General features: G+C 43.7%; 2 protein-coding genes across 14 annotated transcripts in view; both read left to right on the plus strand.

The window, feature by feature from the left end:
• Positions 1-4,302: 4,302 nt before the first annotated feature.
• Positions 4,303-96,877, plus strand: SH3BGR (SH3 domain binding glutamate rich protein). 3 transcript variants are annotated; one of them, XM_044750660.2, is made up of 8 exons: positions 4,303-4,647; positions 10,903-11,088; positions 20,583-20,663; positions 30,220-30,294; positions 30,950-31,042; positions 44,941-44,970; positions 94,973-95,080; positions 96,717-96,877. In XM_044750660.2, the coding sequence occupies exons 1-8, from the start codon at positions 4,603-4,605 to the stop codon at positions 96,759-96,761; spliced, it is 663 nt and encodes a 220-aa protein (XP_044606595.2). In that variant the 5' UTR covers positions 4,303-4,602; the 3' UTR covers positions 96,762-96,877. The 3 variants fall into 3 exon arrangements, with proteins under 3 accessions (XP_044606595.2, XP_014694775.2, XP_070345004.1); XM_014839289.3 differs by lacking the exons at positions 94,973-95,080; positions 96,717-96,877 and adding exons at positions 49,480-49,615; positions 53,235-53,666; XM_070488903.1 differs by lacking the exons at positions 94,973-95,080; positions 96,717-96,877 and adding an exon at positions 53,235-53,666.
• Positions 96,878-100,554: 3,677 nt separating this feature from the next.
• Positions 100,555-144,179, plus strand: part of B3GALT5 (beta-1,3-galactosyltransferase 5) — a 44,219-nt gene continuing 594 nt past the window's right edge. Inside the window, exons 1-7 of one of the 11 annotated variants that reach the window (XM_070488911.1) lie at positions 100,555-101,074; positions 119,819-119,897; positions 128,439-128,541; positions 131,125-131,283; positions 131,984-132,114; positions 133,673-133,834; positions 134,503-144,179. The exon at positions 134,503-144,179 is cut by the window's right edge and continues 594 nt beyond it. In XM_070488911.1, the coding sequence (XP_070345012.1) occupies positions 134,503-135,438 (936 nt within the window). In that variant the 5' untranslated portion in view covers positions 100,555-101,074; positions 119,819-119,897; positions 128,439-128,541; ... (1 more) ...; positions 131,984-132,114; positions 133,673-133,834 and the 3' untranslated portion in view covers positions 135,439-144,179. Of the gene's footprint in view, positions 101,132-119,818; positions 119,898-128,438; positions 128,542-131,124; positions 131,284-131,983; positions 132,115-133,672; positions 133,835-134,502 lie in introns of all 11 variants that reach the window. The other 10 variants (XM_070488913.1, XM_070488916.1, XM_070488912.1 and 7 more) reach the window with 10 other exon arrangements.

Raw genomic sequence — 144,179 nt, forward strand, 5'->3', positions numbered from 1 at the left:
GTGTAGAGAATTTTGAATGTACAAGAAAGTACCAAGAGAAAGCAAAAAATCACCTAGGTGATGAAATTCTAAATTTTTAATGATTGCAGAGGAACTTAAATTGACTGCAAGGCATAACTAACATTTATATTATTTCTTTTCTTCCTCCCCTTCTTCCTCCTCGCCTCCTCCTCACCCCGTTGTATGAATGCCTTGTATCCTTGTAGATGAATCTGAGATCCCCGCTGACTGTTTCCTTAGGGTAAATTTCTACATGTGAAGTTACAGGGTCAAAGGATGTGCCCATTTAGACGCTTTCTGAAGACATAGGAAAGTGTGCCTGCCACGCGCGTCTCCAATCCTTAACCGACATTGGGGATAATCTTATTTCCTTTTAGAATATTTGCTTGTTTTATTGTCAAAAATTGACATCTTTGATTTTGTTCACTTCCTTGATTACTAGGAGGGATAGACATTTTTCATATTTTTAAATATTTTTAGTGACCATGTGTACTTTGTGATTTGTCTTTTCTTGCCTTTTGCCGGTATTTTCACTTGGTGTTCATCTTTGTAAAAACTGATTTGCTAGAACTTTTGATGTCCTGTGAGACTCAGGCCTGTGGTATATGAAAACTCCTCTGTGGTGTATGTTGCATATATTTCCTCCAGTTTGTCAATTACCTTTTAGTTTTGTTTACAGTGTATTTTGATATTTTTGTAGAGTCAAATTTATCACATTTTCCCTTTATGATTTTTGCATTTGGTTTTTACATAATAGGGGCGGTGGGCATGTCCAAGCAGACTCTGTTTAATTCTCATGTTGTAGGGGTAGGTAGGGGGCAAGGCTTTCTCCTCACATCACCACCCCTTCTTCCACGTGCTGTTAGAGTACGCACTCTCAATTCTAGTGGGTTGTGTGTTTCTACAACCTTAGGTGGTGAGTTATTCCTATAAGACGGGTGGTGGTGGTTTTTTCAGTGATGAGCTGGGCAGCATCTCCAGGCAGACATGCATTAGACACGTGTCACCCTAGACTTAACATTCATGGAAAGATGGCTGCCTCCTGGCTGGTGGTACTCCTAGAACAGTAACAAAAGTGGCAGTGTATTATTACGGGAACGTCCCAACCCTGGTCTTCAGGACTGGAGGAACCTGAAAGATGGAGGTTCCTCAGAACTTCCTTTCCCATCTGAATAGTCTCTCTCTGTTTTTTGCTAGCTTTTCCCTGTCTCTAGACTTTGTTTTTGCCTTTCAGTGGGGTGCTTCTTTTCCATCTGTGTGTTCTGGAAGGGGGAGAGGTCCTTGGTGTACAAAGTAGAAGAACTGCCTTTTAGTAGTTATGCTGGTCACCTCCATCATGCTACATATTAATATATGCCTTTATTTCTCTGTGTTAGTGTCCTAGGGCTGCTGTGACAAATTACCGCAGACCTAGGGGTTAAAACAACAGAAATGTGTTCTCACGTAGTTCTGGAGGCTAGAAGTCTGAAATCAAGGTGTTGGCAGGGCCATGCTCCCTCTGAAGGCCTCTGGGAGAATCCCTCCTTCCCTCTTCCAGCTCCTGGTGGCTCCAGGCTTCCTTGGCTTGTGGCAGCATCTCTCCAGTCTCTGCCTCTGTCTTCACATGGTGTTTTTCTCTTGTCTCTCTGTGTGTCTTCTCCTCTTCTTAGAAGGACATCAGTTATTGGATTTAGGGGAATCCAGGATGGGTTCATCTCAAGATCCTCTACTGATTTCATCTGCAAAAACCCTGCTTCCAAATAAGGTCATGTTCTGAGGTTTAGGGTGAACATGAATTTTTGGGGGATGCTATTCAGCTCATTACAGTTACTATGATGGTCACCACTGTCATTCTACATAGTAAAAATATGCTTTTATTTCTCATTTTAGATTACCCATAAAGTTATGTGAACCAAAACATAGCATCTAGTATCATTTATCGTAAGATCATCTGAGGATCTCTGTGAAGTCTGGAGCCAATATTTCAGCCTCTTATCTGAAATAAAATTAGGTCAAATCATCCTTTCACAATGTATGCTCACGTCAAGTCATCACGATGTACACTTTAAACATCTTACAGTTTCCTTTGTTAATTATGCCTCAATAAAGCTGAGAAAAGGAAAACTTAATTCTGTTAAAAAAATTAGGTCAAATCTAAAACTATTGTTACTTGACTGAAACATCAAGGACCAGAGATATGAAATGATCAGCCTTCTGAATCTTCACTAGATTATACAGTTCATTTCTGAAGTGAATATTCTTCTTTTTTAAAATTTAATTAATTTTTATGGAGGTTACATTGGTTTATAACATTATGTAAGTCTCAGGTGTACATCGTTATATTTCGATTTCTGTGTAGACGATATCATGTTTGAAGTGAATTTTCTAAGTCAGAGATTTATTGAGCATTATTTTAAGACTCATTTGGAATGCTTGGTATCCCCATTAATTATCTTGAAGGTCCTTGGTGTCACTGTAGTAAATTAAAAGATCTTTCAGCGAGAGTTAGCTTATTACTTTCTTAAATAATATTTGGAGGAAAATAGCATGCTCAGGTGGTAGACATTAAGGTGTTGAAAAGCAGTATTTTGTATGACAAAAAGTATATACTCACTGTAGCAATTTTGAAAATATAGAAAAGAGTAAAAAATGACATAATATTTGGTGGGTTTTAAAATTTATGATACTAGTGATTTAAAATTGGGGAACCAATAATCCTTCTCTCCAAGGCCCCAAGTTTGGGAGTAAACTGCACGTTGAGGCTAGAGTTGAACTGTGGCGGCGTCTTCTCAGTCATTCCTCCCGATGTGGGTTGGTTCCCCCTTATCCCGGTGTCGCTTTCTGTGGTTTCAGTTACCCGCGATCAACCACAGTCTGAAAATATTAAATGGAAAATTCCAGAAATAAACAATTCATAAGTTTTAAATATTGCACTGTTCTGAGTAGCGTGATGAGATCTCGCACCATCCTGCTCCGTCTGCCTGGGACGTGAATCCTCCCTTTGTCCAGCGGATCCACGTTGTACAAGCTACTCACCCGTTAGTTACTTAGTAAGCTTCTGTTATCAGATCGACTGTGGTGGTATCTCAGTGCTTGTGTCCAAGTAACCCTTATTTTCTTTAATAATGGCCCCAAAGCACAAGAGTCGTGATGCTGGCAATTCAGATGTGCCAAAGAGAAGCCCTAAAGTGCTTCCTTTAAGTGAAAAGGTGTAAGTTCTCGACTTGAAAGAAAAAAAATCGTATGCTAAGGTTGCTAAGATCTACTGTAACTTTTGTTACAGTATATTGTTACAATTGTTCTATTTTATGATTATTGTTATTAATCCCTTCTTGTGCCTAATTTATAAATTAAACTTTATCACAGGTATACGAAAAAACAGTATATATAGGGTTCAGTACTGTCCACACTTTTTCAGGCATCCACTGGGGGTCTTGAATATATCCCCCCCCAGATAAAGGAGGGACTACTGTAAGTGACTTTGAGCTATAGTCCAGGGACAAGGTGTCCTTTCTCATTGCAGACATCTGCCTGACCGGGAGGGGAGCAGACCTCCAGGCCTCTGGGACTCTGGTGAAGGGGCGGATGCAGTGCCACCTCCTCCAAGAGTAGCTGGGGATTAAAAAATATTAGAGAGACTCAGTTATCTAAGAGGACTAAATATCCCTGGGGTTCCTTTGCCCCTCACTGCCCTTGATCTTGATTCCGAAAGCCATCAGATGAGTCGGGCGGCCAGCATTTGGGCTTCTTACTGGATTTTGAATTCCTCTAACTTTTAATACAATTCAGATTATCTATATAAATAAGACAGAGTGAGCCTGTTACAAACAGACCGTTAATTTTTTCCCCAACGTCTCTAAAAGAGTGAGGACAATTTGCTTGTTCAAGTCCTCGGTACCCACGAGCCAGCCCCCTCTCCCTGCCTCCTCTGGGATGTCAGAGAAACCTTCCACGGTCCAAGGCCCGTCACCTCCTGTTCTTTAGGAGAAACAGGTGGTAAAGGGAGAAAACGGGAACCAGGCCACTCAGAAAGGAATCTATTGGGTGACAGTTCACTGAAGTGCTTTTTTAATCTGCCACAAAATTTTAAAGAAGCTGTTTATTTTTTTAAAGGCCGCTGTGGCTCTTCCGATACTAAAAGCCCCCTAAACACAGGCTCCTCCGGACCAGACCGAGCTGGTGTTTCTTGGCTGTCCCAGCTCCTCCCTCCTGCCCTCCTCCACTGCTCTTCGGCTCCCAGGGCCCCACCTCCCTTGCCCCCGGGCCTCGCCCCCAGGCCTCCGATTGGTGCGCGGCGCAGCCTTGCCTTTTAGGGACTGCTGTGGGGCATTGAAAGTGATAAGGGAAAGGGGCCAGTGACTGCTTTTATCAACCAATCAAATATTTTCCCGACACATCCCCAAATATTCTCGGGCCAATGGAGGGGGAAGCCCAAGATGCCTGGGCTGCTCCTCCGAGAGGCAGAGGTTAACTTGCAGTGGGAGGTGCGGAGCTCAGCGGAGCCCCGGGGCCCCCGCCAGCCCCCACCTGGCACTCGCTCGGCCGTGTCACTGTCAGGATTTGTCTAGCGCCGCGTTCCCTCACTGGGGTGTGTTGGGGGGAGTCCTCTTTCCGACTATCAAAATGGTTATCAAAGTGTTTGTGGCCACATCTTCTGGGTCCGTAGCGGTAGGTGTCTGATGGCGTCTGTGGGGCTGTCTTCCTACACTATTTTCTGAATAACTGAGCCTTGGAAGTAGAAGGAGCGCGTATGGCCCAGCGCTGGCCTTAAATTTCTTTGTGAGGAGTGTGTGAGTAAACCGTGGCTCTGCAGTAAGCCCGTGTGCCTTTGCTTTCTGAGATTGTTTTAGTAGTGTTGCAGAAGTGTATAAAATGTGTGAGCTGGGGTAGCTGGGTGTGAAAGGGGATCCGAGGAAGGGGGCGTGTTTGATACCAGAATTTTTAACATGCGATTTGTGTTGCATTGATTAGAGATTAAGGGACTTTTTTTTTTCCGTAGAGTGTTTCTGCTAGTCATTCTGTAATACAGACTAATCTAGAGTTGCAAATAAATGACACTTTGTGTAACAATATTTGGCGCCGGGGATGAACTAGATTACTAAAATGACTCCTGGGTTGATCACTCGTGTATGCAATGTAACCGTACCAAAAGTGTAAAGTTCGCATGTGTCATCCTATTATTTGAGGAAAATGATGTCACAGTGACAAGAGCAAACATCTCTGAGGTCACAGTTTTAAACGCTCTAGGAATTCCAATGGACCAAAAATAGGTGCTAAAAGCTGACCCTCACCGCATTGCTTTGTGGAATTTCGTTGGGACCAGGCTCGTGATCATCCATCAGCCTCTCCATTCTAGCCTTCAGGCTGGGCAAGACAGACCTGCCTTGAGAAACAGGGGTAGCGGAGACTGACTTCTTCCTGGAAGTGATTCAGGCTTTGATTTTAGACTTGAACTTGTCGTGCCTATCTGGGACTGACATTTCAACCAGCGTTTTAGCAGAAGTCAGGGAGGCGTGGAGAGAAAAGAGCTTTCTTAATTCTCAACGCTGGAGACCAGCAAAGGGGGCTGTTTCCTTTTATATCGTGGTCCCGGACCAGCTCAGGTTACAGCGTGGATTCCAACAGTCACCCAGCCAGAGATGACGGCCCAGGGAGCTGCTGGCCTGGCCGGGGGATAGCCCCAAACAGCAGCTATTGAATGCTACCAGCTCAGGCGGTTTCCAGAGAGGGCGAGAAGAAAACAAGAAAGAGCCTGATTGTCCCTTCTGAGCACAACTGATCAGCAACTCTTTAATGATCTCTCGAGCATCTTTTAATGGAAAAAGATGAGGAAAAATTCTAAACGTAAAACTGCAAAATCTTTTGTGGCTCTTGATGACCTCAGAAACTTTTACTTGATCTAGAATGAGCGTGTTTTGGGATTATTTACATAAAAATAATTTTTTTGAGGAAAATGATGCTTGTGGGCTTTAAATGTGCTGTTGACACTCATTGCTGGAAACTTATACCCCTTACCTGCCAATCCTCCACATATTCTGTAGACCAGGTCCGAGTGGCCCTCTGCATCCCTCTGGAGACAATGAAAAAATTTAAGGGTTTCTTAGGCTTCTTTGATGTCTGACATTCTTGAAGTTTGCGAGCATGATTTAGTTGGCCTTGGACGATGTGCAGGGATGTCATTCATTCCAGGATCTTGGAAAAGCCAAGTTAGTTCTGGTTCCCTAAGCAAATGTTTTGGTGCCACTTGGAACTGTGTGACCTTGGGAAAGTTCTTTCACCTTGCCTCGCCTCAATTTCCTTAGCTGTAAAATGAGGATAAGAATAGTACTCATCTCATAGCCTTGTCATGAGGACTTAGGAAATAAGTGTGGGGCAGCCGGCATGGCGTCGAGTGCTTATCAGTGCTCAGTAAATGTTATAGTTACTAGTGAAGGTTATAATTATTAGCTATGGCTAGCTAATATTATAATTATTAGTTATTATAATTGTTAATGTTAGTTAATATTATTGGAATTATTATACTTAGTAAATATTAGTAGATGTGAATCTATGATGATTATGTTTCAGAAGAATTGTTCTAAACCATATAAATAGGAGACTTTCTCTCTTATCCTAAAGATTGAGAACTGATTACTCCCCTGGTGTCCATGGTAATGATTTTTCTTGGGTGAGGGAATTTCACCCAGAAGCTTCTTTGCAGGGGAACCACTGAGCAGCTGTCAGGACTTCTGTTACGTGTGTGGTGGTGGGTCTGCAAAACCTTTACTACTTACTTCTTTGGCCTATATATTTAGGATTCTTGCCTGAGACCTATTCAAGGAGGTCCTTATGACTTCTGTTGAATGAATGAAATAAATGAAAAAGGAAAAAAACAAACTGTAATTTTTTGGGGGGGCGATTTTTGGGGGGTTTCACACATGCAGCTCTCAAATGGGTTTTCACAGTTGACACTAAGGTTCTGTTACATATTTTTACAGCAGGTTTAGGTGAAGAGACCCTGTGAGCAAAAGACGGCCTGTGTCCTCTTCTCTGACCCTCCTCTCTTCCTGAAGGTCATTGCCACGGGGTCTGGGGGACAGAAGGAGAGAGGACGGTCCTCATTGTTTCCAAGATGCACAGCCGCTGGGACCACCATCTTTAAGGACAAACCCTAATGGTGGCTTCTGGGTGTCTCAATCCTTTCTCCAGTCTTGACTGAGTGTAAAGATAGTGGGAAAAACATTTCCCTTGAATTAGATGGATCTGAGTGTAAATCTTGGAAATTTTTTTAATTCATTGGTGCCTCAGTTTTCTTACTTTAAAACGGTCATTAGAATACTCGCCTGGCCTGGCTTTCAAGATGAGTCGATGAGATAATGGCGTGCTGGGTGCCTGACTGTGCAGGTTCTCAATCTGTGGTACCAAATGCTTTTCCATGTGGCCTTTTCTTCGGTTCTCACCAAAACCAAAAGAATGAGGAAGGCTGCAGCCCAACCATTTAGCAGATGAGGCAGCTGAAGAGCAGAGCCCCTGCTTGGACAGCAGCCTTTGGCAGGCCGTTTCTGACTCAAAAGCAGCATGCTTTTACTGCAGGAGAGTGTGACCTCACTTGGAAAGGCTCTAATTGTACAAAACAATACACGGGAGGTGCCAAGAGAGTGACCTCAAGATCACTCGGATGCGTCACAGTAACCAACAGTGGCCGGTGACTTCAGGACAGAGAACCACACTTTCCTATGAGTAAATGTAACAAGATAGGAAAACAGAGCTCTCGGAGCCTCCGATGAGGTCCCAAAGACTCCAGATGACACAGACCCCAAGGATCCCCAGATCCTTCAGAGGAGCTGCCCAGACAGATGGTGCATCCTGTGAGGCCAGCATTGGCCATGGCGCCCTGGATGGGGGAGAAGGAGAAGGGGAGTGTGTCTGTGGCAAGAACTGTTGGGGTGCTGTGCACGCCCCTCCCCCTGAGGCCAGAAAGGGGAGGTGCCCCCTGGGAGCTGATGCTGTGTCCCTGGGGGTCAGCTTAAGAGCCACTTGGAGAAGAGCTGCACTTTGCCTGCAAGGGTCCAAGGGGGCTCCTTCAACAGGGACCCACCAAGGGGGAGGATTGCAGGGGAGAGGACCCCCACTCTGGGTGGGCATCAGGGTGCTGGCAAAGCTGACGATGCCAGCCAGGTGAGCTCACCTGCTCCCTACTCCCCAGCCCCTCCACAGGCTCATCCTAAGACCCCCTGCAGTCTCAAGCAGAACTCAAGTGGTCCAAATAGCCGGATGAATGATAGCTTTGGCCCAGTTTAAGTTACAGGGATTTGGGGAGTACAGAGGGGCAGATTTTATTTTTCTTCTCTTTTTTGCGGGGAGGGGGCTGAGAAATAGCATTTAACACAATATCAGTTAACTTCCTGTAGATGCAATTGCTTGTCTTGTGAGGAATAACAGTAAATGGGTCTTCCGCTCTCATTTTCTCCATCTTTGACTTTCTAACAGAAGACACATAAGGCAGGACTCAGGGAAATGTTTTTCATCTATTTAGAAATCATGGAAAAGCGTGAAATCCATTTTTCATTCTGTCTCAAGTCCCGAGGCATGAATAATAGAGATGGAAATAGTGGTGGTGAGGTGGCTGTGGACCTCTGCCAGGCTTTATTCAGGCTCCTGGGAGGGTATTTGAGAAGCAAGGAAGATGGTTTTGGGCAGAATAAAGGATGTTGCCTTCTGAATGTTTAATTAAAGGTAAACCTGCCTAAAATGAAGACATCTCTACTCTTCGAAACAGCAAAGTGATCTCTGAAAATATCTAAAAGAATAAGTAATTTATAAAGTGGTATGAATAATTATGAACAGGTTAGAGAGTATGTATGGAAAACAAGATTAATTAAGATAATAATTTAGTCCAACAACCTGTCATCAGGTCTGATGGGATTTTGCAATAGAAATTAGTCATAAAGCTGTGGAATTTGGAGTACAGTTTCTTCAAGGAGCAGAAGGTCTGGGGGTTCCCCCAGCCTCGCCTTGGGAGAGGGCAGCTTGGTGCACAAGTACGCAGCCCCTCCTTTGCTTCTGCAGATGTGACACTCAGGAATGTGCCAGAGTGCTTATGCCAGAAGCTGAAGGGAAATTCCATCATCCTCCACCTTTCTGTATGACTTTCAGTTTCCTTTTTTGTCCACGCTTGCCCAAAACTGAGATACATATCTTGGCCTGAATCTTACTGATTAAGTGTTATATTGTAGCTAACAGCAGCCTTTAATTTATTGATCTAAAGCTTGTAGTTGCAATATGTTTGTTATTTTGATAGTACAAATGTTAACTAAAAAGTAAATGTAGGGCCAGCCCTGGTGGTCTAGTGGTTATGTTTGGTGCACTCTGCTTCAGTGGCCTGGGTTCAGTTCTCAGGCGCAGACCTACACAGCTCATTGGTGGCCACGCTGTGGCGGTGACCCACATACAAACTAGAGGAAGACTAGCAGCAGATGTTAGCTCTGGGCAAATCTTCCTCAGCAAAAATAAATAAATAAAAAGTAACTATGTGATTACCATTTATATTTATGTGTGTATGTAATTTATATATAGAATTTTATGTGTAATTTATAATTACAGATTCTTTAAAAGATTTCAAAATTATTTAATATTAACTTATATTTATAATTAATTTAATGTATAGAATCAAGTGACTACCAAAACCAAATTATATAGATTTTGGTTTTGGTGATGATTTCATTCCGGTGCTGAAGCATCTATATGTATCTTACTTTTCCTTATGTTAAGAAAGAAACACTGTACACAAGTCACTGATGGAATCATTCATTTAGGCAAAAATGAATACAAATCTCTGTGGAAGCAGACTCTGCTGTAACTTGTTTACCAGTGTTTGCCAAAGAGGGCATCATGCATTTCTGGGAGTGAATTCTTCTTTGTAATTGTTTCCAGGGAAGGAGTTCTAAGCTTTAAAGATGGCCACGTTCGTAAGAAATGGCTGGTAGATATAGTCTGTGCGTGTGACCCACGGGTGGAGAAAAGCGCCCTCCAGCCTCCTCTCTGAGGCGAGGCTGCCGCCCCGCTCTCAGTTGGAGTTGGGTGTGATAAGGGAAAGGAGAATCTGCGGGACAACAGGGTTATTTTACTGCCTTACTCTTTTATGTGCTGGCAGAAATATCTTTTTCGAGCCTTTCCTCTGTCCTTCCCCTTCCAGTAATCTCCATGTGGGCTTTTCAATGTCCTGTATTATTTCTAAAGCTACTTTTCTTCCATGTGACTCATGTTCCTATTTTCATAACTGTGAATGAAGTGTATTTTAGGATGGGTATACTTGGTATTTGAGTTTCATAGTAAATTTTCTTCTTTCTCTTCTTCCAAACACCCTTTTTCTTCATAACCAATTCTTATTTATTTATTTATTTGAAGATTTTATTTTTTTCCTTTTTCTCCCCAAAGCCCCCCGGTACATAGTTGTATATTCTTCATTGTGGGTCCTTCTAGTGGCATGTGGGACGCCGCCTCAGCGTGGTTTGATGAGCAGCGCCATGTCCGCGCCCAGGATCCGAACCAATGAAACACTGGGCCGCCTTCAGCGGAGTGCGCGAACTTAACCACTCGGCCACGGGGCCAGCCCCTCTTATTTATTTTTTGACATTAAAACTTAGAAGAGAATTAAAAGTATCTTGAAGATCTTAAATAGAAGTTCTGCGAGAGCATTTCTGTTCTTATTAAGTTGACTATACCATGATTTAAACATTGATGAGATTACAGTTTCAGAATTTCAATAATCACTCTGCTGATCCTTTAAAATACAGTGTGGTTTTATTATTTTCCTTGTTTAAATACTTAGCAAAATTATTTGTGTTGTATGGTGCAGTTGTAGAAAAGATTTAATTTATGTAAATGTAAGCAAAACATTTTTTAAAAAGACTCTAATAGTTATCTTTCTCTACTCTTGACCAGATTAGGAAGAAGCAGCAAGAAGTCGTGGGCTTTCTGGAAGCTAATAAAATTGACTTTAAGGAATTAGACATAGCTGGAGATGAAGACAATAGGAAGTGGATGAGAGAGAATGTTCCTGGGGAGAAAAAACCTCAAAATGGGATTCCTCTGCCTCCCCAAATCTTCAACGAAGAGCAGTACTGTGGGGTGAGTGTTTGGTTTCTTGGAAAGTTCTGCGTGTGCGTCCATCGGAAATTGTTTAAAGCAGGTCAATTTCGAGGCAGTATTCGGAATTGTTCACAATTTTCAAGTCATGATGTATTTCTACTACCCAATACCTGGATTGTAGATCCATTGTGAATAATCAATATTTAAGATTTACAAAATGATGGAAACAATAAAATAATTTAGACGTTCTGGGGACCATTTTAAGTTCCTTATTTTATTTTGAAGAATTGAGATCACTCATTCAAACAAAATATGTATTTCGTTGGAAAGGAATTCTAATCAGCCTGGCAGTGTACACATCCATGCGCCCACACAGACACAGAGCGAGTCTTCATCGTCAGAAAGGATGACTTGCAGAAGGAAAGTCTTCCTACAGATTCAAGACGAATTTGTGTGAATGTATCTAAACAGTTTAAGAACAGTTCTGGACATTTTGATCACAACAGCAACTTCATTTTATATATTTAATAGTTCATTTCACTATAAAATCGCTTTTTCCTAACAGTTTACAGATTCTACTTAGTAAATCAATATAGCTGAAAAGAAACATTTAAAAACTCAAAGAATGGGGCCGGCCTGGTGGCGCAGCGGTTAAGTGAGCACATTCCACTTCGGCCACCTGGGGTTTGCCGGTTCCAATCCCGGGTGTGGACACGGCACTGCTTGACAAAAGCTGTGCTGTGGTAGGCGTCCCACATATAAAGTAGAGGAAGATGGGCACGGATGTTAGCTCGGGGCCAGACTTCCTCAGCAAAAAGAGGAGGATTGGCGGTGGAGGTTAGCTCAGGACTAATCTTCCTCAAAAACAAAAACAACTCAAAGGACTTTAGAACATGAGAACTGAAAGTATCTTAGGGGTCTTATCAACTTTCTAGGTCGTTTTTCAGATGCAGCAAGCAGGGCTCTGGAAGGTAGCAGGAACTGATCCGTCGTGCTGCAGAAGGCTGGAGCCAGGGGTAGGAATCCTAACTCACCTCTTCTCTTCTTGCTACATGAAACTGCTGGCCCTTTAGGTTAGCTTCTCTTTGCTATACCTTTCTCCTCCAAAGCAGGTGTCATCGAACTATAGCCTGAGGGCCAAGGCCTGCAGCTACCTGTTTTAGTCGATAGAGTTTTATAGGAATGCATCCACATGGATTCACTCACCTATCGCCTGTGGCTGATTTTGCACCATGGCAGAGCTGAGTGCTTGCAACAGAGACCTAAGACCCACAAAGCCAAAAATATTTACTGTCTGCCCGTTTACAGAAAAGCTTTTGGGCCTTTGATCTGAAGCATGAATGGTTTAGTTGTTGGGGGTTTCTGTTAGTTTCCAGGGCTGATGGATGAGAGTGCCACAAACTCAGTGGCTGTTGTGGGCTGAATGCTTGTCCATCCCCCACATTCACGTGTTGAGGCCCTAACCCCGAGTGTGGTGGTATTTGGAGATGGGGTCTTTGGGAGGTGATGAAGGTTAGATGAGGTCATGAGGGTGGGGCCTTCATGATGAGATTAGTGCCCTTATAGGAAGAGGAAGAGAGAGAGATCCCTCTCTCTTTGCCATGTGAGCTTGTATCCAGAAGGTGACTGTCTGCAAGCCAGGAAGAGAACCCAACTATGCTGGCACCCTGGTCTCAGACTTCCAGCCTCCAGAACTGTGACAGAATACATTTCCCAGTCAACGGTATTTCCCAGTCAATACCCAGTCAGTGGTGTTTTTTTATGGCAGCCCAAGCTGACTATGACCATGCCTTAAGATATCAGAAATGTATTCTCTCCCAGTTCTGGAGGCTAAAACTTTGAAATCAAGGAGTCAGTAGGGTTGGTTTCTTCTGGAGGCTCTGAGAGAAAATCTGTTCTGTGCCTTTCTCCTAGCTTCTGGCGGTTGCCGACAATCTTTGACATTCCTTGGCTTCTAGATATATCACTCCCATCTCTGCCTCCATAGTCACATGGTGGTCTCCTCGTATGTCTCTCTGTGTCTTCCCGTGCCTTCTTATAAGGACAACAGTCATTGGAAGAGGGCCCACCCTTATCCAGTATGGTCTCCTCATAACTAATTACATCTGTAAATATCCCATTTCCAAATAAGGTCACTTTTTGAGGTTCTGGGTGGACATGAATCTGTGGGGACTCTATTCAACCCAGTACAGGGCTGCATGAGTTTACACGGCTGTGTTAGCATTCTTCAGAGGCTTAGCTCAAAGTCCCGTGGCTGTGGGAGTGTTTTCAAACAGTCTCAGTGTGGCCAGCACTTATTTAGAGGAATGTGTGGTTCAGTCCAACTCTCCTGTGGATTTAAGCTGCAGCTTCCCAGAGGTTAGAGAGGATTTCCTCTGTGAGGAAGTCCTCCCCTCCACCTCCCCCTCCAGCCCTCCCCATACCTTCCCCACCTCCCAACACCCCTACACCGTGACCCACGTTTCTGAGAATTGTGGAACTGTTGGATAAAGAAAGGGAGAATAAAGTTTTTTGGGTGGTGTAGTGGTGGTGGGCAATTTTTATTTTATTTTTTATAAAATATATTTTTTTAATAATTGAAAAATTAATACACGTGCACACTGGAAAATTAAAATGGTTCAAATTTTACCTCCAGTGAAAATATTCTCCCTCCCATTTCAGACCCCTGTCACTCTGGTTCCTTCCCCTGAGGTGGGCTGGCATCAGGGGCCCCATGCTCCAGGGAGCTCTCTACCTGTTTTAATGCTCTGCTCTCCCTGTCTTGAAACGCATAACAATTTTCAAAAAGGGACCCCGTGTTTCATTTTGCAGGGGGCCCTGCAAGTTTCGTAGGAGGTCCTGCTCTGACCAACCAATCTTGGCAATTTCTTGATTGACCTTCCAAAAATTTTCTGGGTATGTTTACAACTGTGTATCACTTAAAAATGGGAGTGTACTGTACACACTTCGTTTTTTCACTTGGTAACTGTATCTCAGAGATCACTGCGTACCTGCACATAGCCGTTGAATGGCTATAAAATGTTCCATCGTTCCATCGTATGCAACATAATTTATTGGTGCGGTCCTCTGATGGGCAGCATTCAGGTTGTTTTCAGTCTTTTGCCGTTACAAACAATGCTGCAGGAAATCTCTGTATCCATACGGACTTTGTATCCAGTATGAGCATATATATCGAGGATAAATTCCTAGAAGATGTGCTGAGTTAATGCATATATGCATCTCATATTAGAAATATTGGCAAATCGCCCTGTACTACAGTGGTACCAATTTACGTCTCCACTAGGCTAGTTTGACAGTGGCTAGTTCCCTGAGACTTCGCCTGTATGTTGCAAACTTTTGAATCTTTGCCAATCTATTGGATGAAAAATGTACTTTTGTGGCTTTGACTTGGATTTCTGTCTTTGTGAGTGAGGCTGAATACCTTTTCCTATGTTTCTAAGCTATCTGTGTTTTTTCTATGACTTGTATTTTCCTGTTGGGTTACAAGTAACGTTTATGGTTTGCCAGCATCTTTACTTATGAAGGAAAGTGGCCCTTTCACTACCATAGATATTGTAGATATTTCCCCATGTTTCTTATTTGTCTTTTGACTTTTTAAAGTGACATTTTTGGAATGCAGAACTTTAAAAATTTTTCGTGTGGACAAATTTATTAATTTTTCTTCTTTATGGTTCCTGCATCCCACATCTTGTTTAGAAAAGCTTTCTACACTCTAAAATTATCAAAAGAATCATGTCATGGTTTCTTCTAGTACTTCTCCAGTGAAAGTAGGATTTTAAATATCTTCCTTTTGCTTATTTCAGCTGCCCTTTTTAATTAAGGGCAGCTACAGTAGAGACAATGTTGAAGTGTGCAGGTTTCAGTCTGTGCTAATGCCTGGGGTAAAGTTTCTGCAGTTATCTTCTGCTATAAAAATAAAGCCTCAAAGGCATTTCTTATCCAGTTTTGCTGTGATCTAGCAATTTTTAAATTTTAGTTGTGGAGGAGAAAGAAGTTTTTTCAAGTGAAAAAAAAAAGACTTCTATTTTTAAGATGTATTTTCCTATTATTACAAGTATGGATCTAATGAGATGAGCATACAAATTATTTTATGTTTAGCTGTTTTTAATACCTTCAGTTCTGCCTTCAGAGAGGTATTGGTAGTTTATCTTACTAACAGCTTTGCTGCATTTGCTTTTCTGCAGTCTGTGGACACTCTTAACAAAAGTGCATTAGTGAGGCAGAGGGCGTTGTTTCCAGAAAGTGGCTAAAAATGATTATTTGTATTGTAGGTTCAGATTTTAAAAGGAGGCTCAAAGGTTCTGAAGGATCTGTTAAAATGGCATCAATCCAGATTGAAATGTGCTTGAAATGTGAGCTGTAAGAATAACTCTATGATTTACAGTGAATCACTGGTCTCTGAGGATTCTTGAATGGTCACCCGTGTGCCATCCCTGATGATGGCCGCAGGGAGAGAGAACCGCAAGGAGAAGCAGTGGATTTCTCTGCACCAGGGCGGTGAGAGGACTGGACGTCAGCAGTTCTGAATACTGCCGTGTCTCTGCCAGTGTGAACTCCTGCTGCTCTCTGCAGAACAGATGAAGATGTTATCCCAAGGGCAGGGCAGGCAGCTGGTAGCTGGAGAAAGGAGACACCCGACAGGAAGCCAGGCACAGAGGAGGCCAGCTTACCCGCCTGGCAGAGGGTACTAACTGGAGGTGGCAGACGTGTCTGTTGATGCCAAGTTGCAGTCTGTGCCTCTCAGCCCAGGTAAGGGCTGGGGTGCCCACCTGAGCCTGAACACAACCAAAGGGGACCTTGACCATTCAGCAGAGAGGCCAGTATCCTCAGGGCAGCGAGGGAGGGCAGGATGTCCGCCCAATTAGGGTAGGAGGAGGGCTCTCTCAACGCATCGATGTTGCTGAACAAGCTATTTTATGTCATTGAAAATTTAATATGAAATATGCCATATAGGATAAAAATATATAGTTTAAAGAGGGATAATAAAATGAACAACCATGTGCACACCATCCAGTTTGAGAAGCATGATATCACCAGAAATTGAGACTTCCGCTGTGTGCTTCTCCCCGTCATGTCCACGTTCCTCGGCCCCGGAAGGAGCCGCCGTAGTGGATTTTGTGTTCACCATTCCCATTCTTGTCTTTCATCTCCCGTGTGTAAATACCTGAACAGTACGTTTTGTTTTGCCTATTTTTGAGCTTTATATAACTGGATTCGTGCTACCTGCGTTCTTTGACTTGCTTCTTTCACCAACATATTTTAAAGATACGTCCATGTTGATTGGTGGTGTTCATGGCTTGTTCATTTTCACTGCTCCAGAATGGACACTGGTGTGTGTGTCAGTCTGTTTGGGCTGCTATAACCAAATACCATGGACTGGGTGGCTTATAAACAACAGAAATGTATTTCTCACAGTTCTGGAGCCTGGAAGTCCAAGATCAAGGCGTCAGCATGGTTGAGTTCTGGTGAGGGCCCTCTCCCTGCTTCATAGCTGGCACCTTCTCCCTGTGTCCTTATGTGATGGAAGGGTGAGGGAGCTCTCCGAGGCCTCTTTTATAAGGCATGAATCCCATTCATGAGGGCTCTACCCTCATGACCTAAACACCTCCCAAAGGCAACTTCCTAAGACCAACCATCTTTGGGAGATAGGATTTCAACACATGAATTTGGGAGGGGACGCAAACATTCAGACCATAGCAGTGTCTGATTTTTGTCTGGTTTTTTGTCTGGTTTTTGGCTGTTACAAAGAGGCTGCTCAATGAATGCTCTCCGTGGGTCTCCCGGTGACATGCGAGTTTCTCTTGGTTCTGTAAGGAGGAGTGGAATAGCTAGGTCATAGCTGTCAGCATGTTTAGCTTTTTTTTTTTGAGGAAGATTAGCCCTGAGGTAACATCTGTGCCCATCTTCCTCTACTTTATATGTGGGACGCCTGCCACAGCATGGCTTGATAAGTGGTGCATAGGTCCACACCCAGGATCCAAACCGGTGAACCCGGGCTGCTGAAGCCGAATGTGCGAACTTAACCACTGTGCCACCGGGTCAGCCCCTTCTCTCTTTTTGAGGTTATGCAAAACTACTGTATTTACAAAAATAGCACAAAATGAATTCAGCAGTAGATGCACATTGCACACTTCATTCACATCTTCGACAGCATAAGGTATTCAGTGCTGTGGAACTGAGTAAGAATACTAGCTTCAACGGCAGCTTTGAACACCCAGAGTCACATAAATTACACCAAGATGGGCGAATATTGCCCAAATAAAATTCTGCTGTTAGAACTGAAACACGTTCAAGGCCATTCAAGTTCAGGCACAGAGATACAAATATTTTGGAGCCCCATCTATTTGTTTGAAATATGTGACCTTACTTCCAACTTAGGTCTTAAACTTCTGTTTTACAAACTCCAGAAGGAAAATACAGAAGAAATCAATAAAGAGATTAAAAGTTTCTTTAAATGAAGGTCTGTTGGTGATTTATTTTCTAAATTTTTGTTTGTCTAAGAGACCTTTTCTGACAAATGTCTTTATCTGACTCTCATGTTTGAAAAATAGTCTCACTGGGTCTAGAATTCTGAGTTGATGGTTATTTTTTTTTCTAAACACGTTGAAATTATCATTTTATTTTCTTCTGTCTTCTGTGTTGCCGCTGAGAAGCCAGCTGTCACTCTAACTGCCGCTCTTTCGTAGGGAAACTGTCTTTCTTCTTCCCCCTTTCCTCCCCACCTCGTCCAGTTGACTGTCTCCCTCCTTCCCCCCACCCCTGCTGCTTTTAATAATCTTTCTCTGGGATGTGTCTATGTTTAGAGGTTTTTTTTTATTTATCTGGTTTATGATTATTGTTTGGGCTTCCTTAGTCTAAGGATTGGCATCTTTCGACAAGTCTAGAAAATATTTGAGCATGGCTTTCCCCCGTTATCACTGTTAGCTTCTAGAGCACCTGTAAGATGTTTCTGAGACCTTCTCATTCTGTTTTCCTATAATAATATTTCTTCCACATTTTTCATCTCTTTTTTCTCTCTCTAGGTAATTTCTTTGATTGACTCTTCTAGTTAGCTAATTTTCTCTTCTGATGTGTCTGATTAGCTATTAATCCATCTATGTTAACTTTTACAATTCAGTTGTTACATTTTCATTTTGGGGAGTAGTTTTTGTTCTTTTCCAAATTTGCGTCATTGTTCTCTTTAGTTTGTTTATTTCTTGTGTTTTCAACCTTCTCTTTCACTTATTTAGTAAGTTAAATATAGATATTTTATGTTTTCTTCTTGATAATTCAAATATCTGCTCCTAATTTCTGACTCTGCTTTTTGTTATTTCTGTTGGCATTCACTCATGGTATGTTTTTATTTCCTTATTTACTTTGTGATTTTTTGACTTTGAACTGATCATTTTTTAAAACTTTATTTCTGGATACTCTTTGAGGCCTGGAATTTGTTTCTGCTAGTTTCCTGGGAGCTATATAAAAACTAGAACCCTTTTAAATTAAGATTTCCTTTGAAGATGTTTTGGACAACACATGTCATGGGAATTTGGACCACAAAGTCTCATGAATTCTGGCTTGTGGTTATGAATTCTCAGAGGAGAATGTTTTCTCCTCCACTCAACACCAAAGTTGAACCAGGAAAGTTTTCTTCCATTTTGTTCTGCATGGCGATATTATTCCTCATTTATATTTATATTGAGGGCAGAGCCTTCAACGGGGTTCTGGAGTGTGTGTTTGTGTATGCATGTGTGTATATGTATGCATGCATGCAACTGTGTATGCATGTACACGCATATGTGTGTGTGTGTGTGTGTGTGTGTGTGTGTGTTATAAAACTCCCAACCTTGAGGTGGCCCGGGGCTTTATCCACTTCCCCTTTTCCGTTTGCAGTATCAAAGTGGGAGATAAAGGTCTGGGTTTGTCAGAAACTCTCAGCATGGGTGGCACCCTTGGTGTGTGCTCACTCTCAGGATTCCTGATCTCACTTGCTGTCATCTTTCCTTTTGTACCAGCTCAGCAATGCATTTATACTTTTTCTTAATCTGGCTTAAAAAAAGTTCTTTTTTCAAGACAGTGTTTCAGGGCATCTAATCTGCCACGCTAACAGAAATGGAAGCTCAAAAACCATTCTATACTCATTATTTTCTATATCTATTTGTTAGCATTAAGTCAAAAATAATGACAAATTGTTCTTCACTCCTCTGAAATTCTGAAGAAGGTCTATGAACTTAAGTTGAGGCAAAAGACAATTTACTCAACTGTAAGAAAATTCTTGACTTGGAAGATTCCAGTGTTGGACAACTAGAAAAGTTGTTAGATCTTTGTCTATGGAATTTTTGGAAAATAGCATAAATTTACCTCCTTATATTTCACCTATTTACCAACACTGCCACTAATGTATTCTATCGTGTAATCTTTTAACAATGCCTAGTAAGTGTGTGCTCTGGGAATCGGTCAGAATTTCTGATACCAAGAGATCACTTACTCATGATGCCCTATTTCCTTTGGCTGAGCTTTGAGGCAACTTACAAAAATGAATTTAGTATAAAAGAATAAAATTAATCATTGAGAGAATCTGGACAACAGGTAGAAAAGAATAAAGCTGTGAATAAGATTAACACACAGGAATACCTAACGTTTTCTTCTCAACATAGCTGGCCTGTGTTTGGTTTTACGCTTCTCAACACACAGTTAAGAGCAGGGTAAGCAATAACGCAACTAAGTTGGTTTGAGAATTTTCCTGTTCAGGCCAGGCCAGACACACTGCTGTTCGAAGTGAGCGGTTTTTGCTACACTGTTGAAACAGTGTTTCAGCAGTGACAAAGATTGGCAGTAATTAAGTAGTCTGGGGGAATATGTTTATGTTTTAATGATAGAAAATGAAGCTCTTCTCAGCTATTGCCAACCACATGACTGAAGAGTTGGTTTAGGGCTGGACTCACCTGGGGAAGGAGGTCACTCTGGGTGGGGTCTGGGGTGTGGGGTGGAGCCTCATCAAGCTTCAGATTTCAATTTGCTACCAGGTTTCACATCACTCTACAGTTTTCCCCATTTTGCCAAAACAAGCACGGCTCTAAGCCCTCCACAATCTTGTGGCTCCTGGTGTCTGAAGGTTCCTGAGATGAGTCTGGGCCCCTAGAAGCTGCTGTAATGACAGTAGAGAAATCCTGTGTTGTCTTAGTCTCTGCTGATCAGAGTCCAAATCCATAGTACCAAATTACAAGGAAACCAGCTAAAGATGTGAGACATCTGTAGAAGCCTTTTACTGGGCATATCTGAGTTTGTGTGTGTGTGTGTGCATGCACACACATGCATGTTTATTCTCACTGCACTGTAATAGGCACAATGAAAGTGTGTAAAAATGTGAATTTCACGGTTAGATTTTTTATTTTGGAGTTGGTTATCTTTGACAAAGCAAACTGGGATCACCTTTTGAGTTAGCTCCTAACTTAAGTAAATAAATAAAAATTAGTAAATAAAAAAGATCAGCTTGGGTAAATACACTGGCTCACAATTGTGCAGTGGGTTCAAACATTCTTTTTCTTTGCTTCCAGGATTTTGACTCTTTCTTCTCTGCAAAAGAAGAGAATATTATTTATTCGTTCCTTGGTCTGGCTCCCCCTCCGGGCTCTAAGGTAAGCCTGAACACGCCATTGGGCCCAATACAGGTCATAATAAGTGAAGATAGAAGTCAGCATCCAAGACTGTTTAATAAATGGTCATATTTAAGTTAACATGGCTTTAATACACTCTTTACTCTGAGGAAGTCTTATACATAGCAAAAATATAAGGTTTTTACTAAAACATGTTCCTAAACTATGCTTTTCATATTTTTTCCCTGTTTACACCTTGTGATAGGAAATTTTCCAGTATCTAAGTTAAGAAATATCATTGCATTCAGTAATCTAAGTGGATTCATTAAATTTATAAAAATGAGTTCTCAGGTTGTGTTTATGAAATTGTTTTGTTTTGATTTGACTTCTTGTATAGCTTATGTTAGTTAATTTTATAATGATATATACCCCTATATTAATTATTTCTATTTAAAATGAATTGAATTTTGCTTTTTTAGTCTGATAAAGAGGGAAAAAGAAAGATCTAGACATAAGAACAAGATAAATTTCACCAGGGTTTTTCCTTTGGTGTTGTTTCATCTTTGCTTATGTATAATCATGTTAATTAAATAGAGAATTATGCCAATAAAGCTAATATCATGACTTTGAATGTCTCATGGCTTCAGCATAGCCATAGCACTGCTCCGGATTCTATCTTAGGTGCAGTGGGGACATTGTAAGGATTTTAAGCAGAGGAATGACGTGATCTTATTTCCTTCTTTAAAACTCATTTTGGGGGCCAGCCCCATGGCCGAGTGGTTAAGTTCTTGCACTCTGCTGCGGCAGCCCAGAGTTTTGCTGGTTCAGATCCTGGGAGAGGACATGGCACCACTTGTCAGACCATGCTGAGGTGGCATCCCACGTGCCATAACTAGAAGGACTCACAACTAAAATATACAGCTATGTACTGGGGGGAGTTGGGGAAAAAAACCACCTCATTTTGGCTGCTGTGGGCTGAATGATTACAGAGCTGCAAACTCTGAAAGTAACGCAGTTGAGACGGTGACTTGAACTAGGGCAGTGGGGCTAGAACCATGCAGAAGCCGAGGATTTTAGGGTCTATTTTGGAGGAAGAATTGATAAGACTTGCTGATGGACTGAACCTGGGAGTGGGGATGGAATGAATGGTTACTCCTAGCCATTGGGTGTAGACGTCCATTCCATGAAGGATCGTACATACAGGGGGTGTTAAGTTTGAACAAGACATCTAAGTGAAGAAGTGAGGTAGGCAGTTGCAGACTGATCTGCATCTCATTGAGGTCTGGTTGAAAATGCACTTGTGGAAGCCAGGAGCACGTGGATGGAGTCAAAGTCGTGGGGTATGGTGAGGTTACGCAATGAGAGAGGGTCGTGCTGGGGGGTTCTCCAAGCTTAGAGCTGGATAGGGGATGAGGAGAGGCCGGCCGGGGAGGCTAAGATGGAGAGTCTCTGAGGCAGGAGGGGACCAGGAGCGTGTGGTGTGAAAGCTGCCTCAGAGAGGTATTTTTCACAGAAGAGGGTGAGGTTGGTTGTGTCCAACACTGTTGAGAGATTGCGTCAGGTGAGAATAAAAGAGTGACCCGTGGCTTGGACAACGTGGAGGTCATTGGTGGCCATGACAAATAGTTTCTGAGGAGGGGTGGAGCCAGAAGCCAGGCGGGAGAGGTCGAAGGAAAACTGGTGGTGAGAAGCAAGGCTTGTGTAGAGTCAGTTATCTCCGGGGAATTTCCCCAAGAAGAGGAGGTGTCAGGCGTCCTAAAAGTGCTTACTCATTCCCCGCCCCTGGAGATGGGGCAGAGCCCCTGCACTCCCTCCTTGCTGCCAGTTCCCAGCTTTCTTGCTCCTCCCCACCCTCTAGACAATTCTCCCCTCTCTTCTGAATCCAAGTTCTCTCTCAGTAGACATCTCCCACATTCCTACTACTTCTCAATCCCCTCTTCCCAGACCCTAGACCAGCGGATGGTGGGAGGGTGGAGTCTAGTTTTACAACTATAGACTCAGCAGGGGTTTTCAGAACAAATGGGATTTTCCTATCCCTGGTCAACAATAATCTGGCAAAGCTTTGAAATGAGAGTTTTCCTTTAATCTTTCATGGGTCAGCTTCTTAGAGCTACCCTCTCCAGCAAGGGTCACAATAAACAGAATGGAGAGAGGGGGAGTAGAAAAATTCACGGCAAATCCCAGGAATCATCTTTTCTTCATTTCTTCCCTTGGCAATGTTCTTTATTATTTTTTAATTCCTTTTCTTGTAACATTATGATTTTTTTTCGTGTGGCTGTAGTCTCCATAATGATCATTTAAAATTGTGTCTAATACTCTTTAAATTGATGTATCCTAATTGACTTGTCATTCCTTTATTTTTTATTTTTACTTATTGTATCATAAACTTGTTTATGCTGTTACAGTCTCATAAGGGCCACTGAAATAGTTCGTATAATATTCTATCAAATTGGCGTGTCATAAGTTTTACTGTATTTTTGAACATTTGTTGCTGACAGTTTTTTTTATTGTATATAACTCTGCAGTGAGTGTTGCCACGAAATAGCATTTTCTTTTGGAATATTTCCTTAAGATGCATCCCCAGTAGCGTTTTTAGTGAGATAAAAGTGCATGAGTATTTTTATGGGATTGAAATGTGCCACCAAATTGCTCTTCAGTGAGATCATAACATTTATCCTGCCGCACCGTGGCTGACCAGGCTCCCTGAACCAGCAACGAGCATGTTTAATCTCCTTGATTTTAGCACCATCAGATTCTATTTTAAAATTTTGTTTCTGACTTTCTTGTGCTATGAAGAGAGACTGTGGTGTGAGGAATGTCTATCTTAAGTGCATCTTTGTAACCCAATGTGTACTTTCATTTATCTATGAAAAGACAGTTTTTTGAATACTAAGTTAATATGTACATACTATTGTAAAGGTCGAATAGTCCTACAAGGATTATTACAAAAAGCGGTAGGCCCTGCCTTAACCGTGAACGTTGAACCTTTCTTTTCCAGTTTTTTTTGGGTGCAGAATTCCAGGTTGGATGTTATTTCGCCTTGGAACCAGGAAGGCGCTACTCTGAGTTCTTTCTGGCTTCCAGAGTTGCTGTTGAGAGAATTGATGTCAATCTGTCTCCTGATCCTTTGTTTGTGCCTGTTTTTGGTTTTCTCGTTTCTGGGAGATTTTAGGATCCTATCTTTTGTTTTGAAGTTGTATGATGAGGTGCTTGGGGTAGGTCTTTTCTTCATTATTTGTGCTGGGCACTTGCTGGGCTCTTTTAATCTGGAAAGTCATGTCCTTCAGTTCTGCAAAGTGTTGGGGGTACTATTTCTGTGGTCATTCATTTTTCATTAGTTTCTGTTTTCTTTTCTTTGTCCTTTTTGGAATTTCTCTTATTTGAATGTTGGGCCTCCTAGACTAATTCTCCAATTTTCTTATCTCTTCTCTCTCATTTTCCATGTTTTTGTCTTTTTTTTTTACTTTCTGGGATATTTAGTTAAATTCCCATTTTATCTTCCCTCCACAAGCAATACATGTGTTGTTTTGTATTTTTAACGCCTAATTGGTATCCTGTTTTTTAGAATGTTCTGCAACTTGCTTTGTAACAAACAGCGTTATGTTTTGCGATGTAGCCATACTCATATGTGTAAATCTATTTTTTCAGCCTCTGCTGTGTGTCATCTTATCTCATTAAAAAAATGTGTACTCTCAGTTTTTAGCTTGCGTCCTGATTCGTGCTTAGGTGCTGTCATACTGCGTGACGTACTCTTTAACTAAGTGGAAGAACAGGATGGCCGTGGAATTATAAAACATGGCCTAGAGACCTAAGAGGCCTACCAGTCCAGAGTCTTCTCTTCCCAGAGGAGGAACTTGAAGCCCAAGGGGTTTACTCGATTTGCATAAAGATACTGCACTAATGAGCGGCACAGTCTGTGCTAGAACCTTCGTGTTGTCAACATTGCTTGGGTTTATGGGTGTTTACACGTCTGTACATGGAGAAAGTCCTTCAAGTATCCTTTGGGAAGACACTTGATGATTTATGGAAATGATATTATTTGTCACAGTGTCATTTTCTAGTAAACAACATTGTGGCGACGTGTCAGCAAGGAAATTAATCTTGCTCAAGCTAAAAATAGACACTCTTGACAATTACGTAGAAATGTATGCTTATAAAATGGTATTAAGCATCATGAGCAGTATTACTGGTGTTAGACACTTTTTCTTGTCTTAGGCAGGCAATATCGAGCCAGTTTTCCCAAGAGGGCTTTGTGAGTAAGCGGTGGCTCCATAATGTCAACCTTAGTTCTTTAAAAGCGTCTGGTTGTGTCTGAGTAAATGAGCCTCATTCTTAATACCGCACTCCAGGCAAGGCCTTGGTTACATAACCAGTTCCAATTATGCCCTGGTAACAAGAAACATGGATTCTTATTGAACCTAGGCAAATGATGATATTGCCATGGAATGTAAAAAGATTTGAGAAGAATTTTCAAACTCTGGAGGGGTTCGGCAGAGAGATCATTTACAAATGTTTCATTTCAACGTACAAAAGCAGAGTCTACTACATGGTCATGATTTATAAAAAGCTTAAGAGGAAAGACAGAGGGCTTCTTTCTATATCCAGAAAATAGGACATTAAAATAACATCAACAATATTCCAAACAAAAATGACAATTACCCCTCATCGATTCATTCAGTCCTATGTAGTTAATTCCTGTCCCATTGGATCTGGGGTTAGCAGTCTGATGAACCCAGCTACTTCTCAACTAGAGTTCTGGAATCCTGGCTCAGTCCACTGGTATAGTCTGAAAGTTCTTTAAGTGATGCCATCAGAAGCCTAGACCCAAAAGCACCCGGCATATAATCCTTTTCTTTGGGGCTCTGGGTCCTTCTATGTGGAAGATGAAGCATTCTGGCCTGTAGCTGGTTGCAAAAGTTTTCAGGAAAGTGTCAAAGTAAAACAAGCTAAGAAAAATATCTGTGGGTGACAAAAGACCTAAAGTGACTGTGATTAATCTTTTACCAATTATTTTCAAAGGTGAAAGAATTGATGAGAATTATACCCAGAATAATGCACCTGACAGGAAAATTTGGTTGTTTCCGTGGCATGCAAAAGATAATAATAAAGTCAATCCAAGAAAGTTTTAGACAAAATATCTACAAATGTAATCACTAAGCCTATTTTTAAAGAAGACAGCAAACATTATATCTTTTCTATAAAATGGATGAACAGGGGAAAAAATCTTGATATAATAATCACCCATAATATGCCATGAATATACTAAGCATACGTACCATGCAATATACCACAAATGCCAAGCATCTTCTTACCATATATGGTAGGACTATATCAAGAATAATCAAGTAAATGAGATTCAGGATGTCTGAAGTAGATCCTAGATATCTGTATATTAGTAAAATGATATGAGAGGTGATGAGAATCTCTGACTGAAAACTGCTGTCCTAGAACGTGCTAGATTGAAATTAATGAAGCAAAGATTTGACCAAGTTAACATGTAAAGATATAACTGAAGCTATGATTGCTGACCTATAGCATTGTCGTCAAATACCAGGCAAAGAAACGCTAGAGTCAGTGTCTTTTATACATTATTTTAGTCAGGGGAATATTACTAAGATACCAGTGGGAAATATCCTGTTATCCATGTAATTAGATTTTCCCCTAACTGGTAGCCATAGGTACAGTGGTGAGAATGTCAAAGCCTTGCATTTACAGGACGCTCTTGGGGTGTGACTGACTATTCAGGGTCAGAGTTTGAATGTCCCGGTGAGCCCTGTCCCCGTGGCGGCCGCCTCACGACACTCTAACATTCCCAACAGCGAGACCAACGTTGCTCAAAAGAGGCTTCAGATCCCTCTGTTGAGGCCATGGCGGCGTCTTCAGTGGAGGATGGATCTGCCCGTAGAATGCATCCGAGTCTGAGGAATGAGGCACAGATGATACATCCGAGTAACACAACTTTGGGCCCCAAATGACGTGTGATTAAAAGCTTTGATATTCCTTTTCTGATATGATTAGTGAATTCCTGTTGAAAGCAATTTTGAGTGAAGGCAAAAATATTTCAATAAGGGCAGCGTTTCCCTGTAACCTGGAGGAGGAAGAGCACACTGAACACACGATTCTGGTGCCTTCCAATGAGGGAGCACAAAGGGAAGAAGCAGAGGGAGATTTGGAGAAACATTTGACGGGAACCGTAAAGGACGTGAATTTGGGGCGGAAACAGACATTCTGGAATTTCCTACTTTAAAACTGCAAGATGAGCAAGAGAGAGAAAGGACACTGTCATGGCCCGCATTGTGGGTCAGGAAGATCCACAGGGGACAAACATCAAACACAAAATAAAACACAGAGAAATAGAAATCACGAGGGAAAGTCAAGAATCTGGACGTCAGATACAGGAGACCTAATATGTGAGTAATAGGAGTTCTAGAAAGAACAAAGACCAGATCGGAGAGAACTAGTCATTAAGGAGACACCGGAGGGCCTTCAGGTGAAGATGCTGCTGCAGCTTCCCCCTCTGGCCCCTGGTCTTGCGACTGCGCAGGAAAACCAGAGAGGGTGCTGTGCGAGGACCAGACACTATGGAAGAATCTCTGAAAGCTGGAACACCAAAGGCGTTGGTTTGAAGAAGGAAACCAAGGCCCTGCCACCTGCTGAAGGTGGGAGTGGTTTAAGGGCCCTCCACGCCCCCAGGTGGCACATTCCGCTGCAGAAGGGGCCCTGGGCATTGATTTGGAGCCGCCTGGCAAATGGAACCCTCTCACTCCACCTCCGTGCTGCCCTGAGTCCAGGCAGCGGTCAGCGGTCAGCAGAGGCGCCTGTCCCTGGGCAGAGCAGTGAGTGTGAGCTGGGTGGGGAGGCAGGGCTATTGTGAATAATGCTGCTATGAACGTGGGTGTGCAAATCATTCTCATCTTTTAAGTGTTAACTCCCTCTTGAATCTTCTTGCTTTGGTTTATTCTCCTCTTGTTTTTCCTTTTCTTTTTTTTTAATTTTTATTTAAAAAAATTTAGTCCAGAGTTTATAGTCATTTTCTGTTGGAGGGTGATTTCAATAGAAGATTACTTGGCTATGCTGGAATTGGATTTGTCAGTGAAATCAGATTTTAGCAAAGATTGAGCCATATGTTATTTATAAGAGCACAAAAAAATTTGAAAATTATCTTTATTTTTGTATCATGTAATTGTATGCCTAGAAATCTCTAGAAACCCCAATAAAATTCATTAGAATTAATAAGATAGTTTATTAAATTTCTGGATAAAAGAAAAATATACAAAAATTAGTAACTTTCATTTATATCACCAATAACAAGTAGGAAGTTAAAATGTAAAAAAAATCTCACTCACAATAGTGATAAAAATCTAGGAATGTTTACAAGTAAATTTATCAAGACACATATTTGGCTTCATATTATGAAGAACCTAACTTAATTTTATTCTGAAGGATGCCAGTAAATACTAAAGTCATAGACCAATGATGTTCCTGGATAGGATGATTTAACGGTAAGAAGTGAACATTTTCTAAACAGATAGATTTAGTGCTATTTCAATCAAAAGTCTATTTAAAAATTTTTGACACTAGAAAAAAATGATCTTGACATTTATTGGAATAATAAATGTCTGAGAAGAGCCAAGAAAATTTTGAAGAAGACTTTGTGTGGCAAGTTGCCTTTCTGAATATTAAAATTCATGTTAAAAGAGATGATGATACAAGCAGTATATTGGCTTGAGAACTGATAAATACATCCACGAATATGTTTATATATTGATGTGTAAAGTAGTGTATTAACAGACCCAATTATATATAGAACTTAGTAAATGAGAAAAATGACATCTTAATTCAGTTGGAAAATGAGGGTTTATAAATAGTTCAGGCATAATTTGCCATCTATTTGAAAGGGAAGAGAGATGTACTTTACATTATATGCTAAATTAAGTTCCAGAGGCATTAGAGCTCTAGCTGTTAATAACGAATGTAAAATAATAGAACTACATTTCAGAGAATTCAAGTTAGATAAATTTATTTGTATAAAAGGTTAAAAACTGAAAAGAAATACAAAAAAATTTGTAAAAAATGATAGACTGGAAAAAATTTATAATCTGACAAAGGGCTCATATTTCTATATATAGAGAACCTCTAAAAATTTATACTAATAAAAAAATTGATAATAAAAGACAAACAACTTAAGTAAAAATGGGCAAAACACAGGAAGGCAGTTATCTGAACAAGAAATGTAAGTGGCTAAAACTCGTGAAAAACGTGCTCTTCCTTTTCAGTAATTAGGAAAATGTAAATGAAAACAAAAAGAAAATTACATTTTCTCCCCAACAGATTGACAAAGATTAAAAAGCAATCATCATCATTTGCGATGATGATAAAGGAAAAGAGGACATTCGCATATTACTATGGGAATATGAATCGCCATGATTTCTTTTTTTGGAAAGAAATATAGTTAAAAAACCCCACCGGGGCCGGCCCGGTGGCGCAGCGGTTAAGTGCGCATGTTCTGCCTCGGCGGCCCGGGGTTCACTGGTTCGGATCCGGGTGTGGACATGGCACTGCTTGTCAAGCCAGGCTGTGGCAGGCATCCCACATATAAAGTAGAGGAAAATGGGCACGGATGTTAGCTCAGGGCCAGTCTTCCTCAGCAAAAAGAGGAGGATTGGTAGCAGATGTTAGCTCAGGGCTAATCTTCCTCAAAAAAACTCCCCCAAACCAAAAAACCCCCACCATTTTATTAAGTTTAGCAGAGTGTTGTTTGTAAAGGCATAAACGTGTAAACTTTCTGAACAACCATCAACTGGGAAATATTTGAATAAATTATTATATTTTTAATATTAAGCAATTTTAAAAAGAATGTGGTAGAACCATACGAATTAACCTGGACAAATGTCCATGATATAATAAGCTAAAAAAATCAAATTGTTCATAGTATGGTCCCATTTCTGTTTTAAAAAAACACAAAAATAGAACAAAAATTAGAACCAACCCCCCCAAAATAGCCTCTATGAATGTATTAGGATAGAGTTAGGTATGTATCAGATTTTTAATGTTGATTATCATAGGAGCATGGGACTGGAGGGGGCGTATATGGGTTAATTTGTTCCCACGATTCTGAAGTGCCTTTTTAATAAAAACAACCTATTTTTCCAGTTTTGTTGAGATATAATTGACATTTAGCATTGTATTAGTGTAAAGGGTACAACATAATGATTTGATATATGTATATACTGTGAAATGATTGCCACAAGAAGTTTAGTTACATCACCTCACATAGTTACAATTTTTTGTGTGTGTGTTGAGAAAAATAATCTAATATTTTAAAAGACTTGGAACCACTGGGTAAGGGAAAAAAAGCATAAAGTAGGAGGTGTGGACCTAGCCCTGCCCCTAACTTGCTGTGTGACCTTTGCTGCCTTTATGTTCTTGTCACTAGCGTGTGAGTGGTAGCGAGTGTCCTACTTACTTAGATTACAGTGTTGCTGTGAAGCTAAGATGAGGAATGAAGACAAACATAATTTGAATAGTTCAAAGATGTTGACATTCAAGCTGTTATTCTCAAGAAAATTCTCAAACATTCTCAATTTATATGATGCAGGTGAAAAAATCACCCGAGGAAGCATCTTCCCTTCCCAATGGCGACGTAGTGGGAGAGGCGCAGGGCACCACAGAGGTAAGAGTTGGTATGTCGAACCATCTTCCCACAGACCAGGTTTCTCAGAATGTCTACTTGGTTCTCATCTTTCTATATCTATTTGTCTGCCTGTTGGTCTACCGTTTCTATCTATCTATCTATCTATCTATCTATCTTTCATCCATCCATCATCCATCCATCCATCCATCCGTCCATCATCCGCCCATCATTCATCCATCCATCATCCATCCATCCGTCCATCATCCGTCCATCATCCATCCATCATCCGTTCATCATTCATCCATCATTCATCCATCCATCCAACCATCTTTTTTAAACTCTAAAATTATAAAGCCTCTCTCCGAAAGCAATAGAAAACAAACACTACCTAAATATTGAATCTTTTGGAGTTCATAAGCCTTAAATGGGTGAGTTGAAACTCCTGATTAGGGAATTTATTATTCCATCATGCATGTGAGTCAGATCTATTGACTTACACCAACAGATTGAATCAGCAATCTTGAGAGGTGGCGATCCTATCCTCTAGTGGATAATGATCTAATAAATAGGAGGTCCACGTTTGCTCCATTTATATTCTGTGTATCTAAATAAGAAAACCACAGTACGTGTGGTCTGGTGTTATCTTGGAAGCTTATCTAAGGTTAGTGATGCTGTGGGTTTCCTTTATGACCAGGGAACAGAGAAGGCTGAAGAAAGTGGAGAAAATGAGGCACAAAAAGAGGACAATGAAGATGCAGGCAACCTTGCTGAATCCCAGGAGAAAAATGTGAGTGTTTGCTTTTTTCACTGTCATTTCACTGGATTCAGTTCTGCTCACCAAACATTTATTGAACTTCTACCAGGTGCCAGGAATCATTCTGGGTACATAAGAGTGAGCATGAAAGGAATGAGCTGAGGGCTTAGCCAGGGAGGAAGCAGGCAATTTTCATTTAACATGTTAACTGCTGTGGTTGAGGTGCGTAAAGGGCTAAAAGGAAGCCAGAGGAAGGACCCTGAACCCAGGCCGGGAGGGACAGGCTAGACAAGGCTTTAAGAATTTGTAGCTGAGTTGTTAGGGTTAGCTTAGGTTCAAGTTCTTTATAAAACGAGGACCTTCTTCCTTGATCATGGGTGATGATGGACTCCCAGCATACACACACCACGAGCACTACCCAGTGGGGACACAGAACTAAGGGGGTGGGGTGTTTTGTGGGGAGCCAACAGGAGCTGAGGATAGAAAGGGGCCCTTGGAAGGGAAAACCGACACAAAATTAAAATCCAGTTGGGGGAATCACAGGTCCCAGCTGATCCAAGGCCTGCCATCTAATTCTAAAGGGGCTCCGATTAAAGAGCCACAGGATAAAGGATGGGGGAGTATGTCAGGGGAAGGACACTGTGGTTTCTAGAAGCACCAAGCTGAGATAATGGGGGACCAGGTGGGCCACTTAATCAAGGAATTCTAAAAATGTGGCTGGGAATCCAGGTAAGGGGGAGACTCCGGTGCAGAGGGAACCTGAACCGGAGGGGTTGCTGGTGTGGGGCTGAGGCTCCTCTTAGGAGCGTGCCAGTGGGCTGCTGCACTGGACCAGCTGTAGCAAAGACTGTCTACCAAACCCTGATGGTTTGTGTTTTTACCTACTCATTGATTCCAGGAGAGGTGCGGACAGCTTTTCAGACAGGAGCCTCATTCTGAGTAGATGGAATGTGACTAGGAAGGGTGCTGAGCGTGACAACCACGCTAGGGAAAATGAGGCGTGTGGAGTGGGCATCAATTTGTCTTTATCTTAGGGAATTTAAATTTCTGAGATGCCAGGGCAGTAAATTCCCTCCTATTTGAAGACTGCTATTTCAAAATGTTGATAATTTAAGACTCTGAAGTTTTTATTGTTTTGAAGAAAGATGAAATCTTCAATCTTGACCTCGAAGTTAGATGGGGCTTCACAGCAGCCTGTATAATTCAGAAACAATAAATGTTAAATTAAATAGAGTGACAGTTTCATGATCTTGAAATTAAAACAAAAATCTGTGTTTTTGTAATTTAAACTTTGCGTGAATCGCCTAATGCAGTTTTACAGTGTTATTGATTTGTACTTTGAAATTCAATTTGCTTCTTTTAAGATGGAGAGACACAGGTAAGACCCATGAGACTTAGAGGAAGGGAACAGTGTTATAACCAGACCCTGCCTCCCACAGCAAGGGCAAGGTTTGCTCCAGCTTCTCAGCCAGTGGGCCGGGTTAGTTCAATGACGTGATAAGCCAGCCAGCCTGGGCTTCTCCTTGTTACGATATTTTAACATTATGAGCCCTTTCCAAAGTAGATTATAATCCTGTGCATCTTGATAGGAATTTACGAAAACCATTTTTGTGATTTTTGCATGGGCTGTGATGAATAAATGACTAAGTAAAAGACATTTTTATTTTAGATGACTATATTGTTAACATTAATTATCAAACTCACTTTTCAACTCTTTAATAATATTTATTCTACATAAAGGCGAATTCTGACTTTTTCCCATTTGACAAGGGATACGTGCTCTTTGACTTACTTTAATTCACTTAAAAAATTAATAAAGGGGCTGGCCCGGTGGTGTAGTGGTTAAGTTTATGTTCCACTTTGGTGGCCCGGGGTTCGCCAGTTCAGATCCTGAGTGTGGACCTACGCACCGCGTGTCAAGCCATGCTGTGGCAGGCGTCCCACATGTAAAAAGTAGAGGAAGATGGGAACGGATGTTAGCTCAGGACCAGTCTTCCTCAGCAAGAAGAGGAAGATTGGTGACAGATGTTAGCTCAGGGCTAATCTTCCTCAAAAAAAGAAAAAGGAAAAGAAAAAAAGCCACAATTTGTCAGTAAACGAGGTTGAAAATCGCATAATAACATGCTTAGCGTTGAGATTGAATACATAGGAAAATTGACTGAAATTTAAAAAGGAGACAAAGACGATCTGATATTGAGAATCCTTGCTGGAAGGACCACCTGTTTGCTGATACAGTTTTAGGGTTTGTTTTTAAAGGTTGATATAGGACTGCTGGCTCAGCCACTTGTCATCACCTCTCTACCCGCAGGCACCCAGGCTTCGGTGGGCTTAATTGGAGTAAACAGAAAGGCTAATTGGATCCCTGCGTTTCACCTTTTTAACACTGATTTTCAAAGTAGTAGACACATCCTAGTAGGCTCTTCTAGATTTGACAACTCAGCTAAACCCACAGCTTTATGACAAGAACTCCGGCTCTGTTGGAGGCGGTCTTGAGGAGACTTCTGGGTCCTTGCTTTCCGCTCCTCCCAGCCCGCTGTGTGGAAAGAGCGCTGCCCCCTGAGTGTCCCCCCTTAGCCCACATGCCGAGAGGGGTGTGGAGAATGTGGTCTCAGTGGGCCTAGATTTGGCTCCTAAGACTCGTGGGCAAGGCATGCCAGCTTCCTTTGTTTCTGTGGACGTCATTATGTCTGCTTCCTGCCTCCACCTCCTGGCTGGCGGGAAATGCAATGTGAGCAGTGTTTCGCAGACCCTCTCCTCCCTAGGGACTTTGAGTGCCCGCAGAGTCTTCACTGAGGACTGGAAGGGGAGGGAGCTCTGGTTCTTTGCCATGAGCATGTCATGACGTGGCTTTTCTGCTGCCTGATGGAGCCATCAAGCACTGGTCCCTCCGCGTGGGTCAGATCCTCTGCCCTGGGTGGACGTGGCTGTGCCTCTCACAGCGACCAGGGCTCTGACGGCAGACAGCCGCTGCCCGGTGCAGAGGGCCCCTGCTGCCTGAATGCCCCCGTGGTCCCTGGCTTCTTCGGGCCCGTTCTCTCTTCAGTCTGGCTGCTCCCATCTCCTCAACTCCAAGCCCTAAGCTCCAAGCCCTTTTTCCAGGGACCATCCAGCTTCGTCGCCTCTGTTAGCCCTGGGTTTTGAAAAGCAAGGCCTAGAATTTCTTCCCTAGGGGTGGAGAACCGGCACAAATATGTAGCTGTCTTCTTGGAGTGTGGGGAGGGATGGTAGCTCTGCTCCCTCTCCCCAGTTTTGTGTAGTAGGGAGGACAAAAAAATGAATTCGTATCCTGGTATTCAGCCACACTATTTATGACAAGGAATACAAACATATTCTAAACTTTTATTCTGAAATAATTATGGCCTTCCAGGGACATAGTTCAGAGTCCTGTGTGTCCTTCATCTGGCTTCCCCTAGTGGTGACATCTTAGCTGCAGTACAGCATCAAAACCAGGAATATGGCACTGGTGCCTCTCTGTTGAGCAGACTACAGACTTTATTCAGTGTTTACTTTATTACTTTATTCAGTGTTTATACAGTGTTTATTCAGTGTTTTTTAAATCTTTCGATTGTGTGTTAAGAGCCATTCATTTGTGTGTTCAGAACAATTTTCAAGTGTGCACTGGTACCAAGTGCCCCCAGCAGCTGGCAGTGTTAAACCTCATGATAAACCAGCTAAGTGTCTAAGTCATGGGCTTGCTCATCTGATCTCAACTACTGCACGTGTTCACTCTACACACTTGTAAACACTCACACGATGCCATTTTAACGGGGAGAAATATATATCTAAGAATATTATTTTGATTAAAAAAAGTCAGGAATGGAGACAGAGTTCTCTCCTCTAATGACATGGACTTGCCCTGACTGCCTCCCGAAGCCCCCAGGGTTCTTAAGCACAAGATGTCAAGATGTACATCACCTGCTTGCTGACAGCTTGGGGTAGCACTCGGGACGCAGGATGGTGAGTGCTGAAAAGACCCTTAATTCATGCCTAAGATCCTACCTGCTGCTTCAGACCGCCTGTAGAGAAGGGACTTCATGGTCCCCTTCTCTGATGACCCAGGGGGGATGAGATGCTGAGGAGGAGAGAGGAGGCTTGTGAATGGTACCTGAGGAGTAAAGGAGGAAAGCAGGAGGTCACCTCAGCTTCTGGGCACACTCTAAGAAAGGAACTGCAGACTGGGGACATCATGAGAACTTTATGAAATGCTGGAAACACATCTTATTCATCCTTGTGTTGGTTTTCATCGAGGTGAAGTTATTTTAAGGTGTATTTTTTGCCAACTCAGTGGTCCTCTCCAGAATCTTTTCAGATCTCGACTACGTGCTTACCGTCTGTAAACCCCCCCCCCCCCCGCCTCCTTGGCTTCCTCCAAAATCCGTCTTGAGGAGAGTTGCTTTCTCAAGAGGCAGACGTTGGTTTAGGTCATCGAGGAGCTGGCGAGTCCGGGCCTGGGTCCTGGTAGTGCTTGAACGTCTAGACAGCTCTGCTCTGGCCCCTGATCTCCAGCCGTTCTGAGGCCAACTGCCTTCCTCAGGTCACTCTGGGCTTGCCCTCGGCTTCCTTCCATACCAGACACCTGTCCTAACTCCCCACTGCCTCACACTCACCACGGCCGACACCTGTCCTTAGTCCTGGCCGTGAGCCACGTCAGCAGCCTGCTTCCTGGCCAAGTCCCCAACAAAAACAGCTGCTGGTGAAGGTTCTAAGACTTCCCACTTCGGATGCTTCCCTTGACTAACTTTCTTAGAAGAACAGCAAGGTAACATGATTTTCAGTTGTAGCTTCGTCAAGTCAATGGTTCCGACACTGTCTTAAGATCTTGCAAGAGTTTGGCTTACTTGACCATGTAATTATAATTATCTTAAAAAAAAACCTTTTGCCAATATAATGGTTTGCCAACCGTAAAAGTCAATTTAAGCATTGTGTGTAGATGACTTTTTAAAAAAATTATTTTGTTGAGGTCATATTGGTTTATAACATTGTGTAAATTTCAGGTGTACATTATTACATATCAGTTTCTGTATAGACCGCATTGTGCTCACCACCATAGTCTAGTTTTTATCCGTCACCATGCCTTTGTGCCCCTTTACCCCTTTCACCCTCCCCCCAACCCCTTCCCCTCTGGTAACCATTAATCTGTTCTCCTTATCCACGTGTTTGTTTATCTTCCACATATGAGTGAAATCACGCAGTGTTTGCCTTTCTCAGTCTGGCTTACTTTGCTTAGCATAATACCCTCAAGTTCCATCCATGTATGTTGTTGCAAATGGCACAATTTTGTATTTTTCATGGCTGAGTAGTATTCCATTGTGTATATGTACCACATCTTCTTTATGCATTCATCCATTGATGGGCACTTGGGTTGCTTGCATGTCTATTGTGAACAATGCTGCAATGAATATAGGGATGCATAAATCTCTGGATCATTGATTTCAAGTTCTTTGGATAAATATCCAGTAGTGTGATAGCTGGATCATATGGCATTTCTACTTTTAATTTTTTGAGAAATCTCCGTCCTGTTTTCTTTAGTGGCTGCACTGGTTTGCATTCCCACCAGCAGTGTATGAGGGTTCCCTTTTCTCCACATCCTCTCCAACGTTTGTTATTTCTTGTCTTGTTAATTATAGCTATTCTGACGGGTGTGAGGGGCTATCTTGTTGTAGTTTTGGTTTGTATTTCCCTAGTAATCAGTGATGTTGAACATCTTTTCATGTGCCTGTTGGCCATCTGTATATCTTCTTTGGAAAAATATCTGTTCATACCCTCCGCCCATTTTTTGATTGGGTTGTTTGATTTTTTTTTGTTGTTGAATTGTGTGAGTTCTTTATATATTTTGGAAATTAACCCTTTGTCAAGTATATGATTTGCAAATATTTTCTCCGAGTTGGTGGGTTGTCTTTTCATTTTGTTGATGATTTCCTTTCCTTGCAGGAGCTTTTTAGTCTGATGTAGTCCTATTTGTTTATTTTTTCTTTTGTTTCTCTTTCTTGAGTAGACAAGGTATTCAAAAAGATACTGCTAAGACTGATGTCAAAGAGTGTACTACCTACATTTTCCTTTAGGAGTTTGATGGTTTCAGGTCCTACATTCAAGTCTTTAATCCACTTTGAGTTAATTTTTGGGTATTGTGTAAGATAATGGTCTACTTTCATTCTTTTGTTTGTGGCTGTCCAGTTTTCCCAACATTATTTATTGAAGAGACTTTCCTTTCTCCATGGTATGTTCTTGGCTCCTTTGTTGAAGATTAGCTGTCCGTAGGTGTGTGATTTTATTTCTGGGCTTTTGATTCTGTTCCATTGATCTGTGTGTCTGTTTTTCTGCTAGTACCATGCTGTTTTGATTACTACAGCTTTGTAGTATATTTTGAAGTCAGGGATTACCATACCTCCAGCTTTGTTCTTTTTTCTCAGGATTGCTTTGGCTATTCAGGATCTTTTGTTGTTCCATATAAATTTTGGACTCTTTGCTCTGTTTCTGTGAAGAACGTCACTGGGATTCTGACTAGGATTGCATTGAATCTGTAGATTGCTTTAGGTAGTATGGACATTTTAACAATGTTTATCCTGCCAATCCTTATTCATGGAATATCTTTTCACTTCTTTATGTCTTCTTCGATTTCTTTCAATAATGTCTTATAGCTTTCATTGTATGGGTCTTTTACCTCCGTGGTTAAATTTATTCCTTGGTATTTTATTCTTTTTGTTGTGATTGTCAATGGGATTGTATTCTTAACTTATCTTTCCACTAGTTCATTTTTAGTGTATAGAAATGCAACTGATTTTTGTGTTGATTTTGTACTCTGCAGCTTTGCTGTAGTTGCTGGTTATTTCTAATAGTTTTCTGGTGGATTCTTTAGGGTTTTCTGTATATGCAATCATGTCATCTGCAAACAGTGAGTTTTACTTCTTTGTTTCCAATTTGGATGCTTTTATTTCTTTTTCTTGCCTACTTTCTCTGGCTAAAACTTCCAGTACTATGTTGAATAAGAGTGGCAGGAGTGGGCACCCTTGTCTTGTTCCTGTTGTCAGAGGAATAGCTTTCAGCTTTTCACTGTTAAGTATGATACTAGCTGTGGGTTTGTCACATATGGCCTTTATTATGTTGAGGTAATTTCCTTCTATCCCTATTTTATTGTGAGTTTCTTTTTTTTATCATAAATGGATGTTGGATCTTGTCAAATGCTTTCTCTACATCTGTTGAGATGATCACGTGATTTTTATTCCTCATTTTGTGATGTATCACACTGATTGATTTGTGGATGTTGAATTATCCCTGTGTCCCTGGAATAAATTCCACTTGATCATGGTGTAAGATTCTTTTAATGTATTGTTGTGTTCTATTTACTAGTATTTTGTTGGGAATTTTTGCGTCTATGTTCATCAGTGATATCGGCCTATAGTTTTCCTTTTTTGTGTTGTCTTTGTCTGGTTTTGGTATCAGGGTAATGTTGGCTTCATAGAATGAGTTAGGAAGCGTCCTGTCCTCTCAATATCTTGGAACAGTTTGAGAAGGATAGGTATTAAATCTTTAAAAGTGTAATAGAATTCACCAGAGAAACTGTGTGGTCCTGGACTTTTGTTTTTTGGGAAGTTTTTGATTACTGTTTCAGTCTCCTTACTTGTGATTGGTCTCTTCAAATTCTCTATTTCTTCTTGATTCACTTTTGGGAGGTTGTAAGATTCTAAGAATTTATCCAATTCTTCTAGGTTATCCAATTTGTTGGCATATAGCTTTTCATAGTAGTCTCTTATAATCCTTTGCATTTCTGTGGTATCTGTTATAATTTCTCCTCTTTCATTTTTAATTTTATTTATTTGAGTCTTCGCTCTTTTTTTCTTAGTGAGTCTGGCTAAGGGTTTGTCAATTTTATTTATCTTCTCAAAGAACCAGCTCTTAGTTTCATTGATCCTTTCTATTGTTTTTTCAGTCTCTATTTCATTTTTTTTCTCCTCTGATGTTTATTACTTCCCTCCTTCTACTGACTTTGGGCTTTGTTCTTTTTTTTCTAGTTCTGTTAGGTGTAGTTTAAGATTACTTTGAGATTTTTCGTGTTTGTTGAGGTAGACCTGTATTGCTATATTGCTGTATTGCTATAAATTTCCCTCTTAGTACTTCTTTTGCTGCATCCCATGAGTTGGTATGTTGTGTTCCCATTTTCATTTGTCTCCAGGTATCTTTTTTTGATTTCTTCATTGTTCCGATGTTTGTTCAGTAGTGTGTTGTTTAGTCTCCACATATTTGTGACTCTCCCAGCTTTTTTCTTGTAGCTGATTTCTAGTTTCATAGCATTGTGGTTGGAAAAGATGCTTGATATGATTTAAGTCTTCTTAAGTTTATTGAAGCTTGCTTTGTTTCCCAACATTTGGTCTATCTTTGAGAATGTTCCATGTGCACTTGTGAATCATGTATATTCTGCTGTTTTTGGATGGAATGCTCTATATATCTATTAAATCCATCTTCTCTAGTGTTTCATTTAAGGTCACTGTTTCCTAGTTAACTTTCTGTCTGGATGATCTATCCAGTGTTGTAAGGGGGGTGTTTAGGTCCCCTACTATTATTGTATTGGTGTCAGTTTCTCCCTTAGGTCTGTTAATAGTTGCCTCATATACTTTGGTGCTCCTGTGTTAGTTGCATCTGTATTAATAAGTGTTATGTCTTCTTGGTGGAATGTCCCTTTTATCATTATATAGTGCACATCTTTGTCTCTTATTATCTTTTTTATCTTGAAGTCTGCTTTGTCTGATGTAAATATGGCTACACTTGCTTTCTTTTGCTTGGAGTATTATCTTACATCCCTTCACTCTGAGCCTATGTTTGTCTTTAGAGCTGAGATGTATTTCCTGGAGGCAACATATTGTTGGATCTTGTTTTTTAATCCATCCAGCCATTCTGTATCTTTTGATGGGTGAGTTCAATCCATTTACCTTCAGAGTGATTCTTCATATATGAGGGCTTAGTACCCCTGCTTTATCTCTTGTTTTCTGGTTGTTCTATATTTCTGTTGTTTCTTTTTCCATGTATTTCTGTTTGCCATTTCTGTGAGGTTTTCTCAGTTTTCTCTTTATTTATGATTTGTGACTCTGTTCTGATTTTCTGTTTTGTGGTTACTATGAGGTTTGTATAAAAGATCTCATAGATAAGATAGTCCTTTTTCTGGTAGCCTCTTATCATGTTAGCCTATGCAGGCTCCATCCTTTTCCTTTTCCTCCTCTATGTTTTTGTTGTCACAAATTATTCTTATTTGTGTTGTGAGTTTGTGACCAAATCGAAGTGTTTATAGTTATTTTTGATGCTTTCCTTCCCTTTATCCTTTCCATTATAATTAAGTGTTTGCTAACCTATTCTGATATAGAGCTGTGATTTTCTGATTTTGTCTGTCTCTTTGTCTCTTTGTTCAAAGCTCTGTAAATCTTTGCTTTTTTGTTTTGGGTAGGAGGGCACCCTTCAACATTTCTTGTAGGGCAGGTCTAGTGGCAATTTCCTTGGCTTTTGTTTGTTTGGGAAAGCTTTTATTTCTCTGTCATATCTGAAGAGTAATTTTGCTGGATAGAATATTTTCAGCTGGTAGTTTTTGTCTTTCAGTATTTTGAATATACCATTCCACTCTCTCCCAGCCTGTAAGGTTTCTGCTGGGAAAGCTGCTGAAAGCCTGATGGGGGTTCCTTTGTAGCTTATTTTCTTCCATCTTGCTACTCTTAATATTTTTTCTTTGTCATTGAATTTTGATAGTTTTAATATTATATGCCTTGGAGAACTTTTTGCATTGATGTAATTAGGAGTTCTATTAGCTTCATGTATTTGTATGTCTAGTTCCTTTCCCAGGTTTGAGAAGTTCTGAGCTATTATTTCTTGGAATAAGCTCTCTGCTCCTTTCTCCCTCACTTCTCCCACGGGGATACCTATAATCCTTATGTTACTTTTCCTAATTGAGTCATATATTTCTCAAAGAGTTTCTTTATTTAAAAAAAATTTATTTCTCTCTCCTTCACCTGAATCATTTCTTTATTTCTGTCTTTGAGGTCACTAATTCTCTCCTCCATAAGGTCTGCTCTATTTTTTATGCTTTCTACATTATTTTTTTTATCTCATTGATTATATTCTTCATCTCCAGAATTTCTTTCTTTTTTTTTTTTTTAGAGCTTCAATCTCTTTGGTGAAATATTCCTTCTACTCATTAATTTTATTCCTGAGCTCATTGAACTGTTTTCCTGAGTTTTCTTGTAACCTGTTGAGTTTCTTTGTGACAGCTATTTTGCATTCTCTATCATTTAGATTGTAATCTTCTGTGACTTCTGGTTTGGTTTCTGGAGAGTTGTCATTTTCCTTCTGTTCTGCAGTGTTACTGTAGTTCTTCACAGTGTTTGATGAATTGATCCTCTGCTGGCGCATTTCTGGTAGTAATCACCTTCTCTTGTTTGCGTATGGCTTTGGTTACTTTTATTCTGGTCACCTGGCTCTCATGTTCCTCCACTGACTCTCCATGGACTCAGATGCTGTTGTCCCATGCACCACCTGTGTTGCTGTTCCTGTTGTCTGTGGGTGCTGGTTGCACTGTTGCCGGGGGTACTGGGTTCACAAGTGCCGCTGTCACCGGTGGGGGCCTGGGGACCTGGGGACTTGTATGCAGCCCTCACTGCCAGTGGAGTTAGTGTCAGAGGTGCCTGTACTGGGGGCTGGGTGCTCCTGCCCTGTCTGCTCACAGTTGTGTGGGTCTTGCTACTCCCTTTGCTGCTGCCCTACTAACCATCATGGGGTGGGCCTGCCACTGTGCTGCTGCCACTACCCCTCAGGCATCCACCTGCATGTGGGGCCACTGCCCTGGGGTGTTTTTGTGAACACATGCACAGGGCTGCTGCTGACCACTACTGCTGCCCTGGGCATGTTTGTGTGAGCATGGGGCTGTCCCCAGTTGCTACCACCACTTGGGCATTTGTGTGCAAGCTATTGCCACCTCTTGGGTGTATGTACATGTGTGGCTGCTACCACCCTGCTGGTGTTCAGGTGCGTGGGATTGGGCTGCCCTCACCTCCACTCAGTCTCATGGGCTGCTACAGGAGGATCTGCATCCTGGATTGCTGCCACCCGGGGTGAGGGAGGGGGCTGCTTCCCTAGTTCCACTGCTTCCTCGGGGTCCAGTCCACCCATCATCAGATATATAACTGCCTGGATCTCTTAGGCATCCTGTTGTGCCATGTAGGGAATCCTCTCTTGGTCAGTGGATGCCTGTTTGGCTGTGATTTAGAGGGGAGAGACAAAGGGAAGCTCTCACTCCACCATGATGCTGACATTACTTGTAGATGACTTTTAAAGATCTGCCTAATTCTGATACTTTATAATTCTGTGAGCCAAGGATGAAAGTTTAAGTTCTTGCTTACTTAATATATCCCACCTCCTCCTAAGAGGGACTTGAGGCAGGAGTAGGATACATAAATGCATTCACTGAACATTTTATTGACAGATTGAGTGCTGCCACATGCCAGGCAGAAGTCCAGAGACTGAGGGTGGAGCAATGAAAATGGCAAAGTCCCTGCTCCCTCAGGGAGCTAGTAGAGCTGGTGATGGTAATATCCAAGGTTCTTCAAAGCTTACTTGACCATTTGAGGCTTATAAGTTCTCTGAGCAATTACTTTCTCTCTTTAACGTCTCTTTCAAGAAATTCAGGTCAGTTCAGATATTGATAAAGAGTCCTAGGTCCCTTGGTAATTGCTGCTAGCTAACCTGTAAAAGTTGAGACTGGCACTTATTTCTGTAAAACCCACTACTGCCCTCCAGGCTAGCTCTAAGGATAACCCCGTTTTTTATAGTGTATATCTTGTTAATGCATTTGTTTCAGCTGAATACAGTTAATACAAATAATTGGATCAAGAAAATGTGAAACTCTATGTAGTTGATAGTTCTATGTTGCGTATTGTGAATTTTAATTTGATCTCAAGTGGATAAGAAGAAAATTAATGTTTTTTGATATCCAAGAGTTAATATCAGATTTTGTATGTTCATTTATCCAGTCACTTAACACATGTTTTGAGCTTACACCTTGGTTCCAGACAGTGGCTAGGTCCTGGAGATCCAAAAATGAATAAAACACAGGTTGTGCCCCAGGGAGTACACAGACTAGTCAGGGAGACAAGTAAGTAAATGATGATTATGGGAGCAGATAAGGGGGTCCCCTAACTCAGCCTGATGAGTCAGGAAAGTCTTCCTTGAAAACAGTATTTTAAGCAGTGTCCTGGAAGGTGTGGCTAATGTGCAAAAATTGCATGTGATCCATATGGCTGAAATAAAGACTGTTGAGGCTAGAGAGGCAAACAGAGGCCAGATTGTGATGACCTTTCAGCCATTCTAAGGATTATGGATTAATCTTGAAAGGATGGAAGTTTTTAAACACAAGGGTAGCATGGGATGGTTTCTTGTCTTTTAGAACACTATCTCTGGCTACAATGTGGGGAACAAGTTGGAGATGAGGAATACTAGAGGTAACATAACCCTGATGAAAGAAGGTGGTGGTCATGGCAGGGGAGGGACAAGGCATGAGCAGAATTAGGCAATATTAAAGAGGTACAGTCAACACTTCGCTGAGAAACCAACTGCTGAATCTTGCAACAAGTGCAGGACTCTCTTTTCCTGGACATTGTTTTAGCACTAAAACTTGGTGTGTTGCCAGTGGTGTTTAATGTAAGGATTAGTCTGGAGATTCTCGTTGCTGGGAGAACCTCTTGGGCTGACTCAGCCTTGACCAGCTGGATCAGACTTTCATGTTCTGCATTTTCTATGCCAACCTCAGAGATCTGAGAGTATTGTTCTGGAACTGGCCAAGAACAGGAGGCTGGGCCAGGGAATGCGGCAGTGTGGTGGGTCCTCTATCACTGGCCTTCCATGATTTTGCCTTTTCTGTTACTAATCTTGAGAGGCAGCATGGTGGAGTAGGAAGGATACTCAATTAGGAACCAGGAGCCTTGAAGCAAGTCCTGACTGTGTTGCTTACTTCTCCTGTGACTTTTGGCCAATTGCTTAACTTTGTGGTCTTGGTGTCCTCGTCTGTCCAAAGAAGGGACTGGGTGATAGCATATACTCAGCTGCAAGATTGCTCTCCATGCCCGCAGTCCAAGATGCCACGAGCTCACTGCCTGAGTTGCAAGGCCTTCGGAAGTTTTAGGGCCTGCTCTTTAGAACTGCATCTCTCCACTTCATTAAAGCAGTTGTGGTACTCTGCTCCCAGAAAGCTTTATCTTAGGGCCATTTTGGGAAGGGATGGAAAAGCTCCTATTTCCTTGCATTTTTAGGAGATATAGTCTAGTTCTGTTTCTTTGATCTGAGGAAATAGAAATTCCAGTGGGTTGGCCGAGTGGAGACCTGTTTGAGCCTGCGATGGTCTCACCCTCTCTTACCTTGCAAGTTTCTCTCTTTAACCGTAAATCTGTGTTTAAATAATACATGGTTCAGAAATGTCATCATTTTGTTCTGATGGAGGAAAGTTTTTGATCTACTTTTATTAATAGGTTCAAAGCTGAAATAAAGGCATACTTATAAGGACATAAAGGTAGAAAAGATAGAGTTTTGTTCCAGTTTTCTAACTGCTTACATATATGGTCTGAATTTTACTGGATCTCTCTATAGATCTGCAATATGCTTTAGATATAGAGAAAGAATTAAACATAGAATTAAGCAGTAGTATTAAATAATTTTATTGTCTCAGGCATATGAGTGATGGAAAAATGTCTTAATCTCATAATATTCCAAGAGCTTGAGATATAATGCATGAAATAAGTAGGCATTGCTGAGTTATCGTATCTTTGCTATACATATATTTTATCGATAAATAATGTATTTCATTTTGATGAACATGCATTTATTATAGTTCACTTAATTTTTAGATTCAACTTAATATTTATGTGAATTTACATTTTTTCTTTAATTTTTACTTTGGAACTAAGGAAGAAGAGGCAGAGACAGCAACGGAAGAGGTACAGTAACATATTTAACAGTTGCACTTAATAAAAACACCTTTGACGTGAGAGAATTGCAGCTTTAGCCACATTCTCCTTGTTCTTCATGGTATAAAGAAGCTGATGCAACCCACGCTCCCAGAATATCCTCCTTTAGACTGCTGAGAAGACAAATAAAATAAGTTGGAGACAGATAAATTTATCAAAGGGAGGTGGGTAGAGAAATAGGGCTTGGCTATGGATTTTTTTCTGAGCCTCCTATGGTGAAGGTGTCTTCAGTGGGGCCAGGTCACTAGGTAGAGACTTCTTCTCCATTCCTCCTTCCCACCCCATTGAATAGCACACAGTTTATGCAGCTTGCATGGTGCTTGGTGGTGGTGTTATGGTCACCTCCTGTTCACATCATTGGTGCGGGAGTGATTCCCTCTTTATGGTTATGGGGATGGTTGATACACAACACCTGACAGTGGATAGATGAGATTGGCAGTCGTTTATTAGTCACATATTCTCAAAGCCCAGGGGAGGAGGACATCTGCACAGTTCAGGGCCACACGAGGATTGTGCTTGGGAACAGCATGAACAACCAGAGATGACAGGAGGCAGGCTTTGTAGGAACAAGAGGATGAGGTGTCCCCTGGTTCCCAAGGAGGATGTGATAGGCTTGTTTGAATACTTCCGAGGGGTACGCAGGCACTGTGCCTAGTCCCTTGTTGAGAAGGGTTGGTCCTATAGGAGACCTAATCTGCAGGAGCAGAGTGGGAGGGGAACTAGTGATTAAGCCATTTCAGGCCTTCCTGATTTTACCAGATGTCAGGGCAGCACACAATATTGAGTCTTAATTTTAGGTCTTGCATCTTTTAGGTCTTAGACACCATGAAGTTTAAACATGCAGCTCATTATTAAGTCTCTGGAAGATGTATGACATTAAGAAACCCCACGGTTCCAGGGTTTCTGGTGGCGATCTATCCAGAGAGAGCATTATTGATTTGGGAAGAACTTTGAACCTGCCTCCCCAACTTGAGGTTATATTAGAACAGTGGTTCTCATCCCCTGTGTGTGTGTGCATTAGAATCACCCGTGGTGTTTTTGGACCCTCCAGAAGCCTGCCTCCATCAGCTGGTGAATCAGACCCTCCAGGACTGGGCGCTGGCACGCCTTCAGGTTGTCTGATGGAGCTGAGGTTGAGAGCCTTCATTTTAGGAGCCAGGACTGACAGGCATGAGAGATCATATCGAGATGCATCAGCCTTCACTTCCTGTTTGGGGCTTAGCCTTCCTCTTTGCTGTCCCTACTATGGCCATGAGAGGAAACACTAGCAACAAGAAAGAAAAGACTATAAAAAGAATTCAAATTAGGAATGTAAAAGAAACATATATATTCACAAAGATGAAGAATTTAAGAAAGAAATGTCTTAAGTGAATAAGGGCAGAATAAGAAGAACTGAAATAGAAGAGAATCAGGATAAAAGGTTAAGGAGTATACAAAATTAGAAGAACCTATTCAAAAATTGTGAGTGCTGAGTACGTAAGATTTAAAAGTGCAATTACAACATTAAAAGAAAAATTAGAAAACAATACTAAGGATAAAATTTAAAGCAATAAAATTTCTCCTCGCGTGTAATTTAAACTGTCGTTGGACTGGCTCATGTGTTTGTTTATAGAGTCTATGCTTAAATAATAACCAACATCCCCAGTACAGAAGAAGACCTCCTACGCCTTCTTTGGAACTGGAGGTTGTTTGACCAATTGAAGAAGTCAGTTAAAGTGGTAAATCATGATAACGTAGGGGCCTTAAACATTTAGACTTGAAATATGTAAACGTATATATACTGCCAATTTTTTTGATGCTAGACAAAGACCTTTTCACCAGAGTCCGATGATTAGAATTACCTATTGTCTTTCTAACATAAACATAGTCATTTGTCCATCTAGAAATTCCAGTTCTGGTTTCTTTAAAATAGAGCAGAAGTTTAAAGACACCTGCAAAGCAGTCTGGCTACATAATCTCTCCAAATTTTATGAGCCTTCCCTGTCACCCAACTTTTTTGGCACCTCATTTGATGACAAGTTTTTAAGGTGACTTACATGTATTGGGTTTTCCCCAAGTATTGCATTAAAAACGTTCTTTTCATGTTCATATTTATTGATTTCCATGCTGTTTATTTAAGTTATGTAATTCCAATGGGACACAAATGTGGGAACTTACATAACCCACGCTGGTAAATGAAGAATTCGGTGGGTCGTGATGCCAAATCTGCCAGTTGCAAGTGCTCACCATGCTCTGGTTATCCATCAGCCTAATTTAAGAGAGAGAATACAGACTCTAGCAGGGGTTCTCAAAGTGGGGTTCCTAGAGCAGCAGCATCAACTTCACCTGGGAACCCCTAGAAATACACATTTTCAGGCCTGCTCCCAGATGTCAGGAATCAGAAACTCTGAGGTGGAGCCCAGCAGACTGTATTTTCACAAGCCCGTCAGGTGGCTGTGATGCTCTGTCAAGTCTGAGAACCACTGGATTAGAACCTACATTCTAGGTGATCCGATGCGTTGTCAAATGGAGGTCGATTACAAGGACTCCTCCTGTTTTGCTGCTCGTCATAGAAAGTCCATCTAATTTCAAAGACAATAACGTTTACTTTACATTAAGAACCTGTGTTTGGTTAAAAAAGAAAGCCCTTGATTTTCTTTTGGTGATTGAAATGAGTAATGGGAAATAAGCAGGGAGAGAGAGCAAATGCAGAGATGGAGGGAGCTCTTAAACCCCGTTTCAGTTTTCACAAAGGAGTCCTCTCTTTCCCATTCCTTTCCTGCATATTGAAACATTCCAACTTCAAAGAATGATCTTTTTCTTGTTTGAGAAATTTTGTTTTGCTTCCTAATAGGGATTGGGGAGGATTCATTATAAAGAGCTTTATGGTAATTTTCATTAATTCAGCACTGCAAGATCAGCATGCTATTTTCGTATGGCTCACAGGGTGGAAGAGGCGTTACATGTCAAAATGAAGCAGAATTGAGATTCTCACTCGGCTGTTTGCCTGTTGAATCTGCTGTTTATCAGTTGGGATGTGGGGAGTTTTAAATTTAAACCCTAATAGGGACCTAATCATGGGAATGTGTAGATGAATCAGTTCAGAGAATGTTAGTGAATTCTAAGGGCGGGTCCAAAGTGACATTCTTGGATTCCCTCCCCTCAGCTAAATCTGTTCCTTTCATTGTAATCAAGAGTTTTAAGAATGTTGTTTTTGAACATTTTTGAATTAATCATTTTAAAATACTAATCAGAGAGCTAAATTAAAATGGAGAGCTCAAGGGTAGGGAGAATAATTTACCAAAAGTCACATGTATTATCTGGGTGTTTCTGTGGATGGTCATCAACATTAAAGAGGGTCCCAAATGTCAAAAGAAACCCCCCAAAGAAACTTCTGTTGATTTTTGAAATTACAAAATAATTCATGATCTTTATAGAAAATACAGATGAAAGAAGAAAATAAAAATAGCTTCTAACCCTGTTACCCAGAGATAACCACTAACTGCACACGCACACGCTCACATCATGCACGCACTCACACACACATAGGCATCAAACCTTGCTGAATACTCTTCTGTAATCTACTTTTTTTGTGTAGTCTATCTATATTTTTTTGGGAGTGGCAGTAAGTATAGATCTACTTCATTATGTAATGTTACTTATCAAACTAATCCCTATTCTCAGACCTAAAGATTATTTCTAGCTTACTTTATGCTGTGATTTTTCATTATCTATAAGTTATAGCCTTCCAATAATTCTTTCTTTAGTTTCTTTCTTGTCAGGCAAGCTTCTGTTTCTAAAAATCTCATTTTTATGCATAAAAATAAGACAAACATACTATTAATTTGGAAGTAATTTTAGATTAAATGTATATGTTGCCGATAACTTTGGCTTGAAGAAATTAGCTAGTTCTAACAAAATATCGCCAGCTTGTAAATTTAAAAGCTTCCTCCCTTCTGAAAAAATTCTATTTGCTGAGATTCTTTTTGTATTTTATTCTTCTAACTGCCTTCTGAATTGTTTGAAGATGATTTGATGACAGTGATCTGTTAATATGAGCAAAGACTGTATGCTGAAGAGAAATCATGAAACTCGTTAGAATAACGTACTGCTCTGCATCACCAGTCCAGATTGCGGGCTCTGTGTTCAGAAAGATGATGTCTGTGTGTGGCATGTATGTTGTGTGCATTGTTTGTGTTTGTTGTGTGTTGTATGTATGTTTTGTGTTGTATGCGTGTTATGTTGTATATGTGTTGTGTGTGTGTGTGTTGTGTTGTGTATGGTAGATGTGCTCTGTGTGTGTGTATTTGGTGTGTGTTGCATATATGTTATGTGTGGTGTGTTGTGTATGTGTTGGGTGTGTGTTGGGTGTGTGGTAGGTGTGTTGGGTAGGAGGTGTGGGAGGCCCTCAACTCTAGCCTGAGATTTTCTATCCCTTCCCTCACTGTGTCTGTTGACCCTTACACTTCTCGATAAGAATGTAATTTTTGTTAAAATAAGACGAAAGAAGTAACCGAGGAGGGAGCAGAAGGGGACCGGGAGGAAGAGGAAGCTGAACAAGGAGAAGAGGAGGAGCCAGGAGAAGAAGAAGACGACTCTTAGGTCTTTTCATGCTCGATTTCTCCAACTTTTCCAGGTAGCTGCATAAATCTGGGGTTGAAAACCTGTTTATTACAGTGTGCGGTCTATATTACATTTCACTCGGTAATAGGAGAAGTGGATTCAAACGCAGGTCTATCCGTCTGTCTTCCCAAGGCCCTGGGACGCCCCTTTCTGGAATCACAGCGCTGGTGAACTCTGTTGGACCCTTTTCTTGTACACTAGGGCGTGGAAGGCTGTGATTGATATGATTTCCAAGAAAAAGCGTAGCTTTGGGGCCAGGAAGAGTTTGTTTTGTACCTATTTCGTCCTCTTTCTCTCTGTGACTGTCATTTAAGTGAAGGCACAGGAAATGTTCTGTTGTTAGCACCCTATTGCACAGACTCCTCTGCTGACCAGTGTACTTGCATATCTGCAGGGGAATGACAATCCACGCTCATAATGATGGCCATACATTACAGCCTGAAAATCACAAAGCTGGCTGTTGTTCATGAAGGAAAAAATGGCTGCTAGAGATTTAGTGATAAGTGCTTGATGGTACCTTTTCATTTATTCAATATTAACCCGAACACTCGTGTAGAAACGGCATGGAATAGGGGGAAGTTGCTCTAGGAACCTTTGACAAGTACGCTTGCTGCCTTGCAGTTGTAAACTTCTACTGACGATGAGAAATAATTATGTGATTCTTAACAGTGTGGCAAGTGCCGTTTCAATATATTGATAAGATAATGATAGTGTCTAATGATAGTGGATATTGAGGACCTGGGGGACGTACTCAAATGTTGTGGGCCATACAGATAGAGGGGATGTGTGACAACATCTAAAGATCATTATGTGCTATAAAAATAGCTGGTTTTACCAGACATTTAGCAAATAGCTATGTAAATGGTGTACTATTATTAATATTATTCAACTTTGCAACCAAATTTGAGGCAGCAGTTTATTCTCCAGGGCAGTGAAGTTTATAGTTTGCTCTGGTGCTATTGGGGTCCTTTTTAAAATTCAAATTCAAATTAAACATTTTGTTTTAGTCTCCTTACTGTCCATATTATGTCTCCGCTGGAACACACAGGACAGATTTTTGGGCTGTTGACATTGGGGAGGAGAGAAGGAGGAGAGAATGAGGGAATAAGCGTTGAAGCACACAGTAGGTCTCCAGCAAAGCTCTGTGATAAATCGGAGCCTGTCTGGTGAAGGTGGGCACAGGGCTCAGTTGGAGAAGGAAAAAGAACCGCCCCCCCTGCCCCGTGCTTTGTGAAGATTGGCACCGCACTGCTCTGTGTCCCGAAGACCAACTCAAATAGTGTGACTCTCCCCACTTATATACTTAACACTTGTAACTAGAAAGCTAATATAAGAAAAACAATTAATGTATTTTTAGGAAATCGTTTTTTAGGAGCTGGTGAGAGTAGCCATCACAATTTATTACTGGGCCATGAAAGTTTCATTGTTCATTTATTTAAATTACAGAGCAAAGTCCAGCCCGTCGTTTGATGTTTTCGTAGGTGGTCTCTTTCACATTCTGGACACAGAGACCTCTACTTTAAGGCCCAATGAGGGGCTGGTCCCATGGCCGAGGGGTTAAGTTTGCGCTCTGCTTTGACGGTGCCTGGGGTTCGCCGGTTTGAATCCTGGGCACGGACCTGCACAGTGCTCATCAAGCCATTCTGTGGTGGCATCCCACATAGAGGAACTAGAATGACCTACAACTAGGATATGTACTGGGGCTTTGGGGAGAAAAAAAAAGGAGGAAGATTGGTAACAGTAGTTAGCTCAGGACCAATCTTCCTCACCAAAAAAAGCATTAAAAAAAGAAAAGAAACTACATTAAAAAATAATAATTTTTAAAAAAGCCTAATGATGGTTATTTTGGAAGTGATCTCATTTATTTTGTTTTAAATCTTTTTCTGTTGTTACTATTGAGAAGTCTGTCGTCAGTCAAATTAGTGTCCCTAATCCCATATCTAAGGAATGGGTTGGGACCCATTTTTGAAAAAGAAAATCGGCAAGTTTACTTTTAGAAATTCTATCTGAAGAATGGTGGAAAAGGAAAATATGCTGATATTTGCCCTTATACCAAAACACCCCCAAACAGTAAAGGACTCATAGGTACTGTTTAAATCCATTTCTATTCATGTTGCTTGTCAAGTTCTTTAAAAATTATGCAATTTTAAATGTTAGAAACCAATGTGACCCCAATAAAAAAAATTATGCAGTTTTAATGTGGTAATTATAACAAAATGCTGCTTGTGGAATGGCACAGCTTAGAATCCTTCATGTGGCCAGATGGCTTTATAGGCTGCCTTAAAAAAAAAGGGCAAATACGGCTGTGCCTGCACCTTTTGCCTGTTTCTCTGATGCCTTCTAGTTTGGAAGCCAGTCCATAGCGGTTTGTTGTGAGGCCAAAGTGCCTGCCAGTGAAGGAGTGAATCAGACCCCTGACCCCGGAACACAGTCCGTATCCTTGAAAATGCAACATGGCAGTGCAATCAGGCATTCAGCAAACCATCCAGCTTCCACAGACAAATCCATCTCATAGCTCATGAATATGCCAGGCATTTTATTTGAAAAAATAGTGTTAGGGAGAACATGGCAATGAATAGAACTATGAAAGAATTCTCATTTCCCGTGTTTGAAATTGATGCTAAGTTGATGCCCTGGGAGAAATATATATATAGTGTGAGACTGAATTCTACTTCCCAAAGGGCTGCTACTTAATTCACTGTCCTCTAGAGTAGCGATGGCCGATGAAAATTTCCTCCTCCAGGACTAAGCTGTAAGTCCAGCCTCTCCGTTTTCTGTGAAGATGCAGTGGGGAAACAAGAATCGGAGAGGCTGACTCTCTTAAGGAGTTTATATGTGCTGGTTCGGAGAAAGGATATAAACCTGGTCTGGTTTTCCACAAGAAAAGTTTAATTTCCTTTCTTTACACTTAGGAACAAACGATGAGTAGTGGTTTATAGAATAAAAGGCAATACTTCCTGTCGACGAAAATAATCCATAACCAATCTATAAATGAAAATTTGGGTGAGTTTATTCTGAGCTTAAATTTTAGGATTATAACCCGGGAGAGTCTTTCCACAAAGGAACAGAGTACTCCAAAGAAGTCGGGGTATAAGGGTGGTTATATACCCTCAAAGAGGGTGTTTCACATATGATTGAAATGTCCCTCCCACAATAGTCACAAGATTGCCCTGTTGGCACAGCGCTTGATGGGCACAGCAGGTAGTGGGTCTGCTATCTTGGTGGGCGGTAGCAGGAGGCAAGTCTATTGTCTCCAGCTGGGTGGTCACAGGTGAGCGCAGCAATCAGCTTCTAGCCTAAGGAAAGATGCTTAATCATTAAGGAGACGCCAACGTTAGGAGGGGGAGGGAAGTTGCACCTTTATCTCAAGGGCCTTTTGCTCTTGCCATAGGGAATCTCTAAAGCAGATATACAATGCATGCTCAATGGCCTTGGTCAGGCCCTTTTGGAAAGACAAGGTCAGGCCGAATTAGGTTTACACCAAATGGCTTCCTCATATATTCCAATATATCCTATTACTTGCCATTTTTATTTGTCATTCCCTATATCGCATGTTAAATAATGAATATTGTGGTAAACATTATCTATCTCTCTGTAACAGTCTTTTCCCTAATATTTTCTCTTTCTTTTAGAAAACCCAAGGCATGAAGCAACATTTCAACTATCTCCCCACAAACCAAACTCAACCAAATGCTTTGGCCCAAAGCTAGCACCCTTCTCTCAGCACATCCGGGGTTCACCGAGGAATTGTACTATCTGACATGGTTAGATGTACACGGATATATCTACTTAATTATATCAACACGAAATTAAATGTGAAGACGACACATACATACCTTCATGTGCCTGACATTTCTGGTCTTTGCTTATTATTTTTATTTGCTCTGCATGAATAGACCTTCTTACTAATACCCTGAAAAAAGTGATTTCAAAGTAGAGAACTTCTCTTTGTGATATGACAAAAGTATTTCTTTGTATGTGCCTTATGCTCCTTGTCTCAGAATTAGCTTTGCAAACGAAGGGCTTTCCAGAGAATAGTCATACCAATAAAGATTAATAGCAAATATCTTGTCCCAAAGAGCATTATTTCTGTATTTATAGTCCCTTCTTTTTAGATGCCCGGACTCAATCTGTCTGTGGCCACGTCTGAATCCTCAGCGGAACTTCTGGCTGCATTGGACGGATGCTTTTGGTTGCCCTGATTATTTGGTCCACGTTTTCAAATGACGCTGATCATCTTGTTACGTCATGTTTTGTGTCACACACACCACTGTGTGCATGATCTTTGAAGCCTTATCGAAATGTAACTCTGTCACCCACATGTGTAGGGATGATGGTAAAGATGAAGAAATTTGCCACCCAATGCCGTTTGCATATTTCTGAGCTGAAGGGAGTGGCTGCTTCGGTTCCTTCTGCCCTTGATTGATTTGCAGCCTCGCTGCTACATGGAGAGCCCGTTACTGTAATTTTGCCTCCTGATGCAGAGTGTCTGTTCACCAAGAGCCGGTCCAGCCCCCAGGACTTGTTCCCCAGGTAGGTTTGAAGCGTTTCTCTGCTCACCTGTGCCACCTCAGATTATCGACATTCCTCCCCTCTCTGTGTAATTGCTATTGTTTGTATTTTTCTTGCAGCAAACATTGCTTCTGCACTGTCAGAAGAGCTCCTCTCCTTGCTGTTTTCCTATTTAATAACAATCATGGCAGTTCAACTTGGAGCGGCCGTAAACTTTTCCTCTCCTGAGTCTGCCTATTGATCTTGCAGCTAAGCCTGTTGGGTCGTTTGGGAATGTATTCTGCGGTGGCAGAAGTCGTGTGGGTCACATGAACTCTGGGAAACAGCTCTTTTCTCGTTACCCTAGTAACAAAGAGGCATTATGAAGAGAATTAAGATTGTTTTGTTCCAAATCGACTACTTTGAAAACGTTTCTCCCTTTGCTAAAAATAAGGTGAGAGACTACAGTGAAATGGAAACATATAATTAAAAATTAATTTCTGTTTTTTTACCTCATTGCATGAAGTTATGTCCTATCTAAAAAGCATACACAATTTTCCCAGCAGCTCCACGCACAAATAGGCCTTCAGCTTTTGCTGTTCTTCGGCTGACTTTTAGCTCTTCTGTGCTCGAGGAGGAAGGAGATAGATTTATTTAGCTAGGTGCCAATTTTCCTCGTATTTCTCCTGTTTTAAAGTGAAAATAAATATTGGTGCAAATAATGAGCAAAGATAACAATAGACTACTTATTTAAATTAAATTAATTTCTTCTCACAGTGTCATTCTCTAGTCAGAAAATTAGCATTCTAGGAGAGTATTTTTATTTTCACATTTCATTTTCTCTAAACTACTATTAAAATGCAAAAATAACTTAGATCAATAATACCATATACCTGGCCTCAGTTCTCTACCAGATTCGGTGTCACCTGTCACTCTAACCTTCAGTGGCTAGCGGGTCCAGTGGCCCAGTGAGGAAAGTCCCCAAATATAGACTGTGCGATAGCAAAATATAGTTTAAAAAATCCACATGCTTTATCAATATAGGAAGTTTCTAGAAACTAAACAGCATTAGGAATATGTAAAAAAGAATAACTCTAAAGAAAAACTCAAGTGAATAAGCAAAATCATTTTGCAAAAAAGGAGAAAAGACCAGATAAATGGAATAATTATTTGATGATCTGAAGCTAATAGAGGTTCAAAGAGTTTGATTTCTTAGTCTACAGAAAGCCTAAGCGTTTGGAGTAACTGTTTCTTTTTTATTTTTTAATTTGAAAAAAACTACATAAAAATTTGAGTGCATTATTCTAACCACTGAAGAATACATGCTCCCTTCTCCACCCTGCCTTTTTCCTCTCTGGGGGATTTCCTCCCATTCTTCGGGTTGAAATCTTCGTTTGGTACAAGGATCCAAGATGTGTGATAAGGATGGTTTGTGGTTGTCACTCAGTTCTTCGTTTTCTCAATTAAATGCGAGAGGTATAGAAAGAGAATGAAATGTATTGCCTGCCAAGTTCTTGAGGAATAATTAAAAATGTTTTCTTTAAAAAACCAATTAACTTACACAAGTGCAAACATGCTAAGTGTAAAGGAACCTTAGTGAATTGTAATGACACAGAAGGACCATTAGGTGGTGATAAAAGACAAGCTTCTTGATACAATGTCTCTTGCCAGAGTCCCCCTGCACGTGTACAAGTTAGGGGGCTGTGGAAATTGGAAGGTGGGTGTAAGGTATTTGTTAACCAGACAGAGGAAAAACACACAAAACCCCTCCACACCAATCGGCCCATTAATTAGTGTATCATTTATAAAGCTTTTATCCAAGATAATTTATTTTGGGCAAAATGTTGTGCATTCTTAAAAGCCATTAAAACCACTAACTGATTGAGTTTCACACCCTGGCATTACATAGGAAGAGTCTAAACTCAGTCAGCAATGGACTGCCGACTGACAATTTTGATAAAGACACAGGGTCTTGCTTTAGCCTGTAAATGTTTTTAGCTCCTCACAGAAGTCGAAATGGAGCCCTGATTGGCGAAGCGGCCGATTGTCTTCCCTGTTTCAAGCCTTCTTGAGAGTGTTCAGTACTTGTGGAAGGCCGCACAGCCTAGAAATGGCTGAGCCGGGACTGAGATCTATCTGCCTCCACCTCCAAAGCCAGGACCAGCCTTCCCAACAGACCCTTTGCTCTCTGTCCTGGACCACGGCTGCGCCCCCTGGACAGTGCCTGGCTGGGCAGTGGGTAGGACGCACTTTGCCCTCTGAGTGCCTCCTTCCTTGCCCTCCTCTGGTCCACATAATCTGTCTTTAGACTTGATGCCACGGTCAAGACTTTCAGGCCCTGGAGTAAGATGACTCTCGCTTCTTGGCTGTGATCCATTATGTGCTGGTTTCTTAGTTGGACCATCAGAGGGCGATTCCATTCCCTTCCATCTCGAGTTCGTGGGCCGCTCACTGTCGCTGCCAATGGCAGCCCCAGTTACAGAGGGGACTGAACCACTGTCAACCCACAGTCCTCTAGAAATTGGTTAGTGGCTTCAGATCCAAAGTCGTAGTTGCGGAGAGAAAGAACTAAAAATCATCATCTACCTTTTCCAGTCTGGATGTCCTTGGGCGCACCCCACTCACTGATGCTGAAGGATACACCCAGAATCCTCTGGGGCTTAGCTGTCAACTGCTACCCAATGATGCACCAGCAGAGCAACCAGCCCCTCATGGTATTTTTAGCCGTGAGGACGATTCCTTCTGGCTCCCGGTTGGCGATGATTTAATGAGGTGAAATACACCTTAGTCCTAGCGCATGAATTTCAGTTTGCTTGTTTTCTAGCAGGTCAGGTTTCTCTGAGGTCCCTTTATAAAAAATGTCTATTTGTCTACCCCTGGAAAGAAACAAAAGTTATCTAGGGAGGGAAATAAATCTCATATTAAAGACATCAACTCATAGATTAATTTCTCAGATTCTGCGAAAATGAAGCAGAGAAACGCAACCTTGTTTCATTTTTCTCTAAGGAGTAGAGATCCCCCTCTCCAGCCTTAACTAGCTTCAGAGAGAGGTAAACTTTGAGATACGGTTAGGTCAAATCCGCTCAAAATGCACCTTGATGGTGTTTCAGAGTGGTTACAAAAGGATTTCCATGGTAGGTGAAATATTTAGGCAGGAGAATGGGAGGTCTGGGTGGCGTCTGACTGCACCTGTCGATGGTTCTCCACAAGGCTTGAATTCCTTTGAAGTTTTCAGCACAATGATGATGTCCTTGACCCACCAGGAAGATCCTGGGTGGGGCTCAGGCACCAGAGTGTTTTTAGAAGCTCCTCAGATGGTTGAGATGTGCAGCTGGGTTTAAGAAATGCTGGCCAGGAGGAATTCAGACCCTGGGAAACATCCAAGTCCTTCCTCCCTCATCTGTATGGGCCGATCAAATTGGCCACTCCTAATGGACTTTTACAAAGGGACCAATGGTTTTCAAATATGTTTTTTAAGCTATGGAAGGCATTGTTCAAATGGACGTCTGGTATAAAAATCAGATGAAAGGAGAGCTGCTCTGTGTATAGTTAACAGGGACCTTGACCCTCAAGGGAATTCAATTCCGAGTACAGTTTGAAAAGCCTTTGCTTGGTTGTGGGTTTTTCTTTTTAAAACAACTTCACTGAGTTTTAAGTGACACGATAATATGCACCTGTACTGTTTTCCAGCTCCAGCCAATTCTCCAATTTTCTGATACCAACTGGGTGTCTTATAATTCAATTCTGACACTCACTCCTGGGGTTAGTGAAGATCCTATAGGTTGAGGGCTCAGTCCCATAAGACTGCCCCCACTTCAGACACTTTCAGCTGAAAGTGGGATCCTCAGGCTCCCTGAATTTCTGCTCAGTGGACTACAAATCCAGAGGTTCCCACAGATCTCCCCTGCCCTTAGGTTGGACAACTTGCAGAATGACTCACAGAACTCAGGGAAGTACTGTACTTATTATAGGCTATTATGTAAGATACAAACGAACAGCCAGATGAACAGGTACATAGAGCAGAGTCCAGAAGGGTCCCGAACACAGGATCCTCTGTCCTTATAGAGTAGGGATGCACCGCCGTCTCAGTACATCAATGTGTTCCGCCTCAGGAAGCTCTCCCAAACCCCTCTGAGTTTTTTACTGAGGTTCCTTTATGTAGGCATGACGGATGAGATCCTTGGCCACTGGTGATTGAACTCAGTCTCCAGCTCCTCTCCCTCTCCCGGAGATGAGGATGGGGGTGCCGTGGGCTGAGAATGCCAACCTTCTAATCACCTGGTTGGCTTTTCTGGCTGCCAGATTCCATTCTGCAGCTGTGTAGATCCCCTCTACTGCTCAGGAGTCATCTCATAATCCAGAGGGGCTAGTTATGAGTAACAATATGAGTAACAAAGGACACTCCTATTTCCTCTAAGGAAATTCCAAGAGGTTTAGGAGCTCTGTGCCAGGAACTGGAGACTAAGACCAGATATACTTATTATACCATGGCACCCATTTTAAGTGTACAGTTTGATGAGTTCTGACAAATATGTCTATTTATGTAACCAATGTTCCTATCAAGATATAGAACATTTCTATCAGCCTGTAAAGTAGTGGAATTTAGACTGTAGGTTTTTGAGGACAGAATGCACATGTCACTCCTCTTTGCGACCCAGAGCACAACGCCTTGAGCCGAAGTGTTAAATAAATTTCCTGGTCAAAAAAGAGAACTAATACGTATTGAATATTTACGATGTGTCAGATGCTGTTTAACAGATTTTTCGTATGTTGTCTTATTTAATGCTTCCGGTGACCATGAGACTTCTGTGTTAGTTTTACAGAATTTTATTTCTAGCTGGGGAAATAGAGGCTCAGGAAATTTAAGCAGCCTGCTTAGGAGCACAGAGCTAGCAAGCTGTAGAACTAGGATTCAAATCCTCTGTTTGACTCCAACGGCCAGGTTTATTTGGTACTACTATTTTTGGCTGCCTACCCAAACAGCTAAGGCAATTTAATTTGCAGGAGCATCCTTAAATTCTCCAGACAGTTTCTATGGGATCAGCAGAGCCTTTGTGGCCACCAAAGTAGGTCAGATCCTGCCACAAGGAAGTCTAGGAGTCAGCTCGTAACTCCGGGACACTGACCATTTTATCGTTTACTGTTTACTGTTGAAAATAAGAGAATCATCAGCTGGATTTAAAAAACTTACCTGCATTTTCTAGGTGTAGGGTCACGCTTGCCCAGCCCTGGTCTGCATACCCTATAACAACCATGTGTCCCTTTGGCCCCTTCTGGGCAGGACGCCAACCATCTGGGATTTGTAACGATCCAGGGCCTGGCCAACCCCGATGTTAATGTATCTCACTCAAAGGACATCACATCTTGAAGGAACACAGAGCCCTTCCACATAAGTTACTGTCCCTGGGAACGCTGGTCGTACCAAGGACAGTCCTTCTTGGTAAGCACGTAGTCTGTATTTGCCTGCCTATATAAGCAACCTGCAGTAGCGGATGCACAACTCCGTCCAGCCAGCCGCCTCTGGACACTCCCTGTACGTAAGTCCCAATAAAACCATACGCCTTGTACGCCATCTCCAGGTCTTTTTTTAGTTCTCTCTGCAACCTATCCCATACTGCTCATGCAACTAGGCGTGTGGGCAGACCCCATGTTTTAGAATGAAGACTGCTATTGCTTTCATCCTTAAGCTATGTATATTCTTATGTATGGAGACATTGAGCAGGAAATGGAGAGCAGGGCGCTTCCAGATCCAGTGCACAGCTCTCACGCTGGCAGGGCATTGAGCCGCTGGGTCTTCCTTCAGTCACACACAGACCCAAGGAGAAATTATTGTAAATAGTGGGTATGTTTTCTAAAAGATCACGATCATTTTCCTAGAACACTATTTCCTTTGTGGACATCTATTCTTGGTTAAAAGTTCATTTGATTTCTCTTGGGGAAGACAAAGGAAGAGACTAGAAATATACCTAAGAATAGAAAGATTTTTTTTTGATCCATGATGATGGAAGTTTCTTCTCAAAGATGCATTTGAAGATAAGGTTTTATTAAAAATAATAACATAATAGAGGTTTCAGAGTCCTCTTTCCTTTTACCAGTATAAACCTGATGTCAGCTAAGGTTAGCTGTCCTTTAAGATTTACTTAAATTTGGCTCAAACTCCTGTTTCATTCACAGAAGGAAATCTGACCCTCCCTGGGAATTTTCCAAGGGAAAATATTATCTTGGTGAAATGTTATTTAGTGGAGAGAAAATTGCAATGATTGTGTGTTATGTATATATATAACATGTGCCTACGCGTGTCTCTGTCAGGGTTGCTTTGCCTCATAAGACAAGTGGCATAATTTCACTCATTAGATTGAAATAATTTTTTAGTTAACAAAAAAGAATGACCCAACAAGGGCTGGAAGGTAAACAAATCCCTTTCATATGAGTCTTTTTTGAAATAATTACAGCACTTATGTATCAATGTGGTTGAATTTGGACTGGTTTGATCTTGGGTGACATGTTTGGCTCTCTGCAATATATTTGTTGTCTCGATGACTGTTTATGCTCTTTGTATTAAACACAGTGGGTGGCAGAGCTGGGACTCAAATCTGGATATTGTGACACCCCAAGGTGGCACACTCAGGTGATCCTGGACGCTCCCTCCACTGTTGTGGAGAGAACAGTGAATTTTATCTGTGCACTTTTCCTCCCATCTTGCCCTTGCTCAATCCATTACTATCAGCCACACTGAACCTTATCATGTCACTTCACTGCTGGAAACCCTTCATTTCCTGCCTACTGCTTTCAGCATGAAGTCCGGACTGTATAGGTCCAACAAGACTCCAGGTGATGAGGCTGTGCTTTCCAATGCTGCTCTTCTCTCTGCATTTCCTCATCACTCTTGAGCCATAGTTAATTGCTTTTTAAAGTGTCCTAAGTTCTTTCTTGCCTCCGAGGTGTTGTCCTTGCTCTTCTCTCTCCTGGAATGCTTTTGCTCATCCCATGCCCAGAAAAACCTCATCCTTCATATTTTAGCTGAGACATCAGTTCCTCAGTGCAGCCTCCCCCGATCTCCTCTACTCTCTTCTGTGCCCAGTTAGCCTCTTTTGCAGTTCGTACACTCTTTGTTTAGAACTCCCACTGCCCTCTTAAATCATGAACCCAAGGCCATCCTGGGAAAATCAAGAGATGGCCACAGCAAAAGAGACTTCCTGGAGAAGCAAGTAGTCAAGCCCAGTTGCTTACTCTTTAGTTCTCTTGTTTGACCAGCACAGGAAGAGGAGGTGGCCTAGAGACCATGGAGGACCACCAGCTCAGCCTGCTGCTGCCTGTGATCATGTAGCTATTCCAGGATTTTTACTTAGTTTACTTTACCAGGGCTGAGAGATGGTGGGCAATAACAGAACTTGGGGCTGGGCTTTCCAGTTCACCTTCCTTTATCTGGAACGGGCAGCAGTGTACCTATACACACTGCCCCCAAACACAGAGACCGCCCCCTATAATTTAGTTTTTGTTATACAATCATTGTGCACTCATATCCTGCATATCACTTTATGAAACATGTTAGGAGAAGCCGGAATCATAGAAGAAATTGGATGAAATCTGAATCAAACAGTTAAGGAAACTGGGATGGGTTAATTGAGTTAAGAATTTAGTTCAGCAGGCTGGAATATGTAGCCTGATTCGCTCCAAAATGAATTAACAGATTTCCACTTAAATGTGATGTTTCTCAATCAGTGGTGAGCATTGCAGGTCAACCTGTAGCCTCCTCCTTGTTCCCACTATTTCAGCCACACAGCGTACTCTGCTGTTCCTCAGACACACCAGGTACGTCCTTGCCTTTGGTCTTGCCGTTCTCTGCTTGGCTCGCCCTCTCCCCCACCCCCGACGTATGGCTTATTTGGATCACCTCCTTCAGATGTCTGCTCAACGTTATCCTTTCAACAAAGCCTCCCCCGACCACTCGATTTAAAATGGAGCTCTCTCCCTGCAAATTAAACACACAGTTGCCATGGACCCCAGCAATTCCTCTCCCAGGTGTTAGCTCAAGAGAAATGAAAACAGACATACACACAAAAACTCATACATGAATGTTCACAGCAGCATTATTTGCAATAGCCAAAAGGTGGAAACCACCCAAATGTTCAATCAATTGATGAATGGATAAACAAATTGTGGTATATCCATAAAGCCGAATAGTGTTCCTCCGTAACAAGGAATGAAGTCCTGGCACATAACACAACATGGATGAACCTTAAAAACGTTATGCTAATTGAAAGAAGCCAGACACAAAGGGCTTCATATTAAATGATTTCATTCATATGAAATGTCCATTATAGGCAAATCCATTGAGAAAAAATGTAGATTAGTGGTTGCCAGGGACTGGGGAGAAAGGCAATGGGGAGTGATTAGTGATGGGTATTTTTTTTCCAGTGGGGTGGGGGGAGTTGCTGTGGGCAATGAAAAAAATGTCCTGGAAACAGATAGTGGTGATGATTGCATGCGAGAAATTTCTAGAGAATACACTAGAAACCACAAGCTTGGACAGTTGAAAAGGGAGAATTTTATGGTATTTGAATTCTATCTCAATAAACTGTCATAAAAGAAATTGAACTCTCTATCCTCCTGCCACTCCTTGTGTCCCTTTCCTGCTTCATTGTCCTGCTAATACCAGCCTAGTATACTACTTATTTATTTTATACATTGAGGCTGGCACAAGGATGTCATTTCAAAAAAATGATAAAAAGATGGTTGCTCAGATGAGGAAAAGAGAATAAGAACAGAGACACTTTTGTTTTGGATGACTATCAGAAATGACTCAGTGAAACTGGGTTTGGGTTGAAAACCTTAGCACACACTTTGTAAGATGAAGACTCTAGACTCTCAGCGAATAACTGGAGACTCCTTTCTGGGGTCACTTTGCCCACGACTGTGAGGTTCCCTGAAACTAACATTCAGTCCTTTACTTTCTCCTCCCCTCAGGAAAACTTAGTTCCTTGATGTTTTAAAATATATCGTACTCATAGAAAATTGGAGGTTCAGTAAGGCCACCAGATCAGGAGCCAAGTGCCATTGAAATGATGGTTTGTTACTCACAGTTCCCAAAGGAGGGGGCCTGCCATGCCCTGGGCGCCTGCATGGGGAAGCACCAGAGGGTTAGGAGGCAGAGGGAGAGGGGCATTGTGGGAAAGAGCCTTGACTGTGGTTCCTGCGGGAAGGAACAGCCTAGGCAGGGCAAATAGGCTTAGGGTGGGCTTGTTGGAATAATGTCAGTAGACCCTGGGGCATAGGGACTGTTCCTAATTATCTGGGATGACCTGGCCTTGGGGTGATTAGGGCAGGGGCATAGTGGCCCAGAGTATGAGAGGAAGTGGTCAGAGGTGTGGGCTTCAGAATGGTTGGTTTGCATTTGAAAAGCATGCAAGTTGTTTACTATCTGTAGGGATTGGCTGACCCTGAGAGGGGGAGTTCCCCCCGCATCAGACCACAGAAAATAAGATATGGCTAATAGACCTGAAGGGTAAATAACACCAGATCTTAGATCTTGGGGACCAAAATAACCCTGAAATGCCTTGTTTTGGGAACACGAAAGTATTTGAGGGTACTGCTGGAATGGGCATGGAGGCCATCTATGAAGAGGTTTCCAACACGAGGGGTGGCCAAGCATTGAGGAGTTGGGTCTTAAGAGCAATGACAAGAGCCAGAGAGAACAAGCCGAGTCTATAAGAACCTTAAGTCCATGAAGATGCTGAACAGATCTGGGAAGATAGCAAAGTGCCTCGTGTCATATGGTGATTGTGGTGTTCACAGGTTGTTAATGGTACACTCAAGTAAGTGTACTGTAAAATGATCAGACCAAATTATGAGCTCTTCACTAAAACTTTGGCCCACACCAACAGGCATTACTACTCTACATATCTTTTAGACTTTTTCAAGTTGTCCCGTTGGAGGCTGTAAATGTCTATAGTTCTTTATTATTCTGCCCAGTATGTATCTTTATTGAATAAAGTGTTGGATGTGTGTGAAAAATGAGAGTTGATCTTTAACAATCCGTGAGTTGTATTGGCAAATGCTTAGCTCACACACACAAATGCTTGCATGCACACGCACACACAGCTGGAGCCGCCACTCCAAATTCCTAAAATGGCACAGCTACCCCGTTCTTGGAATCAGAGAAATAACTCTGGTTCTTAGCTTAAAACATTCTGGGGAGATGTCTCAACAAAAGGTTAAAATCAGGGCAGTATTTTTTCCCTAAGCCTTGTTTCTTTGGTCATCTTTACTCCCTACCTCCCAGGCCCACTTCTGAAGCCAATAAATGTTGCAAAGGGCAGCAGATGACCTCATATCATATACTTCCTGAGCCTTAAAATCCAGCCAATACCTGATTTTACTGCCTCTTATTGCTTGGTGGCACTTGGAGGGGCCAGTTTTACGAGGATAGTGGTTAAACGGCCCCAAGTAATTCTGAGTAATGACCCAGGCTCTGAGGCCTCCTTCTCGGCTCTGCTCTGGAGAATGGCCTTTGGAACAAAAGGACTGTTCGGTAGAGACAAGAAGAGAAAGCGAGCAAGACCAGACTGAGAGTTTCTAAAGCCCCCTCAAGCTAGAGCATTGTTTTTTCTCCTACCTGATGTTCCTGTTTAAGTGGATGGTGGTTGGGGTGGATTTTTTCCTTTAGTCAAACTATAAGCCAAAAAGTAAACCTGTATGGTCTGAAGTGAGAGCCGAAGGGTAAATTCTGGAACTAATAGAGATCTTTCAGGGGTTATGAATATGTGCATGTTAGAGTCAGGATTTGAACCAAGGTCACTCCATATCTCATGACCACGACGCATCTTCCCTGGCTCTGTCTATACATGACCAGATGCTGGAAATATTGTAAACCCTCCCACCACTCCTCCTTCTGGTTCTCCTTCCCCTTTCTCTCCTTCTCTATTTCCTCCTGCTTAGGGCTCTTCCTCTTCTTTTATCTTCCTCCTCCTCACCTCTTCTTTCTCCTCCTCTCCTTTCCTTCTCTTCTCCCTGTCATTCTTCTTCCTCTTCTTCCCCCATTTCCTCCTTCACTTTTTCTTCTCATTATTTCTCTAACTACCACTTATTGAGTGTCAACTGTGCTCCAAGTGTTGTGTCAAGCAGTCTCCCTATGGAATCTCTTTAGGTCATAAAATTGGTATCATAATCTCCATTTTACCATGAGGAAACTGACACTCAGAAACATGTGACTCACCTAAGTTCTCACGGCTAGCGAGGGGCTGGGATTTGATGCCAGGTTTGCCTGATTTCAAAGCTGTGTGCTCCAACTACTGTGGGCATGATGCCCACTTATCATTGTCTTTTTTAAAAAAAAAAAAAAAAAGATTGACCCTGAGCCAACATCTATTGCCAATCTTCTTTTTTTCTGTCTGTCTGTCTGTATCTGTCCTTCCCTCTTGCTCTTTCTCTCTGTCTCTTCTTCTTCTCCCCAAAGCCCCCCAGTACATAGTTGTATATTCTAGTTGCAGGTCCTTTTAGTTCTGCTATGTGGGACGCCACCTCAACATGGTTTGATGAGTGGTGCCGTGTCTGTGCCCAGGATCTGAACCAGTGAAACCCTGGGCCACTGAAGCTGAGTGTGTGAACTTAACCACTCGGCCATGGGGCCGGCCCCTATCATTGAGTCTTAATTGTGCAGAAAAAAGCACATAATTTTCCCTCTTGGCATGGGTTCAGTTGTCCTCAGGTCTTGCTATAGGTTTTATAAAATTCCAAGGTAAATAATACCTGTCCCTGGCATTGTTTTGTATTTATGCGGATTGGGTTGACCTTACCTTCATAATGACAGTTGAGATGCTGGTGCCCACATGGAGCTGGTCATGTCTTTCCGCACATGCTAATCACTCACTGTGATTGGTGCCCGGGGCCGGCTTCTGGCAGACTCTCTGAGAGACTTCTCCTGGAGCTGCTAAAGTGATGCTGACCATCCCCCGACGGCTTTTGCTTTCCTCTTGGGTCCAATATAGTACAGCTGAGCTTCACCTTGAGTACTTCTAATCTCTGGAAAAGAATTTATCCCCACAAAACATAAATTACGGTTTTTAGTTGGTCACTGTTATTTTTACTTTATTATATCAGTAATACATATCTGAAAAGGAGTGTTTTTTTTTCCTTACTGAGGTAACTCATCATGGAACTCCTTGGAAGGAAGTCCCACCAAGACATGAACTAGACACAATGTAAAGACATTCATGAAAAAAACATAGATTCCATTGGCCAAACCAAGCTGTGTGCATGACGTCACTAAGACCACACTGTGTTTGCAGCGCTCTTGAATCCTGGAACTGAGGTGGATTATTCTCGATGTTGGAGGGTGACGATAGTTTTGAATCCAAGAATACAACCAATAGAAATTGTGTGAATAGGACCAAGAAACCAGTTTGTTTTCAAGCCGTGTCTGTAACCTGAAAAGCACCCTATTTTCCCTGATGAACTGTGTCACTCAGTTTAAAAATCCAAACAGTTTGGTAATTACCGATGGCTTTCCAAAATCCTATTTGCGTATTTCTTTCCTCTTCCAAAACAGTTTTTTATATGTGACATCAAAAACTCATAATACAGGCTAACTTGCCAGCATGTGGCTCAACTTTAAGTTTTATTTTTTTCTGAGGCTTTTGTGGCGAGATGTAGAAATGGACGTGGGAGGGCCTGGTAACCATGGCAACAGCATTGCCACAGCAAAGTGGCTCTCAGAGCCCAGGGTGCTGAGGTCTGGAGGCTAATTCCTATAACAAAGCGTTTTCTGTGTTCAAGTGGGCCCAGGAAAGCCGCCGTTGTGACAGCGGTCACACAAACCTTCACCCTGAGGACCTGTGGGGAAAAAATGTGAGTCTTAATCTTCACACCATTTATTATTTTGTGAAAAGATGAGTGAATGATGTGAGCACACCTGATGAATGTCCCCACATTTTTCGGGCTCCTCGCCTAAACCGTATCTTTGCTTCATTCGACTTGTTCCCACATAAGCACATTTAATGCTCATGGTCCACACCGTCCAGACATGTTCTTTAAATATTTCTTGGGGCTGGCCCCGTGGCCGAGTGGTTAAGTTCGCGCGCTCTGCTGCTGCGGCCCAGGGTTTCTCTGGTTTGGATCCTGGGCACGGACAGGGCACCGCTCATCAGGCCACGCTGAGGCAGCGTCCCACGTACTACAACTAGAAGGACCCACAACTAAAATATACAACTATATACTGGGGGGATTTGGGGAGAAAAAGCAGAAATGAAAAAAAAAAGAAGATTGGCAACAGTTGTTAGCTCAGGTGCCAATATTAAAAAAAAAAAAAGATTGGCAACAGTCGTTAGCTCAGGTGCCAATATTTGAAAAAAAATATTTCTTGTTCTATGTACAAAGTGCATGGTAATGAAAGCTGTCTTGAATATCTAAAAGGGATTATACACTCCAGGGTTTCTACAGAGTTTGTTTTAAATAACTCCCACTATTAGCATATTCTACCTCCTGTAGGTGCTGTCTTGGTTGGTTTTTCCATCAGTTCTCCACTCAGAAACGAAGCAGGATTCAAAACAGGACCCTTTCCATGATGTGTGACTCCCAAGGTTGTCTACTTTCGTTACATCATTTAAGGAATTTATTGTCAACTATCAGATAATCAGTGTGTTATAAATTCAAGAGAAAATAGATCTCAAGTTAATAAAATGTTTGGGATGGGATGTATTGAGACAGAAAGGAGATTTAATTTTGAATTCTAGAGAAAGAGGAGTGCTTAGTTTGGAAATTTTAGTGATGGTAAAAGTGTGCCTGAATTCCAGTTCCTTCCGATCTATGACAATAGCTACGTTAGAAGTTACAATGGTAAAATCCTAGGCTTTGTGGTTCAATCTTGGTTTCCTTATTTTCTAGGTGTGAGATTTTGGGTGAATTACTTAACCTTTTTTGGGTGACTCCTGAGTTCTAAAATGGAGATAAAAATAACACCAAACCTCAGAATGTTGTGAGCATTAAATGAAGTAATCTATGTGATGTGCTTAGCATTGTGAGAGTAAGGGACCTGCTTTATAACGTTGGGACATGCTTAATGGCTCAGTCACAGCTAAGCTAATCAGATCATGCGCATATTTCTTTGGAAACTGCTACTGCAGCATAGAATGTGGTGATGGAAGGGTACAGTAGAAGTTAGCCCAATTCTTGGCTTATGTTTGAAGTTATTCAAGATGTTGGATCAAGTTCTGGAGTTTACAGATCACCATAGGGTTCATAACAGGGTTGGTAGACCATTCTGCTCTGTACACAGCATCTCGTCCTGGTGAGGAGAAGGATGTTCTTTTTTCCAACAAAGAAGAATTAGAAAAAAATGTCTGGAGGTTCCTTTGGCAACTGCCTGCCTGGGGTCTAGACCATGGAAGAGGGAGCACTAAGGAGAATTCAAGGGCAGGGGGTTTAGACCAGGGTCCAGGCCCATCTCCTACCTCAGGAGCCTTGAACCGTGGCCACAAATCTTTGACAGCAGAGTGTGCTGTGCATCTTCAACTCAAAAATGAAAACAGTTGAAGGTCTGACTGTGTCTTCCAGTGGATGGCTTGGGTTTTGGTTCCTAAAGTCACAAGGGTGGGTTCTGCCAGGGGCTGTGTGTGAGGTCAGGAGTCTAGGGGAGAAAGGGCAGGGTCTGCCTCCTGGCTCTTTGCTTTGTGACAGCATGACCTTGAGCAGCCTCAGTGTCAACAGGAGAGCCGTGAAGAATCCTAGTGCCTAACCCACAGGGGTGATGAGCAGATTATACGAAAATCTACCTGAAGTGCCTGGCACGGCTCACGGTGCCTCCAAAGCCCTCAGCTCAAACTGGGCATAAATGGGACCTAATGGGGTTTGGGAGCCTCTAACTGTCTTAAGGCCTGTGCTCCCTGCCAATTCTCCACTGTAGCTCCCAATTATGCAAGTTCCCTGTGGGGCTGGCATTGGGTGTGGGGGGAATTGTGGGACTCTAGGCTGTAGGCACAAGGGCACTGCCTCCCCCACCCACTCTGGCCACAAAAATTGGTGAAGTCTCCTTGGGCCTCCAACTCGGACAAGTAACCACCTGCCCTGGGGGCTGTTAGGCTCTTAATGCCTTCAGGGGTCCCTATGGCAGGACCCCCGACACCTCTACAAGGCTGGCTGGGGCTTGACAGGTGTTTACAGTTCTCTGTCTCTGTCTCTGTCTGTCTCTCTCTGTCTGTCTTTCCCTTTCACTCTTTCTCTCCATCTCTTTCTCTCCGTTATGCCACAACAAAGCTACAGGAGCAAATCCTTCCGGACTCCAAAAACACTGAATTAACTGTTCACACCCATGTAGGGGAGGAAGACATTCCCTCTACCCTCTCTGGGTTTGTCTGGCTGGAGAACGAATTAAATTCACATGAGACAGAATAGCAGGAGAAAATTAAACGCAGCTTTATGACATGTATACATGGGAGAGGTTCAGGCAAGCTGAGCAACTCGCCAAAATGGCTGAAGCCCCCACCTTAAATATCATCATCAGCTAACAACAAAGGAGGATGTCGGGGGTGGAGGGGGTGTTGATCTTGGGAGATTACCATACCAGTACAGTAAACAAATGCAGGTTTAAGTGCTTGCCTTTGGCATTGATTAAGAGTTTCTAGAGATAAAATCATCCCCCTCTTCTTCCTTGTACAGAGAGGGAGACATCTTTACAGATGGAGATTTCCTTTACAATGTAAATGTCTCCTAACAAAGGGCAAGCAAGTTCCACTCCTCAGAGCCTCCTTCCCACCCCAGTTTATTAAAAGTAACCAGCCCCAAATAATCCTCATGCCAAAGAGACATATCTTGGGGTGGCCAATGCCCATCCCCCACACCTGTAATAACAAACTAAAGAAGGTTGAGAACTTTCTCGAAGGGGTAACAGCCCCAGCATGTGGGTATGAACTATGTTGGGATATCAACAAACAGGGACTTAGAGGAACAAAACCTTTAATGTTGCATCTTACCTACGGGTGCCCCTGACCTACGAGGTGGCCCTCCCCACCTCAATCCCCTTCAACATCAGCATCATCTTTAAAAAAAATTATAACTATAGAGGACAGCCTGCTGGTGTAGTGGTTAAGTTCTCATGCTCCGATTCAGCAGCCTGGGGTTCAGTTTGGATCCCAGGCACTGACCTACACACCGCTTATCATGCCATGCTCTGGCGGCATCACACATAGAAGAACTAGAACTTACAACTAGGGTATACAACTATGTACTGGGGCTTTGGGGAGAAAAAAAAAGACAGAGAGGAAGATAGGCAACAGATGTTAGCTCAGGGCCAATCTTCCTCACCAAAAAAAATCATACCTTAAAAAAAAATTAAAACTATAATACATGCTCATGATAAAAAAAAATTGAAACAGCACAGAAAATAAAAATTCCCTGTCTCTTTCTGATCTTCTTCCCAGTCTTTAGAAGTAACCGTTTAATAATGATTATTAGCAATTTGGTAATGATTAATAAAACCTATTAACACAGTTTTTGTACATTCTTCTAGCATTCAAATGTGTATTTCCTATAAGTGAAAAAGCAAATTGTAGAATGGTAAGAAGAGTCTAGTATAGTAAATATAGTAGAGTATGAGATTATGCACTCTGTTCTGACTTTTTTCCTTTCTACTTAAAATACCCAGGCAATCTTTCCATATCAGCACATACGGATTTTTCTTATTCTTTTGAAAAACCATATAGTATTAATTACTATGCTGACTTAAGTAGGCTTATACTGTAGACTTTGGGGGTAGTTTTTACTGATTTGGTATTACAAATAAAGTTACCTGTACATTTATGTATAGTCATTACTGCAGATTTATGCAGATATCCATAAACTAAATTCTTAAGCCGTATTTAAAGAATTTAAGCTGGATTAGTTTGTATGTTTCTAATATGTGTTGTGAAATTCCTCCCCAGAATGCCTGTTTTCCATACTTAAACTTTAAATTTTTGCCAACGTTGAAAGTAACTCATTTTTGTCTTAGTTTCTTTAATTATGAGCCAGGCTAAGCCTCTTTTCCTGTGCTTTCACATGAACTACCTGTTCAGATCCTGTATGTGTTTTTCCCCATTGGGTGCCTTCTTACCGACACGTAAGAGCTCTGTATAGGGGAGAAATAGGTCCTTGTTGCATATGCCATGCTTATTGAGAAGAAGTTAATCATTTGTCACTTGTCTTCTGACTTTGGTTACAATGCTGTGGTTTTTTCCTCATGCAGGAGCTGGGAAGGGTCGTGGAGTTAACTTATCAGCCTCTTTGATGGCCTGTGGGATCAGCAGTCTTTAAACAGTAAGGGAGCAGTGCCCTTTCCCCAGGTTGATTTTAGCGATGGGTGTAGAAGGTCTTGTGTTTGGAGAAGCAGTTGTCTCATTGCAGAACAATGGCTGCTTGCCTCACTTTATGTCCCTGGAGAAATTTCAGGAAGTCTGACTGAAATGTCTCCACCCTACAGCTCCGGGAATGCTTCTGGTTCTGTGGTTATCAGCGCACTGCAGGAGCACGCCTCTGTAGGTGTCTCCTACAGAAACGACACCTACGCCTTGCTCTGCCTGAATTATTGAATGTTCTGTGATGTGGACCTTGGTCTCAATTAATAGGACAAGCTCTGCTTGATCCAGCCCCTGAGTTTCCCACCCAGACAACTGCTCTGGTGAAAATCCCAAAGGATTGGTGTAGAGGGAGCAGCCTCCAAAATGCTTTCCTTTTACCCCGTAAGCTCTGGGGTAAACCCAAGGGATGTCAATTAAGACAAGTCAGGAGACACGGGGCCCATTGGTGATTCAGCCAGACTCCCTCTTGCCAGACATGGAACGGCATGTTAATAAACCACAGTCTCTGAGGTTTTCCTTATTTTGTATTATTTTGTATAGTTCTTCCAGATTGCTTGCTTCAGGTTATGAAGTGTTTCTGTGATGGTTCAAATCAGGTTCATGCCTCCATGTTTAATTCAACTGTATGAGTTTCCTGTCACAAATTTGGTGACACAAAACAGCAAAAATTTATTGTCTCACAGTACCAAGAGGCAGAAGTCCAAAATCAAGATGTTGGCGGGGCCCCATTCCCTCTGAGAGCTCTAAGAAGGATCCTCCCTCGTCTCTTCCAGCTTCCGGGGCTCCAGGCACTTGTGGGCTTGTGGCAGCATCACTCTAATCCCTCTCTCCATTTTCACACCATCTTCCCTTCTACGCCTGTGGGTGTCCTCTCCTCCTCTTATAATGACACCAGCCATTGGATTTACGGCCCACTCTACATCTAGGATGATCTCATCTTGAGCTCTTTAACTTAATTATATCCACAAAGACTCTATTTCCAAATAAGCTAAGATTCTGTGCTTCTGGGTGGACATGAATTTCGGGGAGACACTATTTAGTCCACTACATCCATTAAGACAAAAAAAATCTCAAAACTTTAGGTAACTGTAGACTCATTTTCAATACTCTGATAATCTGAGAGCTGCAAGTAGCTGGTGCAGAGTTGTCAGTGTCAAGACTGAAATCTGAAATAGTCCTACAGGGAGCCTTTTTGAGAAAAACTTACCACCGACAAATTTTTCCCCAAAATGATAATGCAAAATCAATGAGGATCTTGATCAAAGCTTCTTGGTAACTTCCCACAGATAAGCACAGCCTTTAAAGACTGAGTGATCTTGGCAAGAGCCTTCCAGTCATCATCTGTAAAAGGAGGATGGCAACGTGCTGTATTTATTGGGCTTGTGAGAATTAAATAAGAAAATACATCTGGAGTGTTTGGTGCAGACTTGGCAGATAGTAAATGTTCCAGAAAGGACAGCTTTAAAACTCTTAAGAACTGACAAAAGACTCCAGCACAGCATATACAGTGAAAATGTTTGGGGATACAGGTGTTTCTTAAAAACAAGTGACAAAATGAGCCCGTATAAGGGCCCAGCCTTACTTTATAGACAGCTGGATTTTATCATAATGAGAAGGCACCAGAATCAGTCAGGGTCCCAACAGGAAGTAAATATCACACGCAAATTAGGGAAACCCAAGAACAACTTAACAAAAGTACTGGGTAGAAAGGTATATAAGCAGGGTATAGGAAAACCATCAGGGTGAGTGCAGCAATAAGAGCAGGAGGGGGGTGTCACAGCTGTCACCACCCTACAATCAAAGGAATGAGAAAGAGGGAGTGGTTCAAAGACCTGGAAGGAGACAGTCAGTCAGATCTCTAGAGAATGATTTACTCTGACTTAATGGGACCAGTGACCCAAGTTACCTTGCAGGAGGCAGTCAAGGGAATAAATGCCAAGAGTTTACTCTTTTTCCTCCTTCTAATCTCCTGCTGGGCTCCCCTTTGCTGAATCAGTTTTGAAGCCAGAGAGCAAGGGAGCTTGTTGATTGCCAGGGCCATGTGTGGTCAACCCAGCCCCTATGTAAACACACTCCCTTGGGCAGGAAATGGGGTGGAGAAAGTTGGGGTGTGGGTCTTGGGGAGGCACACTGAAAGATATCTCACTCACTCTTTATCATTTGGGTCAGATTGTGCCACTGTCTCTCCTATGGAATAATATTCGAGAATGTTCTCTTGAATGATGGGCAACTGGTGGCACAGCATCATCTGGGATGACTGTCTATGGGCATAGCTTCTAGTTACAACCACCAAACCTCCAGTGATGGGCTTATGGTATCTGCCCACTTTGGCAAGGGATAAAGGAATGCAGTGGAAAATACTGCAGTCTATGGCACTTTCAGTCATGGCTGCAGATACTTCCATATCCCGAGACTGCTCATCCTGAGTCCTCCCAATAAGATACCATTTCTGGGCTTACTGTCATGTGAATAATCAAAACTGCCCTGTTGCCAGGGGATGTGGTCTGGTGTAACTCTTCCTGGAGGCCAGCAATCTAGGGACCAAAAGGTTAATTCCTGGCTCCTCGAGAAGCCTTCAGGATGGCATCTAGTCTCACTAGTTGGCACTGGGCAATACTGGTCCATTTCCCCTTCGTGCGTCCCACCCTCTTCTGCGCTCCTATTTACTTAGAGCACGAGTAGATCTGGGACAGGATTCAATATCCCTTGATTGTTTGCTGCCTAAATTCCCACCAGCCTGTTTATCCCTAGGGTTTCCACAAGACAGTTTCCAGAAGATGTGGTGACTTAGTGGAAACTCTCTCCAAAGCCTAACACACTCCAGGCAGGGTAGCTGATGAGTGATTCAAGTTCAACTTCCTGAGTCCGGGAGGTTGGGGGTGTCACCACCGAGCACACCTCAACCCAAATGCCCCAGGCCACTTGTAGGGCTGGCCTGAGTGCTTCCTGAGTCTTTCCTCTTGAAGGTAGACTGCACCATCAGGGTGTCCAGCTTAGACCGGAAGGGGGCCAGAAGGCTGCTTGGACCTGGGGGCTGGTAAGAGATGGAGCTGCAGGTGGAGAGAAGGGGTGCAGGCTATGAGCGTGGCACCCCACTTGCTCCCTTGATCTAGTCTACAACGTTAGGAGCAGGCTGCCTGGATGGCATCTTGCTCCCTCCAGCCTTCTCCACACCCTTCTGCCAACACAGTACACTTTATTGTTCTGAAACCTTACTGACCTGCAATTCAGAAGTCAAGTTCAAGCTCTCAATCTGGCTCAAACTGTGTCCCTGATTTATCTCCCACTATGGACCAACACAGGCTTTCTACTTGAGCCCAGATTTTCAAGTAACACTCCCCTATCAAGAGCACACCTGCATGTACAAACTCCCGACCTCCAGCCACGCCCACACACTTATTCACAGTGCTCAGCCCTGTGCCATACTTATCGGTCACATGGAAAGTCTTCTCTTTCCTTCTCTATATCTAAACTGGACCTCCCTCCAGTCTCTCTCCAGTCCAGCCTAGGATGCTCATTCACTGATTCAGCAGCTGTTTATGGAGCGTCCAGTGTGTCCACGGGCTCTGGGCACAATTTTAGGAACTCCAGGAGCTCATGGCCTCTTGGGAAGATGGAAGAGACAGCAGGCTGCTTTGGGAAGGTGGGACAGGACTCCAATGGAGTGAAAAAAGGGTCTATGGGGGCACCCAGGAGGGTGTCGCCCTGGCCCAGTGGAGAGTGTGGGGTTGTGTGTGTGAGGTGTCAAGAAAGGCTCTCTCCCAGGAGGTGACAGCTGAGCCAGCCCTAAAGTTTGAGTGGTTGGCTAGGCAGGAAGGTGAAGGCGGCAAGAGAGGGGAGGATGAACAAATCAGACATGCGCAGAGGAGCCGGAGAGAGGGCCACCATCGGTGGTGTGAGGGGCTATGAGCTCTTCAGGATGGCTGATGCAAAGAAGGCGAGGAACGTGGGGGAAGAGGGGTGGATGGAGGAGCAAGTCCAGAGGGGTCCCTTGGGGCCGGGGCGTGAGGAGAGCAGCAGTGTATAAAGCCAGATCAGCAGGTGCTGAATGAAAGAATGAGCAGGTCCTCTTGGAGGAACAGCACAGGGTGGTTAAACATCTCTTTGTCTGAATGCTACCCTCTCCGGAAGGCAAGACACGGCATCCCTCCTTCCGTAGGGAACGTCCTCGTCGTGGGAGATGAGAAGGTCCAGGTGCTATGGACAGGTCCAGGCAGTTAGGAGTAATTGCTGAGATGGGACCAGGACCTGCAACCCAAATGCTCCTGACTTGGCTGGACCCCTAGGGGGAGCAGGTGGATCCGGCCTGGGGCAGAGTGAGTGCTGCACAGGGGTAACTGGTCAGTAGACTGCAGGATTACTGACACAATCCCGCAATTAACCCAGACCTTTCCCTCGCAATATAGGCTTGCTGCAAATCCGTGATGCGCCAGAGCCTACAACGTGAGAAACCAGGAGAAAACAAAACAACGCACTGATTCTGCCTTCGGAGGGAATAGCATCCAAGAGTGGGGGGAATTAAGAGATGTTCAATAGTTTCACCCCCAAAGTGTAATAAAGTCACAGTTCAGGAGCCCCAGTCCCGTTACTTGACACTACAGGTACGGAGAGCTGGTCTCAACCTCCCGCTCCCTCTCCTGCTTCCTCCCTCCGCACCTCTTCTCCTCTCCTCTCCCCTCCCCCTCCCTCTTCCGCATCCTCTCCCCTTTCCCCTCTCCCCTCCCTCTCTCTCCTCCCCTCCCCTTCCCCCCTCTCCTCTCCTCTTCCCTTTCCTCTCCTTCCCTCTTCTCTCCCTCCTTCCCCCTCCCCATCTCTCTTTCTGTCCCACTCGGACATCACATTCAGAAGCTCAAGTTATTCCCAATCCTCAGTTCTTGGCACATTTTCAGAGCTGGTTCATGCAAGGACCTCCTTGTTTTATTCCTTAATTCCTTTTACAACTCCCTTTTATAATAGCAACAATAATCGCTGAACCCGTATCAGCACTATTCACTCATTTAACCCTCGGCCACGTCGTGAGATCCGTTACCATGAGACCTTCAGCCTAAGTTGCTGAGCCAGATTCAGCCCAGGTGGTCCGGCCTGCGTGGGAGCCTCAAGCCCAGCTCTGCGCCGCCTCCCCTCTCCCTCCCTCCTCCTCCCAACTGTGGGTTTAAGAGAGGTCATTTTGTTATTCATTCTTACAAAATGGGCATCATTGTTTTATGGTCGCTTAAAAAAAGGCACAAAATTATTGTCATAAATCTCTATTTCTTATTTTTTTCAATAAACAACATGTGTAAGATTCTGCGCGCTTCTGCGCACATCTGGTCCATGGCTTCTCACCGCAGCGTCTGCCTCCCATTCTCCTGAGCAAGGTTCTCCCTAGCTGCTCTCCCAGTGATGGGGGCGGGTTGCTTCCAGCTTCCTGCTGCCAAAAATAAGGCTGAAATAAATATCATTTCTTTTTTGAAAGGATATATTAGAGTAACTTTACTGTAAAATATCCAACTTTGCTTTTCTAAAACTTTAAAAAAATTTTTCATTTTGGTCAGGTACACATAACATAAAATTTACCATCTTACCATTTTTTAAAAAATTAAGGTTATAATAGTTTATAACGTTGTGAAATTTCAGTTGTGCATTATTAGTCGGTCATCTTATAGGTCTGCCCCTTCACCCTTGGTGCCCACCCCCACCCACCTTCCCCCCGGTAACCACTACATACTTCTCTTTGTCCACATGTTTGTTCATCTTGCACACACGAGTAGAGTCATACAGAGTTTGTCTTTCTCTGTCTTGCTTATTTTGCTTAACATAATAACCTCAAGGTTCATCCATGTTGTTGTGAATGGGATGATTTTGTCTTTTTTTTTGGCTGAGTAGTATCCCACTGTATATATATATCACATCTTCTTTATCCAATCATCAGTTGATGGGCACTTGGGTTGCTTCCACATTTTGGCTATTGTGAATAATGCTGCAGTGAACACGGGAGTGCATAAGTCTCTTTGAACTGTTGATTTCAAGCTCTTTGGATAGATACCCAGTAGTGGGATAGCTGGATCATATGGTATTTCTATTTTTAGGTTTTTGAGAAATCTCCATACTGTTTTCCACAGTGGCTGCACCAGTTTGCATTCCCACCAGCAGTGTATGAGGGTTCCCTTTTCTCCACATCCTCTCCAACATTTGTTACTTTTTGTCTTGGTTATTATAGCCATTCTAATGGGTGTAAGGTGATATCTTAGCATAGTTTTTTTTTTTTTTAAAGATTTTTTTTTTTATTTTTTCCTTTTTCTCCCCAAAGCCCCCCCCCCCCCCCCCCGGTACATAGTTGTATATTCTTCGTTGTGGGTCCTTCTAGTTGTGGCATGTGGGATGCCGCCTCAGCGTGGTCTGATGAGCAGTGCCATGTCCGCGCCCAGGATTCGAACCAACGAAACACTGGGCCGCCTGCAGCGGAGCGCGCGAACTTAACCACTCGGCCACGGGGCCAGCCCCCTTAGCGTAGTTTTGATTTACATTTTCCTGATGATCAGTGATGTTGAGCATCTTTTCATGTGCCTGTTGGCCATCTGTATATTTTCTTTGGAGAAATGTTTGTTCATATCCCCTGCCCATTTTTTGATCAGGTTGTTTGATTTTTTGTTGTTGAGTTGTGCGAGTTCTTTATATGTTATGGAGATTAACCCTTTGTCAGATATATGATTTGCAAATACTTTTTCCCAGTTGGTGGGTTGTCTTTTTGTTTCCACCCTGTTTTCCCTTGCCTTGTAGAAGCTCTTTAGTTTGATAAAGTCCCACTTGTTTATTCTTTCTTTTGTTTCCCTTGTCCAAGAAGACCTGGTGTCTGAAACGATCCTTTTAAGACTGACGTCAAAGAGTGTACTGCCTATATTTTCTTCTGGAAGTTTTATGGTTTCAGGTCTTACCTTCAAGTCTTTGATCCATTTGAGTTTAGTTTTGTTAATGGCATAAGAGAATGGTCTACTTTCATTCTTTTGCATATGGTTGTCCAGTTTTCCCAACACCATTTGTTGAAGAGACTTTCCTTTCTTCTTTGTATGTTCTCAGCTCCTTTGTCAAAGATTAGCTGTCCATAGCATCTTACCTTTTTTTTTGAGGAAGATTAGCTCTGAGCTCACATCTGCCACCAATCCTCCTTTTTTTTTTTTGCTGAAGAAGACTGGCCCTGAGCTAACATCCATGCTCATCGTCCTCTACTTTGCATGTGGGACACTTGTGACAGCATGGCCTGACAAGTGGTGCGCAGGTCCACACCTGGGATCCAAACCAGTGAACCCTGGGCCATGGAAGTGCAACATGTGAACCCAACCACTGTGCCCCTTGGCTGGCCTCCATGTCTTACCATTTTTAAGTGTATAATCCAGTGGCACTAAGTACATTCACATTGTTGTGAAACTACCACCACCATCTATTTCCAGAAATTTCCCATCTTCCTCAAGTGAAATTTTGTCCCCATTAAGCAATAACTCCCTATTCCCCCTCTCCCAAGCCCCCTGCCACCACTGTTCTACTTTCTGTCTCTGTGAATTTGACTACTCTGGGTACCTTATATAAGTGGGGTCATATAGTATTTGTCTTTCTGTGACTGGCTTATTGCAATAAATATTCTAAGACATGTCTTTACGATGGGCTCTGTAAGAATTTCTATACCTGGGATCATAATTGCCAGGTCATAGGGGTGATTTGGCGTGATTTGGCTTAATTTGGCTAATGGGCCAGATTGTGGGCCATAATTGCTCCAGAGTGGCCCCCTAGCCTTCACTCCCACCAGCAGAGACAGTATGAGGGTTCCAGTATCCCCATTTCCCTACTGATACTTGACATTAGCCAACTTTTGAATTTGTGCCAGGCTAACAGGTGTAAAGTGATTTTTTGTGATATTAATTTCCATTGCTCTGACTACTAATGATTTTGAGCATTTCTTCCAATGCAGGCCACCTTTCATGGCCTCCTCCTGTATAAGGTGTTTACAAACCATTTTTCTATCAGGATTGTTGAAATTTTCTTGTTGGTTTGCAGATATTTCTTATTTTACATATTTTATACCTTGCTGGTTTTATTTGTGGCAAAATCTTCTCCCATTCTGTCATCTATTGTTTTTGTCCATAGTTTTTCTGTGCACTTGGAATTCTGTTTAAGAAGTCCTCTCCTATCTATATAAATGATATAGATATTTTCTTATATCTCTTTTTATTAATTTTGTAGTTTTACCTTTCTCATGTAGATGTTAAATCCATCTGGAGCTCACCATTATTTATGTATTTGGTAAAGATTCAATTTTATTTTGCTTGATATTGTTATAATTTCCCCAAGACTATCTACTAACAATCTGCTCTCTCCTAACTCGTTTTTGCTACCCCTATACCATACATTAAATTCCCTTATACACACGGGTTTTGTTCTGCACTCTATTCTGTCTCCTTGATATATTTTCTACTCTCGTACCAAGGGCACACTGATTTTTATTACTGTAACTCTGAGGTGTGTTTTATTTATTTTGATTTTGATTTTTTTGAGGAAATGAAAGCCACAATACTATTTATTAGCATACAATGAATTAGAACAGGTGATAAAATATATCAGCGAAGCAACTACAGATGTCTTCATTTCACAAGGAAATGCACACAGTTTTAATGACAGACAATCAAACATTATTGAAAACTCATTGAGGGAATACATTCAGCTACAAGTAACAGGAAACACACACGCTCTTCCTGATTTGAGAAAGGTGATTGTTCTCACGTGGGACAGCTGGCTCAAGGCAGCCTCAGCACAATGCAGCAGAGAAACAAACTTCGATGTCCTTCTTTTTATGGCCCCATTGTAGATGTCATGGTGAATCAAGAAAACACACTCGCTAGCACTATTAAGAGCATAAGATGTTTCCTATACAAATTATATCTTATGCAGATATCATCTAGAGAAGAAGGGAATCAGAAAATACTCCCAACCACAAAAGTTTGAAGTAGTTTCCTGGTGGACACAAGAGAACTTACAGAAAAATCCTAACTCTAGTGGATCTTTGATGTGAAACTTGCGAAGACATCAGTGGAAAGTACACCTCCATGAAAATCAAAATCAAACAGTCGTTGGTGGTTTTCAAGATACTCTCAACTAGAAGGGCAAAGAATCCAGATAACAGGATGGAAGATGGTGTCCTCGATGCTCCTATGTAACTGTCTCTTTTCTAGTAGGATGGCTCTCAAATGAACCTACTGCCTTGTTTGCTTCTGCCTTCAAACCCTCATGCAAGTGAGGCTATGGGTGAATTCCAATGTGGAACCTCAAGGGGATCTTAAAGACCTAGTTCTTAATATCACCCTCATTGACATAAAGCAATATACGGGTTATATGTCCACCTCTGCATTTTGTTGCCCTACAACAGGCCTCTAATTAATTCAAAGTCTATTTGCCAAATACCATTCAGAAGCAAGGACAAAGAGCAAAGGCCCAAATATGAAAATAAGATTTCATGGGTAAGTATGCTGTTTGATAAACTTGCCGTACAAAAAAATTTATTCCAACAGTTTAATAGAATGGAAAATGGAAACAGGCTCCTACCCACCACCCCAAAAAAGGAGCTTTCTCTAAGAAAAGTACAGTATATACAATGGGTTAGTCATATCTAGGGACTGCAATGCAAGGCCAGTAAGAAAATCCCAACAAATTCAAGCTGTCATTTTTCAATGACCCCGTAACACAGAACAATTATAACATTATAAAAAATAAGGAGAAAAGATTATTAACTGATTTAAGGGTAAAGCACTACCTATTAATCTTATGTACTACTGATGATGACTTGCAGAATTATCTCACCTCATATCCATTTCTGAAAGTAATTAAAAGACATCCACAATCCAATGTTGCACTTTAAGAAACATGCTCAGTAAACACAGTGTTATTTACGACTTTTATAACAGCTCTTTCATATTGGAAATTTTCTAGAACATTATACACAAATAAATTTCCATCAAGCTTTCTCATACTACTTACATTTATATTTATTTTTGGTGGAAGATTGACATAGAAGGATGTAGGCCAATTGAAGTCTTTCCTATGCTGTTTACATTCAAGAGAGTTTTATTATGTCACTCCTTCCATGTCTTCAAAAAGGACTGTGATGACAAAAGAGTGCCCCACATTCTTCACATTTACATAATTTTCCCTCTACTGTGCATTCTCTGATATCCTCAACAGTTTTCATGAGAAATAAAGGCTTTCCCACTTTCCTGGGATTCAAACCATTTCTATCCAGTGTAACTTCTCTCATGTTTTCAAAGTGATCTCAGAGAAATGAAGGCTTTCCCACATTCCTTACATTCGTAGGGTGTTTCTCCAGTATGAATTCTTTCATGTCTTCAAAGAGAAGGGGAAGAAGTGAATGCTTTACTGCACTTTCTTACGTTCATAGAGTTTCTCTCCAGTGTGAATTCTTTCATGTCTTTGAAGAGAGCTGGAAGAAGAGAAGGCTTTAGTGATCTTTTACTTTCATATTGTTTCTCTCCAGTATGAGTTCTTTCATGTTTTTGAACATTACTGGAAAACCTGAAGGCCTTACCACATATTTTACATTCAAAGGGTTTTTCTCCAGTATGAATTCTTCCCTGTAATTGAGGAGAACTGAAAGAAGTGAATGCTTTACTGCATTTTTTATATTCATGGGGTTTCTCTCCAGAATGAGTTCTTTCATGTATTTGAAGAAGACTGGGAAAAGTGAAGGCTCTCCTACGTTCCTTAGATTTATATGGCTTCTCTCCATATTTTTGATAGTCATGTGGTTTGTGTTCAGTGTAACTTCTCATGTCCCTATCAAAGGATGAGTGATGCATGAAGACTTTTCCACATGCGTTGCATTCACATGGTATAGCTCCTGCAGGTTTCTTCCTCAGGTTGAGATTTGGAATAAGGCTGAAGTTTTCTCCACATTGACTACCCTCTTCACTTTCACAGAATCTCTTTACTGTATGATTTCTTAGTTTTCACCCTGGGTTTTGTACCAGTTTTCAATGTCATGAACTTCGCATATTTTTCCTATTTAGGCCAGCTTCCTGAAAGTTTCTCACATCACATCTCTGTAGATTTCCTCTGTGAAGGATCCAGTAAAGTCCACTCCTCTGGGCTGAAGTTCACAGTCACATCCTCAATGGCCACTGAGTCCATTTCTAGGTCTCCTGGATCCCCGTGAGTCCTTCCTACAACCCCAGGGATAGTGCAGATCACAGTGTGACAGAGGCTGTGGCAGAGCCACCAGGGACTGTTAAGGAAGGCGACACCTGATTCTGAGTGAGGCCGGAACAAGTAGGGACATGCACGCCAGTGCATTGTGTAGCTGCACCCCTGAGGTGTGTTTTAATGTTTACTTGGACAAGCCCACTACTTCGCATGGCTTTTTAAAAGTTGACTTAGCGTTTACAGACATTTCTTCTTGCATAAAAATCTTAAAGTAAGTTTATTGAGTTCCTCAAAACACCCAGCTAGAAATTTCAGTGCAATGGTACTGCATTTACAGGCTAATATAGAGAGAAGGATGTATTTATTCTACTGTTTTCCCATCTAAGCGTCATCTTTCATGGACATCCATAGACAAGGGTCAAGGGTGAACCCTCAGTGCTTGAAATAGATTATTCCGGCCCTCAGAATTGAAGCATGCCTTTCCTCGTCTCTATAATCCATCAAAATGGATTTCAACAGGCTCAGGGGGAGCCTTGGATGCTTCCCTCTCCCGATATCCCTGCCTCCATCTGCAGGGGGTGGATGGAACCTGAATCATCCATCTCTTTCCACCTCCTACACCCACACCCTCAGCAAACATTGGCTGTGTCCACCGTGACTCATCTCCATGCATCTTTTAGCCCATTTGTGTCAGTCACCATGAGAATCCCGGGCCGTTCCTGCTCTTCTCATTTCTAGCACCCAGAGGTGTCTGAATATCCCCTGTATATTCTGCATTTCTCATTCCTCCTCACTTACTTATGCCATCCCACTTTACCCTCTGGAACACACTCTGCTGGACCAGAGTGGGGGCAGGTGTCCCTCCTGCTCCTTGTCGCCCCTTCCAGATCTCCTCGAACTCCTCAGTTCTGAATCTCCTGTGCTTCGTTATTGGCGTGGCTGCCTTCAGTCTCCACTCATCCATCCTCTATTTCTTTTGGTTCTATAGACTGAGTGATGCTCTTGTCGGCAATGTCCGAGGATTCTAATTTTTCAACATTTTCACCAACACTTGGTACTGACTATCTTTCTGATCATAGTCATTCTTGGGTGTGTGTAGTGGTATCTCAATATTGTAGTTTTCATTTGCTTTTCCTAATGAGCAATAATGCTGGGCACCTTTTCATGTGCATGCTCCTATACCTTCTCTGATGAAATATCTATTCAAATCTTTTATCCTTTAAAAATTTGGATTGTGAGTTTTATTATTGAATTGTGTGATTCCTTATATATTCTGGATGCAAATCCTTCATCAGATATATGATTTACAAATATTTTCCTGCAGTTTGTGGCTCGCGTTTTCCTTTTTTTAATGATGTCTTTGGATGTGCAAAAATTTTTAGTGTCATTGTAGTCCAATTTATCTTTTTTTTTCTTTTATGATCTTGCTTTTGGTGTTGTATCTAAGAACTCTTTTCTTAATCCAAGGTCATCAAGATTTTCTCCCATGTTTTAACTAGAAATTTTGTAGTTTTTGGTTTTACATTTATGTCTATGATCTAACCTGAGTTAATTTTTGCGTATGGTGTCAGTACATCAGATAAATATTACAGTGATAAATGTATACATATCTAACAACAGAATCTCAAAATACATGAATTGTAGGAGACAGAAATTGAAAGTCAGTAAATTTTTTTATTTACTGAGGAAGATTCACCTTGAGCTAGCATCTGTTGCCAATCTTCCTCTTATTTTTTTTTTTGCTTGAGAAAGCTTAGCTCTGAGCTAGCATCATAATTTGTCAAGGTCTTTTTTTTATGGCCAGAAACATGAGTGCTTTAGAAATTGTTTAACAAGTATAAGAGAATGACATATATTCAATTAAAATCCATTAGTATATATGTATATTCTATGCATGTCTATCAAGCTGGCTTTGTTGATTATATTTGTGTGTGTACTTAGACAGATGCCTGACTTACGGTTCAGCACAATGTGAGTGTTTATTGAAAGGTGTGGTTTTAACAAGTCTTTGTTTGATTTTTAGGAGTTTTTTTTTTGGCAGGAAAAGATCCGCCTTGAGCTAACATCTTACGTCAATCTCCCTCTTATTTGTCTTTTCTCCCCAAAGCCCCAGTACATGGTTGTGTATTCTCATTGTAAGTCGTTCTAGTTCTTCTACGTGAGCTGCCACAGCATGGCAGCTGACAGACGGGGCGGGAGGGCGGGGGGGGGGTGTGGTTCCAGGACCGGAAACGAACCCGGCCCATGGAAGCAGTGAGTGCCAAACTTTAACCACTAGGCCACCAGGGCTGGCTCATATTTGGAGGAGTTTTAATTTACGTATTTGACTGCCACGTTGTGTGATACGTAAAGATTCATGACTGCTATATTTGCTTTGTGACTTTACCTTTTATTATCACATAAAATCTTTTTCCTAGTTAATGCTTTTAGCCTTGAATTCTGCTTTATCTGCTATTATTAATGCCATGCCAGCTTTCTTTCTGTCTGTATTCCCACCGCTTTATTTCAATTTTTTCTTTGTATCATTGTTTTCTTGTGTTCTCATAAATAACGTAGAGCTCAATTTATGCTAAAATCCAAGCTTACTGGAAACTCCAATTCTAGTATGGCCAAGTAAGGTGCTATGGGACCCAATCTTTCAACAGATGGCAAATATAAACTCTGGACCAGAAAACAAAAAAGCAAAACTGAATAAACAACAAAAATTGCCTCAAGGCACAGGGACATGAACAAAAGCAAGCCAATTCAGAGCTGAAAGATGAAAATGGCGCAGGCTGAGTTACCCATTTTCATGGCTTTCAGCCTGGCAGCAGGCCAAGTGCTGTAGAGAAGACAAAACCCCAAGAAAAATCCCTATTCCTTTCTGGCCGGAAGAATCAGAGGCCAGAGTTTGGTGAAACCACAGCCACTGGAGAGTGAGGGGGGAACCTGGGAAGGAGAGAGCTAGAGAGGGGTGTCCCCATTCTGAGTATAAGCTTCAAAATCCTTGAACCATCCATAGATGGGACAGACCCCGGGGAGGGAAGAAAGAAGTCAACCGAGAAATGAACTTCTGCTGCTGAGACAGAGTTTGCAGCTTGAGTCCAAAGATATTAATCGCTCATTCAAACAAACCCTCAAACAAACATCCACACTCTTCAGAGGAATGCAAAGAACTCCATCTCCAAAACACAAGACTGCCAATGTCCAGGATGCAATCCACAACTCTTTGGGGTATTTTTATTTCTCTACCTCTATTCTCACGTGCACCTTCCCACAACACCTGAGTTTTCCTGAGATAGTTTAGAATTCTTGACTTCACTATCATTCCAATGTTTCCCTTTACGTAAGTGGCTGTCAGCATTAGTAACACTTTAAATTTTTCCTGGAGCTCGCCTCCCAGCGATTTTGGCTGAACTGGTCTTGGAGGTAGCCCGGGCTTCTCAGAGTTTTAACAGCTTCCCTCCTGCTTCTAATAAGCACCCAGGGTTGAGGGCCACTGCCAATGGCTCAAGTTGAGGCCCTAGTGCAGAACGGTGTGAAGACAACATTGACAGCTAAACCATGAGAGAAACCCCATCTTTCCGGCAGGCAGGGGTAACTGGAGAAAGGGGCTCCTGTATTCCAAACAGTGATTTTTTCTCTCTCTTTTCTTTCACTGCTTTGCCCTGAGTAGAGCTCCAATTGCATAGAACTGCATGGCAGTGATGCAAGGAACTAAAACTCTTACAGATATTTGATTTTCTGGACACAAGAACAGGAAAGGGGGCACCTGGGAGCTGAAGAATATATGGAGATAATTCTGACTTTGAAAATGGAACTGACATTGAAACCACGGCCACAGAAAGTGAAACAAAACTGGGGGTCTAAACTTAATCAGGTTGATTGACTGCTAAATAATAATAATAAAATACATCGATGTTCTCCAAACGATGTTAACATGACCTAGGGCCTCACAATGTAATATTCAAACTGTCCCTGATATAATGCATATCTACTTGATGTACAAAGACCTGGGAAAATGTGACCAATTCTCAAGGGAAAACACAATCAACAGATGCTAAACCCAACATAACCCAAATGTTGGAATTATCAGACAAAGACATTAAAGCAGCTATTATAATCACCCTCTGTGAAGTAAAGGTAAACAATCTTGAAATGAATGGAAAGTTAAAAATTCTTAGCAGAGAAATAGGAAGTGTAAAAGGTAATATGGAAAGTTTAGGACCGAAAAATGTGACTATCTGAAATTAGCAAAAAAAATTACTGGATGGACTCAATAGTAGAATGAAGATGAAGTAAAGAAAGAGTGAGGGAACTTGAAGAGGGATATAAATAGTGGCCCAAAACTTCCTGAATCTGGTGAGACATAACTGCATAGGCTCAAGATACTCAGTAAACCCCAAACAGGATAATATGAAAGAAAAGCATATCTAGACATGAAATAACAAAATTGATAAAAACCAAAGACAAAGAAAAAATTCTTGAAAGCAGCCATAGAAAAATGAAACTTTATATATCGGGGAACAATTATTCAAATGACTGCAGATTTCTCCTCTGAAACCATGGGGGGCCAGAAGACAGTGGAATACATCTTTAAAATGCTGAAAGCAAAGAACTCTCAGCTCAGAATTCATATCCAACGAAAACATTCTTTGGGATTGATGGCAAACTGAAGACATTCTCAGATGGTTGGAAACTAAGAGAGTTTGTCACCATCACACCTGCTCTAAATGAAATGCTGAAGGAAGTTCTTCAGGTGGAGGGAAAATGATCCCAGAGGGATATTTTGAACATGAGTGAAGGAAAAGTAACAAAAAATGGTAAATATAGTAGAGTTTTCTTCTCTTCTTAGGTGTTTTAAAATACGTATGGCTGTTGAAAGAAAAAGTGATAGCACTCACTGATATAGTTTTTAATATATGAAGATATAATCCATATAACAACTATAATTAAAGTGAAGTTCATCATATAAACCACATATAACTATATGGTTAGAGGTCATCTTCTACATTTTACTGGAAATAGTAAAACATTAACTCTAAGTAGACTGTGCAATGTTATATTATAACTCTTAGAGCAACCACTAAGTTATACTATATATATAATACTCTGTATACCTATAGCCAAAAAGCCTATAGATAAAATAAAATGGGAAACTAAAAATCACTGAAATAATCTGAAAGAAGATGGGAAGGGGGAACCCTGGAACAATAAACAAAGGGATGAACAGCAAATAATTAATAGAATGGTATTTAATCATATTAATAATTATATGAAATGTAAATGATCTAAAAACACCAGTTAAAAGTCAGAGATTGTCAGGGGCCAGCCCCATGGCCGAGTGGTTGAGTTCATGTGCTGTGATTCAGCGGCCCAGGGTTTTGCTGGTTGGGATCCTGGGTGCGGACATGGCACCACTCATCAAGCCGTGCTGAGGAAGCCTCCCACATAGTGCAGCCAGAAGGACCTACACCCACAATATACAACTATGTACTGGGGGCTTTGGGGAGAAGAAGAAGAAGAAAAAAAGGAAGATGGCAACAGATGTTAGCTCAGGTGCCAATCTAAGACAAATTCCGAGGTTGTCAGATTGGCTAATAAAACAAAACCTAACTATATGCTGACTACAAGAAACCAATTTTTAAATATAATCATACAGTTAGGTTAAAAGCATAAAAAATATATACCATAAAAATCCTAATCAATAGAAATATGGAGTGGCTACATTAATATCACACAAAGTGGATTTCAGAGCAAAGAAACTTACCAGAAATAAAGGGGCAATATACAGTGATAAAATGGTTAATCAACCAAGAAGAATAACAATCCTGAAAGTGCATGCTCCTAAAATACACGAAGCAAGAATAGATAGAATTGAAAGTAGAAATAGACAAATCCATAAATCTACTTGGGCAGTTTAACACTCCTGTCTCAGTAGTTGATAGAACAAATAAATCAGGAAAGATATAGAGGACCCGAATAACACTATAAGCCAATTTGACACAACTGACATTTATAGAACATTCTACCTAAAGCAGTAAAACATACATGTTTTCAAATGCACACAAAACATTGGCCAAGATAGACCATATTCTGGATTACATAACAAGCCTTAACACACTTAAAAGAATTGAAATCATTAAAAGTGTGTTCTCTGACCATAATAGAATTAAATTGGAAATAAATAATAGGAAGCTATCTGGAAAATCTCCAAATATTTGGAAATTATAAATAACCCATAGATCAAAGAGGAAGTGACAAGGGAAATTAGAAGATATTTTGAATGGGGTGAAAAGGAAAATACAGCTCATCAAAACTTGTGGAATTCAGCTAAAGCTGTGCTTAGAGGGAATTTTATGGTATTAAATGCTTTTATTAGGAAGAAAGAAAGGTCTCAAATCAATAATCTAAGTTTCCACCTTAAGAAACTAAACAAATTGGGGCCAGCCCAGTGGCGTAGCAGTTAAGTTCATGCCCTCTGCTTCAGTGGCCCGGGATTCGCAGGTTCGGATCCTGGGCATAGACTTAGTAGTACTCGTCCAGCCTCACTGTGGACCTAGCACGGCTCATCAAGCCACGCTGTGGCGGTGTCCCACATAAAATGGAGGAAGATGGCCACAGATGCTAGCTCAGTGACAATCTTCCTCAAGCAAGAAGAGGAAGATTGGCAACAGATGATAGCTCAGGGCCAATCTTCCTCACACACACAAAAGAAACTAAACAAATAGAGCCAGCCCTGATGGCCTAGTGGTGAAAGTTTGGTGCTGCCACCACTTCAGCAGCCTGGGTTCAGGTCCTGGGCATGGAACCACACCACTCGTCTGTCAGTAGCCATGCTGTGGTGGTGGCTCACATGGAAGAACTAGGAGGACTTACAACCAGAATATACAGCTATGTACTGGGGCTTTGAGGTGGGGAAAAAGAAAAGAGAGGAAGATTGGCAACAGATGTTAGCTCACGGCAAATCTTTCCCAGCAAAAAAAAAAAAAAAAAAAAAAAAAAGCAAAAGCAAGGATTTCCTTTTAAAAAAAAAAGAAACTAAACAAACAAAAAAAGCTAAAAGTAAATATAAGGAAGAAAATAATAAGGATTATTCTAAAATTTATATGGAAAGTCAAAGGACCTAGCATACGTAAAACAATTTTGAAAAAGAAGAATAAAGTGGGAAGAGACAGTCTACTGTATCTTAAGATTTATTATAAGGCTACAGGAATCAAGACAGTGTGCTATTGGCAAAGGGATAGACTCACAGATCAGGGGACCAGAACAGAGAACCTAGAAACAGACCCACGCAAGCAGGCATTTTTGACAAAGTTGCAACCGCTATTCAGTGGAGGAAGGACACCCTTTTCAGCAAATGGTGCTGGGCCAGTTGGACATCCATAGGTAAAAGAGTAAGGCTCAATATAAGTCTCACATTTTATACCAAAACTAACTCAAAATAGATGATGGACTTAAACGTAAAACTACAAAAGTTTTAGAAAGAAACAGAAGAAAATCTTTGGGATCTAGGGCTGGGCAAAGAGTTCTTCGACTGCTTGAAAAGCAGAGTCCATAAAAGAAAAAATTGATAGCCTGGACTTCATTGAAAGGAAGACTTTTGTTCTGTGAAAGACCCTGTTAGGAGGAGGAGAACACGAACTCCTCGCCCTGCCTCTTCGTAAAGTTCCACTGTCTCAGTGGCTGCAAGATCATAAGTCAACTCTATAGAAAGTCATTCGAAGGCCTCCACGGGACGGCCTTGGGCTCCTCCTCCTCCTGCATCCCTTCCTCTCCACATATTCTGTCTCCCAGGGGACACTGTGGGTGGTTGGCAGAGTTATGGTCCCCAGAGATGCCCATACCCTAATCCTCGACACCCGTGAATATGTCACCTTACATGGCAAGAAAGACTTTGCAGGTGCAGTTCAGTGTACAGACCTTAAGATAGGGAGGTTACCATGGATTGTCTGGGTGGGCGCAATCTAACCGCGCGAGCCCTTAAGGGAGAGAGGGAAGCGGAAGAGGCAGAGAGCTGTGCTGGAAGAAGAGGCAGGAGACAGTCATAGTGTGAGTGGGCCTTGACTGCTGTTGCTGGCTGTGAGGATGAAGTGGGCCACGAGCCAGGGGAGGGAGGAAGCCTCTAGAAGCTGAGAGCCCCCCATGGCCAGCAGCCAGCCAGAAAACAGGGTCTTCTTTCCCACAACTCTGCTGCCGGCAATCTGAGTGCGCCAAAAGCGAATTCTCCCCCAGAGCTCAGTCTTGGTGACGTCTTGATTCTGGGCTTGAGAGACTTGAAGCAAAGAAACCAGCAGCACTGGGTTTCCGACCTCAGGAACTGTAAGAGGATCAATTTGTCTTGTTCTAGACCACCGAGTTTGTAGTAATTTGTTTCGGCAGCAATAGAACGCCATGCCCTATACCTTTTCTCATTTGCATGCCCTTGCTCATGCTATCCTGCTGCCAGGACAACTCTTCTCCATTTCTGCAGTCAGGATGAAATTCCACCTGTCCTCTAAGGTCCAGCCTTCCTGGCAGTCCCCCTGAGCAGCGCTTCCCTCCTCCCAGTGGCCGAGCAGAATTGATCACATCCTCCTTTTTGTTCCAGAGAACTGTGCTCCCACCTGAGTATAGTGCAGGCTGCTCGTTGATTGCATTGTGGCCACTCCTTGCTGTACTCCAACCTTTAACGGCTGGTGTCCTTGTCCCTAGCTTAGTGCCTGACAGTCTGTCAATCAAATATATATCGAGGGACTAAGTCACGCTGGGCAGACGTGTCTTGGGTGCTCGGTATACAGTGATACCCGAATCAGACCCAAGCCTTGTCCTTACGGAGCTTATAGACTACACAGAGACTGTGCCCATAAACATTTGCTGAGTTAATTGAACTCGTATGTCCTGGGATCAAGGAATTCACAATCACCAGGAAGCGGAATTGGCCAGGTCTCTCTGTCAGGGCATCCATATGCATCCACATACAAAGAAATACAGTTTGCAAATCACGCCTTCAGTTTTACAGTTTTTGTTCATAACGCACAATAGGTTTTGGGGAATCACTGGCTGAAGTGGGAAAAGCCAGGAGGAATTTGTAGCATGGATTTTAACGCTCAATTTGGATTCAGCTGGGCAGGTACCCTGAGGTGGCAGCTAAGGGTCAGTGCAGAGGATGCCCAATAAAAACGTTGCTGGTTCCAACGCTTTTAAGAGCCTTTGAGGCAAGTCGAGTGTAAAGACTATGAAAATGGTGGTCCTGTACTTGCTTGTTCATAGAGCCCTACAAGGAAGAATTAGGCAGTGTAAATTATTGAAGAACAACTTCTTTTACCAACGGGGAACTCATACCAATTCCAGAGCAGCTGTTATTATCACTAAAAATACAGATGTAGTGCAACCTACTGCTCCAATTAGAGACTGAAAAATCTGGGCAGTAAACAATTAACCCATGTTCTTATGCTACAAAATAAGATTAATGATTTTTTTAAATGATCTCTTTTCTAAGATGGAAACCATTGTTGTGGAAAATACGTGTTCCTGTCCCTATTTTGAGACCTGGCTGACTTACTTTAATCTCTGTCCATGACAGACACCTGTGTCCACTGCAAAGCTCTCCCCTCCCTTCATTTCAATAAAGAAAGCTGTCTGTTCCGTTTCCTCGCTTCTCTAAATTTATTGATTCAACTCCCAGGATTCAGTTCATTCCAGAATTTTATTCCCTAAGGGTGTGACACTGCACTTGTCACCTGAGGCAGTTCTTTTATAGTTGACGATAGTTCTCTCTATGAGAATGTGTGAAAACGTCCTCTTTGGAGTTCTGTAGCTGGAACTCGGAGAAGGGACCCTGATTTCTTTGTACGTGGCTCCCAGCAGGACACGCTGTTGAAATATTAATTGGACAATGCCCCTGCTTTGGAGCAGATACGTAAGAACTAAGAGTTCATAGGATCCAATAATTTCCAAAAGTCCTTTTGTTGTGACCAGGGCTTGAAGTAAGTGGCAGGATGAACAAAAATGCCATCGCCCTGAAATGGACCATGATTAGAGTCAGAATGGTGAAGCAAGATGTGAGTTTTGTTGTCCCTCCTGGGCCCCCGTCGCTGCAACCTCTTCCCTCCCCGTGTTCTCAGTCCCACTGACCCTGGCATCCGGGGACTTCAAATGTAGTTAAGTCTGCTGTCCTTGGTCGTGCCAGGCGTGGCCTGAGTCCCAGCCTTCTATTGAAATGTACCTGTCTTGTGTCCCAGCACACAGCCTCGTGCGTTACCCCTTCTGCAAAAATACTCTAGTTTCCAACACAGCTCTTCCATATTTTAGCCCGAATGACTGACAACTGGCTGTATCCAGCGATGGGGGTGAGAAACAAAGAACAAAAGGAAGAGCTGTCACCTCTTCCTCCCTCTCGACCTGCATGAGGCTTCTGGGGGTCACAGCAAGGCAGACAGAGATTTTCTCAGCATCCACTCATGCACGATTTAAAACATGCATTAACACCATGCGAGGTTCCAGGACATAAAAACAAATGATCTGAGGTCTCTGTCACCAAGTGAGGGGATGGACACACGAGCCAACAAACAGCAGCTCCAGCGGCACAGTGTAGCCAGTGCTGCTACAGAGGCAGGGACAAACGTGGCAGGGGGATGAAGTCACTAACTCTGAGCAAGGAGAGAAGGTGGCATTTGATGTGGGTTTTGATGGCTGAATAGGAGTTTTCTAGGGACCTGTGGAAGGGAAGAGTGAACAGGAGAGGAATAAATAATGCCCGGGTGCTGTGTCACAAGTGGCAGACTGTCAGCATGGTTGATGAGAGGGGCGGTGCAGCACCTGGCAGGTATTGAGGCCAGGTGAGCAGTTGGGGCCAAAGTATGAGTTGTCTTTCGGGGTGCACATGTGTCTTGCCGAGAGCAAACATGGATTTCAAGAAAAGGCCTGATTTAATTAGATTCTTCTAACAGTGGAGCTCAGGAGGAGGCCACTCATGGGCTGGTTGCAAAGCACCAGCTGGAGATGGTGAAGCTTGGACCAGCTGGGAGTGGAAGGAGGAGCTGGACTCAACAGAGAGGCTTAGGGAGAATCAAATGGATTCTGTGAAGGAGAGAGAGGAGGGACCTCAGGCTACTGACCTGGGCATCAGGCTGGACAGTGACACTGTAGATCCAGAAAGGTGGTCATAGGAGGTCGGCTGGCTGGTGGGGAAGCTTGTGAACTTGGATGGGTCCTTCCCTCTCTGAAGGAAAGGATCCCAAAGGCATCTGTCGCCTTCTCTGCTTCTCACCCCTTGTCCTGCCTATGTCACAGTCCTGTGAACCTCGACGATTGTTAGAGAACAAAAAGATGGCGGAACTCTACAAAGAGGCAGCCCGTGGTGCAAGCCGCCCCTGGCAGGCCTGGGCTCCGAGGACAGGCAGCCAGTAGGAGGTGCGATGTGGCCGGGAGAAAGCCTGCCCAGACGCTTCATTCATGGCAGGAATTTTGGCTTGGGCTGGCGTCTTCAAGCCTGGACACTCTATAAACGGGAGTCGCTCCATTGACTGGGGACTGGATCTCATCCAACTGGGTACATTTGGAGTGTCCTGCTTTTCTACCGGCTTGTCCTTGGACAAAGCATGTGACACCTCTGTCCTTCCTTGGCTGCGCTGGGGGGCGTGGCAAGGCAGAAGGGGCTGAGAAAAGAATGTGCTCCTGGTTCTAGGAGACAGGGATCTTGCCCGAAAGGCATTCCATAACACGTGGAAAACTGAAGTTCACTTCTCAAAGTGCGTCAACAGCCTTCCTCCCTTCCGTGTGCTCCAACTTAAATGTCACGTTGCCAAATGGGTGTCAGATAATAGCAGGAATAACAGAGGTATCACATCATTATTCACTTCCCTTTGACTTATTTCGTTTTAGAACACTGTTATCCAACGTGGGGATCTTGGAACATTAGTCCCACAACATACTCTTTGAAAAATTGGTTGCATTATTAGACAAGTTTGGAACAGGCTGCATTCCTTACGTCACTCTTGAGCATTCACAATTCACAACAAAGGCTCTGAGAAGTCCTGCACTAAAAACCGTACAGACAGGGCCTCCCAAAGTCATTCGTACACGAGACCCTGGATTCTGTTTTTTTAAAATACATTTCTAACGTCCAGGGGGCAGACTTTTGTAAATGCCACCCTAGCACTCAGGAACCATGAGAACCTTTAAAAGCCATGCTCTTGAGTCCATAAAAGAGGAAGAAAAGTTGAAGAACGGGTAACTGCCTACAGGTCTGTTTCCTGGCCTCCACAGACGATCGTACCCTTTTTTGCACTATCTCCCTTACCCATTTTACCTGGTCTCTAATTAACTTTTCGTATTGCTCTCCCCACTATTCCTGGATATTTTGCCTCAGACGAAAGCAGGGTAATCGGTTCCTGATCTCTTTTTTAAAGGTATCGCATCTTCTTCCAGCCCACGGGTGCATGATGGCTTTACGGATTTCCTCCTTTGAAACAAACCTTTGCGAACACCTGCCAGCTCCCCGTCCACTTCGGGCTAAAGTGAGCAGCGTTTGCGTTCTCAATTCTCTCCCCTGCTTTAGATTCATAACAGTTAGGATTAACAGGTGGGAGGAGGAACCAGGTGGGCTAACAAAATCACACACATACACTACAACTTTAAGTTGTTTCTTGTCGGCGAGAATTTGCTTTACGTGGGCTAATTATTAGAACTCTGTGCCTCAGTATTCTCATCTGTAACATGGGGATAAAACAGCACCGCCCTCCCCACACTGTACTGAGAAATAAATGAGTTACCGCATGTCAAACATCCAGAATAATGACTGGCACAGAGCTTTAATAATAATGAATAATAATTTCACTTCTAAAAAAGAGATTTAAGTGAGTTTTCATCAATTGGCTATGATTAATTCTTTCAATAAAACCAGCGACAAAAAATTCTGTTCAACAGAGCCTTCACATCGCAGTATTATTCACATGTTCACTAAGCAGTGTCATCACTTTTACTTTATTTGGGGGATCAGAAGTGCTTCTGTGGGGACTGAGACGACCACACAAAGGACCGTGGAACAGCAGGGCTAGGAGGGCATCCAAGGGGGAATCGGAGGCCTGGGTTCTGGTCCTCCGCACCCCACTGCCCAGGGATGAGCTCCTGGGTCAGTTACCTACTCATCAGACTGGCGTGGACCGAGGGCTCCCTACGGGCCAGGCATAGTTCACAACACCTTTCCTGCCATCTCCATTGCGGAGGTGGGACGCTGAGGTGACAAGAGGCCAGAGGGTGAGTAAGTGGCTTTGAAGCCCATGCTGTCAGGCACCACTGGGTTTCAATTTCATCTGAAAATAAAAACACCTCGTGGGCACTGTGCCTGGGGGAGGGGGGATTATCAGAAGCGTGAATGGGATGGCTTACATAAAAAGGGCTTTGAAAGCTGTAGCGTTCACTGAAGGAAGTGTCCTCAGCACTTCTCTGTAGCTTTGGTTTTAGTGTGATCTCGCTCCGTGGAAGCGAGCTGACAAGGAGCACACTGCTGGTTAGTATTCTGTTTCTTTGCCCTGCCCCGGTGCACCCACAGGCGGGCTAAAGGGAAGGACTTTTCTAAAAGGCAGGAGGTTGAGGAGAAGCAGAAGGGCCACAGGACAAACCCAGGAAGCTGCCTGGACTCTGACTTGCTTTAGCTTCCTCTGTGTTTTGTACTTTGGTCCCATTAACCAACAGGTGTGGTTAGAACTGGAAAGAAACTTCCTCATCCTCGGGGCTGGAGACATGGAAGCAGCGTTGGGCACAGTCCTGGGGTGAGAGTCGGTATCTTGGGGTGATGGAAGGAAGGGAGGTGTCGAGTGGGCTGGAGGGCACCCCCCCCCCCCAGCAGAACAGCTCTGACGGAGCTGGTTTCCGAATATTGGAGGTACACCCACATTCCATTTGAGAAAGGAGTTTCTAATGCTAGAGTAAGATGGAAAAACAATGGATGAAGTCCAACAACCCCCAGGGACAATCAGCTGGCTCTTCCTCTGTGCTTGCACCACATTTGGTTAAACTTCTGTCAACATTCAAGTCCAGGCCTACCTCCTAACATGGTCAGTTATTGGCAAATTGGTTTCTCGTCCGCCACTGGGTGTCCCTGAAGCAGAAAGATAATAATGCCTTTTATCTTTTTTTGTGCCCTCTTCAAAGGATGATCGATGTATTGAGCCCACGCTCCAGAATTTATACGCTTGAAATGAACGTCCTCGCTTGCAAATAGTCCCCGGGACTTGACCCTCTCTTCAGTGTGCCTCTTGAGGAGCCGTCTGCACAGCTCAGTGTACACGAAAACCTCCTTGGTCCTAGAAAAACCTTTGAGTGTGAAGTTGATTTTCGACACACCTCAAAAAATTCATTTAGCACCAGGTGGATAGCTTCTCTGACAAGAACGGTGTGTACATCTAAGGAATGGGTTTCTTGAGAGGGTGGCAAATGCTTCTGAAGGCAATGTTGAGAGAAGGATGCGGCTTCCTAAGATGACAATGAAACATGGAATTAAAACAAACACACAAGAGAACAAAAACTCCCTTAGAATTGGTAAGTGTTACTAAGAGAGAGAGCACAGGCGCGTCCCCAGCCTCTGGTTGGACTATCGTATGTGACCCCCAGGACAACTCTATTATCACAACCACTGTGTGGATGAGGAAGCTGATGGTGGAGCCAATTTAACAGAGCCAGAAGGTTGTAGAACCAGGTTGCCCAGGCTCTCTGTGTCCTTACCTCTTCATCACTTCCCTGGCTTGGAGCTTCTATCCTCAGGATTCAAGACGAACATCTTATTTTAGACTTTAGAATCTGGTTCGTTTAGATGCTCCAGCATTCACCGCAGATGTCAAGGGGAGCAGTGACGGGCCTCACTGGGGCCCCAGGAGGGTTAGCCACACAGCTAGCATGTACACCAGACTCTCTAAGCCGCAGCTACTTCCTCTGAGCTCTGAACCTCAGTTCCCACAGCCCTTCTCCTTGCTCCGTGAGAGCTTTGTTTAACGTTTCAGGAAACTGCTGTGGGCCCGAAAAACCTTCCTGGCACAGTAATTCTAATCAGTATAGTGCCTTCCCTGGAAATGCCATTTTCCAGGCCTCAAAGAACCTCTGCTGGGTTCTTCAAATTTGCATGAGGGTCCCTGGGACTGTCAGCCACAGATGCTGGTTCCACCCAGGTCCTGTAATTGGAAATGCAGGGTTTCCTGCCAGCAGCAGCTCTAACCTCTCTGACATGGGTGAGAAGGGGGCAACGCCCCCACCTCCTGTGATCACCAGCCGGGATGAGGGGGAAGGGGTCTCTCGGTGCCTCCCACAACTCCCCAAGACCCAACCCAATGGCAACCAAGAGCTCCCCGCCTTCTCCGTTCCTTCCAGATGCCGCACACATTTCTGCCATTTGTTCATTCCCCCGCTTATTTATTCAACAGGTATTGTTCAAGCATGCACTCTCTGCCAGGCCGAGCGCTCTGCTGGGGTTGTGGTGGTCTGGCCTGAAGTCCTGTTCTGGAAGGGGAGACAGGGCACACACAAAGGAGCAAATGGCCTCGGCGATGTCGGGCAGCAATGCTGGGCCAAGTAGGGTCACGGGATGGGGGTGACGAGGGCAGGAGGGCGTGTGCATTAGCCTGTGCTGGGGGAAGGCCTGCCTGGGAGGCGGATCTGAGTGGAGGTCTGAGCGAAGCCGCAGAGAGCCATCTGGGAGAGGAACATTCCAGACAGAGGGAGGAAGACAGGCACGTGGATGCAGAGATGTGAATGAGTGCTGCTCCTTCGAGGAGCACAAGGAGGCTGGTGCCACCAGAGGGAGAGGACTTTGGCCAGGGCCCTATTATGTATCTGGAAGGTGGCCCTTTTCCATGGGGCCATCACTAATAATGATGTGTTCTGTAGCAATTTGTGGGGCACTCGGTCCCGTTCCTTCCTGTCAGAACAGCGGTTCTCAACCGGGGGGCAATTTTGCTCCTCTTGGGACATCTGACAACATCTGGAGACAACCACTTGCATGTGTGTGTCTGTGTGTGTGTGCACACGTGTGTGTGATGTGCTCTGGCGTCTAGTGAGTAGAGGCTGGGGAATCCTGCTAAATACCCTCCACCACACAGGACAGTCCCCACAACACACTGGTCTGACCAAAAACGTCAGCGGTGCTTCTGGCAACCCCTGTTTTGGGTCAGTAACCTGGGAAGGCTGGACGTTTTGAGCAGCAGTCAGGGTCCCACGCTCTGGAGAAGGTACGGGGTGGGGGTGGGGGACACGTGGGGCAGTGGTGCCACTGCCCCCACAAAATCGTTCCCTCAGGGGTGTGGTCTGCAAGGCTCACAGGTGAGATCCCCTCCACTGTGCAGGGGACATGGCAGCCCAGCAGAGGCCAATGTCAGTGCCTTAGAACATGAGCTCTCGTCCGGGGGCCCTTTGTGCACCCGGACCTACCTCGTCTGCCTGTTCTATTAGCCCACTTTCCACACGGTAATACTGAGTCAGGGGCAGACAAGTTCCTGTCTCAGGGCCTTCCCTCTGCCTGGAAGCCTCTCTCCTCACCTTCTCGTGGCCTTTTCATCATTCTGGGCTCAGTTGGAACGTCATCTCCTTGCAGAGGCCCTGCTGGGACGCTGCCCCTCCGCACCTCAGTCCCGTCCTCCCCAGGCCCCCTTCTCTGGGTCCTGCACCATCCCAGCTCGCCTCACCTCGATTAAAACACACCTGCCCTGGCTCTGGGCCCCTCGGGATGCTCGGGGTGCCTGAAGCAAGTCCGGGAGCCGTCTGAACTAAGGCGTCTGCGGCTGACAGAGGTGTTGCTAGGGAGCGGACGGGGAGGCGCTAGGGAAGGGAGGCAGGTCGGGAGGGGATTCCGGGAAGGAGAGGGCACGCTTTACCTCATCCACCCTCTGGTCTGGCGCCAACCCCACCTGAGGGCTGCGAGGCTGCATCCTGCCTGGCTGCGCCGTTAGAGCGCTCAGCCGAGAGCGCTCCAGGCCCACTTGGTTACCCCAGGAAACGTGCTGCAGAACCTGCTGCAGGAAAGCCGGAGCGCGGTGCCGAAGCGCGGGGGAGTCTAATCACCCAGGCCGGCGGCTGCGCTGCCCCGCTCCTACGTTCCTCCTCATCAGCCTCTTCCCAGGGCGCCGGCTCCGCCCGCCCCGCGCCTTCCCCGGGCCTCTTCCTTTCTCTGAAACGATTCTACACCTTTCGGGCCTGGGCGCTCCATCTCGCTAAATATTTGGGGGTCTTCTTCACGCCCCATCCCCCCATTAGCTCACTTCATCTTTGCGCAAGAAGGACCACATGCTAACGTGGGGGAAATCAGGCCTGGCATTGTTCTGAAGCTACTGCAGAGAGGAGATTAAGGAAAAGAAGTCAAAATCATCTGGCTTGGGGTAGGGGGCCCGAGCATTGGGAAGTTTCGAAGCTTCCCAGGCGATCGTACCGCGCAGCCAGGATTGACAATCAATGAATTAGATGATCAATGATATGCCCCTAACTCTTAAAAAATATATGTGTATATTTTTGTACATGGAAAATGTATATTTTTCCCGCCAGAGAAAGCTGGCATCCCTTTGGCAGCATCTCGTCTGTCTCACCGCTCACTCCCTCACCTTCCTCGCTGGCGGACTGAGTTAGCGTTCCTGGCACACGTGCCCGCTTCGCCGCCCCCTGGCTCATTGCGCCTGCGCCCGCCCCCTCTTTCTGGGATCTGTAAGTAATCAATCAGGAGACTTGACTCCCTTCGTGTGGGTATACTGAAATTGCGCCTTCATCAACCCTGGGGTTTCACTTCCCCAAGCGGGGAGCTTGGGTGCTGAGGGAACTACCTGCTGACCCCGTGTGGAGGGCTCGTGCCTCTTCATTGAGCGGGTTAGAATCTGCGTAACCTTCATTTGATACACCACCTGTGGGCTCCCCAACACAGCCCCCATAACGCCCCATCCTGTTATCAGAACGTGACACACTGCTCAAAGCCAACTGAATTTGAGAAGCACAGGACCGCGCTGCCTTCCCGGCACAGAGAATGTTTTCAAAGTTAACTTTGGGACCGTCCACGGGGAAGGCAGGACGAGGAACTCGAAGAATCGGCCTAAGGGGAGATGAGCAAATTCCACCATCGTGAATGTCTGGTGCTTGGTGAAAGATGCTCTTGCCCTGGGTCTATGGAGGCGGAACCTTGCAGACAGTTCCTGTCGCCTTCCCGGGCACCCAGCATAAGGGTCCTGCCAGTTCCTGGAGCCCGGAGAGAGCGGCGGCGGGGTTCGGGGAGCCCTCCCCCCCGTCCCGAGCCGCAGCGCCCCACGTCCTCCGCCCGCCCGCCTCCTGAACCTATCAGATTTCCTGCGCACATCGCCGCGCCGCTCCTCCCACCTCCTAAATGCCGTGCGGAGGGGCCAGCGGCGCTCGGCCTGCACCCAGCTCCTCCGAGGACCGGCCGCGGGTCCCCGGCTCTGCTCGCCGCGATGCGGCTGTGAGCTCGCTGCGGCTGCAGCCCGGCCGGGCCGCCGAGCGAGTGCCGGGCGCACCGTGAGAGCCGGGAGGTGCGGGCGCGCGGGGCGCGGGGGGCGCAGGTGGTGCCGGCGCCGGGGTCACGGCAGGTGGGGTGCAGGGACAACGGGGGCCGGGCGAGGTGCGGACGCGCGGGGCGTGGGGGGCGCGGGGGTCGCAGGTGGTGCCGGCCCTGGGGACACAGCAGGCGGGGCGCGAGGAGAGCGGGGACCGGGGGAGATGGGGGCTCGCGGGGGGCGCAGATGGTGCCGGCGGTCCCGGCGCCGGGGACACGGCAGGCGGGGCGCGGGGAGAACGGGGGCCGGGAGAGTTGTGGGCGCGCGGGGCTCTGGGGGCGCAGGTGGTGCCAGCGGTGCTGGCGCTGGGGGCACGGCAGGCGGGGCGCGAGGAGAGCGGGGGCCGGGGGAGATGCGGGCTCGCGGGGGGCGCAGGTGGTGCCGGCGGTGCCGGCGCCGGGGGCACGGCAGGCGGGGCGCGAGGAGAGCTGGGGGCCGGGGGAGGTGCGGGCGCTGGAGGCGGGGGCCGGAGGGCACGGGGAGCGCGGAGGCCGAGGGAGGTGCGGGCGCGCGGGGAGCGGGCCCGTGGTGCCGGCGAGGGGAACGCGGGAGGCGCTGGGCGCGCGGGGGGCGTGGGGACGGCGCCCTGGGAAAGGTGAGGCGGGGGACCAGGGGCTCTTTTGACCGCCTGGCCCTTCTGATCCCCGCGTATTGCAGGCTGGTTCTCTGTCTTCTTTTTAAATTAAGGAAAAGAAAATGGTTACAGACCAAATTTCATCAAACTTGATCTAACAGTGTATTTATTTATTTATTTTTGGGTGAGAACGTTTAAGTTGTACTCTTAGCAAATTTCAGTTATATAGTACAGTGTTGTCAACTATAGTCATCGTGTTATGCATTAGATCCTTAGAACCTCTTCTTATTTCTCCCACCCGCTAGCCTCTGGCTATTGCTACTTTGTTTCTATGAGTTTAACCCTCCCCCCCTTTTTAAAGATTGCATATGTAAGTGATATCTTGCAGTGTTTGTCTTTCTCTTTATGGGTTATTTCGCTTAGCGTGATGCCCTCCAGTTTCATCCATGTTGTCCCAAATGGCAGGGTTTCTTTCTTGTTTAAGGCTGAATAATATTCCTTGTATATATATCTACAGGATTTTAAACATTCATCTGTCTGCAGACATTTAGGTTGTTTCTTGGCTATTATAGCTTGGCTCTTGTGAAGAATGCTGCAGTGAATGTGGAAGTAGAGATATCTTTTTGATATAACATTTCCCTTTCCTTTGGATTATATACCCAGAGGTGGGATAGCTGGATCATATGGTAGTTCTATTTTTAATTTCTTGAGGCACCTCCATACTGTTTTCCATAGCGACTGTACCAATTTACATTCCCATCAACAGTGGACAAGGGTTCCCTTTTCTCCACATCTTTCCTGCATTTATTGCTTGTCTTTTTTTTTTTCTTTTGGTGAGGAAGATTGGCCCTAAGCTAACAACTGTTGCCAATCTTCCTTTTTTTCCCCCTCACAGTTAACATGAATAACCCAATATAAAAAGAAAAAAATCAACTGCCTAGCATTCTGCACAGACAGCTCCCAGCAGAGTGTGGGAGTTGTGGAGGGGCTGACGGGCAATATGGTGAAGACATCTTTTCACTAAGAAGTGCCCGCAGGGTTTTGACTTCGTAGAGAGGGCGGGCAGCGAGTCTCTTCAGGTCATTCCTCAAGGCAGTGAGGCGCCTTAAGATTTTATAATCAACATTTTTAACAACACTTCTACCAATTGGTGTGTGTATGTGTGTGTGTAACATGTGTCGTAAATATGCACGACAAATATTGCATTTACCTTTTTTTAAATCGTGTTTCTGTTTCACCTTTTTTTTTGTTTAGGTGTCTGACTTGTTGGGGATAAATACAACATCCAATTATGGAAAACCCTTTCCACATCTGCAGTGATCAGATGTTGTGAAGTTATTTTTCACTCTTCCTTTGTATTAGCACGGCAAACTGAAAAACATCTTTGTTATGAATTTGCCTTTTGTAAATATTAACATCACCTCCTGTCTCCATGTCCCTCTCGTTTGCTGTTTCTGCCCTGGCTTCTTGAGACGGAGGAGTAGAATTTAATGAAGATAGGGTTCTGGGGAAGTATCATATTCCAATGAGTGCTGGGGGTGGGGAATGTCTGCTGTGTAGAGTGTTTTATAGACAGGAAATTCCTAGAGTCATGTTTGTGGGTAAATGCATGCTGATTCTGCCCATCCTTACATGTAACATTTCAATTAAGTTATGTAGTCTAGGATACGCCCATCTTTTATGGTGCTTCCTCTTAAACAGGTACATGTCATATACAAATCGCTTCAAAGAGAGAGCATTTCATATCTTCCTTTTAGTGAAATAAGTTAGACAGAGAAAGACAAATTCTGTGTGATCTCACTTATACGTGGAATCTAAAAAGAACCCAAAAAACTGAACTCATAGATACAGAGAACAGATTGGTGGTTGCCAGAGGTGGAGTGGGGAGGGTGGGTGAAATGGGTAAAGGGGATTGAAAGGTACACACTTCCAGTTATGAAATAAATAAGTCCTGGGGATGTAATGTACAGCATGGCAAAAAAAAAATATCTATATCTTCCTTTTAAGGAATGGATGCGTATCTGTTAAGACCTGTTTTCTCTCTTCTTTCCTATTTTCCTTCTTTTTTCAAGTCAGTTCATGTTATATCGTTCCTTTGTTAGGTAAAACAAAAAATAATTAGACTCTGATATGTGCAGAGAGTCCACTGACATTTAGCTCCTGGAAATGCGACTCAGAATGTAAAGATGTTTCACTAAGCTGTCACCTCAAAAAATTGACAAGGACAGTGTTGTCTTTGCAAAGCTTCTTCCAGATAAGGGCATCCTTTCTTTTGTAGGATTTCTTAGTAGGTAGCTTGAATGAACAAGGCTCATCGTTCACGTCTGATTTTATGAGATTGTACGCACCTGGCCCAGCTTCCTCGCGTGGGTGACAGTCTCTATCCTTTCATCCATCGCCAGCATTCAGCCCTCCTTCCTCAGTCCTGCTTGACCGGCTACAGACTCAGGCCAGTTCAGCTCAACCCTGGAAGGATTTCAGGGTCTCCATCACCTCCTTCCTGGGCATGCAGTTGGCCTTGGGCTCCGAGCCAGGCACTGCTGTCCCAGGGGAAACCTTCGCCTCCCCAGGATGCTCATCCATTTGACCCGGCTTCTGATCAAATTTCTACTTGGTTTTCTGCCAGGACTGGATCCTGGTCCTCAATCCTGGTTCCAATGGCCATGAAACGCTGCTTGGCCTTTGTCAGCCTCTCCAGATGCCTGGGATGCTGACAAGGATGAACCTGATGGGCCTTGAGCTGCCACATCCCTGTCCCTTGAATATAACTCAACCGTCAGGAGCTCGCAGCCTTGTTTCTGCACCCCTGCCCTTGGTGCCTTTGGGTGACCCCAGGTTTGTAACCTCCTGTAGTGTTCGGTTGACCTTTCCCCTTCTGCTCCCCATGGCGTGCCTCTGCTTCTCCTCCTTGCTCCCAGGAAAGCCCCTTGGGTGTGTGAGGGCTCCTCCCAGCTTTCCTAATTCCAGACTCTTCTCCTTTGCCCTTGGCATGACGACAGGGTACCTCAGAGCTTAAAGTCCGTTCAAGCTTCGTGGCTGGGCTCCTGCAGGTTTTGACAAGAATTTTCTTTGCCTATGAAGGGATTAAGAGCTTGTGTCTGGAGAGGCAAGGTGAAGGGGTTGGAAAGATGATTTATAGAGATTTTGACAACGAATGTCGCCTTCAGTGGAAAACCAGAATTAGGAGATTTGAGTATTGTGTAATGAGGCATTTGAAAAACAAATCAACCAGAATTTTTATATCTTATTTTGAACGTTTTCCCATATCCTCAATAGAAGAAAAAAAAGCCTGAAGTCGTTTGGGACCAAGTTGGGTCAATAAAGTAGCTGATTATCCATTCACTCCTTCAATAAATATTCACATGGAGATAAAGGGTTTGGCTCTGGAGCCCGATGCCTGGGTTCACAGCCCAGCTCTGCCAGGTGTTTGGCAAGTTACTTAATTTCTCTGTGACTCAGTTTCCTTAACTGAAATGGGAGATTATGACAGCACTTATTTCATAGGGGTGGTTATGAGGATTAAATGCTTTCATATAGATAAAGCTTTAGAACAGTGCCAGGATATGTAAGTCTTACATAAATTATAGCTATTGTTATTATTTTCCGATTCAGCGCCAAGCGCTGTCTCATGCCAAATAAGATTCTTTTGGATCAAGAATGAGGTATGAAAAGAAAGTAAGGAAACTAGTTTTCTTTTAATGATTTAAAAAAAAAAACACCTTGGTTTTGAAAGTTATTGCCAAAAAATGTTCCCAAGCTATTTTGAGCAACAGAAGAATTGCTTGAATAAAATGACTGATGTCAGGGGCATAGGGTTTAATTTGTTGTCTAAATTTTGGTCCCCATGCATTTTGTTTAATCTCTGACTCTCCGTAATTATCTGAAGCCATCCCTGGCGTTACACTTAAGTTTACAAATCTGTCTGTTCTTTTTCTTGCTATTTCTAATTTATTTGCTGGATTCTTTTTTCATAGAGGTGTTTTGGCTATCGGTTCCTGACCTCTTGCAGGTTCCCTTTTTAATCTCATTCTTTCGCCTTGTCCTCCCACGTTTCCTTTCTTGTTTCACCAATATCACGTTCTTATTTTCTTGTGGCGGCAAGTCAGTTAGTGTCAAAACTTTTTTTTTTTTTTAAAGGTTTTATTTTTTCCTTTTTCTCCCCAAAGCCCCCCGGTACATAGTTGTGTATTCTTCGTTGTGGGTTCTTCTAGTTTTGGTATGTGGGACGCTGCCTCAGGGTGGTCTGATGAGCAGTGCCATGTCCGCGCCCAGGATTCGAACCAACGAAACACTGGGCCGCCTGCAGCGGAGCGCGTGAACTTAACCACTCGGCCACGGGGCCAGCCCCTCAAAACTTTTTTTTGGGTTGCTTAGAGTGTGGTCCACGTTTGTAAAGCTGTAAGTGCCTGGGATGACACAGACAGTTTCAAAATCATTGTTTCAAAGTACTCATCCTTCCAGTTTCTAATGAAATCTTCCACATCAACCTCAAGGCTAAAAATGTTCCATGTAGGGATGGACCCAGGGATGGAGAAATATCCATCCAGGGGTGTTTGTCTTGTGTTTACTGATTTTCACCAGGACCAATGTGAGAGCTTTTAACCCACATCCGGGAGTATATTTTCTTCCAGCCCGGCTTCTTTATTTGTCTTTCTCGCACACTTCCTTCCCATTGCTTTCCCCTGGCTTTCTTTAGTGGATTTGCATATTTTCTCTGCCATTCCTTTTTATGTCCAGTATATTTAACAAGGGCAGGTTCAGTTGTCTCCTTGGATATAATTTGGCTGAATTATCCTGGATTGCTTCTCTCCGTCTGTGAAATTTGTCTGTTTTCTTCTCGGAGCTTCAATCTGTGTGCTGGATATCATTTTGTACCTGCTTTTCTTTTGCCTGAGGGTAGGAGGGAGGAAAGGGTGTAGCTTGAATCGTGGATAATTATGATTAGTAGACTTAGTCTCTATTCGTTTTTCCTGTAATTTTGTTAAACGTGGCTTTCAGGGTACACTCAGGTTTCAGAGTGCCTCCAAATTCAGGATGTAGCTTGGAGGTATTAATTTTTTTTTTCAAGTTTTAAATGATTTCAACCAGACAGAAGAGTCAAGAGTAACAGACAAACCACGTATGAGTCTACAACCCAGCTTTGCTGAGCTCTGACGTACTTGCTTCTAATTTAAAGATAACACGATTTCAAAGCATCATTGATGCCCCCTCCGCACCCCACCCCCCAGGCCTCTGGACCTCCTTTCTTCCCTTCTCACTCTCCTGAACTCTTACTTGTCTTTCCCCTGCGTGTATTGACATCACTACTGCATATGCGGGTATCCAGGCTGAATGTATGGTATTGTGTTCCATTTTTGAAGCTTTCTAAAATAGTTTCCTACTGTCCTATTGTTACCGCAACTCTTCTTCATTTGTGGTCTTTTTGACATTTATCCATGTGGAGACACACAGGTCTAGTTCATTCATTTTTATGGCTGCGTAAAATTACGTTACACGATTATCTTAGGATGGATTTGACTGTCCTTTTGTTGATGGATGTTTTGATGGTTCTCATTTTTCATATAAAAATGCTATAATACACCTTCCGGTCTGGGTCTCCTTTTGCACACACGTATGAGTTTCCTTTACGTATGTCTCTAGAAAAGAATAATCGAGTCAAAGGGCATGCGTGTCTCCATCCTTCCATACTGAAGAATGCTCTCCCAGGTCGCTGTGCCAGTTTATTCCCCCATCTGCTGTATAACCAGGTCTCTCAGTTTCTGTTTCTCCACAGCCTCACCAACACTTAGAATTATTGGACTTTTACATTTTTGTAAATATTGTGGGTATGAAATAGTATCTGGCTGTTTTAATGTGCGTTTGCCTGATTCCAGTAAAGCATCTTTTCATATATATGTATGTATACTAAAAACAAAATATATATGTGTTCGTGTATGTTTATATATATGTAAAAACCATTCTGTGAATGGCCTGTTCATACCTTTTGCTCATCTTCCATCTGGGGGTATCTCTTTCTTATTAGTTTATAGAAGTTCGTTTAGAAATTCTAGATCCTTCCTTTCTATAATATGCATTGCAGATATCATCTACTCGTCTGTGGCTTGTGTTTTTATGTTTTTGTTGACCAATTTTTTTAATTTGGTCAAATTTACCAAATTTTCATTTACAGTTTGTGCTTTTTTCTGTCTTAAGAAAATTTCCCCCACTTTAAGGTTTTAAAGATAGTGTCATATATTTTCTTCTAAAAGTCTTCGAGTTTCGCTTTTCATGTTTAGGTTTTTAATCCTCCTTGGATTTGCTTTTGGTATGTGATGAGCTAGAGATTCACATTTGATTTTTCCATGGGAATAGTCAGTAGTTCCAGATCATTAAATCGATAGTCGGTGCTTTCCTGGTGATTCGTAATGCCGTTTCTGGCAGATATGTGTAGATCTGTTTCTGGGCTGTCTCTTCTGTTTTATTGGTGTCTTGGTCTGCTCAGGCTGCCGTAACAAAATACCATAGACTTAGGGGCGTAAACAACAGAAATTTATTTTTTCACAGTTCTGGAGGCTGGAAGGGGGAGGTCAGGGTGCCAGCGTCTCGGATCCTAGTGAGAGTTCTCTTCCTGGCTTGCAGGTGGCAGCCTCCTGGCTGTGTCCTCAACATGGCGGAGAGAGAGAGCTTGCTCTCTCTTCCTCTTCTCATAAGGCTGTCAATCCTGTTGGATTACAATCCCAGTTTATGAGCTCATTTAACCTTAATTACCCCCTAAAAGCCCTTTCTCCAAATATAGTCGTGTTGGGGTTAGAGCTTTTTGCAGAGGATGTAATTCAGTCCATAACTTTGGTCTATTTGTCTATACTTCACAAATACTCAGACTTAATTGGTATGGCCTTACACTAAGTCATGACATATTGAACAAGTTTTCCCACCTTATTTCTCTTTATAATGTATTTAGGTCTAGGCACTTTTCAAACTGCTACTTTTGCACTGGGTCCTGGGCGAGTGAATCTGGGTGCAGGATTCTCCTCTAAGAGTGGAGTCTCTGGGGCAGCCCCATGGCCGAGTGGTTAAGTCCACTTCAGCAGCCCAGGGTTTCACCAGTTCGGATCCTGGGCACAGACCTAGCATGGCTCATCAAGCTGTGCTGAGGCGGCGTCCCACATAGAAGAACTTATAACTAGAGTATACAACTATGTGTGTTGGAGAGAAGAAGAAGAAGAGAAAAAAGAAGATTGGCAACAGATGTTAGCTCAGGGCCAGTCTGAAAAAAAAGAATGGAGTCTCCATTCCTACAGTCTTATGGTTCTCCTGGACATCAGCCCTATCGATTTTCAAAGCCAGATGTTGTGGGAGCTTGTCCTTCCTTCCGCTGCAGGTCCCCAGGGTTGGTGTGCCTGATGTGGGGCACAAACCCCTTGTTCCTTAGGGAGAAGCTCCGTTTTTTTTGAGCTTCATCCCGATTGTGGGTCAGTGCGCCAGGGGTGGAGTTTTTTGTGAGACCTCATCTCCGCCTCTGCCCCCTACCTGATGTCCCCTTTCATCTCTCGTTGTGGAATAGCTGTTCAGCTACTTCTCAAGCTCTTTTCAGGGGAAATTGTTCTGTAGGTAGCTGCGGATTTGTTGTTTCGGTGGAAGAAATGGTTCAGGATCTTCCCGTGCTGCCATCTTGAACCGCCTTCCTGAATGTTCTCTAATAACATTTTGTAATCCAGCAGTCTTGCACATCTTTGGTTAGATTCAGTCCTTGATACCTTTTTTTATAGTTTTTTTTCATAGTTTTTGATGCTCTTGTGATTGACATTTTTGTTGCTGCTTTTAAAAAGTCTTTATTTTGAAAGAATTCTAGACTTAGGGAAAAGTGGCAAAAATTGTAGAGAGAGTTTCTGTATATCTTCTATCCAGCTTTCCCTTTACATGGTTAGTTAATATGTTAACATTAATAGTTCAGTTATTGAGATCAGGAAATGAACATTCACACAGGACTCTTAATTAATCTTCAGACCTTGTTTGAATTTTGCCATTTTTCCTGCTAGTGTCATTTTTGTGGTCTAGGATCCCAGCCGGAGTCCTGTTTGCGTTTGGTTGTCATGGCTCCTTATTCACTTTTAATCTGTAGTAGTTATTTAGTTTCTCTTTGTCTTTCATGAACTTGACATTTGGGAAGCATCCAGGGCAGTTATTTTTGTAGAATGTTCCTCAGCTTGGCTCTGCCTGACTTTTTTTTACGATTAGATTGAAGTTACGCCTTTTTAGTAATAATACCACAGAAGTTTGATAAATTTTCTTATTGGTTCTGATAGATTATATATATATCTTCTTGAATGTTTTGCATAGATAATTGTATTAGATATTTTGGTTATTTGTGTCTTCCTAGCATGTGGGAGGTTTTTCTTCTCTAAACTTTTTTTTTCTTTTTTTGGTGAGGAAGATCGGCCCTGAGCTAACATCTGTGCCAGTCTCCCTCCATTTTGTGTGTGGGGTATCAAGCATGGCTTGATGAGCGATGTGCTAGATCTGTGCCCGGGAACCCGTGAACCCCAGGCCGCTGAAGCGGAGTGCACGAACTTAACCACTACACCATCAGGTTGGCCTCATAAACTTTTGAAGTTAGACACGGTCATATAACTTTTTCTGGCCAATGAAGTGGGAGCTGAAGCGATGAATCCTGAGGGATTTACTTGTAGGTGCTTGATTTTCCAGCTCTCTTTGCTTCGCTAGTGTAAGCACATATTGATGCGAACATGTCGTAAGATCCGTAAAATGATAAATCAACTTTTGGAGGACAGCTGCCTTCAGAAGTAGTCTAGATCAGCAGAGGACCTGACCTGTGTGAAAATGAACTTGCTGTTTTTTCTTGGGGTTGTTTGTTAACTGTGGCATAACCTAGACTATTTGGTCTGATACAATATTGTCTGTAAAGAAGAATATCTTCATTTCTTAGTTTTCCGATTCTTATACCTCTTATTTCCTTTTCTGGTCTTATTGGATTGGCTAGGACCTCGAGTACCGTGTTTAATAAATCAGTAATAGTGGACATCTGTATTGTGATCTTGACCTTAATGGGAATTCTTTTAAGTTTCACTATTTAGTATGATACTTAGGCTAGGTGTTTAATGAATACTCTTTGTCAAGTTAATAAGTTCCCTTCTTTCTCATGAATCAGTGCTGAATTTTATCGATTTTTTTTAGTTGCATCTGTTGAGAGAATCATGTATTTTTTCTTCCTTTAATTTACTGGCATAGTATATTAATGATAATCTCGTGAATTATTTAGGAACTTTTTTTTGAAAGAGCTGTTGTTCATAATTTTCTTTTCTTTTTACTATCTCTGTCTGAAGTTGAATTTTTTTTCTGTTTTTCTCTGAAACAGCTTGTAAAAAAGGATTTTTTTTCCTTTAAAACTCAGTAAAGTTCACCTCTAAATCTTTTTGAGTTGTCTTTTGGGGTGGGGGCAGGTAGGATTTTGGTTACAGATTCAGTGCCTTTAATTGTTATTTGCTTATTCAAGTTCTGTTTCTTTTTCAGTGAACTTTGTTATTTGTGATTTTTTACAAAATGATTTTATCTAGGTTTTGAAATTTATTGTCATAAAGTTGTTCATAATATTCTATTATGATTTAAAAAAAATTTTATTTCTCTTTGGTTGTGGACCTTTTCTTTTTTAATTTGGTTTATTTTGGCATCTTTTCTCTTTTCCAGTTAAATCTTGCTAGAGCTTTATTTATTTTATTAGTTTTGCTAATAAATAGTTTTTGAGTATAGAGCGATCTTTTTTGTTTTATTCTCCATTTCATTCTTTGCGACTCATATTACCATTTCTCCCCTTTTCTTGCCTTTTAATGTTTATTTTCTTTTTCCAGCTTCCTGAATTACATACTTAATTTATTTTAAATCCTTCTTTTTTGCCCTATAAATTTATTCCTAAGAAATTTTTGCTGCATTCTACAGGCTTTGATAAGTTGTTCTTTCATTTTTGTTTGTTTTAAAATATCCATTGTGATTTCCTCTTTAACTTATAAATTATTTCCCATATAGATTTAAAAGTTTCAAAACATGCATTTTTCCCCATTATGTTTTTATGTTGATTTTCAGTTCCTATAAATGGTACATGTGCAATTAAAAAGAATGGTTATTCTCTTTTTCTCTACGTATTTATTAAATGAAGTTTATTTGTTTTCTTCATCAAATCATTATTATTACTATTTTTTGTTTTGCCCTTGTTATACATTTTGAGAGGAAGGTGGAAAAATACAGTTGATCTTTGTAATATTGTCAATTTTTGTGTTACGTGTTTTGAGACTGTGTTGTGAAGGCTTACACGTTTATAAAGGCTCCGTGTCATAAGATGATGTGGTGAATGCTGTGTCATATTGATGCTTTTGGCCTGAGCTCTCTCTTGTGTCATGTGGCTGCACTGGGGTCCCTCTCAGCACCGCCCACCTTCCTAGTTCTTGTGGGCATCTTTCCCACCTATCGTTGTACCTTTCCTTTGGGTGTGTCATTTTAACCTCCATAGAGATGGATATTGTTTTTGCCAGTCTGATAAATTCTGTTTTTAAATAAGTGAGATTAGTCCATTTATAATAAGTGTGGCTTCTGAGATACTTAGACTTAATTCTATTATCTCATGTGTTTTCTCCTTACCAACTTTTTCCTTTAGTTGTCTTTTCTTCATTTTTTTCTCCTGTTAATTGATAAAGTTTTCTGTGTTCCTGTTTTCCCCTTTTGCTGGTTTGCAAGCTGTGGACTGTATTTCCATTCTTTTAGTGATTATCCTCAATTTTGAGTCATGTATTTTAACCATATATAAAGTTTTTCAGTATTTCTATCATTTTCCCTATCATGACAAGGATGTTAGCATACTTTAATTAGCAAACAACTTCTCTCCTTTATTTTGTAGCTCTTGCCTAGCTTTTGGTTTTAACTTTTTAAACATGAAAAATTATTTTTATGGACATAAATTAGTTAAGTTTAATCACATATGTGGTCAATTTCTGTGCTTATTGTTGTGTCCTGTGTCTCTTGACACACGCCTGGGTTTGCACATCTTGCTGAAGTGCATCCATTATAATTCTTTAGTAAGGCTATATGGGCAGTAAACTTTCATACTATTTGTGTGTTTGAAAATGTCCTAATTATGGCTTTGCTTTTGCATGTTAGTTTAACTGGGTATGAAATTCTGGATTGGCAATAATTTCCCTCCAGCATTTTCAACATCACATTCCATCATCTTCTGATTTAAATTATTGGTCTGAGACATTTCTGTCAGTCTAATTGTCAGGCTTTTGTGGATAATTTGCCTTTCTCTCTGATAACTTTTGAGACTTTCTCCTGGTCCTTGATGTTCTGCAGTTTCATTGTGATGTGTTGAGGTGTGGATTTATCTTTATTTATCATGCTGGGTACTTAGGGTGCAGGGTTTTTTTTTAATGCTTTGTGGTGAGGAGGATTGGCCCTGAGCTAACATCTGTTGCCAATCTTCTGCTCTCTCATTTTTTTTCTCCCCAAACCCCAGTACATAGTTGTATAGCCTAGTTGTAAGTCATTCTAGTTCCTCTATGTGGGATTCCCACACAGCACGGCTTGGTGAACGGTGTGTACGTCTGCGCCCAGGATCTGAACCTCTGAACCCCGGCCACCGAAGTGGGGCATGTGAACTTAACCACATGGCCACAGGGCCAGCCCCTAGGGTGCAGTTTTGATTTGAGGACTCATATCTTCAGTTCTGGAACATTCTCTGCTGATATTTCTTCTCATATTTCTTCTCTGCTGTTCCTTCTGTTCCTTTCTTCAAGAACTCTTGTAAGGTTAAGTTGACCCTCTTGAGGTGTCTGGTACATCCACTTTCTGATAAGTTTCTGATGTAAGTCCTGGTTGTGGTTGGAGACAGTTAGCTCTGGCAGAAGATTCCTTTCAGTGGGGCCTTCCTTCTCTCTGTGGAATGTGCAAAGGCAAGGCTGCAGGTTGAATTTCAGTTTACCCTACAGGATCGTTTCCTTCAGGTTCCTGTGGACCACCTCTGCTCCCTTTGCTCCGGCTTGGAAGGGAGGCAAGGAAGACTTATGAATTTCACTTCCTCACCTTTTCCCCCACTTTCACCTCCCCCATAAAGGGTACGTGTAAAATTCTGTTTTTGGTGGTTTTTCATGGCCACCACTTTCAAGGGGTATGCCAAGAGTTGTGTCCCTTTGGTTTGGTGTTGCTTGTATGTTTTTGGCCAGTTTGAACTTCCTGCTTCATTTCAGTGTGGACAAAGTAGAGAAACAAATGTCTCAATACCCTATTACACATTTGAGCAAAAATAGTTGCTGACATTATTCAACCCATTAGCAGTAGGTCAGAGCGGGTGTTCTATGTCCCAGTTTTGTATAAAGTCTGGCAGAATTCCGAGTTGTTTGGCATCTTTGGAGAGAAACAGATGCCCATTATAATTGGACATGAATTAAGGAATTGAGAATTTTGAATGAGGCAAATAAATGGTAGGGAGCTGGCCTCACTAAGATGGAGGTGTAGGTGGAAGGATGGTGGTCGACATTCTGTGGATCCGAGTTGTCATGAATGCTCCACAGCTGAATCTCTGGAGAATCCATGAATGACTGATGTTGGATTTTTTTTTGATAACTTTATTTGGCTTTCTCAGGGACCAAATGCCCAAATTCCCGGTTTGCTAGTTATTAACTCGGGTTACCCCCCTGAAATGTGCAAATAAGATTCATTACTCCAAGACTGTTGTTTTTTTCCTCCCCATCCTCACTCTCTTGTAAATCTTGTTTTTGCTTCTGCTCTGAGAGTCACTTTACCAGCTGACTCTCCCACAGGAGAAAACCGTTTCCGTGAAAGATAACTAAACTACATGCAAAAGAAGTAATTTTCTCTGAGTTGTTCTTTGACAGACTTACGCTTCCCATTTTAGACTTAGAGTGTGGCACTCAAGTCTAATGTTGCATGTGCACTTTGCTGACCTCTGACACATGCTGTTAACACCTGTCTGATTGATGCTCTTTTTTGGGTCATCTGTAGTAATTGTGGGGTGCAGAAGCCAAGTGGTCAGCACAGGTTCTTCCATCAGGTAAAATGGAGGAGCTTTTTCAGGCTAATGAAAACCGATAATGCCAGAGACCATGTGGGAGATTTAAATGGTTAGAGGAAGAAGAGTTATGATGTTAGGAAGGCATTTTTCACGCGGTTGGTTCCTAGTTATTCAGGTTTATCGAGCCTGGTGGTTCTCACTCTCCTGCTGACCTGTCTCAGCTGTGCTCTTGATTCAGCTGCACCGCCACACCGTCAATCTTCTCTTTATCCATTTGATTTCTTAATGGGTCTGTAAAATGTGTTCCTCACAAACTGTTCTAAGATCAAAGAAATGTGGGCCACCTGCCTATGAATCTTCTTTTTGAGATTCACTCTACATGTTCATTTTGTAAAGTTTCCCCAAAGTCCTACAGTTAAGAAGCCTGTTTAATTTTGTTGAATCCGATGGTCCCCCAATCTGCGATCCCACCTCTCTCCCACCTCCCACCTCACTGCCCCCAAACACACACGGGTCCTCTTGAAGTCTGGTGGGGCACAGTTAGGGAAAACCTGCCCAATACGGACAGAAAGGACTCCACAGTCCCTCCGGCTATGATCTCCGCTTCCCTTCAACTCTTGATTCTTTTCTTTCTTTTTATTTTTTTAATTAATAGTTTTATTGAAGTGTAATATCAGTATTATAAATTTTACCCACTAAGTTTGCAATTCAGTGAACCCCAAATTCTTTTTCATTGTCCTGGTAAAATATACATAAATTGCATTGACCATTTTAGCCACAATTCCATGACATTTCGTACATTCACAATGTTGTGCAAGCAAATCTACTATCTAGTTGCAGAACATTTTCATCACCCCGAAAGGAAACCCTGTATCTGTCACTTCTTTTCACAGTGCTCAGCTCCTGGTGACCACCATTCTACTTTCTGTCTTGATGAATTTGACTATCTAGGTCCCTCATATAAGTGGAATCATACAGTATCTGTCCTTTTGTGACTGGTTTCTTTCACTTATCGTACTGTCTTCAAGGTTCATTCGTGTTGTAGCCTGTGTCAGAATTTCTTTCCTTTTTAGGGCTACTATTCCAGTGTATGAATGTACCACATTTTATTTATCCATTCCTCCATCTGTGGACACTTGGGTTGTTTGCACCTTTTGGCTCTTGTGAATAACGCTGCTACGAACACGGGTGTGCAAATATCCGTTTGAGTCCCTGCTTTCATTTCGTTGGGGCAGATACTCAGAAATGGGATTACTGGATCATGTGATAATTTCTATGCTTTATTTTTTGAAGAATTGCCATGCCATTTTCTACAGTGCTGCACCAGTTTACGTTGCTACCAGCAATGCACAAGGACGGGTTCCAATTTCTCTACATACTTGCCAACACTTGTTAATTTTTTTAATAATTTATTTTTATGATAGCCCTCATAGTGGGTGTGAAGTAGTATCTCACTGTGTTTTTTTTTTCAAGATTGGCACCTGAGCTAACAACTGTTGCCAATCTTCTGTTTTTCTTCTTCTTCTTCTCCCCAAAGCCCCCCAGTACGTAGTTGTATATTTTGGTTGTGGGTCCTCCTAATTGTGGCATGTGGGACGCCACCTCAGCATGGCCTGATGAGCAGTGCCATGTCCATGCCCGGGATCCCAGCCAGCAAACCCTGGGCCGCTGAAGCGGAGTGCGGGAACTTAACCACTCGGCCACGGGGCCGGCCCCTCCCTGTGGTTTTGATTTGCATTTCCCTAGGGGTTAGTGATATTGAGAATCTTTTCATGTGCATGTGGGTCACCTGGATATCTTCTGTGGAGAAGAGTCCTTTGCCCATTTTTTAATAAGGCTGTTTGTTTTTTGTTATTGACAAATCCCTACTTGTTAACAGATAAGATGTTTACAGTCATGAGCTTTACTTCTGGGAAAGAGGTTGCCCGGCGTTTCTCTCTTTTCTGCTTCCTTCTCCCCACCCTAGTCCTCCATCAGTCATCATTTATTACTGTGCTGGTTTGTCCTGTTTTCAGGCTTGACTGAACAGCTCTGTTCCATCCGTTTCCACATCCCAGGTTTTGGACCATCGTCTCTTTATAGCTGTTGGTTCCTTGGATGGAGAGTTTTATTTAAGCCAACCGCTCCCATCACCTTCCTTCTCCTTCTAAAGGATTGTCATTTGCTCTCTGATTTTAGCCACAGTTACTCCACTGAAGCTGCATTTTGGAAGTCTGAGAGCTTCTGGCTCCCTAATTTTCTGTAGGATGAACATTGATGATGACTCCTTCCTTCTTTAGCCTCTTTTGGTCCCTGAGGACGCTTCCCTGTGACACGGGGAGGGGGAGTGAGCAGTGGGGTTGAGCACTGTGGACCCTGGGGTGCTCTGTGTGTATGCGGATGCTGCCTTTGACCAGCGTCTCACTTTAGGACCCAGGCTTTACTTTACTCTGTGGGTTTCTCCTTGTAAGAGAGAACATTAGCGCCCACCTTCTAGATGCGTGGTGAGGACTGAATAAGGATCACGTGATAAGTGCTTAGCACAGTAACTGGCACCAGGGAGTATCATGTTAGCCACTGTTTGGATGTTAATCTGGTTTTTCTCTTATATATCCAATTGATCCCTTTTCACCTCCATTTTTTCTCCCTTCTCACTCTTGTTTTCTAAATCCTGTTCTTTGCTCTCCATCATTCTCTTCCTGGACATTGTCTCATGCCTGCCATTTCAATGTTCCCCTTTGTGCAGGCAGATTCTAACCAGGTCACCACTCTACATTTTGGTAGGAGGCTTCTTGTAGCACAAAACTGTGCTGTAAGGACGTATTTTTTGGAGGACATTTTGACCCTTGTCAAATCCCTCCATGTCAGCTGCCCCCTCACCAGCTCCTACACAGCCATACCAGTTCCTCTTCAAATCTGGAAGAATTGGACCTTTCACCAATTTCTATGAATTGCGTTTTTATTTTGGTGAGGGAGATTGGCCCTGAGCTCACATCTGTTGCCAATATTCCTCTATTTTTTGTATGTGGGATGTTGCCACAGTTTGGCTTGATGAGCAGTGTGTAGGTCCATGCTCGGCATCCGAACCCATGAACCCTGGGCTGCTGAAGTGGAGAGTGTGAACTTAACCACTATGCCACCCGGCCAGGCTCTGAATTGCATTATTTTGAAGATGAAATCACAAATGTCACCCCGGCCGGTGGACCTGGGCCACGTCAAGTGATTATATCCCGAGAAGAAGGAATTGTAGGGCTTTATGAATCAAACAGAGTAAAATCACAGAAGTCTTAGGAGTGATCTAGGATATTGCTTGAGTGTTTACTAGTTCCTGGGTACTGTGAAGTACTTATTTAACTTTCGCAAGAACTTTCAGAGGTAGTTAGTATTATTTTCTCATTTTGTAAGTTTTCCATTTCTCATCTAGAGAAAACTGAGTCTTAAGACGGTAAACATGCCCCGAATCTTATAACTAATAAGTGACTGACTTAAGATTTGACCCAGTTCCCCGGGGCTCCAAATACCGAACTCTTAACATCATCCGTCTTCCATATGTGTCATTTCTCGTTTTATTTCTTCCTGCGCCCTTTTCTTTCTATATTTATTAGATATGCTAGAGCTTAGTCCGTTTTAAAGAGAGAAAATGGGTGCATATTTATCTGTGAAACTTTGTTTTCATGTTTGAATTAATTCAGTCCTGCTTTTAGTTTTATTATTCTCGCTCTTTTCTATAATTTTTGTTTGGTTTCTAAATTCTTTGAGAGCTTAGTCCATTTCTTTCTTTTCTTTAATAATGAAAGTACATAAGGCTCTACATTTGCCTCTGAAAGTGACTTTGAACTCATCCTAAAGAATCTTATCTATGGGGACGGCCCCATGGCCGAGTGGTTAAGTTTGCGTGCTCTGCTGTGGTGGCCCAGGGTTTCACTGGTTCGGATCCTGGGCATGGACATGGCACCACTCGTCAGGCCATGTTGAGATGGCGTCCCACATGCCACAAGTAGAAGGACCCATAACTAGAATATACAACTATGTACTGGGGGGATTTGGGGAGAAAAAGCAGAAAGAAAAAAAAAAAAAGAAGATTGGCAACAGTTGTTAGCTCAGGTGCCAATCTTTGAAAAAAAAAGAATTTATCAAAAAAAAGAATCTTATCTAGTGTTGTCATTTGTTTTGTTTTATAAGTAATCTATTCTTGCACATTTATTATTTCTCCTTTGACCTCAAGGTTAATTTTCTTTATTTCTCATTGTTTGGGATTTTTGATGACTTGATGATTAAACAATGTTAATTCCTAGCTGTAGTGCTCTATGGCCAGGGCGATGACCTCTCGTTTTCCTATTAAGTCTGTCTACACTTACATTGAAATTCAGAAGCACGTGTAGTTACAATTATGGAGATACTGGTTTAAAATGAAAATGACTAGGATTTGAAACCTGTGTTTATAAGTCACTTATTTTAGTCTAAATCTGAGTTCTTGTTTCTCCAACTGATATGTTCTGTTTCTTTTTATTATTCAAGTAGGATATATATTCTCAATAAAATTCTCAGGGCACATCGCCAGTTTTGGTTTTTACAGGACAGTGGCCCCACCTTGTTCTGTAACACAGCGCTCAAAGCCAGATACCGGTGAAGAAATGAAGTGGTTTGTTGAGTGCAACAGTAGGCCTCTCTCATAAACCCATCAATGTTTAACAATTTTAACGAGCTTTTAAAAAGTGTCATATTTTCACTGTGAATCATTTCACATTAAAATCTGTGGTTTTCCTGCCAAAGTTATCTTTAATGAAAGCTATTTACTTTCAGCCAGATTTTGAGTAAAGTGAATGTGAGTGAAGCTGGAAGCAGATTCCACAAGAAACCCAAATGTCAGAGGGGGAAATTGCTGAGCAGCTGGGTCTTGGTTCTGTTAATGCTCCCATTGACAGGCTCAGCCACACTCCACCAGCACTCCCAGGACAGTGCCTTCTTCAGGACTTCTTGGGCATTGGTGACCTGGGTCAATGAACCTTCTCTCTCAGACATTTCTGCCTTCCTCCATCGATTCTTGGTGCCTGTGCTGGGTTTTCAAGTGAGAGAGTGAAAGACATGAGGAGGACTTGCCTTTGATGAGGAGATGATGTTTACGTGTTTGTATTTTCTTTTTCCATTTCAGGGAAGCTGCTTTCTATAGATTCACTGCAAAGCTGTGATTGCCTAGAGGTGGCCAGAGGAGAGAAGGCGGTCCCCGGGAGGTAAGGCAGCAGAAGAACCCAAGGAATGATGGGACGCAGCTGCATGGAAATAGCTCCCCAGCTGGTTTCGAGTCTTGAATGTAACAATTTGTCTCCTCTTTGGTAGCTGACCCTGCCTGTCGATTTTCTCCAAACAGAAGTAAAACTCGAATGGGGAAAAATTATATGGAAAAAAACATTTTTCCTTTCAAAATATTCATAGAGAGAGGAGGAAGCATGTACTTAGAGAGCTAAATACAATGTTCCTTGTGGGCGGAATTCCACCTAATACTGCCATTGTGCTTGCTGCTTAGCAAGCGCACTGCAGATCTTCAGGGAATAACTGCTTTGAGTCATTTTATCCATTTATTCACTTAGTAACTGTGTGCGTGTTTGAGGGCCGCCGTAACAAAGGGCCACAGACCGAGTGGCTGAAATGACAGAAATGGATTGTCTCACAGTCTGGAGGCCAGGAGTCCGAGGTCACGGTGTGGGCAGGGCTGGTTCTGGGGGCTGTGAGGCCGACTCTGCCCCAGGCCTGTCTCCCAGCTTTTGGGGGTTTGATGTCAGTCTTTGAGGTTCCCTGGCTTGTAGAAGCACCACCCCAATCCCTGCCTCCGTCTTCCCATGGTGTTCTCTGTGTGTGTGTGTGTCCTAATTTCTTCTCCAGTCATGGATTAGGGGCCCACCCTCCTCCGGTGTGGCCTCATCTTAACTAATTGCATCTACAATGACCCTATGTCCAAGTAAGGCCACATTCTGAGATCCTGGGGGTTGGGACTGCAGCATATGAATTTAGGGGGAACACAGTTCAGCTCAGAATAGTAAATATTTATTCACGCACCCAGTAAATGTTTCCTGAACATCTCTTATGTGAAACTATGGTATGAGGTGTGGAGATTTAAATAAACATGAATAAAGTATTTCCTGTTCCAAGCCACTTGCAGTAAAGTGGGGGAGCGATGTATAAGCAGATAACTGTACTCTGACAGCGATCTGGTAAAGGTCTGTGCAAGGGGCTGTGGTGGTACCAAGAAGGGGCATGGCTAAGTGTCCTTGTTTGTGGAGAGGAACACTTCCTGCAGTCCAGGAAGCAGCAGCTTGAGGGCGGTCGACATGGGACGTGGAGAGGGAAGGTCAGGAGATTGCCCTACAGAGGTTTTACTGCTTCTGAGAGTGTCACTTCTGCTGTGTTGACAAATCACGTGTGCTTTTGAATTTTGTGTCTGGACAGCCATTCTTTATTATTGTGTATGCCTTATTTGCTGAACGAAGATTATCTTCCATCCGCATGATCATTCTATGCCTCCCTCCTGGCACAAATAGGCAAATGCTGGAATTAATGCTCTGTATGTGCCATTGGTTCCCCTGTCTTTCTTCTCTGCACAGCTTTTCATTCCTCTTCATGCTAAAGCATCCTGACTTGTGTTTCTGAACAGTCCTAATGACGCTCCACTCTTTGCCTCTAATAACCCACGAGCCTCTTCAGTGTGAGCAGTAGGGGGTGAAACGCTTGATGTTGCTTCCTCTTCCACTGAAATAAGCCAGATTCCGTTTCTTCTGAGAAATAATTGAAGTCTTATGAAATGCACATAAAGCAAAAATACCTAATGCACTGAAAAGTTTTGCAAAACAGTTTGGTCCCTAGGAGATGCCATATAAAGTGAGAGATTTTATGTAAGAAAATGTTGCAAAGAAGCATGATTTGGCTTTTGGAGACATGGACATCTTCTCATTGGTTCATTCCAAACTTTCCTTTGTAAAGGGGCACAAGCGTAGGGTGACTAATGGCAACTGGCTTTTTGGTGGTAGACATGATGCCGTCTGTACAGAAGTTGAAATATAGTGATGTATACCTGAAATTTATATAATATTATAAACCAGTGTGACCTCAATTAAAAATAACTTTCCTTTGGGCTTATATGTGGCAAATACTGGGCATCCACAGATGCTACAGTGATGAAAGATACAGAAAAGGACCCTTGCTCTGTCCTGGCGTTATCAACCAGTGGGAAAGGTGGGCAGAAGTCCAAGGTTGGCACAAAGAAATAATAAAACACAGTCCTGTTAATGAAACTGATAAAATACCAGACAGTGGGTTCCGCGAGTAGTAAATGAAGGAACGGCTCTGCTGAGGACTTGGCGTGAGGGGTGAGTAGGGTTTGCTGAGCAGAAGTGGGGTGAGGGTGGAAGGTGGAGGAGGCCCCGGGAAAGGCGCGCAGCATGGGACATTTGCACAGGAGGGAACGCATGGGTCTGTTCAAGGAGTGGAAAGAGAACAAGTGTGGCCTGAAGGTAGAGGCCAAGGGAGATCAGCTGGAACAGATGCGGCAGGACGTGAGCTGATTTATGGGGGCCTGGTGGATCCGTGGATCGTCATCTTAAAGATCGGCTGAACTTGTTAGTCAAGAAATGAAATTTCATGCCTCAACGAGTCAAGATACACATTGCGTGCAGCACAGTCCAACCTGAATTGCTGGCTATTGTTTTCATTGCCTCTTGTTTAAGAGGCATTTCATATGATTTGGAATCTGGGCAGGCCATAGTTTACAGAAAGATGATATTTCCTTGTTTTAATTATCTTTCTTCTTTCTCCACCCGTACATGTGGTTTGCATGCTGACTTCCTGTCACTTTCGAATTCTTTATTGAGATGTCACTCAAGCAGCCTAGATTCTCTGGCTCTAGATTTGTTTGGGCATAGGCATCCGGAATAAGCAGGAAGTGTTCTCTGGGAGAAGTCTCTTTATTTGTTTTCAAGGTGTTTTGTATGGGGGTAAGAATACTATCCTTCCTTAATGTCACCAGACCCAGGCAATCCAAGAGCTTTTCCAAATTTTTCTAAAGTGGTTAATTGCACAGAATAATCAGCAACCTCATTAATGACATTCTACTTTTTTGCTGTGTTATTAATTTGTTTAGTTTTTGGTCAGAAGAAAGGCCCCAACTCTTAGCTTACTGAAGTAATCAAAAGCTTTTTTTTTTTTTTTTGAGGAAGATTGGCCCTGAGCTAACATCCACAGCCAAGCCTCCTCTTTTTGCAGAGGAAGAGTGGCACTGAGCTAACATTTCTGCCCATCTTCCTCTACTTTGTATGTGGGACGCCTGCCACAACATGGCTTGAGAAGCAGTGCCTAGGTCCGTGCCTGGCATCTGAACCAGCGAACCCCAGGCTGCTGAAGAGGAGAGCTCGAACTTAACTGCTAAGTTACTGGGCTGGCCCCTCAAAGCTTATTTATTTATTTATTTTTGGGGAAAGATTAGCCCTGAGCTACCATCTGCTGCCAATCTTCCTCTTTTTCTTTTTTTTTTTTGCTGAGAAAGACTGGCCCTGAGCTAGCATCCATGCCCATCTTCCTCTACTTTATGTGTGGGACCCCTGCCACAGCATGGTTTGACAGATGGTGCATAGGTCTGCACCCAGGGTCCAAACTGGTGAACCCCGGGCCACCAAAGTGGAATGTGTGAACTTAACCACTGCAGCACTGGGCCAGCCCCCTCAAAAGCTTATTTTTAAAAAATCCCATGGTAGATTGGCCTTCCTAAATCTATGGACACCATTCTTTTTGTTCATTTTGACATCGTGGATAAAACTGTTCAGTAAAATCGTTCGGTGTTATTTGGGCTGTTCAGAAAAGAATGCTCTGGAGGTTTAAAAGAATGAGGTTTCAAAAACCTTGAGTTGTGCTCTTGTGTTTTTTAAGGTTTTGGAGCTGCAAGTAAAAGCACTTTTTTTCTTTAAATAGAGAAAGCTTCAGCAGGGGATAGATTGTAGAGCGAGGGAATGGACCGGAATGAGTCCAGAGCCCCTGTGGCAGGCTGACGTCTCAGAGTCTGAGGCACGAGGCTGGGTGGGGTTCCCTTCTGCCCGTTCCCAAGGGAATAAGAGTCTAGAAGGTCCAGAAATGGAGCTTACCAGCAGGAAGCCCAGCTGACAGCCTGGAAAAGAGCAATGCTTTCCTCTGGAGAGAAAGTTCATGTAATTGAGGGAAATCTGAGGAGGCCCCGGGACTGCTCCCTGTGACCGGCACCAGGTACTCAGTAAAGGACTGCAGTATGTCCCCCCAGACTCATGCGTGTGTGATGGAGTTAGGAGGTGGGGCCTTTGGGAGCGATTAGGGTTAGATGAGGTCATGAGGGTGGGGCCCCCATGATCAGATTAGTGCCCTTGTAAGCAGAGACCCCAGAACACAAGAGCCCTTGTGCGAGTCCCCCTCGACCCCCCCACCTCTGCCATGTGAGGACACAGTGAGAGGTGGCTGCTGCGAGCCAGGAAGAGGGGGCTCTCACCAGCACCTGACTGGCTGGCAGCCTGATCTCCAGCTTCCAGCCCCCGGAACTGTGAGAAAATAAAGGGTTTAAGCGCCCCCGTCTGTGCTCTTTGGTTTTGGCAGCCCCAGCTTCCTGAAATGTCGGTTCCTAAGTTGCCTTCCTAAAGCTCTAAATTCGTCGATTCTGAGAACAGTGATCGTTAGTATGAATTCCCGGGCGCTCTCTCCTTCGTCGCTTGGTTCCATTGGCGCTGCCATCTTCAAAGTAAGCAGAGTCTTCTCTGCTGTGTCATGGATGGGAGAGGGAGGCCCCATGGGACCCTGGATTATCAGTCTCGAAGACCTAGAGGAGGCCTGTGGACCCCTGACGTCCTCAGAAGAAGCCAGGCTCCTCACATGCTTCAAGGCCACGCTGAACCCGCCCTGCCTGCTCTCCAACCTCAACTCCAGGCTTTCCCTTTGCACCCTGTCCTGTTCCTGGAACCTACCGGGCCCTTCCGGATCCCCTGCCTCTGCCGGGGGGCTTCCCAAGGGCAGCTCTGAACGGCCCCCAGGCGGGACCTCCATTCTCTCCTCTGCCCTGTGTCAGAGAAGAGCCGGAGCTGGACAGCAGACTGAGCGGCTAAACCAGATTTCATTCTGGAACTCTTGCAGTCGGGGAAATGAGAGCTCAGAGCCGGGCTCACCTCAGAATACAGCCCGGACAAGCAGGGGTTTGTAGTCAAGGGCAGGGCGGGGTTGGGGGATGGGAAGTTACTGAGAAGAAATATCAGGGGTTGGGGCGGGGAGCGGATTCTGGCTAAACTGACTCGATGGGAATCTTGCTGAAGGCAGGCCAGGTGGTCAGATACCTAGCCTCGGGGGTGAGGAAGTTGATCAGATTGAGGGTGGGGGATTCTGGCTAAACCCACTAGGCAGGGTTCTTGCTAAAATTGGGCGATGCACAGATGGATACGGGAGTCCAAAGGTTGAGGCCCAGCTGAGAAGGGCATTCAGGGGAGCCTGACTGAAGTTGGGTCAGGAGGAGTCCACGTCAGGCTCACCTCACATCACTGCATCGCTCCATGGTTATTGCTCTGCTGGTCCCGTGGGTTGTGAGCCGCTCAAAGGTTTGTCTTCTTTCTCATTGAACCCCAAGCACCTGGACCCCTCGCTGCCACCGAGGAGACACACAGAAGAGGTTTTCCGAGGCAGCAGAAGGGCCTGGGATGAGGGCACGAACTGTCCTCCCTTGTGACAGCCGTGGGCTTCCAACAGGATGTGTTCCTGTCTTAGCTGGTCAGCCTCCAAAGAAGGGCGCAAGATGCCCTTGAGGCCGTGCCAGCGGGGGCACGTCACTAACACAACTTCCCACAGCCACCGGCGGCATGAAGGGTGAGTGGTGAATGAGATTTTGGTTCACAGTTCTTGCTTGAGCTGATGAGGTGATGTCAAAGGTAGAGAGGATGTCAAAGGCAAAGGAACCATTCCTTACTGGTTTGGAACACTTGAATTCCCTTCTCACCAAAGGGTCCTCTGAACACCTCTGAGTGCCAACCCCAGCCACTGTGGTGAAGGGCAGCTGGTGTGAATGGCCACAGCCAAAGGATGTCTCTTGTGGGGGACTCTGTTGACCTGCCACAGGGAGCCAGAGTAGATGGGAAAACATTTTTTAAATGGGGGAGTGGTTGAAATAGAGTTGATGGTTTATTTTGAGTAGGAAAAGTTTTAAAAATCGTCAGCCACTGTCACCATTTTTTTCATAAAATTAAACAATATATTTTACCCAAAAAAGTGGTAAAAAACATGCAGCTGTCAAATGTCCCATTTCACCTGACCCTAGCTCAGCCTTGGCCCAGCCAGAAGGTGAGACTAGAAAGAAGTGACAGTAAGAACAACAAAAAACCTTAGAGTGAGTGGAAATCTGGGGTGGTCTCACCCAGTGCCTCGGATATCCGTTATGCCACTCTCCCTCCCCTTGAATCGGTGCCATTGTTAGTTTTGAAGTGTGCCCATTCCTCAGCTCGGGTATGTGTGCCTGCCCACCACTGGCTGTGGAAGTCCCTGAGTGCCAGAGCAGGGCTGGTAACCTGGCCCTAAAGACCTCATCATGACCTGATAAAGCTCCTCTCTCCAAATGGGGTTGCATAGTCTGAGGTACGGGGGGTTACGACTCCACCATATGAATTTAGGGGGACACCATTCAGCCCATGACAGGCACTGATCTCAACAGTCTGGAGCCTGAGACTTCATCTCTGAAAGAAATTTCCGGCATTTTCACATCACATTACAGTAGATGTAGACATTTCCGAATACGGGCGAAGCTCTTGCTGCCTTCAAAATGAAGGTGGTTATTAGACCTGGAGCTAGAAATCGTTATTAGATGTAATAATGAAGAAGTGCATGTATTACTTTGGCACACTTCAAAAAATGTTTTGATGCATTTGTTTCAACATCGTTGCCTTCCTTTGTAATCCTGTATGTTTGGTTTTATAAACTGTGTTAGAAGGATCCATGATAGAAAAACGTTTGTGGGGGGTTTGGGGCTCCTTCACTGGCTTTGGGAAGAACTTCCTTCCGGGCGAACTGTAGGAGGCCCACTTCTGTTCCTCTCACTGGCTCTCCCAGGGAAGGTCACCGTGCTCCAAGGGGCAGGCGCCCTGCAGACCGTGTTCTCTCCCGGTGCCCTCGGGCCTCATCTAGGGTGGCCTGGGGTGTGAGCAGCCAGCCAGGAGTGAGATTCTCCCGGTCCCCTGTAGACACTCCTCCCACTCTGCTTTTGGTTCAGGTCATCCCATGGACAGTGCACACCCGCTTGTCTGTAACCAGGAGCGTGTGGGCAGCATACCTCCAGCCAGGTGGAACTTGAAGGGGGGAACTGGGTTGACATTAGTAGGTGCCATCCATGCCACTGAAGGCACACTTTGATTAGAAGTTGTGACCGAAATGATCACTGCCACGCAGGCCATGCTTTCCGGCCTCCCTGTGAGCGGGCGTTCTCTCCCTAGTCGGAGACAAGGAGACAGGACTGGAGCATCCAAGTGCCAGGTGCCAAGTAGTATCACACTGTGCCTGAGCCGGATGTTGGCGAGATTGTCTGTTTCCAAATGCCTCCGTCTTTCCATCCCAGCAGGCTGCCTGAACTGAACAAACGGGGGCTTTTAAAATCTGCTCTGCAGCATCTTAACTCGTAATGGAAAATGCAGTAGGGACTGATTTGACAATTAATGAAATATTGTAGAATCGTGATAGAAACTTCACCCTTGGGTCAGGGAGCCTGCCTTCCGTATCTGGCCGGTGATCTGTGAAAGCAGCCATCAGTGCTTTCGGGTTTACAGAAGAGGCAAGCCCAGACCTTATTTCCTGGGCTGTAGTAATCTTATTTTTAATTTTCTGTATATTACAATGTTTGATCTGTTAGAAGACCTTTCTGGCTGGAGAGAGACTGCCGCTCCCAGGGCTAACCAATTATCAGAGAAAGCCAAAGGACATGCAGACTGACCAGCCCAGAGTCACACCGTCTCTCTGGCTCTCCCACCTCGGAATACAATATTTCTCTGCCTTCATCATCCCAGGGCCGGGTGCCAGGCGGCGAGGGGCCACCCCTGTCTCCCACAGCCCGCCGCAGTATCTCACAGTAGCCCCTCCTAAGCTGTTCACCCTGCCCTGTCTTGCCTTTTCCACAAAAATACTCAGTAAAGGCCGTGGCCTGGACCTGTCTCCTGCTCCTGCTTCTGCTTCCTGACCCAACCTAGTGTCCTTCCTGTGGTCCTGCGTGGCCAGCCGTGCCTCTTGTTTCTGAGAAAACTATAAATAGCATTCAACTTTTCTTTCAGTGACATTGACCTGTCGGGGTCATCACCAAGTCCCCTTTGTGAAGTAAGACCTGGACACAGAGTGGGTCTCTTCTGTGATACGCTGGCCATTGAAATGCCCTGTGGAAAAAAAATCAGATTTGTGGTCAAATAAATTTGGGCTGTTCTACAGAAGATATCATCTTTTCAGAGATTTATTTATTTATTTATTATTAATTTTTTTGGTGAGGGAGATTTGCACTGAGCTAAGATCAGTGCCTATCTTCCTCTATTTCGGATGTGGGATGCTGCCGCAGCATGGCTTGATGAGTGCCCAGGATCTGAACCTGCGAACCTCAGGCTGCAGAAGTGGAGCCCGTGAACTTAACCTCTACCTCTCCAGGGCTGGCCCCCAGAGATTTATTTTTAATTAAAATCATTTAAAAAATATTAATGTGGTATAACTTACATAGGCAAAGTGCACAAATCTTAGCTGTGAGACTCCATCAATCTTTACAGGTGTCTCTGCCCATGTGACCACCACCCTGATCAAGAATAGAATATATCCAGCTCTTCGGAAGGGACCTTGTGCCCACTTCCAGTCAGTAATCCCACCACAAAGGTAACTGCCTTTCTGACTCCTGTCGTCATTGGTAGGTTTTACCTGGTTTTGAACTTCATATAAATGGAATCCTTTAGTACGTACTCTTTCATGTCTGGCTCTTTTCACTCATTGTAATGTCTGTCGGATGAATACATAGTGGGTGTGTCAAAAATTCGTATTTGAAAAAATTTTTTTTTTTGAGGAAGATTAGCCCTGAGCTAACATCTACTTCCAATCCTCCTCTTTTTGCTGAGGAAGACTGGCCCTGAGCTAACATCCATGCCCATCTTCCTCTAATTTATATGTGGGAGGCTGCCACAGCACGGCTTGTCAAGTGGTGCCATGTCCGCACCCGGGATCTGAACCAGTGAACCCTGGGCTGCTGAATCGGAATGTGTGAAATTAACCACCGCACCACCAGGCCAGCCCCAAAAGTTTGTATTTTCTAATGGCTGTTTAGCATTTCATTGATCATTCTGCTGTTGATGGAAATTTCTTATTTACATTTGTGCCATTTATATCAATTTATTGCCTCTTGGCTCCAAATTCACTCTTTTTGACTGGACCCCATGAAACTGGCTCTGGACCCACAGTGATTCTCTGTTCTCCGTGAGCCATGCTGTCCTCATCAAGGAGGTCTGGATCTCAGCCCTGAGTTGGGGGCTTTTCCCCAAGGTTTCCTCCTTAGCCCTGGGGGCTGTGGCTGCTCGTTATATCTGCTAGGATTCTTTATATTAAACTTTCTCTTTTTGAATTACTAGTAATTTCGTTCTCCTGATTGGACCCATAGACCCTGAGACCATAGTTTTTGGTTATTATGAGCAACATACTCTGAACATTCTTGGCCATCATTCTTGGTGGACATAAGTAATCATTTCTGTTGAGTATGTGCCCAGTCGTTCTAATGGGTTGCAGTGGTATTCTATTGTGGTTTTATTTGCATTTCCCTAATGACTAATGATGTTGTCCTTTCTTGGATTTTTGGTATTTGGATATTTCTTTTGCAAAATAACTTGTTCACAATTCATTTTTTAAAAAATTGTGAGTTTTTTTTTTGCCATTTCCTTGCTGATTCACAGAAGTTATTGATATATTGTGGATAATAGTCTGTTTGCCAGTTATATGTTTGGCACATATGTTCTCCCAGTCTGTGGCTTGCTTTTGAACTGTCCTGATGGTATCTTTTCAAGTTCCATTCATCATCCTTTTCTTTTATGGAGTGCTTTTTGTGTCCTGTATAAAAATAATTGCCTGGGGGCCAGCCTGGTGGCGCAGCAGTTAAGTTCGCACTTTCTGCTTCTCTGCAGCCCGGGGTTCGCCAGTTCGCATCCCGGGTGCGGACATGGCACCGCTTGGCAAAGAGCCACGCTGTGGTAGGTGTCCCACTTATAAAGTAGAGGACGATGGGCATGGATGTTAGCTCAGGGCTGGTCTTCCTCAGCAAAAAGAGGTGGATTGGTGGTGGTTAGCTCAGGGCTAATCTTCCTCAAAAAAAAAAATTGCCTAGTGCAAGATCAGAAAGCTTTTCTTCCAGAAGCTTTATTGCTATACCTTTTACCTTTGGATATGCAATGCATCTGGATTTGATTTTTATGTATGGTGTGAGGTTGGGGTCAGGTACTTCTTTCTCCCCATGTGGATATCAAATTGACCCAGCACTCTTGATTGAAAGGCCACTCTTTCTCCGCTAAATTCTCATGATGCATTCATCATCTACCATACGTGTGGGTCTATTTCTGGGCTCTCTATTCTGCTCCATTGATTTATTTGTCTGTTGTTGTGCCAGTTTTCTTACACAGTTAAAATGCACATCAGCTTATTCCTCTGGGAAAGGAAACTGGTGAACTTTGTTAAAAGATTGGATAGACCCCCTCAGCTTTTGTATAAGATATCTGTTTGCCCGGGCCACCATCCAGCTTGGGGGAGTCATCTGGGTGCAAACTGAATTGCATGACGTGGTTATTGTGTGCCTCATGCCCCCACACCCAGTGTTTTCTCCTGTTGAGAAACCTGTGATGGGGTGTATTCTTGAGGATCTTACTCCTGCTGTCTTCCTCAGGTGGCCTTTACTCCTCTTCCTGAATGCTTCCAGAAGAATCCCTTTGCTCCCTCCATGACTAAATTGCTCTTGAGGGATCAGTGACAGGCTGTTCATAAGATGCAGGGGCTCTCCACATGCAGTAGTCAGTATTCTCCAGACTAACAGAACCAACGGGAGATGAGAAAGATATAGGTAGAAGAGGCTTGCTATAAGGAATTGGGCCACATGGTTATGGAGGCTGAGAACCCCCGTGATCTGTAGTCAGCGAGCTGGAGACCCAGGAAAGCCTGTGGTGTAGTTCTAGTCTAAAGACTGACACACTTGAGACCTAGGAAGAGCCGAGGTTTCAGTTCAAGTCTGAAAGGAGGAAAAAAACCCCTGATGCCCCAGTTCAAGCAGTCAGGCAGGAGGAGTTCCCCCTTCCTTGGGGAGAGGGTGGGCTTTTTGGTTCTATTCAGGACTTCAACTGACTGGATGAGGCCCACCCACATTAGGGAGGCACATATGCTTTAATTAGTCTACTGATTCAGATTTTTACCTCATTCAAAACACCCTTACAGACATACCCAGAATAACGTTCCACCAGATACCTGGGCATCTTGTGGCCCAGTTGTGTCGACACATACAATTAGCCATCAGACTCCAAGAGCTGCGCTGCTCCCTCTGCTTCTGATGCTGATGCTCGGTCCTCCTCCAGTGGGCGGGGTGCTGGACACCAGGTAGGAGCTCAGAGTTGCTGGTCCAGCATGGGTCTGGGGCAGTTGGGGGATCCTCCCTCCACACGGCAGTTCTTTGATTCCTTGGGGACACCTGGGGTCACCCAGCTCCTGCTCACTCTTGGGGACACTCTCCCCTCTACTGGAGCCCAAGAGTAGAGCCAGGTTTCACGGTGCTTGAAGCTTCTACAGTTTTGGTTGAGAACAGAAAGAAAACAGTGGAGGTGAGTAGTCCTGTAGCAGAGCGTCATTAGTCTCATGGAATAGCCTCCTCATAAAACGTCTTTCCTTGAGAAGGCCCAGGCCTAACCTCCAGACCCTGGGCCAGGTGGTGTTGGCATGGGGTGGACTTCGGGGAGGCGTGGCTCATCTCTGGCTCCAGGCCACATGTGACCCAGGAATTCACTCCCCATCACCCTCGTCCACTCCCCTCCTGCTCTCCTCCTCTCCCCTAGGGGAAGGGATATTTTCAGCTCTACAACTAGTCCACTTAAAAATCAGGATAGGCATGCTGGTCTGGGGTCTTTGGCCCCACTGGTTTGTGATGTGGTGCCCACTGGTGTTTTCAAAGGCGCCTAGAGTAGAATCATGTGGGACATGTAAAAATGCATATTCCTGGGCTCCAGACCCGCTTTATCAGGATCTTTGTAGGACTGACCCTTTGAACCTGCATGTTTACCCGGGTCCCGGGTGACTGTTACAGGCCCTGAGTTTGAGAATCTCTGAGCTGTTCAGGGTGGAGATTCCCAATGTCATCTGTTCTGCATTCCCTGGGATGGGCCACGGGCTGCGGGATGGCGAGAGTTTTCCCAGATATGTGACCACAGCTCTGGAGTAAGTATCCTGAAGGTGGCTGCCAGGTCTCTGGACTGCTTGCCCACTTCCTGAGTCCCACCTGTCCCATCACACCTGCCCTGCAGGGACAAGCTCAAATACGGCATCCTCCACATGGCCCCTCCAGCTGGCTTGGGCCCCGGGGGACATGATGGGTTATGTGCTTCGGCCAGTAGGGCCCTGCCACTTGCTCTGCCTCCTGGGTGCCATTTGGAGTCCAGCAAGAGACCAATGCAGGAGTGAGCTGAGCGAGCATCCCTGGGGCTGGAGATCCGTGCAAAGGATCCTGAGAAAAAGCACACTAGGGGAATGAGAACTGAAGGTTTACCATTGAGGCAACCCCCGAAGAAGAGCAAACTTACCTGAGAAAGGAAGCAAAGTAGAGAAATGTCATCTTTCTCTTGCATTTGGGTTTTACGTCTCTCTCTAAAATGCATTGTGGGAGAACGCGGTTTGGTCCCCCTCACCCTTCTTCCACCAGAATAAACAATACATCCTAACTGTGCAAATAAATAACCTCACAAAGAGAGAAAGAAGGGAATAGAATTCTCAGCATCCTGCATGCCAGTTCAGACACGTTCTCACTGTCTGTTTGCCTCCTGAGGTGACTTCTCTGAAGTTGGCAGGAACTCCAGCTGGACAGGGGCTCCACGGGGGCCGAGAAGAACAGGAGCTGGACTAAGTTGGTCTCCAGAAAGTTAGCTAGTTCTGGAAATCTCCATCCTTGTTCCCTTTCTCTCTCTCTCTCTCCTTTTTTTCTTTTTGATGAGGAAGATTGGCCCTGAGCTACCATCTGTGCCAATCTGCCTCTACTTTGTATGCGGGATGCTGCTACAGTGTGACGATGAGCGGTGCTGTAGGTCTGCACCTGGGATCCGAACCTGCAAGCCCTGCCACCAAAGCGGAGTGTGCGAACTTAACCACTTCGCCACCAGGCCAGCCTCATTGTTCCCTTTCTTTTATAGTGAATATATTTGGAACAGAATTTTAACACAATGAAATTCCGAGGTCCTCTTTTGCCATCAAGACAACCAACCCTTTCTTCATGTCACTCAGTCAGTTTCTTTTCTTGCTGGCTCCTCTGTCCTCTCACCCAGGATGACATTTTGAAGACACAGACACTGAGTTGAGAATTGATGGAGTTCTTCTCTGTGTTAACGTCTTTAAGCATCAGCCACAGATTCTGTTATGTAGAGATGGTAAATTATTTGCATGAGAAATTGGACTAAAACTGACTTCTGAGTGACCATGTCTGCTTAAAAAGCTCTCCGTGGGGTTCTAACCCCTTGGAAAGACCTGAAAAGACTCTCAGATATTTGCATGCTGGTATTGTTGTCAACAGGTGAACCATGTGGTGGAATTGGTTTGTCTCGATCGTACCCATTTTACAGATGACAAAAGTGAGGCTGGGGGTGGGGCTCAGATGCTTCCCCAAGGTCACGTGGGTAGGTGACTGCAGAAGCAGCACCCCAGAAAACACTCGGGCACAAATGATGAAGAGCTGCCGGTCAGGCTTGGTGACTTGAATGACACTTTTCTTTTTGTTGTTTCCTTATAGTGATTCTTGACGAAGGGAACCATCACTTTTGGTAAACAAACCAAACCCAGAATGTGAAAGTGTTGAATGTCATATGCTGACAGCTCTTAGGAACAAACGTCCTCTTGGAATCTACCCTGTGGCTTAGCTTTCAAACCAGAGGTTCCTCTTACCAAGGAAAAAGTGAGTTATTTGCTTTCTTAATGTAATTACATTAGGATGGATGCTCCTGGATTCATTGAGGATGACAGAGATGGATGGGGCAAAAGATGGAAGGATCAATTGGGAGGTTTACAAAAGAAACCAAAAAAACCAAAAATAACCATCACTGCCAGCGGAATGGAATTCCGAGGGGGTTGTGCAGATCAGACTACGGGTCCTGCTTTTTATTTGAGTAGTAAAATGGTGCTTGATTCGATCAGAGAATGCAAATGCTCCATAGATTTAGACCTAGAACATGCGGTTTCCAGTGTTGCAGGTTCTTGAGCTGGAGTTAATTATGGAGTCAGAGAAGGGTGGAGCTGGAAGGACCTAGTGAGAGATGTGGTCCCATATCTTTTTAAATGAGGAATCTGAGACTCCCCTGGTGAAGGGCTGGCTAGCTTTGGAGCTGGGCCCAGTGCCCTGTTTTCTGTGGTCCTGATCTCACACTGTAGGGTGAATGGTGCTGGCAGTCGTCTCTGCCTCCACGTTAAACCACAGCTCTTCACTTCGGTGTGCAGTGAGATTCCAGAGTTTCTGAAACATAAGCCCTGAAACCTGGGTCTCTTCCCCGTCTCAGCCTCCCAAGGTAAAGCTAAACATGGCTTCCTGCTTTTGAGGGCTACACATCTGATTTTGTTCCATTTCAGATGGCCAACGTGAAGATGATGTTGCTGTGTCTTTCACTGGTGGTTCTGGGAGCCCTCTGTTTGTATTTGAGCATGTACACTCTGATTCCTTTTAAAGAAGGGCCGTTTGTTTTCAAGAGAAGGCAGGAGAACTTCCTTCAGCTCCCAGATGTGGACTGTGGGCAGAATCCTCCCTTCCTTGTCCTCCTGGTGACTTCATCCCAGGAACAGACAGTGGCTCGCACGGTCATCCGGAACACGTGGGGACAAGAAAAGATTGTGAAAGGAAAACGAATAAAGACGCTCTTCCTCTTGGGAACCACCACCAGTAAGGCCACATCGAAAGCGGTGGCCCACGAAGGCCGGCAATATCGAGATATCATCCAGAAGGACTTTCTGGATGTTTATTTCAATTTAACTCTGAAGACCATGATGGGTATAGAGTGGATCCACCGCTTCTGTCCTCAGGCAGCTTTTGTGATGAAAACAGACTCTGACATGTTTATCAACATCTACTATTTGACTGAGCTGCTTCTGAAGAAAAACAGAACAACTCGGTTTTTTACTGGCTTCTTAAAAATGCACGACTACCCGATTAGGATGAAGCAGAGTAAGTGGTTTGTCAGTAAATACGAGTATCCGTGGGACAGGTACCCACCTTTTTGCTCGGGCACCGCCTACGTGTTTTCTGGCGATGTTGCACGTCAGGTGTATGAAGTTTCTGAGACTGTTCCGTTCCTTAAACTGGAAGATGTCTTTGTGGGGCTCTGCCTCGCAAAACTGAAGATCAAACCGGAGGAGCTCCACTCTGAGCAGACCTTTTTCCCAGGTGGGTTAAGCTTTTCCACATGCCGTTTTAGGAAGATCGTGGCCTCCCATTTTGTCAAGCCTAACGATATGCTGATCTATTGGCATGCTCTGGAAAGTTCCCTGGGAGAAGAGTGTCCAGCTGTCTGAGGGGAGCCCAGTGGCACATCTGGACACACTCCACGACCCACGCGTGATAGTTTTTGAAAGATCGTCGGATGGCACCGCTGGGGATCATCAGTGGGGAGGGAGAGAGTGAGGAAGGAAGAGGGAGAAGATTGAGAGTGATGCCCTGTGGCATTCCAAATCTAAACTAGGACGTAAGCTTCATTGGAAGCGCTGGATGATTCCCACTTGATGCCTGAGCAATAATAGATACCATCGCTTGAGGACACTGTGGCACTGAATGCTCGATGGATGCCTTCCTTTTCCCATTTCAGAGATCCGTCTCCATCTGAAGGGGTGAGTGTGACCATCCCTATTTTATGCAGGAGGAAACGTAGCTTAGAGAGGTGCGGGAACTCATCCCAAGGCTCACAGCCAACAGACATGGGAGCAGGGATGAAGATGGAGCATTCTCAGAATCTAGTTGGCAGCCCCCGACTTGGTCCACCCCTCCATGTTGCCTCCCCTGGGGGAGAACTGTGGTGAAGAGGCTCTGAGGGAAGCCGTGCTGCTGGCATCCTTCAGTCCCTTTGGAGAGACCCCTCCTCCTCAACACCCAATCCTTGGGGTTTTTTAGTGCTAAGACTGGGGTGAACAGATGCGCCCCCAGCTGCCTTCATTCACTGGGATGGATCTGGCTGGACACGGAGTCCCTGGTAGCAGCTTGGCACTCACCTCATCACCAAGCAGCTCCCAGAAGATACCCCTGCAGCTCAGCCCCTGAGAAACGCCAGCTCCAGACAGAAATCGGTTTTTATAGATGTGGCTCAGAAATCATTGCAAAGCCTGGCCCGTTGTACTGACTTCTTGGCCACGCTGACCTCCCCAAGAGCGTGGCATCTCCTCCGAGACGTCTGTGGCACCCCCAGATGCCCTTGGTCTGCATTTTAGGTCTCCAAGTTCAAACTGAAGGGCAGTTGGGCACAAGGCTCGGTCTGTGAAGGATTCTGGGAGCTTCTCTGGGAATTCAGTTGGATTTAAGTCAAGATGCTCTCAAGGACCTCCTTGGATGCTGAGCACTGAAGTGAGCCCTGGTCAGGGAGGGGGGCGGCCACCTCACAAGCCTCACCCAAGCTCATCTTCTTTGAACTCAGATGGCCGAGGAACAACCAAGTTTTGTGGTGTGGAGTGTGACCTTCAGTTTTCTTCTCCCTGGAGGTTTGTATGAGCCTGTTCTGCAGGGCTGTCTGCAAACGAGGCCCTTCTTTGCAAGTGTCTTGGCCCATCCAGCCACTGTTATGTCACATGCAAAGTCCCCTTGCTCCTGATTGCAGGAATGGTTGGTTCTTATTTTTCGCTTTATCAGACCTGACTTTACCAGCACTGAAAGCAAAGGCCTCTTGTGGCTGCGTGACTTACAAATGTCAGACTAAGCTCTTACTTGAACTCAGGAAGTGCTATTTGTTGCAAATGGTTGCGGCAATGTTAAAATGCACAATGAGCCCTGGCATCCTGTTTTGCACAGCATCTCTCGTACCTGGATCGAGCTGCTTCTTCGCAGACATGTTTTCTTATCCTGGCCACTCTGAACATGCTGGGTCACATTCAGAAAGCCTCCTTCTCAGGTGGGAAAATTGGGGACTGAGCTTGGTTTTTGAAGGCCAGATTTTTCCAGAGTCACATCCCTCCGTCCCATAGGGTGGGCTGCCCCTGATTCTGAAGGTAATGGTGGGTTTTGAGAGTGAAGGATTTTGTCTGGCGGTAAGGCTGCCTTGTCTGGTGTGAGTGTCTTTGTGGCCGCCGGGCTGTGTGGGTGAGGTGTGGCTACTCAGGACCCGGCCTTCTCAGCATTGGTGACAGCCCTCCGCCACAGGAGCCCATGACACAGGCGTGGCTCCACCTACAGCTTCTGCTGTTCTTAAAGGGTTTTCTGCAAAACATTTTTTACCACTCTATTTCTTTATGTCATGAAGACTTTTTTTCCTCTGGGGAAAAATTGTTTTGTGACTCTAGAACTTGAAGCGACCTTAGAGCTCATGCAGTCCTGCCTTTATGTAGCATGAAAAGAAAGCTCAGAGAGACCCAGAGGCTTGCCCAGGCCTCCAGCTTGACCATTGTGGAAGGCAGAGTCCAGCTCAGATTGTGTCCCATCACGCCACCTTGCCTGTGGGTGAGAGTGAGAAACTCTGCGAAAGCGTGAATTGGGAGGCAAAGCGATGCTTTTCCAAGAATGTCCAACATTAGTTTCCGAATGGGACCAGAGAGGAGCCAGGCTGGTGGGACAGTGGCTTCCCTCGCAGGCATCTGGAGAGCAATGATTTTGATAGCAAATGCTCTTTGCCGGGTACTGAGATAAGGGCTTTATTATCTCCTTAAATGCTCACAACGACTCTGTGGGGCAGGTTACCAGCAATATCTCTGATTTACAGATGAGGAAACTGAGGCAGCCAGGGAGGGTGAACAGCCAGCTCAAGGTGACATAACTGACAATTAGCAGGAATAGGATGTGCACCCAGGCTGTTGGGGCCCCCGTGCGTGTTGGGGACAGTCAGCCCTGCATCCTCCCGGGCTGTCAGCTGCCCCTCTCCCAGTGTTCAGGGAGATGCAGAAGCTCATTGCATCAGCTGCTCAGGCTGTATTTCTGGGCACTTCTTCAGCCTCCAACCACCACCCGTGTCCACCCTCCAGCTTCTGAACCCCGGTATCCTGCCCTCCACTGGGACTGGAGAAGAGAACGATGGGGACTCTTGTGGCCTCAGCCCCTCCACTTCTGGAGTTGATTCCTAGTTCTTCTTACCTCTTTGAGAGCAAGACTCCTGCATGGGGCCTCGCTCTCCATGTCCATTTCCCCATCTCTGCCGATTGCCCCATCGGCACGTGTCACACGAGCTTATTCTCATTTCCCATCTTTTGAAACCATCAACCGCCTTCCCTTGACACTCCCTTTCCCTCCAGCTGTCTCCTTGTTTCTATTCCCTCTGCAGTTCAACCCCACAAGGGAGTTTTATGTATTTTAATTCCTCTCCTATTTCTGAAATCCCTTCTGATCAGACTTTGGTCCCCCCCCCCCCCCCCCACTCCACAGATGGTTCTTATTGAGGTCACTGGTGATGACCCACATTGCTGGGTCTGTGGTCAGTTCTCGGTCCTCACCTGGCCCACTTCCCTGCCGAGCGCTTGTCACCGGCTTGCGGATGCTTGGCGCTCCTGGTCCTCCTCCTGCTTGCTGCTCCTCCTTTGCTTGTTCCGTGTCTTCGCTCTGACTTCTCATGCTGGGGCACCCAGGGCTCAGCCTCAGCCCCTCTATTCCCAGTTTTACTCAGCGGTCTGGTGGTCTCATCCAGCCTCATGGTGTTAAATATCCTCCATCATGTTGACGACGCCCCGTTTATCTCCAGCCCAGAACACTGTCTTGCGCTTGTCTCGTGTATTCCACCACCTCCTTGACTTCACATAATGAGCAAATCCAAAACTGAACTTGTGACGAACCCCTCCCCCGGCTCCGAATCCACTGCACTTGCAGCCTTCACTACCTCAGGTCAGGGTCATGCCATCCTTCCTGTGGCTCAAGCCAAATGCCTCAGAGCCATCCTTGACTCCCTTGTCTCAGCTGGTGCCTCAGGAGAGACTGTTGGCTCTATCTTCCGGTTCTGTCTGGAAGCCAGCCACTTCCCCCGACCTCCACAGCTGCCACCTTGTTCAAGCCCCCATCCCCTCTCACCTGTTTTCCTGCGGTGGCCTTCTACCTGGTCTCTCGGCTTCCGTCATTGCATCCCTTTGGTCTGTTCCTAACACAGCATCCAGAGTGCTCCTTTGAAAATACGGATCAAAGCATCTCACTTCTCTGCTCAGAACCCTCCAGTGGCTTCCTATCTCCGAGTAAAAGCCACATCTTTAATATCATGAGCTGCCTCTGTTCTTCCTAACCTCATCCCTTCATGCGTTCCCATCCCTCACTCTGGCCTCCCTCGACAGCAATACTACTATTCCAGCCTCACCCGCCTCCTTGCTCTTCCTGGACCATCCCAGGCATGCTCCACCTCCCCAGGGCCTTTGCACTGGCTGTTCCCTCTACCACAATTGCTCTTTTCTCAGATACTCTCACGGCCCACTCCTGGCCTCCATCAAGTCTTTGGTTAGATATTGCCTTCTTAATGAGGTATACCCTACCACCCTATATGAAATTGCAACTTGTGCCACCCCCCGTCCCCTTACCTTGTTACATTTTTCTATTGCACATGTCAATTTCTAACAAAGTATATAATATCTATTTATTATAAATATCTCTTTTGTTTATTGTTTACATTTCATCCCACTTGAACAAAAGCTTTGTGGAGGAATGGATCTTTGTTTTCTTCACCGATGTGCCTCAAATTCTTAGCACAGCTCCTGGAACATAGTGGATCTCAATAGATATTTGTTGAGTGGAACTGAAAGGACCTTTATGGAAGGTGGTTCTAGAGGGGAATAGGTGAATCTAGACTGAAAGGTGAGGGGCTCCTAAAACATAGCCAACACTATGGTTCCAAATGAATCGGTAAATGGGAAAATGGGTGTGTTTTTACTGAAAACCGTGACCTGAAAACCCAGAAATGTTACCCAGCAGTGCTTCCTGACCTCAGGCCCCCTTCTGCTGTAATGGGAAACCTCACACGCTGAGAAGGAGATGAGGTCCTGTAATGCCTCCATGTGCCCGTCCTCCAGCCTCCACATGGCTGGTATCGTCGCATCCACCACCTCCTTCTGTTTTGCTGATTAGAGAAATATACCTCTTCTCCTCAACTGCGTCCAACTTTTGGTCCCAGGAGACTAACAACAGCAAACCAAGTTGTCAGGAAGTATGTGTGGGATCATTAAAGTGACTTCAGTCCAATTGTCTTCTGGATGAAATAACCACATGCTCATTCATCGGTGGGCGGTAAAGACCACACAATGCCGATAGTCGAGTTTATTTTTCAAGATCAGAACTACGAAGCAGTGTCAGCTCTCTTGAGCTGTGTAGGTGAGCTGTGTCGGTGAATTCTGGACTTAGGGGACCTGGTCGGCCCACATGTGGGGAATGTGGATCGTCCACGAGTTACCCAGGAAGGGCGTCACCTTATGAGGCTGTTCTGACCCCACTGAAGGGATTTGGTTGCAAAAGTAGGTCTTGGTTTAGGAGGCAGTTTCCTTGATAAGCAAGCCTGTTGTATAGATTTCAAGGACTATATTTAATAATGGAAGACTATAGTTTAATTAAATGTGTCCTAGTGGAGCTAAGAATCTATCTGTCTATCTATCTACCTACCTACCTACCTATCTATCTATCTATCCATTTACCTATCTACCTACCTATCTATCTACCTACCTATCTACCTACCTATCTATCTATCTATCTGTCTATCTATCTATCTATCTATCTATCTATCTGTCTATCTATCTATCTATGTATGTATACTGGACTCTGGAATAAACCATTATAATATGACAGCAAATAGAAATTGCAGAACTTTTTAATTTTGCAATCTGCAATGCTTACCTTGTATTTAATTACTGAAAATTGTCCCCTTGCTGTCCAGTCTCAAAGACGTATGATGAGTCCCATCAGTGATTTGGGTGGAAGTCCTAACAGCACAACTTCCTTTCGTAGTCTGCGCTAAGCAAATTATCCTAACCGTTCTTCTTTCATGCAGCACAGTCGTTTCACTTTTTCTTAGAAACCTTTACCTACCCTGTAGTGTCTTCCACATATTATATTTCTTAAAAGCATCTATTTTACTTCCTGTTATGCTCTGGGGTTAACCCCCTTCTCCAACAGGATCACCTTGACCCACATTGTTCTAGACTTTGTTAATTCAGCAAGTATGAAAATCTGAACAGGTTAAAAAAAAAAGTGGAGCTGGAAAGTGTCATATAGATTATCTGTGGTTTAAAAAACAGCCTCCTTTTTCAAGTGAGAAAACCAAGGCTTAGGAAAATAGAGTGACTTCGCCAAGTCCTTCAATTAGCGGCATCTCCGGGATTGGAAACCAGCATCAGAAAGCTCCTGTCAGTCATTCGGTCCTTCATTTTATTCATTCGTCGGGCATATTTGCTCAGGGTTTTTCACAGGACGTCAGGAATGAGGGTCAAGCTGAGGTTCGCGGCTGCGGTTTTGTGCACAGAGCTTTAGCTGGGTAAAAACAGTGCTAAGAAGGTGATCCGGGCATCTGTTCTCTTGACAGCTGAAAAAAGAAGCCTTTGTTCAGTACCTTGTCTGTGGACAGATGTTGTAAACCATTTCCAGTCTGCCGTCTCCTGGAGTCCTCACAGCAGCCCTTCGAGCTAGCTATTCTTATTATAATTCACCCCCTGGTTTTGAGCTGAGGAAACTGAGGTTCACGGGGACTCAGTGACTTGTCCCGGGCTCAGATGTGGCTGAGACCCAGCTCCTTGGCCTTCAGTGGCTCGCTCTTCACCATGGCATTGTTGGGGAGTCCTCCTACGGATGGCCAAGGCATCCTGAGTCTTCCACTCAGAGGGAAGATCATGCCTGGCCTCACCCAAAGAGCCTTCCATCTTGTCCCTTTTCCTACTTGCTGTCACTTCAAGTGTTGACATGCGTCTCTATCTGCTCCTTCCTGGTCCTATTTGACCTTCTGGGACTTGGCCCCTTCTCATCTGTGGCGTTCCCAAGAATCTCCTGTGTAGCTAGGTCCTCCGACCTTTCCTGTCCCAGCCAGCCCTGTCTTGAGGTTACTTGAGTCTTCATCTCACGGCTCAAACAAGTGTCTGGCTTCAGAACATGAACCCCTCCAGTCGAGTCCAACCCACCTTCCACCTCTCTCTACCTAAAGCTCTTGCAAAACAAGCCAACTCTCACAAGAGCGTGGATTCAGCACTCCAGACATGTGGCTTCTGTCAGATTGTGTGTGTGTGTGTGTGTGTGTGTGTGTGTGATCCGAGGCTCTAAATAAGGGCACCATGCTCAGTGGCAGCTGGTTTGTGTCTGTTATCTGCCTTCCCCAAGAGTCAACCAAGGGCAGTAAGAAGAGTGGGGCGATGTTTGCTTATGTGGGATGTGAGAAAACAGGTGCCCTCGATGTTCTCCTCAGCCGTCAGGGGGACAGTGTGCAGCTTGAGAGTTCTCGATTATTTTCACCTTTGCACAATCAGTTACACACTAATATAAGACAAGTATGTGCCGCGTGCCACCCCGTGTCTTGGAAACACCAACTGCAGGAATGGTTCGCAGTCATGCTGTTCAGAAATCTTCCTGAACTCCAACTTTCAGGCAGAATATTCAGAAAGCGGGAAATAGAGTGAAAGAGGTGGAGCAGCCTATTGAGTATGGGTGTATTTCTTATAAGCAAGAAGTGTGCATGCACTAGTATTTAGAGCCGTCTGCTCCCCTGAGCCCGGATACACAGCTGAGAGGAAAAAGGCCAGGCCTTGGTGACTCTCGCTGGCTCCCCACGCCAAGATTCTATGGCTCTGTGAGAGATTAAATAATTAACTAGTCTGATTTAACATAGCAGCTGCTATGCCTCCTCGTTTTAAAATAGATGAGATGATGTTTACCTTTTCTCCATGTCTTCCATTTGAAGGTATTTGTTTTCTCATGATATTTTTTTTTTTTAAGAATGAATTTTCTGCACTTGTCATATCAGGACTAGCATTTTAGCAATTTCCCAGGAGATTCTCCTGGCATGGTGCCTGATGGAGAGGAGAGCCTTGATAATTATCTCTTGGGTTTTAAGGCGATTGCACACAGGAGTTATTCAGGCAGAATGGCGGAGTAGAGCACAGGATTAAGAGAATTGTAAGGTCCCTTTGAACAGCAATTCCTGAAGCCTCTTATAGATTGTTATTGCCACTTATTTTTATTTCTGTTTGGTTCTACATGATTCAAAAATCTGTATGTGAACATCAGGAAACTTTATCATGAGGGGAGATGTATTTGAAATAAACTCTCAATTATGTCTCTGGGATATGAAATGTATTTACATTCTCTGTTTTGAATCTGTGGAAGGATTTCTAGCTTGTGGCCACTGGGAACTTAGAAGCATGAGTCCTGCTTTTCAAGTGTGACGACAGGACAGGACCCGTGGCTCTCAAATTGGCCCTGAAACTGAGCCGTGAAGCTGCCCGCCCCCAGTGTGGGGGGCAAAGAGCCAGGAAGGGCTGGGTGAGCACACGAGATGGGGAAGCGAGAAGGCATCCCGGTGCCTGCCAATTGGACTAGTGACAAACAAAAAAATTAGCTTCTAATTAATTTTAAAAAACAATTCCTTCCTTATCAGACATAATCAACCCTAGATATCAGTGGAAAAATTAATTCCCTAGCCACATCTAGTTTTTGATGTTGCATTGCTTTGCGTTGTCTGTTGGTTCTGATACCTCTGTTCTTTGGTTTAAGAAATGAGTGCCAGGTGCACCCAGAGTTTAGATGGCCAGGGTGGCACTTACACAGCCTGGCCCCGAGCTCCTGCCCACACATGGTCCTGGGAGGTCAGTGCAAGATCAGCTGTCTCAACGGTCCAGTCCTTTAGTCCCCAAACAAAGAGATAAACCAAAGAAGAGACCCTTAGTTGAATTCTGCTTTGGAAAATATCACATGGGAGAGAATTGATTTATTTTACACCTGGTCAAATAAGACATCAAGAGAAATCCAGCATGACTGGAAATTACTTAATGCCTTTATATTTAAAATATTTGAAAATGTTGTTTACCTGTGTCTTGAGAGAATCTACTAGACTCTTAAGCCATTGTATTTTGGGAGTGGGCATAGGTATTTATTTATGATTTATTAATAGTGGTATTCGTCT

Source organism: Equus asinus, chromosome 18 (genome assembly GCF_041296235.1).
Source record: "Equus asinus isolate D_3611 breed Donkey chromosome 18, EquAss-T2T_v2, whole genome shotgun sequence".
Lineage (NCBI taxonomy): Eukaryota > Metazoa > Chordata > Mammalia > Perissodactyla > Equidae > Equus > Equus asinus.

Excerpts from the sequence above, each read along its gene's own strand:
- SH3BGR (XM_044750660.2), top strand. The coding sequence starts at position 4,603 with ATGGTTATCAAAGTGTTTGTGGCCACATCTTCTGGGTCCGTAGCG. Across the intron at positions 11,089-20,582 it reads ACGAAGAGCAGTACTGTGGG|GATTTTGACTCTTTCTTCTC; the intron begins GTGAGTGTTTGG and ends CTTTGCTTCCAG. Across the intron at positions 31,043-44,940 it reads CTGAATCCCAGGAGAAAAAT|GAAGAAGAGGCAGAGACAGC; the intron begins GTGAGTGTTTGC and ends TTTGGAACTAAG.